Source organism: Anguilla rostrata, chromosome 6 (genome assembly GCF_018555375.3).
Source record: "Anguilla rostrata isolate EN2019 chromosome 6, ASM1855537v3, whole genome shotgun sequence".
NCBI classification, from domain to species: domain Eukaryota; kingdom Metazoa; phylum Chordata; class Actinopteri; order Anguilliformes; family Anguillidae; genus Anguilla; species Anguilla rostrata.
Genome location: NC_057938.1, coordinates 48,025,187 through 48,128,753, shown reverse-complemented (window position 1 = coordinate 48,128,753; position 103,567 = coordinate 48,025,187). Strand labels below are relative to the sequence as shown.

General features: G+C 44.7%; 4 protein-coding genes and 1 long non-coding RNA gene across 6 annotated transcripts in view; 3 read left to right on the top strand and 2 right to left on the bottom strand.

The window, feature by feature from the left end:
• The first annotated feature begins 2,389 nt into the window (after positions 1-2,389).
• LOC135257438 (uncharacterized) lies at positions 2,390-5,022 on the top strand. Its single transcript, XR_010330651.1, has 3 exons — positions 2,390-2,529; positions 3,262-3,378; positions 4,781-5,022. It is a non-coding gene; the product is annotated as an uncharacterized LOC135257438 (long non-coding RNA).
• A 4,668-nt stretch (positions 5,023-9,690) lies between these two features.
• On the bottom strand, positions 9,691-15,007 carry pex3 (peroxisomal biogenesis factor 3). Its single transcript, XM_064340170.1, has 12 exons — positions 14,795-15,007; positions 14,136-14,267; positions 13,871-13,952; positions 13,736-13,779; positions 13,516-13,637; positions 13,350-13,416; positions 12,903-12,957; positions 12,616-12,766; positions 12,172-12,242; positions 11,853-11,975; positions 11,449-11,545; positions 9,691-11,358 (listed from the first exon to the last, which is right to left on the bottom strand). Exons 1-12 carry the CDS (start codon positions 14,865-14,867, stop codon positions 11,275-11,277), a joined length of 1,101 nt encoding a protein of 366 aa, XP_064196240.1. The 5' UTR covers positions 14,868-15,007; the 3' UTR covers positions 9,691-11,274.
• A 39-nt stretch (positions 15,008-15,046) lies between these two features.
• adat2 (adenosine deaminase tRNA specific 2) lies at positions 15,047-24,075 on the top strand. The gene is made up of 6 exons (XM_064340172.1): positions 15,047-15,393; positions 15,559-15,663; positions 16,455-16,605; positions 19,137-19,243; positions 20,121-20,193; positions 20,697-24,075. The coding sequence occupies exons 1-6, from the start codon at positions 15,295-15,297 to the stop codon at positions 20,723-20,725; spliced, it is 564 nt and encodes a 187-aa protein (XP_064196242.1). The 5' UTR covers positions 15,047-15,294; the 3' UTR covers positions 20,726-24,075.
• A 2,260-nt stretch (positions 24,076-26,335) lies between these two features.
• On the bottom strand, positions 26,336-61,527 carry aig1 (androgen-induced 1 (H. sapiens)). The gene is made up of 6 exons (XM_064340171.1): positions 61,260-61,527; positions 50,820-50,975; positions 46,811-46,912; positions 31,023-31,138; positions 29,191-29,354; positions 26,336-27,430 (listed from the first exon to the last, which is right to left on the bottom strand). Exons 1-6 carry the CDS (start codon positions 61,398-61,400, stop codon positions 27,396-27,398), a joined length of 714 nt encoding a protein of 237 aa, XP_064196241.1. The 5' UTR covers positions 61,401-61,527; the 3' UTR covers positions 26,336-27,395.
• A 13,358-nt stretch (positions 61,528-74,885) lies between these two features.
• Positions 74,886-103,567, top strand: part of hivep2a (HIVEP zinc finger 2a) — a 73,974-nt gene continuing 45,292 nt past the window's right edge. The window contains exons 1-2 of one of the 2 annotated variants that reach the window (XM_064340166.1): positions 74,886-75,305; positions 81,337-81,408. The gene's annotated coding sequence lies outside the window, so the exon portion shown is untranslated. Of the gene's footprint in view, positions 75,306-80,183; positions 80,719-81,336; positions 81,409-103,567 lie in introns of those variants that run through there. The other variant, XM_064340167.1, reaches the window with a different exon arrangement.

Here is a 103,567-nt window from a genome sequence, read left to right as displayed (position 1 = left end):
AAACAAGACACTGTGTACTACCTTTATTCATCAGATATCATTCTTATGTAAGTTCCCCAAAGAACACATTCTAAGATGTAATATATTTAACTGAAACTGAGAATTTCAGTTAAAAATGATTAACACTTTCATTTATTAAATGCTATATAGCAGAGGTAAACAGCAACCATTAGCTATACATATTGCATATATTGTTTGGAATTGAGATCATATAAGTTTAGTATTTTTAGCATAAAATGCATATTTCCGTATTGCATTAATATCCCTATAATGTCCTGTGTATTTCTGACCAGGCTAATAGTTTCACAGGTGCTAATAGCTAATAAGTAAGCAGATGATGATGGATGTAAAAAAGGCATGACTAAGCATGTTATAAAAACCCATTAACCCTCCTGTCGTCCTCTGGGTAAAAAATAGCCCTATCCTGAGTTTCACTGCAGCGAAAATCCCAAAATATAATTTTTTTCAGCATGAAATTTGATGACACTTCCTGGAGTGAGCCTACTATTTGAAAACGTTAAACATTGTCCTTTTAAAATAGTTTTATAAAAGAGGTACTCTATCAAGGTACAAAGATTGTCTTATGAGCCTTTTAAACCCTGAAGTTATGAAATCAGAAGTCATGATCCAAGTTCATGCCTCACATGTAATTCAGCAAAAAATCTATAATGATTTGTGTTTTGTAGTAAAAAATGAGTTGTTTAGGCTGAAGAAATACAACCTATTTGGACTGTGAAGCAGGGAAACAGTTATTGACCAATTTATGTATGAATAACAGATTGTTTTACATAAAAAATATTGATTTGGGGTTTAAAAATTCAATGAAGAAGCTTTATCACATGGGGGTTTAGCAAGCATGGGTCACATTTGACCCTGTGGACATGGGGTGTATGCATAATATAACAAGACCAGATTAAAACCCAATATATGGCTGGAGCTAACACACGTGATCCGGCCGACCAATGGTGTAACTTCATAGCTCGGCCGACCAACGGTGTAACTTCATCACTCAGTCACTCAGTCACTCAATCACAGACATTTGTGTTTGTGGGGCTGGCCCCGCTGTTACCGTCCAGCCAAAAACAACAGGAGCGTTAAAGAAAAATATTACTACTACACATAGAGCTAGGTTGGTCTCTGCCACAAACAGGATCAAATATTTGGAACCACCAAATAGACAAAAAATGACAAGCTAATAACTTTGTTACACAGATTATAGTTCAACTAGACATGTCTTGTCTTTGTCTATCACAGCACATTCAGACCCATGAAGGACAAAACATTCCTAATTTTCCCCTCAATTTGGAATTGGTACTTGTGGTTCTTGAGTTACTGCAAGAGCACTATAGCTGAAGTGTGTACACTTCTCTGATACATGTAAGCCAGGTGGGATGTGGTACAATAATGACCGAACTGAGTTTGCAACTCCAAAGGCTGTGGGTTTGCAGTTTCCTTGCAGCAGCACTGCCACTATAACCTTGAACAAGGTACACAACCTATATTGCTTCTGTAAAAATATCCAGCTACATAAATTATTTGTATATAAAAATGTACACAGTAAAATGTCCAGTGTTAATTCAGCTTCAACAGAGTACATATGAGTCCAATAAGGATTTTGTGCTCTGTTGAATTAATGCTGAATACTGTGAAATTTTTGTAGTAGTTCTGGATACAAGTGTCTGCTAAACACTGAGTAGTAATGTAATGAGCCAATGGCGTATGTTGTGTTAGCAGCTACTGGTCAGCTGTGGGATAATGTCTTGGGGAGAAACTGAATAAATGTAAACCAAGGAAAACCCTTGTGCTGTAATGTACAGTATATAGGGAGAATTTACATAGTCACAAACAGTTACTGTCACACACCAAAACACAAACTGTGGTTTAAAAATTATGTGGAGACATGGTTATACAGCCTGTTTGTACTCTACCAATGGTTTTCAGTGAACCAACAATCACCCAACACAGTATATTACTTTGAACCAAGCTAAGATGAGATTTCAAATTTGACAGTTATCACCCCATGAATCTTAGCAGTCCAGTCTCATCAGATATGATCATCACAAAGTAATTGCTCTATAGTCAATGTAGACTGACAGGTGTTCAAAGGTCTAGGGTCATTCTGCACCCTGAAAAAGGAGTGAGTCAAACCTGACCCAATGACTAATAATAAACCATGAATCTTTTAGTAATTGCGATTAACCTACATATCTAAGTGCTACACGGTGAATTCTATAAACACTCATGAAGCTCATTTTTTCTAGTGCCGATAATTCTGCAAATGAAATGTATTTTGTTACTATCAAAACATTTTATTATAAGTCTGTCTTTAAAATCTATTATTTTTTAACCATATGTCCTAGGTAAAGCTGTTCAGAGTATAACACGTCCGATTTTGACCCTGAAAGTACTGTGAAGAATGAAGCTGGCTGTTTGCCAAAACACCCGCCGTCTGAGAAGAATGGAAACGCTTGTGAGCGTGTTTTTCATGGCTCTTGCTCACAGTTCGCTAGCTCTTTTATCATGTGCTAGGTACATTCCCCCCATCAGTTTCTTGTTGACTTTCATCTCACACAAGCACAGGCTGGATTTAGCCTGTTGTTTTTTAAAGGTGGTTAGGTTTCACACTGACGCCGACACACAGCTTTCCTTTTTGTTTCTAATTCCATGCACCCTCTAATGTGACCCATAGCAATAATTAACCTGGGGTGTGCAAGTCTGACTGTCTACCATTGATTGAGTAAGGAATTTATGGAACTTTTAAATTACCCTTATATTAACCAATAACATACAGGATTACAACTAAATACAACATTTATATAGCTTTTATGGTATAAAGAGGGGCTATTCATAATGATAGCAATGAGGGTGATGTTAATGGCTACTGCTATTTCTACTAGCAACCACAAACAGCAACACCAAACAAACAAACAAAAAAACAAACAAACATACAACGAAGAAACAATGCTACTACTACCAACAACACCAAACAAACAAACAAACAAAAAACAATGCTACTACTACTACTACTACTACTACTACTGCTACTACTACTACTAATAATAATAGCACAAAGTGGTAGAAGTCATATTTTAACTTTACGGAGAAGTTATTTATATTTAATTTTGAAAAACGTATAGAATTAGTAATTTGTTATAAGAATATATTTTACGTCGTGTTTTTAAAACAAGTAAACAAATTGTGATAGGTATAATATGATACTGTGTCTTTAAGAAATCAAGTCATCTTTTTTTTTTTTTCAAGGAGAACACGTCATCCTTTCCGGGAAGTGAAGACTCACCCAGGATTTCGCATAATTTTACAAGCTGAGAAATGGGAAAACGTGTAGGATCAGGGAAACGGCAGTTTTGTTGTGGACAGGTACGGCTAATTAAGAGCGAGAGATCGATGGTGATCATTTACTCTTTCGATCCGAGTGACACATCACATTCCAGTAAAGCGAAGAACATGACTCATCCTTGAAACCGATAAACATGTAGGCCTACCTCAGGAATTGTTGTCCATGATGTAATAGACTTTATGTGCCTTTATTATAGCCTAGTCTAGAGTTAGATAAGTAAGTGTAAACATTCGTTACCTATATTTGCATTTTTTATTGCATTAATAGCCTATCGCTTATGTCTTCATTTAATTAACGCAGGGGAATCACGGTAAGTATTGTCACCGTTTAGGCTAATCTTTTTTTCTAGCCTTTTGTTTACCATATTCTAGATCAAATTACCTTAATATTGAACAGTTCAGGTGTTAATAAACAAATACATGCAATATGCCGGTATATACATTGGATATTTGTTTCAAATAAGCGCGATACATGATCTCGTATTGGTATTTTAAATGTATTTTTGACACTGCAGAACAGGAACTCCTGTATACTACAAAAATTTGCGTAAATCCACATTAAGTAAACTTTTACATGTATCTTTGAACGGTAGTATATAAACTGATTCTACTTCAATATTTTTGAAAAGTATATTCCAGGCGTCCCTTGATGTTAATAGATTTTGTGAAAATTGCAGTAGTCACCGTCTTCATTTTTGGGAATGTGGAAATCTGTGAAAGCAGCTGCTACGATGATTTGTGTAGCCTACAATGAATAGCTATATATACTTTTATTTTAAGGACTGCCACTCAGCCCAATCCAATTTGGAGGTAGGATTGAGTAAAACACCTCATGTTTGATTGTAGATCACCCTCTAGCAGAGGATTGAATAATCCTCAAAATATTTTAACTTTTATCAAAGATCACAAATAAAGTTTTGCCACCATTGTTTCAAGTAAAACAAAAAATGTTTATACTACAAAGTAGGCTTTGGTTGAAAGCCATCCTTAATCTAATAGCCTTTATTCTCACTTCCTTCTGATCATTATTCAGGAACTTAGCATGATTACGGCCTTTTAATGGACTACAATTGGGGTTTCAAATAAGTGTGTACTGTGAGGGGGCTGACAAAGGAAGTAGGCGAAAAGTAGTTGTTGGTGTAAAAATAGGTACAGTGACTCAGTATATTACATACTACAGTTAGCTCTGATGTTATCGTTACGTCAGAGCGTAGTCCAATAGGACTTCCTTTAAATAATACCCTTGTAGTTCCTTTATTATGCTCATGCCATTCAGAACAGAATAAGTCACGGCTATTTTAGAACCAGGATAAAGTTGGTCCACTGCCTCTTCGCTCACCCTTTAACGCAGACTTGGTTGTGTATTTGTTTACCGGGCTGCAGCCATAGCAACCTCCCGCCACCAAATGGACTTTCATTTCAGGCATTCAGATGGCAGCGGGAAAGCCACGGACAGGACTCCCAGGCCTTTCAGGCACTCTGACCTCATTTCCTTTTTGAAGAGCGCATCATGTAGTGTGTTATTTTGGACGTGTGTGTAAAGTGGTGCTTAAGCATGGCAGACGCATACCAACCGGCTCTCTCCTTACAAACGAAGGGCATGCAACCTATGAAGAACTATGCAGCTTGGTGATGTGTGCAACAAATAAATGGGTTTAAAAAGTGGATTTGTTTAATGTTACTGCCATGTCTGCTGGGGAGGAAAGTGTATCTTTGGACCTCAAAACTTACAGTGATTGTTAATAAGGCCTGTTTAAACTCACAGAATATTTAAATATAGGCTAATGAACGATGTTACTTCTGAGGTGCCAGTCGTTTGTTCATGTACGTAACAATACTGCAGATAACCAGGAGTATATGAATACTCGCGTATATCTGACACGAGAGATGAATAAACACACACACACACACACACACACACACACACAGGATAACTACTTAAACATTTGTCCTTAGATGATCTTGAACACAAAGCTTTTGACATTTGGTATGATGTAAAGATACCAAACTGTGACTTGACTACATTTTGCCTCCAGCATTTTCTGCGCGGAGCTTCACGTGATTTCCTATGCCTCCGTTGTTCTAGACTGGGTTGGGCATTTTAAACAGTTCTGGTTTGAAACATGCAGAAGCTAGTTGTACATTAAAGGAAGGTCCTTTGACAAGACATGGCCTCTTACTTTTACTGATTATTTGATACAGAAAGTAAATTAAAAATACTTTTCTGCATAATTGACCAAAAACAATATTTATAAACTGGAGATTTATTATGCTCTAAATAAAGAATACTGTTTCAGGCATCCTATAATTGTATGCCCTGCATACGTGCTATACTATTGAACAGAACAATTAGAATAACAATTAGAAAAATTAAATTCCTTCATTTTTGTTTCATTAATTACATTTTTATATACCACAAGGTCATGTTTTCTGTATCTCACAATCTGCAGGATGACATCATTTCAAGCAAGTCAGGTGATTGTTTGTAAATTCATCTGAGAAATGATAAACAGATACTGCCTTCAGTGGAAGACCGCTAGGCCTTGAGCCAATCGGATTGATCGGGTGTAGTGACATCACCTCACTACTCTGTGGTGTGACTGAAGCTTACATCATCAAGTCACATGTTGAATAGGTAATGATATTACTGAACTGGCCAATGAGAGTGCAATCTTATTGTTCTAGTGAGTGCCCATTTCATCTCCTGCTGTGATACGCAGTTTAGACACAAGTTCACAGTCTTGAGTGAAGTGGCTCAGTATATGTATGTGGGCAAATGGCATTACAACATGCAGGCTATTGTAAGCAAGTTTAGTTTAGAAAAGTAGCATGTAAAGTTCTTTAATGTGTTCTTTATTCCAGTTTTTTTCCCATTGTGAGCTTGAGCATAAAATATGCAGTCACCTTTTAGCCTGCAAAAATTATGTTTGATTTTTGATTGAATCAGGGCACATAATTGGTGTGAGTCACCTTGAAACCTTGGATAAGCTGACATTTAAAATCTGGGCGTGATGGTATGAGTCATGAAGTAATAAAAATCTTTAGTGCCAACTGTACTTGTGCCGTACCACTCACCGTTAAGATTTACAACATTGAACCTATAGATAACTATATGCACACACTCACTGTACATTATCGTAAGGAAATCAGTTATTTACATTTTCAGTTTATCCACATACAGTATATACAAATTCTAACATGGAAAATTCAGTAGATTTTTTATTTGCATTGTATTACAGGGAGTGTTTGTTTTAGTTTGCAATGTGTGCCTTTCATACATACACACAGTTAAGATAGAGGGCACAAGGAAGAAAAGGGATTTTAATTTTCATTTATACTGAGTCTCCTCATTATTTGCTGATGCCTAATTCCCCCCTAAGAAACCCATGGAACCTTTTACAGAAAGGTGTGAAATACCTTGGAATTTCAGACGGTACAAGCCTAAAGTCGGGACTGATTCGCAGGTTACAGTCATGTGACTGGGGGATTTTTTTTTTTTTTTTTTTTGTAGCTGACCAGAAAAAGCACACCAGTCATGTGATTACTTGAGTGTTTAGAGATAAACACTCATGGTTAGTCAGCATATTTACTTGGTTTACGCTACAATAATGCCATTGTGGAACTCCACACTGCCTCTTTCTGTTTGCCCCGAAACGTGGTTGACAGCGCAACCTGACCACAGCATTTCATCAGCCTTCTCACATGGCTTTGAAAGACCACCTTCTGAAGTTTTTCCACTATTATTTTCCCCCCTATTATATATGTAGTGGCCGCTTCAAGATGACTCACAGACGGCTTATGCATGTCTGTAGCTTAATGTAGAGGCTCCACTATTCATTTTTTAGCATGCTCCCATGGGGCATGAAAGCAGTGTACCATTCCACCACATGACTCATAGTGCACGTGAGCGTGAGTGTAATTTGCTGAGTAACAGTGCAATATTCCACTAAATGTGACCAGTGTAATTTTTAACCTATTTAAGCATTATGTTGTGTTTCCACACTACTCTAGGTGACATGGACCACAGGACTGAAGTGTTAAAATATATTAATACACTTTAAATATTTTTGTCGAGTGCAAAGACACTGGCTATAGGGACCAAGAGAGTGGATGGACCTAAACAAAATAATACGTTCTTATCAAATAATTTAAAAATATCTTAATATTGTATTTACTGACAACCCAACCTTCAATATAAAGGGTCTGGACCAGCAGCTGTGGATAATGTGTTTTTACTTGCAGAAACATTCTGTCACTGCAGATAAGATCGATTCTCTCATCAATTCTGGCCAGTGAGAGTAACACTGATATTTTTGGGGTTTAAGAGAGGGACATCAAAGAACAAATCAAATTTATCGAATGATCGTAAAAAGATGAGGATTTGGCAAGAAAATAGAGTAGGACAATGTTGGTGAGACCAGGAAGTCGAGTGTTACCAGCTTTGTGGGTTTATGAAGCATTACATTTGGGTTTAATGAACAAATCTATGTGATTTAGGGTAGAGGGAGGACAGCAAAAGGACTGTGAGAAGTACAGATAGAGCACGTCCAGGTGAGGTCCAGGAAGCAGGAAATATGCCAGCTAAGGAGGTGCTTGGTACTTTCCAGACAAGGCAGGTGATTGGGTGTTATGTTGTGGAAAAAACTAACCATACAGGAAAGGGAAATAGCTCCTATGTAGTAAGGAAGTCTCTGTGCCGTATCCCAAGGACCGGGAAAGAGAACACTGGGCAAGTACACATGTTTTATCACACACACACGCACACACACACACACCCATACAAACAGAAATGTCATTGACTCAAAATACCATTCTGTAAGAGAACCTAAAATGTATATCTAATGTGTAATGTGATGCATGACAATCTTGTGATAAGCATTTTCAGAATATTTCAGGTAATGGAAAACAATTGCTTTATCACCATCATGTCAGATCTCTCTCTCTCTCTCTCTCTCTCTCTCTCTGGCACACACACAGTTATTTTAGATATCCAATTACATCATACTGAAGGTTCATAGGTATAATTTTACATTTGCCCCGGGTGAACTGTGTTAAAGTGGAATGTGAAAAACTGAAGGTCAGAGGTTTAGCTGAACCTTGTGCAAGTTAATCAGCAAATCATGTGCTTCCTTGTGCCATCTTATAGACTTCAGCTGCTATGAACTTCGTGCTAGATTGAGATGTAGAAAGAAGCCTTTGACCCACACAATAATAATTAATTATAACCATGTGGTTGTTTCCTGATGAGAAAGACCCAACAGGTTAAACTTATACCACACTGAGTTTATCACTTGTTTTTATGCAGAGAGTTTCAAGGGTTTCATTGAACACTAGTTGTGCGTTGAAAAAGCGTATAAATCTAACCTAAATCAGACATTATTTACAAATGCAATTGTCCATTTCATATTAATAAGATTCTGACTTATTTTGACTATTTTAGGCATTGCCTAAAAGTGAGTAGATTGAATAAAGCCTGTACATGATAAAAAATTAGGATTCTTTTGAGTCTTAAAATATTTATGGGTTTGCAGTGATGAATCATGAAATTCTCTGTGTACTACAGCCTCAGCTGTTCTATGTATGTGATATACTGCCACCTGCTGTTTTTCTAAATAACTACTTTATGGATTCAGTGAAATTGAAAATAAGGAGTTTACATTGTCTATGTAGACTACTGGTCCTCTATTATATATCACCTGTTTGTGCAAGGTGCTATGCTTCTTCTGAAGGTGAAGTCGTTGAGAGGATCTTCAGGATTTTGAGAGCATTATATTGATTATTTAATATAAATTTGCTTAACAAAACCTAGCAACTTTTTTTCGGGCTGCTTTGCTATTATATTTTGCATTTTTGGTTGCCATTTATATCTGTTGTGATATGTGTCAAGTAAAATGAAAAAAAAAACTGAGAGGTTTTTAGCCCTAAAAACAATGTTCTTTTTTTGACAATGCAATTCCAATTGCATCATGTAATTCCATTATGAGTCAAATATTAAAATGCCATGCTGGTGCCACTTTCACAATACTCTGACATTCAGAAGCTGTTTCACATTGTTGAGCAACACACGTCGATAAATGAGAAAGGTCAGCGAATCGTCTTGTGGCGTGTTAACAAATAGGAAAACCACAACAAAGCAATAATTCCTTAGTACGTGGCTTGCGTGTGTGTGAATCTGTACATGTTCACATTACTGCTTCACTCATATATGGTTCATGTATCATTCAAATGACTTCACAGGTGCTTCTGATTAGTCAGGTGTGTTCAATTGCTTATTTACAGTTGACAAATAAGGGATTCGTTTTGATCACAAGATTGTTGAAGGAAAACAAGACATGATTTATATGGAACATTTATTCGCTACAGGCACCAATTACAAACAATAATCGGTGAAATATCATACGCATTTTTTGACATTCTTTCTGTGGTGATACTAAGCTCCATTTAATGAATAAGAACCACCCCCTCCACCTTCAGATGCTTGATAATAAATTAACACTGAAGTCATGAGTGAAAAGGTAACATGAAAAGTTAAAAGCAACAGAATTATTCTTCTGAAGGCATTCTTTTTGAAGGTGTGTTAATTGTGTCAAATAACAAGAAAACAAGCAGCTGCAAAATTCCTATACCAATTAAAGAAAATCACCAGGAAAGCTAAAGAAAAGTGACACATTTTAAAACAACAACAGCTGCTAATCTGTTGTAGCTTATTTTTCATATTTCATTCCTGCTATTTCTCTGAAACATGTATTCATACTTCAGAAATTGAATTAATATTCTCGGGTTTTATTTATTTGTTACATCACATTATGCTAAAATGTACTTTTTTGTTTAAAAAAAAAAAGCTCAAACTGAGTGCTTGAAGGAATTTGTATTAGAGCGGCTCAAAGAAAGCTAACAGATTTGACTGCTACAAGAAACCTCTTACATGACAGCCACAGTAAGAAATTCAGGGGGAAAAACAGAAAAAACTAGCCAGCTGAGCTCATCCTGAAATAAAGGGAAATCATTAGCAAGGGCCATCATGCTTTTTTATTCTTTGACGATACACTCCATCTCTGACTGGTAGATACAGCACATCTGATGTCTAGTTAGGCTAATATTGAGGAAAAGTCAAAAGGCTGTACGAAAAAGATAGATGTTCTATACAATGCTCAATACCAGTTTACAATTTACATCCAATATACTTACATCATTGTGGACGAGGTTGTACCAGTGATCCTAGGTTGACTAGCTGAGCTTAAAGTGTCAAAGATCAACATGGAATATTAACAATTTGTCATGATGTGTAAATTAAACCAAATAGCGTCATTGCAACCTAGCACCACGGCAGACTCAACACCTGAACCACTGCGCTGAATGCTGTAGTGTATGTGTGTGTACACCGGCAACGGAAGAATAGGGAAGATGCTTTCTGGCGTCTGCGTGCATGAACAACCGATACATCCGAGCTAGCCCATTATGTGAGGGTTAACTTCAGGAAGGGTGGCTTCACATTTCAAGAATGTCCTGGTTCCGAAATAATAATAATAATGAAAAAAGACACAAAATAGGGCAGAGGGGTTCTTGGTATTCAGAGTGCCTTGAGATTGAAGGTCTCGACCCACTGGTGACATCAGCAATTCAGAGGGACTCCATCCAAGAGCGGAACATGGTAACTTCAACCATTTCTAAGGTGAAGGCCATAGGCTCCAGCGAGCTTTTTTTCTTGGATGTCCCCCCGAAGCAGGTCATTTGTGTGTGTGTGTCCCCCCGCCCCCCGCGCGCTGAATGCGTGAAGCACAGAGGGGTCATGCCGGGTTACTCGGAACGCCCCGCGATGAGGAAGTCCGTCGGGAATGTCGCGGACGGGCCCGTTTTCCGAGCGGTCAGCGTGCGGTCGGGGCGCAGTCCGCGTGCGGTCGGTCGAGGGCCCGGTCCTCATTTCTGCCTTTCGTTCGGCGCACTGAACGCCTCGTACACGTTCGCGGAAAAGTCCTTCAGCTGTTCGATCATCAGCAGGTCCTGCGCGGTCAAGCACACGATGCAGATCCTTAGAAATCAAACACTCATTGTTCCGACAGCTTTAGGCATCTACAACACAGGGAGTCTTACCTGAACAAAGTGACTTGGTACTTCACTGCATATCGAGTGGATCTGTCCATTGACAATGGGGATAATTTTGGCAAGCGGGAGACTAACGTGACTTAAACTGCAAGAGAGAAAAACATCATAAATTAATAGAATATATTGGTTTTCAAAATGTGACAACCGGTTAATACTTGATTATCCATCTGTAACAAACAATGTCTCAATGAACAAGTCGCAACTTGATACAACAGCCTTAATATTCAATGACTACATTGTCGAACTTCACTACTAATTATGACAACCTTTAGGCACGTCACATAAACACTGCAGACAACAACAAACAATCCTAAGTGCTGAATGGTCCAAAAATTTACTGACAGACTCCCGTACTGCGCTTCATGAGAAATATGACGGACAGAATCTCTGACCTATCAGGTGCGTTGCTGTGGGCGGCGTCCCCCTGTTGGGGGCGGAAGAACTCGGCCATGTTGTCCAGGAAACGGCTGAATCCTCTGCTCAGGCAGGTGCTGAGAACGGTGTGGAAGTCCGGGCTGGGAACCGAAGGAACACGCTTGTTAGCGGACGCGTGTTCGACCCGGAACGCTGCCATTATAGCGTTTCTTGTAACAGCCCATAAAAGCACTCAGCCGGACACCCGACAGGAAGTGCTGCTTTCATCACTCTTTTCCGGGCTGCGAATGCACTCAGAACCCCGAAGGAGCTTGGCAGCTGAAATGTCTGACTCACCTTTCCAGCATGTCTCTGGTCTCGTTCAGCAGCTTTATGGTGGCGACGTCGTTCTCCGTCAGACCGCAGGCCTGTCCGTAAACAATACATTCGATCAGCTCTCGGGGATTACAAAACTACAGGATGAGGGAAGCTCCCGATCATTATAGCCATCGTTAATCATCCAGAACCACGTTCAGGAGTTTAAAGATCAGGAGCACACACATGAGAATATGACATCACTAAACGAGGGATTGCCAAATGAATTACAGTTAATGAGCAGTCTACTGCAAAGGATGCTCGGACATGACATCACTAAGGGACTAATGTTCAAGCACATTAAAATGAATGTTCATCACCTCCAACTGCATACAAGAGATGAAAGATCAGAACTGTGAATGTAAGGACATTATGGGCTACAGGTGACTGGGAGGCTTTCCCGCAAAACAGGCCGTGTGCAGTTACCTGGGCGGCCAGCGTGCTCTCCTCGTCCGGCATCATGTAACAGGACAGAGGTTTTCGGGGGGAGGCCATGCAGCCCTCTTCCACGTGCGCTCGGACCTGGTCCAGGTGCAGTTCCAGCTCCTGCAGGGACAGGCTGTGTTTCAAGGAGACCCTGTGGATTCAAAGACCAAAGACACACTGTGTTACCTACAGACAGGCAGCTGCATCCCATTCCACATTAGATACCTGAGTGGGGATGCTGGGTTCTGGACCAGCTTCTATCTCAGGTTATCAAGAGCGGGACTCACCCGCCCAAGACCTCACGCACGGCCTGTTTCACCACAGTCATGAGTTCATGTAACCCTACAGAGAACAGAGAGCACAGGGTAAAAAAGATGAGCCAAGTATATAAAAACAAAACAAACAAAAGTCCCTATTGTTCTGAGTGAGGTGACATACTGTAGCATCTGGTGCAAATGAAAATGAGATTGAAATTTCCCAGGTTCCTAGTCATAGTCATTCTAGTACAGCCTCTAGTACAGTGATGCCCTATCATGTGCCATGGAGGGCCAAGACCATGCAAGACCATTCCAACATATCACTTCACCTGCTGCTTTTTCTATTTAGTTCTGTCCTCTCTGGTTGACGTTAATTAGCTAAATCAGCAGGTGTTGCGATTGGTTGGAAAGAAAACCTGCATATTTCCGCTTTACACGGCCCATGATTGGGCACCACTGCTCTGGTAGGTCACTCACCGTCCCCCAATAGATGCTGGATGCTGGAGAGGTACTGCTGCTGGACGTCAGGGGGGGCCTGAGGGGCCTGTAAGAAACAAAACCCAGTTAAACAAAACTACATTACAGTACAGTAGGACAGTTCTGACCAACTATCACAGCTGAATAATATACACTGGGGACATACCATTCCGTTCTTGCCGATGGAGTTATCCAAGTACAGGTATCCACCAATTATGTTGAGTTGGACACGGAGGAGAACTATCAACATGCACGTGCTGTACACAGCCACTATGCTTCTTGTGAAACCTGGTGAAAGGCCATGAAGTTTAGGTTGCAAATATAAATCACAAAAAAACAGACAGAAAAGTATTAGTGAGGTTGGGGAAAAAATATTTCCCACTCACTTATTATCTTTAGGTCCTCCCAGATCTCCAACTTGTTGGCTGGTCTACAAGTGAGGAAAAAAGAACCATTGCATATCTATTTCCATCACTTGACTCAAATTAAATATAGCTTTTCCTCATTTGTAAATGACTCACTTGTTCTTAAGTAGTGTTGTGAGGCTCTCTGAGTTCAGATTTTGTATGATGGCTTCTTTCAGAGTGGGGAGCATTGATAAAACTGGAATAAAAAAACTTTAATGTCATGTCGGAATACAGAAGACGGCTCAGATACCAGTTCTTTGATGAATGGTGTGAAGCACCAGTTCTTCCTCAAATGTTACATTTCCTCTCACCTGCAGAAATTTTGGTTAAGTTAATTGAAAAACGGTTGGGAAAACCCTTGCAGAAATGTTTCCTTTACCTGTCATGTTACACGTTCTCTGGTTACTTTCGAAGTGATACTGACGTCTTGCTTGAGAGATGTACTCAGCAGCTTCACGTTCTTGTATGTCTCTGATTTTCCACTGTGCATACTTACCCAAAAGATATACACCTTGGGGAATGAGAGTCGAATAATGATTGTTACTCTAAGGATTATTGGTTCATTCCCACGACAATACTAATGCAATTTACACACGAGTATGCCACAGCTATTTTATAAGACATATCTTGAAAGCTACACATACAAGCCAGCTGCGTGACGACACCCGCTGAAATGCTCTAAAATAATAATAATTTTAAGAAATTACATTAGCTGTCTAGAAATCAACAGCTGTCAAGCTAGCACTTTACACTTTAGCAAGCCGAATTCCCGCACTACGGTACAGGAAACGCTCAAGCCAACGAATGCTATCCTGGAAGTGAAGAAGTCAGATTAGTTGGCCAACTGGGGTTACTAATCTATTAGTTAACGCAACGTCAACTAGAAATAATGATACAGCTACGGCACAATGCATCTCGCTACCAGAGCACCCTGAAACACAAAAAAGCTATAATAAGCTAGCAAACACAGACATGCTGGGCGAACTATCAAGCTAACTTAGCTAAGAAGCAAGTTAAGATAGCTAACTAGCCACCTACCTCCGACAAAAGCCCCTGCGAATACAAATTTCCTTTTATGACGCTTGAGGAAATTCCACGTGGACGTCAACATTTCAGACCTACAACAAATGTCAAATGTAAAATAAAAAATACAGAATATTTATGAGGTTTTTCTCATTTGACACAGTTGCGCATGATATGAACTACTCGGGAAGCTAACGTTAGCTAGCAAGACTTAATGCAAAGAGCTTTTCGATTGATCGATCTGTAATTCTGCGATCGTCTGAACTGCCTGAACGGTCCTGTACTCTTTATCTTCCCCACTTGTTTTCTACAAGACAACCGTTCCGAATATTTGAAAGTTCACTCGTAACCATTCAGCTGGAAGATTTAAGTTTAGTTACTGTCGAGGACGGGGTAATAATTTAATTGAAGTGAGCTCAGTTACTTTACTGATACGATACAGTGTATTATCTCGTGAGCGAATATTTACCAGTGGAAATTTTAATACCAGTTGTTATAACGCTAGATAATTTAATATGGGGACAGAAACCGATGATAACCCTGCAGACCACAGAAACACTTTTCAACCATCTTCAGAAGAGATCGAACACTGGATGCAGAAGGCTTTTGACATGGTAAGAGAGTTTTGGTTTGGGTCCCTAGAAATGCACGGTCGGTTTCAAGCTATTTGCTTACTTTACTAAAGGTTTTATGCCGGCGTCTAATTCTTTCTGTAACGTTTTGCATTTATAGTAGGCTAGGTAATTCGTAACTACAGCAAACGTTTGCTATTATTCTAGGCTAAAGAAGCTTTAGAGAACGGCGAAGTGCCTGTTGGATGTCTCATGGTGTACAACAACGAGGTCCTAGGCAGAGGGAGAAACGAAGTGAATGAAACTAAAAATGTAAGTATCATTCTAATAATCAATAGATCATACATCTACCGCATTGGCCAGTCTCGATCATCTTAATTTGTCTACCTGACCAAGCTGTGTAAGCCTGTTTTATTAACTGGAGCTAGCTAGCAATAAATTAATTGAAAGCTGTCCTGTGACTTGTGTGTTCATCGATTGCTATTTTGCCATAATCGAACAATAAACAATTAGCTGTAAACCACGGTGGAATACAGACCATAACAACTGGCTTGTCATTATGGAGAGAAAAATAATTTGGGAAGTCTTATGACCTTAACTTTTGCACCAATACAACACTTGATCCAGAACATTCCCAAGTGCACAGTCTGTCAACGTGTGGTTGTTTCCAGAGCACTACCAGTAAAATTATTATAGATTCATTTCTGAATGTTAAAGAGATTGATGTTACACATTTACATTTGTATTATGTGGTGATTTTGATGAACAATTTTCAGCTGACAGCTCTTGTTGTGGACAGAGTTATCTTTTGCTATTTGTTCTGGACAAGTTATCAGAAATAAAACTTCTAATTGATGTTTATAGTTCATTTTTGCACATGCGGATGCATAGTTATGTGTTGATTTACTCAGGACATGTCACAAAACACATGCACGTGATTTTAGCTATGCCAAAAAAGGGTCTTGGAGAGAGTTCTCACATTCAGACGATTGTTTAGCCAAAAGAGTCTCATTTTTCACAAACCTATTTTTCATTTAAAGCTAATTTGACTGACAGGAATTCCTGTGAAAGGCCATTATTATTTTATTTTTTATGTGTTCCAGGCCACCCGACATGCAGAGATGGTTGCTTTGGACCATGTGCTGCAATGGTGTCACCAGGAGAACAGGAACTCCAAGGAGGTGTTTAAGGAAACCGTCCTCTATGTGACAGTGGAACCCTGCATCATGTGTGCTGGGGCCTTACGGCTGCTGAGTATCCTACTATACTTTTTTGAACCAATTTGTTTGCCTCATTTCAAAATTTTTAAGTGTATTTGAATTTCACTCTTTGACCCTAAACATCCTTGTCACGTTTTTGTCCCTTCGGTGGTGGAATGAGGTTTTATCTGGCCAGCTTTTACACATGCTCTAGACTGCGCTTTGGCTCTTCTCCCTGCCCCTCTCAAGCCCTGATGCCTGATTGGGTGCAACTTCCTTTTTCTCTAGGATTCAGTGCCTGTGGTTATTTGCTGTTGTTCGTTCGATGTAGTTTAATGCTCAAATGGGTAAATGTGTTCTTGCTTATTTCACTTCATTTAATGTTCAGTAGGGTTGTTCACAAGTTGTCAGTCAATTCTGCACTTCTGTCTGTCTTGGGTCTATACCTTCCCCTTCTGAGGAATTACTGCTCTTTGGTTTTTGATCTTTGCACTCATGTTTGCATTGGCAGGTGTTCTAGATAAGAGCACCTTTCGAATGGCAGTAAGTGAAGTATTTCTGTACAGGGTTGCTGCAACCTCCTCCATTAATCCAAGAGTGTGTAGGCAGCCGTTCATTCTTCCCTTCACCAATGTTCTCCCTGCCACTTACACCAGTAGCCAAGCCGCACAGTCATTGCACTGCAGGAATACTGTTAATACTGAACTGGTGCAGGCAGACAGCAAGTGCCTGATAGCCTAGAGGTAATTGCAACTACATAGACAAACCCACTGCTTGAGACCCAAGCTCATTGTGCAGCCCTATGGGTAATTATATGCAAGCCACAGTCAGTGCTGGCACTGGCTGGTATCCTTACCATGCCAGTAGATCCCATACCAGGCATTGTGGATATCCACACTCTTGACCAGTGTCTTACCAGGATGGGCCAAGCAATAGTCCCTACTATTAATTTTAACCTCAAAACCAAAAACAAGAGAATCTGTTGGTAGATTTAATTGCAATTACAGATATAAGTGGCATGCAAGTAAACTGCAGTTTTGCAATCTGTGCAAATTTGCATTGGATTAATGGTAATTATAATCACAGATGTTCAGATATGGGGCTGTTGGTGGCAGGCAAACATAAGCACATGTCACATTTTAAAGTGGGAATAATGATAAAAATAAAAAAAACAGAAAGTTAGTTTAGTTAATTGATTAAGATTGAGCAGATAGTTTATTGCTTTTTCATAGACATTGAGTGTACAGACAATGTGGAAGATACTATGGCTGGGAATTTGATTGGACCAAAACATGAAAACCAAATAAAAACATTACATGACAAAACAACAAAAAAATTATTTTGCCTACATTGAACAAACATTTGTGTTCGTGACAGCAGGATAATTAGGGTAATTATATTTATGCATAACAAAATACATTGGTTAAGCCTACAAAAAGTAGGCGCATTCATTAATTAATTCTCTTATTTTTAATTAAACATTTTACCAGCTGCCTGAACTCTGCTGTAATTCATTGCCTTCGTTAAATCCATTGAAATGTGAAGTTGCCCATTTGCTAATTGCAGCTGCACTACATTGCTACTGTATTTACGACATATTCATTTGTGTTTGAGACGCTAGACCAGTTAGAAATCCTCCACTGCGATATTCATGGTGTTATTAGAGGATATAAATATCTAAAACCCAGGTTCAGGGCAGATGTGGAGGTGTTTTGTAGTACACTGGAAACAGCGAGGTACCATAGATAGCGTATCAGGCGGTTAAAGCTGTGCTCTCCTTTTTGTGAAGCTCCTTGGTTTGATCTGTTGATTTTTAGCTGTGTTATGTATCGTGTTCTGAAGATCGAATGGCCAAGTGCCCGTGCACTCCTCCAGAAGTTCAGGTTTTCTTCTGCATTACTCGTCTGTTCCAATAATAGCCCTGTGGTTGTTTGGCATCCATCTCGAATGTGTGTCTTTTGTTTGACCCTGTTTCTCTTGGCATTCGGTTTTCCTTTTACGGTGTCCTCTTTCCCTCTTCCTCCTGCAGCGTTCGGGTATCCTTGTCGACTTCGGGAGGAAGTCGGCAGTTCTGGCCAGTGCCAGATCCTAATTACCTCCTGTGATCCCAGTGCTGACAAAGCCAGACAGTGTGTGCTCTGTGGAAATGCTGTTTAGATAGCAGGAAAGTGGCCTGATAACAGAGGGGTGCCTGGACTCCTTTCCAGAGATTTCGGAGGCAAGCAGCAGCTTTGGACAACCCGGCAAAACCCCTGGGTACATCGCTTTGAAAAGAGGGAAAGAGCATCAGAAAGGTCACAAAGGTCACCTCAAGAAAAATAACAATGGCATCTAATACAGTTTTTTGGAACTGGTTTTCAGAGCTGAGTTGCACGATAACCTACGCGGTGCTAGGACAAGGCACCTTGCAGTCCTGGGTGTTGCATACATCGAGCATGTCTCAGTTAACAATATTAGCAATGCTAAAATAACAATGTCCAGTTCACTCCCGAGTGTCTCTTTTGGGACCATGGGGCTTTTGAAAGAATACAGGAAGAATCGGGTTATCGGTCAGCACGAAGTCTGTGAGCCTTAACTGTGAGCGAGACATCCCCCTGGTGGTGTACGGGTGCCGAAACGAGCGGTTTGGCGGATGCGGGTCGGTGCTGAACGTTCCGGCAGACCAGCTGCCGCGCACTGGAGCGCCATTCAAGGTACGGCGGCGGGTTCGCCTCTCCGGTATTTTATTGCTTTTCCATAGACGCTGAGTGTACAGACAATGTGGAAGATACTATGGCTGGGAGATGAAGAATTTGATTGGACCAAAACATGAAAACCAAATTAAAAAATTACTTGGCAAAACCAATTTTTTTTTTTTTTTGCCTACACTGAACAAACATTTGTGTCCGTGACGGCAGGATAATTAGGGTAATTATATTTATGCATAACCAAACACATTGGTTAAGCACACAAAAAGTAGGCACATTCATTAATTAATTCTCTTATTTTTAATTAAACATTTTACCAGCTACCTGTTGTCGAGTGTTCATGTGGGAGACCGGCGAGCCCAGAACAGCCTCTTTCCTGCACTGTTCACATGTCCCATCTCCAGGTGGTCAGATTTTAGAAATCCTGGTTGCTCATGCGAGCATGTACGTTTCAGACAGCCGTGTAGTTGCGCCTGAGCAAATTGTTTAGAGCCATTGTGAGTAGCCTGAGGAGTTAATGTGTGCTTTGCGTTGTCCGTGTCTTGAGTGTTTGCTTTTACAGGGCACCTTTACTGGGAGAGGAGTCTTCCCCAGCAGTACTGGAGTCATTTCTTGTTTGACTCGCTCAAACACATTTTGTACCTGGGGAAAAAGGCATTGACTTTTCAACGGCTGTCTATATTGTCTTTCTGTCACAGTGTTTTAGGAATGATGTGCCTCGCTGACTTGTACAATTTTCCCTTGATTCATCAATCACATTGTGCTCAGGGTGAACATATCCATAACTTTAGAAACATTAGGCATGTGGGTGGATAATCAGATGGATTCAGCACAGCTAAAACACAGTAAAATATGAAATCTAATATGGAATTTTTCCTTTCAGTGCATATCGGGCTTCAGGTCTGAGGAGGCTGTGGAGCTTCTGAAATTGTTTTACAAGCAGGAAAACCCAAATGGTAAAAGCCTATGACTTTTTATGACTATTGTTTCTTTTTACAATTACTGCATTCATTGTGTCGTTCAAAACGATGTAGCACATGCACAGTGTATTACTGGAGAATGAGACGATGAGTTCATCTGACCACTGTTTAACTTTGTCCTGAACTTTAAACTCAAATTTCAACCAAGTATAGTTTTTTATAAAGAAACTGTATATGCACTACATGGCCAAAAGTATGTGGACACCTGACATCCAACATCTCATCCAAAGGTCCACCGTTTGCTGTAACGACCGCCGCTCTTCAATATACTTCTGGTCGTATAGTGTATTTTTTGCTGTGTTCAGTGACTGCCAAACCTCTGTGACATGAAAGAGAAACAGTTATGGTTATATTTTTATAGTGTGCCCATAAAATCAATTCTCAAGCGTGGTGTGATTACACTTATAAACATGCAAAACTGTATTGCAGTCACACAGGTGTATTAAATGAACATATACATTATTTTGTATTTCTTTTAGCCCCGAAACCTAAAGCAAGAAAAGACTGAAGAAGGAAAGTTCTACATGTGTACACCAGGGGGCTCTAGTCATCAAGCAATGAAGTCGATGGCAAGGGGCCATGCGGCTCGGAGGCTATGCGTTCTCTGAAACGAACTGGAAAAACGGCTTGATTTGACCGCGGTCTGCACAAATCACTCCTCGTTATTCTTTTAAGAAAAACGATTTAAGGCCTTCTTCTGTATTTTATCTGAGGTCCGTGAATGTATCCTGTAATATTCGTGAAAGTCTTTTTTGTTGTTGTAATTGTGTGTCATGCCATGTTCTATGAGTCTTAATGCCGCTTGTGCAGCCCACATAAATTCAGTGCATAAAATATAGTGTAATATAGTGCTGATCTAATTTGACGTGATTTTAATTTGATTGCAGAGCGGAAAAGGAGGTTTTCGTACAGAGCAGTGTTGTACAGTACGTGAACCTCTCTCATATGTGGGTTTCCTGCAAGGCTGTGGGAATAGCCGAGTGGACCATCAGCTTTACTGGGGTAACGGTTCTGACACAAATTGGCGGGGCACTGAATCGTTGTGTGGACTTGCCTCTGGCCTACTCCCGCCTCCCGCCCCCCCCCTCCCTGTCCTCGTTTGACCCAGATCCCAGGCTCCGGCTCCCTCGGTTTCCCCTGGTAACGGTGCAGGTGCGTGCACAGATCGTTGGAATGGCTGCTCTCTGCCGGTTCGATTCCTGCGATGGAACGGGCGCGCTCTGTCATCCCTTTGACAGCCCGACGGGCGGATTAGTAGCAGTTTGATGAGCTTGCGCTCTTCCTGCAGACTAATCTATCCGTTCGCTCTCCTTTTTCTTTTTTCTTTGCGCTGGCTGTGGTTCCAGCTCAGAACTGAGAGTAGAGTGTGTTGATGTGTATGAAAGGGAAAGGAAATCTTCCTGGAAGAGGGCCTACATATCGGACAACATGCCACAAGGTCTTGATTACGCAGGCCACGATTTATGTCATCAAGACAGACTGGGAATATTTTCCTTTGTACAGATCAAAGCAATACCATGAACATGATTTTGTTCTTGTCAGATTTTCAGATCCTTACCCTGTGTATGTGCTATTTGTATGGACTAGGAAATGGCGAATCATTTGTATGTATGATATGTGGGTTTGTCTATACTGAAATGCCAGTCTTATAGTGAACAGGCAATTTGTTGGCCCATGTGTCTTACTAAGATCCAATACTCTGTATTTTTTAAAATAAATTCAATCTGATGAAACAGTTTTTTTCCTGGGTTGATCATTATTTTCAGTTGAAATGTGTGTTCCATTTTGTAATTTTTCCCTTCAGAGACATTATTTTGGTCACTTTGGTGTGTGGGGAAAAATTACAAAACGGAAAGGAACATATTTTGCGTGTGCCGTAATATCTAGATGCCTTCGTCAAAAAATGCAACCAGACGAACAGATAGCGGTAGCGCACGTTATAGGCTCCGGGTTGAGATGCTGCAACGTTCAGCAATCGCAGTGAGAAGCCGGAAGGCGCCGCGATGGAAAGGCGGCCGGGAGCCAAGCGTCGCCAGGTCCTCAGCTCCCGCCGCATGCCTGCGTTGCCCACTGACGCGAGTCGCGGGGGGGAAGACAGGAAGGTGCGCCGAGTCGTAAAATAAACCGACCCCCCCCCCCCCCCCGCAGTGTTCCCCCCCCGTCAGCTGGACTCCCACGTTTCCTTTCATGTTTCACCGCAGGTGCCAAATTTCCGACGTCTTCCCACCCCACCCCCCCCAGGTCTGATGCGCGTAACACTTAAAACCTACTGCGCCAAAGTGGCGGTTGACGTAAAAAAAACGCCTGTATCGCGTAAGACCGGCTCTCGCGCCAAGGCTTCCCTTCTGGTCTCTGCTTCAGCTGCTGACGCAGTGTTTGCCGAGGCCGCCCCCCCCCGCATTAATAATTCCCACTGATCTCCCGTATGTTTTTCCTGTCTAACGGCTGAAGCGTCTCTGCGGGGACAAGGTTAAGTCTGAATGCTACGGTGAATTATTTATTAGCAGGAACCCCTCATCCGGCGTGAATGCCATGGCCTGCTCTGCACGTGCTATTCACGCAGGTGGGCCCCCGTGAACTTTACCCAGCTGGGTATTTGTTGCGGTTCAGGTGCCTTGCTCAAGCGTGTGATGACAGTCCTTGACTTGGGATTTGAACCTGCAGCCTTCTGGTTTACTACCTGAAATCCTTCATCACTCCACTACGTAATGTATGTTCTGCTATTATCAGAGCGTGGGACAAAATTATATGTTATTATATTAGTCTCGGGCCTGGGACAATAATATTTACCGCAGACCATACTGTGACCCCCCCCCTTCCCCTCCTCCAGGGCCCGTACATGATTGTCCCCCCTGATGGCAGCGCTGGCTATTTATACGTATTTGGAGCATTGAGGCACAAAGGCAAGCTCAAAACAGCCCCCACCCCCCCCACCCACCCACCCACACACACACAATTTTAAGTGCTTTTCATCGCTTTGTGTACACCACCCCGTTCGGTGTCGTCAAATTTCGATCAAGGATTGCTCATGTTGCCGTTTCATGGCAACCGGCCCGGCGAAGCCTGGATGGATTTCGGCGGCGGCCGTGCTCTTTCGGGGGAGGGCGTAACGCCGAGATGCGGATGCGTGCGCTCGCCCGTCGCTGTTCGCCACAGCGCGTGTTCATGTGACGCGCCGCGAGGCGGGCTGCCCCTCGGCACACCCCTCCCGCTCTTAAAAGCATCCGATATCTATCTCTGTCTTTGACCTCTACCTCCCCTGCCAGATTGCCGTTGCTTATCAGGACAGTGCTACTCAAAAGGCCGTACGTTAGAGCAGTAAGATTTCCATCGGGTTATCATTGGATCGTCTTCAGATCTGTGTGAAAAAGGTCGGGGTGTTTGTATTATGCCGCCTCTGAGGACCCCTTGATTATTGTACTGTGCTTGTAAGTTGTAGATGCGCAGGAAACATTTAACTTGAAACTCAAGCATCAGCTTTACTGTAAAATGTATTCAGGTTTGCATAGCGTTGGTTTTAATCAATTTTAAAAGGATTGGATTTGCTAGTTTTTTTTTTATTTTAGGGACATTCCATGTCAATTTGGCAAAACAATTGACATCTTGGGTTTTCCTGAAGATTTCCACAAAGAAACTTCCTATGATGGGAAGGATATTTGATTCCTATTTGAGATTTGGGTCACAAATATTTTGCGAGAATATTGCAAGTTCTTATTTTGGGAAATAATTTATTGTGGATATTGTGGATTTATTGGCGAATCAGCTACATTTATTTGTGGATCCATTACATTTATTTGTGAACCAATGATTTTATTTTTTATTTAAAAAAATGTGTTATTAAAAAAATGTGAATCTCGTTTTATTTGTGGAATGTCCATGCTATTTATTTATTTTTGAGACAATAATACCCCCTTAGAATGTCCCTTTGTGGCACTCAGAGGAATAGGTATATTTGGAGAGTAAAATGTGGGTCTCACTCAAAACAGTCTGTAAAAGTTTAGAGATAAGCCATTGATGAAAATGGATGAAAGCATGTCTCACTTTGCTCCTACTGTACCACACTATGCCGTAGTGATCAACCCATCAAAGTCTGGCAAATGACAGCTTCACACTTTATAGAAATGTAACTCATTTGATTTTTTAGAAGTTCGAGAGATGAAGATGAAGGGGGGGTTTGTGTGATTTGTGGCCAGACTAAAAATATTCTGTTCCCATATTTTGTGTCCTTTGATTGGCTTTGCGTTCGTATCGCACGTTCCGTAAGAACTGCAAGAGCTGCACCACAGACCCCTGGCAACAAAAATGTGCTTTTCCTCATCAGTATGCAAATGTATGCAACCACATCCTTCAAAATGTATTCAATTTGTCACCTCCACAAGGGGTACCTAAAGTGTTAATGAGAAGTCTGTGAAGTGTCATTCTCTGGTTATCAGGCTGACAGAAAGTGTCTACAGACGCACACACGCAAGCTCGATTCGAGCAAAAAAAACAAAAAAAAAACAGATATCTCGAGCAACTTAATATGCTAGATATCATTTTGTGGCAGGATGAAAAAAAACAGAGCATGTCACATTGTACCTATTTCTGTTTCAGTTCAAATACGCGATTCATTCTGTAAAACATGAGAAACATTTCATTTCGCGTTTACGCTAACAGATTTGACAGGGACCAGAAGACGCCGATAACTAGATCATGGCGTCTCTGGCTTTGCTTGGTTAGATAATTCCATGATGAGTAAGATGTTGAGGGAGAGCTTGGGGAAGATGGGGTGGGGGTGCTCTTGCGTGGTCAGGTTTGTATTGTGTAAAATGCATCAATGCGACTGTACAGACTTCATCCCCTTCTCCCTTTTTATCAGCCATCTTGTCCTTGACAGTGCAGGTGTGCTGTTCGCTCTACTTTTCGTTTAGCTGTCATCTTCCTTTGCTCTGGGAAAATGTGGGAATGATATTTTTGTCATTTGAACCATATACAATTCCTTGAATATTAATTGTGCTCTTGATGTGTTCATTATTTTCTTTTATTATAAATTTTTCCACTATTGTAATATTGTGCATTGTAACAGAAGTCATCCTGAAAAATTGCATTTACTGCTGCTACTACTACTACTATTAATAATAATGAATTCATAAAAATGCTACTTTTACTACTACTACTACTACTACTACTAATAATAATAATGAATTAATAAAAATACAAATTTTACTACTACTGCCAATAATAATAAGCCATTAATAATGAACACTGTATGTAGACCATAGATGGTGTTCATATACTGCACTGCTGAGTAAACTGGGTGTTCCTCTGCAGGGTTGGAATGCATGTTTTTTCTCGTTAAAAGCTCGCTCTGTGCAGTGAAACGGAATTGTTATGTTTGGGCTCGACCTGTGTCTGTCGCCGGGCAGAAAATGCCAGAGAAAATAAGGCACAAACAGTAAATCAAGAGGGGAGTGATTTTTCTTTTTAATTCAAAGCTGCCCCTCCCACCCCTGGGAGACCCTGTTGAGCTGGAGGAATAGAGGCGGTAGCTGTGGTGAAACCCCGACAACACAGCCTTTCTTGTTCTTTCTCTCTTTTTTTAAAAAACTCTAAATTTTTTTTCAAAAATTTGGATGTATTTTTCCCTCCATTTTTGAAAGGACGGTTGGGTCACCGCCTGGCCGCCAGCACCCGCACAAAAAGCTCTCCGCGTCGCGTTCGCCGTGAGCCTGTGACTATTCTCTCGCACAGCAGGCCACACTGTGCTACAGGAGAACCTGCGCTCATTGGAGGAGAGCTGTATGGCCCTCTTAATTACTGCGGGGAGCCTCTGGGCACCTTCCCTGTTTTTGTGTGGAGTTAATAAAGCAGAAAGTCGGGGAGCTTTTGCTGACTTCACCCACCCTACCCACCCAGCCACGGGCAGCGTGAAACAAACTGTGTCCTGCCACACCCAGTCTCGCCTGCCTGCCCAGGCTCAAGTCTGCAAGATCTTGGCTAGAGGCTGCACTGGGGGTTAGCGCAGTTAACGACTGGGGTCCATGGAGATTCACCCACTTTTTCTCTTTGTGCATGGGAGAGGTCAACATGAAAGGGTTGTTCTAGGGTTGTTCTATGAAAGAATACACAAATGAACCAGTTTTGTTTGCCTCGACCATTATTTATATAGAGCTTCATGAGGACATTTACCTGGTGTGTGCTTGTCGCATCCAACCGAACACTGTACCCATGGAGACATTCCCCGAATGCTCACTGATTTCTTCAAGAAGACCTCTTTATCATCAGACTCCAAATTCGAAACTGTCTTAAAACTAATGGTTAATAATGGTTCATTTCTCAGACACCATCTCTGGCTACCCTTAAGGAAAAGCCTCTAATGAAAGTCCATTCACTCTCAGCCTGTCTGATTGTCTGATTACTCATCTCTTACCTGAATGTACATAACTCAACACCTTTTTTATTGGAAGACCATACATTAGAACCTCAGCAATCAAACTATGGAAATCAAACACTGTAATTTATGCAGAAACATAACACGATAAAGCCGCATCGAGTGGACAACTACTCCCACAGTCTGGCTGTTATAGAATGTTCTAGAATAAACTGCATTCCGGAGTACAGCTGCTAAGAGCACTATCTAACCATGAAAAGGGCTGCTATTGATCTTCCTGTGAGGGAAAACAGCTTTGAGGAAAAGCTTTCCAGAGCAGGCAGAAAAAAAGAATAAACTGACAGAAAGCCTTGGCTACTTCTACTTGTAAGCAACTTAAGATAAACATCTTTCCCCTAGAAAAAAAAATTATTTATTTAACATAAAAGATATGAGAAATTAGGCTGTAAAACCATAGCTGGGACTTCAGAGTGTAAGAATAATCCTTGAATTTCTAGACTTTTGCCTTAGCGATAAGTGTATTCCTGCGTCGTCGATTGAGAGTTTGCATTCATTTCTCAGTGATGTTTCAGGCTTTCAGAAGTTCTGGGTTACAGCCTAGAAATCCAACCTGGAGTTCTGCAGGTAAAGCAGTGCTTAGGTTCTTTAAAAAAATAATAATTAAATAAAAATCATTATTCTCCCAGTTATTTATGGGAGATTTGTTTTCTCAAGTCCTGGATCAAGCTTCTCTTTGTGGCTTCACGAGCGGCGAGTTTGTACTGAGAGCTCTGTGGACAAGCGGACACTTCCTCCTCTGTTCTGGGTTTCAATCTGCTTTGGGTTTGTCCGAGTCCTGAACACCTGGAGACATGAGAAAGGAACATGTTTAAGCTGAGTGTTCTTTAAGTGAAACCAGTTACCTGTTTCTGAAACAAAATTTTCCAAAAAAAAAAAAAATGTACAGTCATCTGCCATAAAAAACAGGCTCAGGAAGGGAGCGCATTACCCTCGTGGTTAGCAGACAAGGTCTGCTACAGAACTATGGGGACTATGGTTTCAAACGTACACAGCAGAAGGTCCATGAACTCTTGCCCAGTTTAGTGATGGAATTGGTTGACAGACATAACTGAACTTAATATGGATTGTGGTTTTTGTGTGTGTTTGATTGGCCCAGACTCAGTTCTTATGTAGAATGAGGGATATATTAGACACTTGTAAAAGTTTCTGACAACCAGCCAGTCATACAATGGCCGATACAGAGACATGTGGGGAGGTTTGCGGTCTAAAGCAGTGGTTCTCAAGCTCGGTCCTGGGGACCTCTGTGTATGCTGGCTTTCGTTCAAACCACAATTGCAATCCCAGAATTTTAATAAGCTGTTCATTTTTCTTAATTAGATGCTTTTCATGTTTCTATGGGTTATTTACCCTCTTAAGCCACATTATGTCAAAAATAGCCATGAAGAATAAAAGTTCCATATTCACATTGTACTTATTGTGGCATATAAGCAAACAATTACATAAAAAGACGTAAAACATTTTTAACTGATCAAAAGACTGAGGTGAACCAGTAAGCTCATAATTGGTGAAATTGTAGACATATGACCGTCAAAACTAACCACTTGGTGGATACTGTAATGAAGAATTCAAAGACAAAGCAAATAATAATGAGGCCAACCTGAATGTAAGGCCAAAATAAGATAAATAACATAATTGTTTGAAGAATAATTGTGTAATACACATGTGTACAACCTCATCATATACAAGCTGTGAAGTGTATGCGAGTTACTCAAAGTGTAGGTTCTTGCTTTTAGACCACAAGGCCCTGAATGTCCTTGCAGTCACCATAAAGCTGCCAGTTTGTCAAGACCTTCTGTAAATGTCTAAAATGACCTTCATCACACGCAAAAGCATACACTTACACTGTCTGGGCCAATCAGAAACATACAGTAAAAAAAAAAAAAAAAAATATATATAAATAAATCCCAGAAAATGAATCTTTTAACTGTTTTGCCAACGGCTCTCTTTAGGGCACAGTTCATAACACAGAATTTGTTTTGGCCCAAGGTGAGTGGGAGAAAAAAAAAATCCGGCACATTAGCCTATATCGACTGTTGCAGTGTGACACTCCCCGCCCTCAATGTGACCTTAATCGGCGAGCGAAATTGGTGAGATCGCAGGTGGGGGCGAAGAGCAGACCGGACGGCAAAGGCGAGCCGTGCGTCGAGAACACTCCCGGTGATTTGTGGGCTGGTGTCAAACAGGTGGGAGGTGGGAAGGGATTCGGTGTCTGCCGCAATCAGACTGCTTATCACCCCGATCCCATCTGTTATTCCGAGCCGCAGGTTGCTCTACTCCCACGGACCTTGCTGTCTGCATTTTTAATGCAAATAGCCAAAGAGTGCGAATCCTACTGCTAGCGCTGAAAAAAAAAACAAAAACAAAAAAACCCCCAGCAAATCTAGAGGAACAGATACCAACATGGGACCGCTGCAAGGATTATTCAGTACCACTCTCTAGCTCCAAAAACAAAGAAGTGACGGGTGGGGGAGCGGGGGGAGTGGTGGGGGGTGTTGTTTGCAAGACAAAATTCTGACAGAAACCTGCCAAAGATGAAGGCTTACATTTGGAGGAGTCCCAGATGTAGCTGTTGAGTATTTCCCCCAGGACGTAGTAGACGTTGATCAGGGCGGTCAGGGAGGAGAAGAAGACGACCCTGGCGGCGGGGCCGATGTGCTCCAGCAGCGGGTACACCCACACCCCGGTCACGTGATGCACCCAGCACATCCTGCGGGCGACCAGAGGGCAAACTCACACTCACACTCGCTCAGGCACAGGTGCCTAACGTCTGTACACCCACACTGAGCACTCCCTTCAGTGCTGGAGAATCTGCATATGAAATCTACTGTGTCTATTATGAAATGTCTTAGAAAGAGAACATACATACATTTGTGTACACTTGGTTTTTCTGTGCGTGGGCTAATTTACTCCCAGTTATGCCATATTTAAGAAATGCAACCCAAATTCAAATACAGCTTCATATCGCAAAACTCGTTAGAAATAAGCAGTATAGCAGAAATGCTGAAAGTAGTGGGGATGAATTAATATAGTCTTAATAGGAGTAAAAAAAGCACACACTTTCACTGTGTATCGCTCCCATACGTGCTGTGCTCTCTTTATCCAGGGCATAAGTAAATAATCACAGCGGTTCGAAAGCCCCGTACATTTAGGCTGAAGTTACCTACAGTGTATTTCCTCAGGTTTCATCGCTTGTGCCCTTCTCAAACCCTCGGTTTACCATCCGTGTGAGTACAAAAAGAATCTGACACTCGAGGGATTGCACACAGGTCGGGCGCGTCTACCGCTACAACGAGTGCCGAGCCTGAACCCATCGCGTGGGGAGGCTTGTCAGCTCTCTTCGGTAACATTCAGGCTCTGTAATCCACGCGTAAAGCAGCCTGTGGATTTAGAAAAAAAAACTCCCTGGTATTTTCCCCTTCTGCAGAGCGAGACTAAAATTCGCCGGTCCTGGGGGATTTGTTTTATTTAATCCTCTTTCATTCTGCGAGGATTAAGGCTGAAAGAGATACGAGGCGCTGTTCGGTCGCTCCAGGTGATTTCTGCGGCACCTTTTTTTGGAGAAAAAAAAAAATATGGAGACTGCCCTGCATTTGTGTGCTGGGAGGGAGGGGGGGAGGTGCACTAAACCATAAAGCCTCTAAGTAAAACTCTAAGTAACACATACTGTAAAATCCCCCGTTTTAGCTCTTGAACATATTAGAGAAACACCTGCCCATTAAAAGCCAGGTACTGTTCAAAGGCTGCAACCTTTAAAATGTTGTCATTACAATTATTGTAGATAATCGTTGTAGTTTGCTAGTTACGTATATTGCTGGCTGAACGCGGATGAATTATTGATTTTAACATTACTTTTTCATAGCTTATCCCCACTATCCAGTAAAATGCACAGGATGAAGGGAAATGCCCTCAAGCAGAAGTTTGCAACATACAGTATAACCACCTACAGTTGTCTGAATGCTCACTTGGACATAGAATTCTATATATATTTTTTCTCATGGTGGATATTTACTGCAAATAATAAATATGACCATTAAGGAGGGCAATATCTTTTCTTCTTTTTGTTTTGTTTCATAACTGACCAGTGGAATCTTGCTGATCAGGTAGAGGTTCAGCAGCTGTGCTCATAATTGAGGTTGCAAGTTCAAATCCCTGGTGGGGAACTGTCTATCCACCCAAGGTACTTAACCGCACTTAACCTGAATTGTTTCAGTAAAAACAATGAACTGTATAAAAAAAGTAAGGTGTATACAAATCATGCAATGTATAATAATCAAAGCATTTTGACATGTAGATGACTAAGGGCATTTTCTTTTTTGTTTACTCAATCTGATTACTAGCACGTGTGTAATAGAATGCATGAGAGAATGGATCCTACCATAGAACATATCCCACCGCAAAGGTGCACACTGCTAGCAGTCCACAGAGCCTGCTGGGATACTGGTGGTGTGTCGTTCTCATCTCAATCAAGATGAAGGGGAGCACTGTCGTATGCTGGAAATATAAGAAAAGAAACCTGTGATTAGCCATGTGAGAACAGCAATACGTCTTCATAAGTTTAAGTCTGGTAATAAGTTGTACATAAGAAAACAATATGTTTTGGAGATGGGTGACCCATAAATAATACACTCTGGACATAGATTTCCAAGTTTTTCATGTCAGTTGTTCATCCATTATAATATATGCATTTATTTTCTAGTTTATCCTGTCTCAATTGCTATAGTTTGACAATTCGCTCAAACTTTACCCAATGCAAGAAAAAAAACTATGTCGTGATAAATGGCTTTACAGTTACAAAAGGCCAATAACAAGTGTCACTGATGTTACTCAACCGGAGAGAGTGAGAAAAGGGGTTGCTGATTGGTTGATCAAGTGGCTAATTAGGTCACACCAGCCAATGAGGCTGGCCCTTGCATTCTGCTCCCAGAAGAGCCTCAGCATCCTATCATTATCATTATGAATGGTTTCACGGAAACGTGGGAGATCGTAAACACTATCATGCAGAAAACGTGTGGGCTCCTCTGTGCTTCTGTCATCTGATTAGAAACCCTGCTGCTTTCGTCTTATTTTCCTTCCGTCGGACCCTTGACATTTACCGTCGTGGCTTGTTCAATAATTCAGTAATCTGCTCGCTTTGCCTCCTGACGCTGTGCTTGTTTTCTGATGTGTTTCAAGGATTAGATTTTTTTAACGAGACATCCAACGTTTGTTTGCACCGGGAATATCCGAGAGGCTCCTACGTTGGAAGCTTAGGCAAGCAATCCGGCTGCACAAAAAAAAACTATTAGATATAGATTGCTTGAATGTTTGCTCAGTGGGTCACGGTGGTGTGACATCATTTTTACAGCATTATAAATACAGAGCAGCCTCGCTCGCTGCGGACACACCCCCACAGCATTCACTCTGATTTACACCGCGAGCCTGATTCAGTTCGTCGTATCCCACCGGGTGACGCACGTTGTGAACGTGACATTTGCCCAAAACAATCTGGCTCCTTTTTTAACTGACACCTATGACTCAGTGTGCTTTCTATCCCATAAACCACCTGCCTTTTCCAGATCAACATGGCTGTCCAACACAAGAATGTACTATTTTTAAAAAGATAATAATAGCTGCATGATACATCCAAAGAGAGAGTAGGCAATATAGCTTTGCAGGGCTGTCTGTTGGTCATACATATCCAGTTCAGTTTCTAGTTACTGGAAACATGCAGTTCATCATTATGGGCACAAGATGGACAGCTGTAGCCAGTTCTTCCTGTGAATGCCTGTAGCTGAATAATTGCTGTTATAAGTTGACATGGGCATGGCTTACTGAATGATACGATCTTCCTGATGAGGAAAAAAATTATGTAAATATGTGCTGAAAACATACGGTGCAAACTATTCATGGGTTATGTATAAATGACCACAGATTAACGGCTGTTTACTGAGCATTTTTGTGAAGAGATGCTGTTAGGTTGTTTTATTTAGCTAGGTTATCTGAGTCCCAAATGTAATGGGGTTTGTTTCTGGAAGGCCTCTGGAAGTACAGGTATAGCAAAAAGATTGGTGTATTTATCTGTACCGGCACATAGAGTATGCATTACATATGTGCCACCAGATGGCGCTCTCCCTAGGCCTTGAAACCAGAGGCCGCCTCCTAATCTTGTTCTCACCTCAGTCAGCTTTGCATGGCCATTAAGAAATAAATACACGTGTCAAATGGAAATACTAGTATTGGAAATGGCAACACAATGTTTCAATTGTGATCTGTCTGAACACAGAATTATAGCGGTGGGGGTAAAACGCATATTTAACATGTTTCGCGGAAACCAAATATGGATCTTGCTGTATTTAGATTACCGCAAGTACTGTGCAGACAGACTCCTGAGGACATCACTCTAGTGGAGCAAGCTCCAGAAAGAGTGAGCCACAGAAGCTTGAAACTCTGAAGTACTGCTAATCCCCGTTTAGCTGGAAACCTGCCATCTGAAGCCTAGTCTCCTGCACAGGAGCACTTCATTCACACATTCACAGCTCTGTAAAGCTTGTTATAAAGGTCCATACACCTGGCTGCACTCTTGTTCCATAACTCTTCCTTCATAATGACTTAGACGATATCCAGCAGTAGTATCGGTTGGGAAAATCTACACTTTGCAAGTAGTGTGTTAAGTCTGCCACCTATCACGGGAGAAAAAGCTGTATTTAAAATTTGTACTTTTGTTACATTTCTGAGCGATCTAATGACTGGTTTCTTTGAGTGAATGCTGACTGTAAATGTACATAACATGTGTTCGGCCCCTCAGAGAACTATGAAATGGCCAGCGATAAGGAAAAAAGGTGGCTGTGCGTAGAGTGTGATGTGTAATTTGAAGAAACAGTACCTATTCATTTCTGTTTTCCCCCAGGAGAGATGAGCCTTGACAAGATGGTTGCATTTTTGCTTTTTATTATGAAGCACATCTACAATTACCTGATTCTCCCCCCTCCACCACCACCATCGCCACCACCCTTTCCTCCTTGGACCTTCCCTCCCCACCCTTGCCTTGCCACCCCCCCCTCCCCCCACCCCTCCTTCTACAAACTGCCAAAGATCAACAGACCTGGGTAATTGCTCAGCTCCGACATGCTCAAAAACAGATTAAATCGTCCACGGTTGATTAAGGTGACTCCTCGGGATTGATTCTCGGAGATGATTACCTAACGACAGACAGAGCGAAAGGGCCGGGGGGGTGGGGGGGGGGGTGCGGCGCGTCTTGGCTGAACGCCGCTCCGGCGTGCCGCGGCTGGAGCTCGCAGACAGCGCCAGAATTAACGATATCCTCTGTGACACACCGCCGAACGTCTCCACGGTAGCAAACGAGGGAAGAAATCCCTTTTCCTGTTCAGGCTCCAGGCCTTCTGCGACTTCCTCTAAACCATCAGCAGGGTAATGGCTGTTCGGAAGCCCTCATGCATATGCAAGCGTTCTCCGTGGAGACGGAGCGTGTTTGGCATCTCCGTGCAGTCATAAAAACCTAAGCCTCTTACGTTTGATGCATGTGCATTCTGAGTTCAGAAGCACATTCACTTGCAAAGCAACCCCAGGTTGAGGCAACGAATGTGTCAGAAAGTTAGTGGGCCAGCAAAGCCGTGTTCACGTTCATGTTCTGATCCCACAGGCTTAGATTACCGTCCTGTGCACTGGCACAAGGACAACATCCTGACCATTTAGGTAGATCTGTGGGTACACATATATCAACACAGCCTTACCCTGAACAGTCCCATTTAATCTCCATTGACTGACTTCTGTTGACTACCTATACTCTCTGAGGACGCATGCATTCAGAACACAACTAAAAGGTCTGACAGGAATATGTCCTAATATTCATTCATGTTCTTATGCTTGTAATATAAAGTCTTGAGCCTTTTTGTGCATTTCTGTCAAACAGTAACTGGTAAGAGGTGCTCAGCTCAAGGAAGTAACAGCTGTTTTCAAAGCTGGGATTTTAACCAGCCCCCTTGTGGGGCCGATAGCCAAGCCCAACCCACCGATGTGATCATGTACTGTTCACTGTCAGTCCGCTCCAGCACAGAAAGTAAATGCGGCGGGTGGGACGGGGGTCATCTAAGCAACTCGGTGCTTGGATGCACCTCATTGCAAATAATAGCACCGCCGCAGACGAAACACAAAGCGATGCTACCAAAGCAACTCAGCCCTTACTGCTGTCTTTTCATCGGGATGATTGCAAATGCTGTAAAAATCTGTTTGGTCTGTGTGTAACCTCAGCCACAAATGGCCCGGCTGGGTCTGCCAATGGGGACGGATTTGTGTGGAGACACTCTGTACCCCCTTACTGATAGATGGAGAACATTAGTAAGCAAACACCATGAAGTCTATAACCCCATAAATGGTTCCCATATATATATATATATAGGCCTTACACCCATAGACACTGTCAGATGCCAGACAGGCCGGTACACATGTGGGCCATGATTGCAAACACCCCCCCCCCCCTCCCCCCTTATGGGTAGGACTGGTCAGGGTGGGCGGGTGAAGCTAAAAAATAGCTGAATTTTGCTCCCAACCTGGCCCCAAATACACTTCGGTCCTTTCGTACAGGCTGCTAGAATCAGGGGCTATCGCTCTAAAGATAGAAGTGAAAAGTTTACAGCGGAGGGAAAAGAACCACCGGAATTAAGACCTCTAAAAAAACGTATCGTTTAAAGTATCATTTAACCACACGTTACATTTTAGGTATGAAATGTCAACAGATAAGACGCAGCAAATTGAAGTAAATTGAATAAATGCCTCAGAGCTACACAGATGTTTTGAAGAATTTGATCCGCCTCAGTTCCCTCAACAAGTTACTAGTTACCGCAAAGGGGGAAAAAAAAAGGTTGAAATAAGTTCCTGACACGGGCCTCTTGAAATCTGTGAAACGGGCGACCACATTATGGATGCACATTTTTCACACTGTTGTCTCACCAGCGATGAGCATCCCTGTGAGCACAGAGCATTATGGGATCGCATACCGAGGCATGTTTTGGTGAAAGTCTCGCTGAGGGACAGGATATCGGAAAGATGCCCCGCCAGAGGAGCGCTCCCAAGGTCAGGGGTAGAGTTACTCGCTCTCAGCGACCCCCCACCCCCCCCCCCCCCCTCCCCTGGACACCGCCACAATACGCTGCGACTTACACGGCTGATGCCTACGAGAAAATTCCAGAAGAATACCCACACGCCCACCCGCCAAAAAAAAAAAAAAAAGCTAGCGTCTCTCATTCCAGCTGGATTGAGATCACATGATATGGCCTGACTTTGCATTTTTATCCGGGATTTGACCCGGTCATGTTTTATTTTGCGCTGGTCTTGTGGCCCCCCTACGTTAATTCGATGTGGCAGCCCTCTCTCTCAACTCAAAGGCCCTGACCGCTGGAGAGAGGAGCTCTCAAAGATAGAGTCCTGCGGCTTTTCAGGAATGCTAGCACTGTCCATGGAAAATCCCTCGTGTTACAGCGCAACAGCATTCACTTACAGATTCCTCACTGAAATAGGACAGGATCTGTTACTATTCAGTGCAAAATAATATTTAAAATTACAAAATGAAACCACGACCGCACACACACTACACACTGCATACTACACACAACACACACACACACATCACACACACATCACACACACACACATCATACTACACACACACACACACCACCACACATCACACACACACACACATGCCACACACAGCGACATGCACACACACACACACACACACACACACACACAGCACACTGCACACACACAGCGACATGCATACTACACACAGACACACACACACACATACACACACACACACACACTGCACACACACAGCGACATGCATACTACACACAGACACACACACACACATACACACACACACACATACACACACACACACACAGCAACATGCATACTACACACAAACCAACAGACACACACACACACCACATACCACACTCACACATCCACACGCTTATGCGAGAACTGATGCGGAGTATGTTTATAACATGTGGTGCAAATTTTGTCTCCCATTTTTCCATTTTCGTGTAATGGCGTACATGCAAACCCTTAAAAAAACGTCCCACATAAAAGAGACGCTCACCTTCTAGAACAAATAGGGCAACTGCCATTTGACAGAAGAGTGAATCATTTCCCCTCATGCGTCTCTTTATTCAAGCTAAAGTAACAATGAACAAAAAAAAAAAAAAACTAACCGAACCAGTCATTTTTTCACTGTGTCGAGGTGAGTAAATATTTTCTCAGTTGTCAAGGATGAGCTAGCACGCCAGCTATGTACCCGCTTTAATGACAGGGTTCGAATGCGGAGCTTTACGCAGTCGCTTTTCCAGACTCCGAGCGGGATCTGAATCAACTGCGATATCTTACACCGCTTTGCTTCGCGCTGCAGCGAAACATTACCGCCCAGAAAAAACGGACCAGCACTTATTGATCGTTTTTTTAAGTGATCCCCCAGCAGCGTCAAACCAGAGGGAAATAGCTGTGCGGTGTGCACATGAAAAAAAAGAGGAGCGGATTGTTTTTGTAAAGAGAATCAATACCATTGAACACAGTCTTGGTTTCTCCTCTTCAGGATTTCTCTAGCCAGGAATTCAGTCACTCGAACCTGTTTTCACCCAATGGGCTTGTCAGGTTCACGGGCCGAAATCTCCCTGGCTCAAAAAACTAACCGCAACTGCTCTCTGACGACGCATTACTGACCGAGGCGAAAGTAAACTCCAAATGTTTCTCTGGACAGCAGAGCAGAATAAAGTAGTACTGAAGAGTTTTCCATAAACCCGGTTTGCGTCGTCGCTTCCGAAGAGGAAACAGCCCGGCTTCGGTCGGTGTGACGCTAAGCTTTCATGGCTTACGTGGAGAGGGTTAAAAAAAAGGGCCCTTTCTTTGTCTGATACGCCAGCTTGTGCGTGAAGGGTGTGTCACAGGGTGAAGCGGGGGCCTTGTCACACAAGCAGGGCACTGGCACCAAGCATTCTCCTGCCCGTATCCTGCCCGAGACGCACCCCCAAGCCTACACACACGTGCCCCTCCTGAAGCAGCCCCACGCGAGCAGTAAGAGCCGCACACAACGCGGGTTTACAGACAAATTTCAAGGTCACCGGGGTTGTTCTATGAAAAAAAGAAAACTATTAGACGGTTTAAGTACACGCCGTGACGACAGTAGCTCCAGCTAAACACTATCATTTTCATCAGAGAGCTACCTGTATAACCTAAGGCAGTTTCCAGTGAGTTACCGTGGCGACGCAGAAATCTATGCTATCCAAAGAAACTGACGAGGGTCACCACGGTGAGTCATGTTGCCCCTCCCCACCCCCACCCCCACCCACAGACAGGGGGGCTATTTGTGAGAGCCAAAGCCGAGGGGCCAGGGTTTTGGTGACAGGGCAACAGGGAGAGAAGAATGCATCCATCTCCGAGTAATCACCACTGCGTCCCCCCCCCACCCCCCTCCCCAGCCGTGGGGACACGGGAGACGCTCAGTGAAGGACGAGGGCGGGCCGCAAGGGGGGTGGGGGGGCTGTCAGCCGGTGAGTGACCTGATTGGTGTCCCCGTGGACACCTGTCAGCACGCACCCCCTCAGCCATCCCACCCCGCACCCCCTCGCCCCTGCCCAGAGCCTGCCCTGCTGACAGGCTGGGGCAGCACTGATGGGGGCTCTTCCAAAAATACCACCTATCCCGCACTCAGCACCCCCTCCGGCTTGACATAGCTGTTGCCCCCTCACACACTGGCCTGCCAGTTCCCAGACAAAACCAGTTTGTTTCAAAACCACGTCCCATGTTTACTAAGTGTGCACATATGCTAGCTCTTTCTGTGTATCAGTTTTGTCGTTTCACCACACCACAATAATCTAACAAGATCAGAAAATGGCCAGTGTGGTTTCAGGTTTTTGTTTTAACTCAACACTGCAACACCTGATTTGAACTATTTAACAATCACGGTCTTCAATCAGACCGTACAGCCGTACGTAAGGACCTTGACAAACTGAATCAGGTGTTGTGCTGGGCTAAAACAAAAACCTGCACCCACACCAGCCCTTATTGAATAAGACCAGACAACCCTGGTTCGGGCACATGAATTTTTAAGCATCCCCTGAATTCTGGCCTCTGGCAGACACCGCCATTTCTTTGGGGGGAGCTGTGCACTTATTGAACAATTGAGTGAGGGACACTGCATTTTCCATGGCTTCTCTGAAACCGCCAAAAAGCATTCACATCAAAACAAAGCGCACGCACATCCGCAGAAATTTCATCCCGACACATCTGCGCTCTGTATTTTTAGTCCATCTGCTATTTTTGAATCCCTGTCGGGATAAACATTTCTTCTTCTTTTTTTTTTTTTCCTGGCGTAAGTGGAGCAGATTACTATTAAAAACAGCTGATAACCCAATCTGCCGGGATGGGTTCATGCTAGTGGGCTCAGCATCTCTCCTCCTCTCCGGACGGATTTTTCTGGAACCCCGCGCCGAGCCGACTTCAGCAGGTGCGAAAACATATTGAGTGGCAGCCAGCCTTTTTCTTTTCTTTTCTTTTTTCTTTTTTTTTTAAACAAAAAAAAGCAAATCCACATTTACGGGGGAAGACTCGCTGCAGCCCAGCTGACGATGCCAAGGGTCTCATCACGCCGTTCATCTCCTTTCCAAACAATCTGCGCTCGACACTCTCACGCCTGACAGCAGGGGTGTCGCCAGGAATTCTGGGGCCCCTGAAAGGATATTGATGTGGGCCCCCCCCCTTTTTTTTTAAAAAAAGAAAAAAGAATTGAACTGTGGGCCCTGAAGAATTTTCACCACCGTTCACTCCACTAGCGACGGCCCTGCTTGATGGGCCAGCTCATAGCAAGAGCATAAGGTCTTTGTGCAAACATGTCCCTTAAACATGTGTTTTATTTGCTTTCCTGCAAAAACAGACATTTTTAAAAGGCTCTGTTACTTTCTGCTTGACGAGCAGAGCTTGTCTATTGCGTGTTTCGGTGAGGGTGTGGGTTTCGGAAGTACTGTGTCCTGTCGGACAGGTGGGCGTGGCCGCCGGGCTGCAGTTTGGGGACGCTCTCAGTAGAGCCAAACCGCAGAGATTTCTCACTTCCCATTATTTCGTAGCGCCGTGAGATTGTGACGCGTCAGGCCGCGCGGTCCGACGCTGTTATTTAAGGTGACAGTGCGGAATGAGCGCCGCGTCGCAGTGCGCGCTGGAGTTAGCCGTTCCCTGGCGGTCTTTAACGCGATGACAGGGCGTTCGGCGCTGAACACCCTTCACGGGCGCCGCGGGCATGCCCCGTAACGGTGCTCAGAGCGCACGGGGGGGGGAGGCGTGACACCTGCTCAGCTTTCCCTTTCCTGCCCAAGTTGTTGCGTGAGGCTTCGGCACAGACAGGCGGGCGACGTCTGCCCCCCCCCCCCCCCCCGCCCCCCGTGCCAGCTGAGCCCGGGCTCCGTGATTGCCAGCCTGACCGGGAGAGCGGCTGAGATCACGACCTCGCTGACAGACAGGGCTGTGAGCTCCAGAAGGGGGCTGAATCCACCTCCTGGGGATGCTGTAGCGCCGGGGGGAGAGGGAGCCCTCTGCACATCAAGAGCTGCCCGTTTCACTTACTGTTTCTGTGGGCCAGTGGCAGTGGGGAGTCAACCACAGGCCAGGCTGCGTCGATTACATCACATGAGCCACTTAACTTGAAGAGTAGGTCTTTTGGAATGTTTTTTTTTTTCAGAGTTCCAAGTCAGTGTTCTAGAACTCCATTGTTTTTTTAGTTACCAGTAGCGATTGTTCCATCAGCATTAGAACGTTCAGTTAAGAACATTCCAGTCACTATTTGTCATCTTACACCTTGAAGGGTTAAGGCAACCCTACGGTATAACTACGGTAGAGGGAACCGAAAGTAAGGTCAAACCTGGACACACAAAGCATTTATCAGCTGTGCAGTACGTTACCAATGGTTTTAAGTTTGGGAAGTTACTTTTTAAAGGTAAAAAGCTTTTAAAAAGTGAAGTGAAAATAAAGCACCCCCCCTCTCTCTCTATATATGTATGTGGCAAATGATACAGAGTGAATGACAAAAGAAAGGTAACACTGTGATCATTGTGCTGTATTTTATTCTGGGAACGAGCCCGTAGGTACCCTATAAGACCCACTGACGGTTGAACACCTGTCTAAACACAAAGCCATGAATGAGCGGGGGGGGGGGGGCAGTCACACTGAAACCGATCCTTATTCTGGAGCGGAGGCAGGCTGCAGGGTGAGTTCTGAGATGGCTTCTTCCGCCTGACTCCCCATTTCCCAGGTTATATTCTCCGCTGCCGTCTTTGCGAAACCGGGCTATTGTTGCATAAGACTGACGTGCGGTGCGTCCTTGGCGATTCCTTGGACGCCAGCCAGCAATAATAATAAGATCCCATCTGTCAGCTCGGAGCTTCGCAGAAGGCTGCATTTACACGCTAAATAATAGCACTTACAAGACTGCATCATGACACAGAGAGCCTAAACAAGCCCCCTTAAAGGAGTTTACGCAGAGGCGTGGGGTCAAGGGAATGTCTCCACCACCCATCAGAGACGCTCCATCAGGTTTGGGTTACCAACAGTACAGCTCCCATCAGATTTACTGTTGGATAATTTGAACGCAGCCTGCTAAACCACAAACAACTGCATTGCACACACACACAAAAACACACAAACACAGAGATGCACACACACACACACCCATGTACACAAACACACACACCCATGTACACAAACACACACACCCATGTACACACACACACACACACACACATACACACACACTCTTTTAAAGCACTACAAAAAAACAAATTGATTTCACTTAACTTGATATGCATGTACCTTTCAATGACCTCAGGACTTACCTCAGCTGTACCCACATGTGACATACATGATATCCACAATTTTTTTTTAACTAGAACATTTACCACATATCAGATGTCAGGGAACAATTTCAACCAATTAAGTAATTACATGTTCTAATTGAGACAGACAGATTGGCCATGTGTCTGGGCCTCCAGGATTATCACCTCTATTCTCTGCAACAGAGTCATGGGATAATGTCCCGTTTTGGGCACACAGGTCCCATCATGTGTGTTTTCCATTTAAGGAAAGAATGCCAATTGCTGGCTGTCTACCAGCTGTGCCGTTTCCCTCCAAGAACTACCCTCCTAATGCTAAGGAGGCCCCAACTTACTTAGCCACTGTAATTTGGAGTAAAGTTGTTCTAAAAGAGGGGTGCTCCGAGGGTAGGTAGTCCAGGAAAAACCTGTGATAGAAGACTTGGAGGTGAATTACACCACTGGGAAGGCCGGATGGCCGAGCCTTTGCAGTCCACTAGGTGGCGCTCTCACAGCAGCTATCTCTTACTCAGGAGCCTGATAACGGGGTAGGAAAGGTTTGCCACGAGTGAGCATCAGCCAGCGGTACAGCTACAGTTAGAAAAGACTGATCACCATAATAAGTAATGGAGCATAGGAAGTGTATAATTTAGATGTCAACTGGAAGATTAATTGTAAGCTATGGTTGCTTATATGATTATGTGGGCGTGGAATTATTAGGTTTTTGATAATGGATGAACGATTTGTGTTTGACCTCTGATGTAGCAGAAGTCGGCCTTGATTTAAGTATAAGCACAGTAAAAATACATGGTTTTCAATGAAGTAAAACAATGCAAATGTCGGTTTCCATCTTAGCAGTGTCCTAAAATTCCTTCTACACAGTGATCGGCTAATCTTAGGCTTGGATTGTACAATTCTCCAACCGGAAAACCAAGCAGGCCTTCATCAAGGGAGCAACAAAAAAAATTGGTGGTTGAGCAGTCACTATCAGCTTATGTTGCATATATTTCACAGGACATAAATTTCACCAATATGAGATATGTTCTTAATCACCCAGAAATATGAAGACAATATCTCGTTTTGTTGTTTGTATGAAGGCAATACAATATAACCACAGTATAAACAAACAAAATTCCAAACGTGGAGCACGCAGCTGAAAATAATGTTTTGATGGCTGTCTGTTCTGAATCGGACCGAGGCTCTGCTTACACAAAAATATTGCCCAGAATTTTAGCACGGAAGTTCCAATTTAGAAGCCGCAGACAGGTCAGAAACAGGCTATACGGTCTGAAGTTCCAAAAATAAAATCTCGCTTATTGAAATTTATATAAAACCAGAGAGACAGGAGAGAGGGAGACGCTTGCACAAATGAAACAATAAAGTCTCAGGTTAAAAATTGTTACAGGAGCAGGACTATGAGAAGCAGTACACCACGGTGTTTGACTAGAGGAAGTACAAATTTACAAATCAGCCTCGTGGCCCCTATGACTCAGGTGTGTGTTTGGTACAGCTGACTAAACAAATACCCCGGAGCTGATTTTCATATTCTTATGAACTTTTTTTTCTTCTTTTACATAAAACTTTACATTCGGTTCAGTTATGACTGTCGCGCGAAGAGTTAATTTCTCAGAGAACAATCTTCGGTTCCCGTTAAGCACCTATGCAATAAGCATTAAAAATGGCAAGGGGAGCCAAGAGACTGAACACAATAAAGCAGAAGGCCTGGCAGTCTGAGCTCATGAATAGTTGATGGGGGGGTGGGGTTGGGGGTGGGGGGGGGGGAATCAGAGAGCCGCTCTTGCGAAAAGAAGGGGTGCCGTAGTGCATCCCATTGTCCCCCCCGCTCCACAAAGGGCCGACGGACACGTAGGGGGTGTTTACCTCGGGATAATCGGTCATAAAAGTCCGGCCGCACAATGGAGTCCGCCTCGCACCGCGGTGTCGTTTAAAATACCCCCCAGCCTGCCTCGCTGAATTAAATATGAGCACCGCCCGGGCCAAACCTGCGCCGAGCTCCTACAAGGGCCTCTTCCACTGGTGGACGAGTCATCACTGCTCCGACTGGGGGGGGTAGAGGGGCGGGGGGGTTAACAAATACCTTGAGCTGGAAAGATGCAATCTCTCTCTCTCTTATTCTCTCCCACCCTCTATCACCCCCCCCCCCCCTTTCCCCACCCTCCCTCATTTTTGGGCTCCTGCGAGGACACTGATACGGGTAACTCTCGGGACGTGTTAGATATTTGTTTGCGGTGTATTCTCGAGGGGGAGGGGGGTGGGATGGGGGGGCTTTGAACCTTGGGTGCACGCAGCGTGAGACCACTCGCAACGACACGCGAGCGGAAGCGGGCCTCGGCGACGGCGGCGCGGGTAATTACCGCCAAAGCGGATCCGAGGCGAGCGGGCCGCCGTTGGCGGCGGGATGAAAGCCCGCTCGAAGGACCGCGCGGTCGCCGCTCGCCTAAATCGTCCCCGTCACGCCGGAGGAGGCCCGTTCGGCTCTCCGAACGCACACGCGGCGGGCTTGACAACATGAAAAGTAAAACCGTCGGAAGAGCGCAGTCCCAGTTTCCGCAGCGTTAACAAGGATCTATAAATTCATCGCCTGGACAGTACTGCGTGTCTGCCATTGTGTGCCATCCGAATTCCAAACACATCGTTTCTTCAACCGGTTATCATGTCACTCATCGATAGGGAAATATATTTGATCGTGTCATTTGACACGGGATTATTAATACCCACAAGTACATCGCATGGGTGAAGGGAAACTTCATGCACCATTGGCAACTGCCTGATAAGACATTCTATCAGTTATCGCTGTTATCACGGCATACCACAGCCATAGTTCCATGGAGAATCTGCATTGCTAAGGGATGTATCGGATGACACTACAAAAAAGCCCGCACTCGTTGCTTGACAAGTGTAATGTTCTTACTTCAATTGAAAATCATGAAATGAGTCAAACTGTCCCGTCTCATTGCCAATATATTTAGTTTTATTTAGCAAAAAGGTAGTAGAAATAAAATTTTAAACATAAATATGAGACATATATAATATAAAATTCTTGTAGAGATTTACTTACTTTTTGTTTTTTGGACTTTGTTAAACAGGCCCTATTTATTGTGACCCCGTGTTTATAGTAACCCACTTCCTGCATCTGAACTCATACAGCATCTCAGAACAGGAGTGCTGACCCAGGACCACATTTCCTCTGTCCATGTCCCAGCATTATCCACTGCGGGCCAAAGGCTAAACTGATCCTGGGTCAGCATTCATACTCTGACGCCCTTTTATGAATAAGGGATCTGATTTGTCAGCAGATTCCCAGCATCTCACTGTGCAGAAAAGGCACGGGACCACATTGCTGCCTTCTCTCCCGACTCCCTCTGACCGTGCCAAGGTGTATCTGAGTCCCTGCCGCGATACAACAGGACAAAGAGATACAAATCTGTGTCACAGACCTCACTCATGTGTCTTTAATTGTAGTTGCTAGCGTGCCAAACAGTAACAGGGCTCGGTCACTGTTTTCTGCGAAGCACGGGAGGGGAGCAGAAGGCAGTTGCCGTGGCAGCGGGGGTAAACAAACAAACGCGGTACCATGGAATGCACCAAAATATTTACGGTCGGAGTAGCCCCGCTGCAGAGCCGTCACGGGTCCGGCACTCCGAACCCGAGGTTCTCTGCGCTTTTAAGAATTGTTTTCAGCTGTCGAGGCGCTCTCTGCAGTTCTCGACGCCCTCAGCGACACGCTTGCAATACTGGGACCGCTCGTCTGTGCGGCTCTGCTGTTTGTCTGCATCACAGCTGAGCTGCCAGCACTGCGTAAAAGTCTGTAATGAGACTTAAAATCTTATTTTTTCTTTCTCGTTTTTATTAGCTTGTTTTGAGTTGCTTTTTGCTTGACAAGTGAAATAGCCCAGCCCCATTGGCAAAATCTTGTCAGACTGTCTCACCTCATTGGCAATCTTTTTATCTTACTTTGCAAAAAAGTAATAGAAATAAGACCAAAATTAAAGACAAAATATAAGACTAAAATACTTATGTTTGACCAATTTTTTTGGTTTTGACATTTATTTGTTTGTTTATTGGTCTCCTGCGTGTACTGACATCAGGGGTCTAGCACTCAGGGGTTTGCTTTCAGGGGTTTGATCCATACAGCGGAAAGAGGAATCAACGTAGCAACATGAACGCGAATATACAGAATAAACTTGCTGACCAGCGCGCTCCTCCAAAACATGTAGAATTGAATCTCATTTAATCCTTAAGAAATTAGGTCATTTTGTTGTTTACCCCAGTCGTGCCAAATAACAATGGTGCCCGTCTCCTCTTCACATGCCACATCTCTCTATTTTATGTAACTAACTTCGCTGCTTAGCAACCGAGTTGTGTTATTGACACCTGGAGACGGTCCAAACCGTGTCACATCCTGCAAAGTTCTGGGCAGCATTTGAAACCCACATGTTTATCTAGTGCTTTGGCACTCGCGCAGAAAGATACTGACGGCTGATCCCGGCGGCATTGTTCGGCGTTGCAAATTTGACAGATAGGGAAATTCGGCTTCTGTGATGCCGTCGCCACGCCCAAGCAGATCCGCTCGCCCGTCTCCTTCACCTGTTAAAACAACAGGGCCCGTAATCCAATTGTACCACAGGCCCCCGGGGCTGTTCTGGACCTGATTTAAATCGGTGGGTTGCACAACCCACTTCCATTGTTTTCGAGGTCTGACGTCAATGTACGTCAGAGAGAAAGCATTCTTCTCTCCCTCCCTTCACGGCAAAGAAGTACCGTGAAGTACGGGCCTTCAATTATCGAATAACACACGGGAGTTTAGGGCAGCGCATCGCCAGAGTAGCCAGCAATCCCGAGGCTTGTGGAAAAGGATGGATTTGCGGCGATTTTCAATCAGGCAACCTTGTGTAAACCCCCTTCAGTTCTACAGTGAGCTGGCACTGTCAGAGATTTGTTTTCGTGGATAAAAAAAGCTATCTCCTGTGCTGTGTCTCTTTGATGTGAAAGCCACTCAGCATTATGAAGGTAAGGACGGTGCTATTGTGCCCAGTACAGTAGTGACAATGCAGCGCAACTAAAAACAAGTAAAAGTACTTCGCCCTATACTCTGAAAATAAAATAGCGAGAACGATTGTGTGTTTAAAGGATGAACAGAGCCTTTCTGTCTGACAGCTTTGTTGAACATTATATGCCTCTCATGTGCTTAGCTACACCTTAATCTCCTTTTGATTAAACCCAGGTTTAATCTGAGATTACCAGTTCCTTTAAAGTCAACCTGTTTTTGATTCCACTGCGCACTCACCATTCCATGGTTTAGCCACTGTGGTATGAAGTTGTCCAGTAGTCTTGGGTAAACCAGGTCTCTGTCGTAGAGGTAGAGGGCCCAAAACATGGTCACCACGAACTGTGGACAAGCAACAACGAGGAAGTATTAATCAGGAGTATGCACACTGCAAAAAAAGATGCTGCTTTTGTCCTTTATGACAAATGACAAAAAGGGTGTGGCTGAGAAATAAAAAATTAGCTTTTTTAAACAAAACCAGTTTTTATGCTTCTATATTACAAATCAGCCACTTTGGTTTGTTTTGACTCAATGACAGCAGTTCACGATCCTCTCATGTTGACAATAATTCATAATTCATAATAATTCATAATAATTTCAGGCAACTGCTTTCTACACAGAGTAATTTATACGGTCAAAATCAGGGAGGGGTTAAAATCGAGTGGTTATTGTGCACACTAAAGATGTCCCTTGTCCAGGTCATATTGAGAAGCACCATTTTTAACGTTTCAGTGCATCACATCCCATGCTGCATGGGCCATGAATCCATTAGGTGGTTAGGTTTCTGTGTGTTCACTTTGTGTACGTGAATCTCTGCGTTCCACAGACAAGTGGATCTGTGGCTTAATTAATTTCGGGGCTCTAATTATTCTCTACCACTCAAAGTGCTCCTACGTCCTGTTGTTACGTCCGCTTCTTTTTTCCAGAGAGCTCACTTCCTCCCACAACACCACCACAACTGTTGTACCCCCCCAAGCCTTCCTCTCTCCCAGTCGTCATTCACCAAACAGGAAGTGAAACCCCGGGGTGAACTCTCGCCTTCACACACATCATAAATTCACTTCCTCCTTTCTCATCGCCCCACCAGAATCCTGCATAAAATCGGTCGTCTCTATTTTACACTCCCTAAGGCCGGCCCACACAAACGAGGATCGTTCAAACGGAGGACAGGTGTCAAGTGTTGACCTATCTGTTGGTTCTTCATTGTATAATGACCCCGTTTGAACCTTCAAAGGAGCCCCAGATTCAGGAACACTGATGAGCAGCCACGAGCTAGATGAACCTAGCGTTATGGGGCTAATGTTTTCCTATCAGCGCGCCATAATTAATCCCTCAGAGCTTGCTCCTCCCCCCCCCCCTCAACCCCCCTCCCTCAACCGGTAGTCACTTCAAGCTATATGTGTATTTTATAAGAAGGACAGCAATAAGCCGGAGAAAAGATCAAACGCTACGCAAAAACAAGCGGGCTACTGTGGGGCACGCGGGCTTTGAAAGCGCTATTTGAAGTTCCAGCGTCGCCCGAGCCGCTTCCACGAAGGAATTCCAGCTCTACCAGTAATCCCTTTGATCGAGACAGTTCCAACTGCTCTCGAACCCAGCCCAGCCTATTTGCATTTAACAGCCCGGCTGAAGGATGTGACATACTCCCATTTCGGTTTGTGTTCTCAGATTATTTAAGCGCACGCCTGCTTCCAGCGTTCAGCTATTAAATAAACAAGCCGTGCCCGGGAGAGGAGAAGCCCACTGAAAGGGCCGCATTGACCGGGCTGGTACAGGTTATTTAAGCACCTTCAGACAAACACCGGTTCTCCACCTCCCCCTCCTTACTCTCTCGCTCTCCCTCTCTTTCTCTCCCGCCCTCTCCTTTAGTGCACGGTCAGCAAATAAAATGGCAGCGCTTGAGACAGGCCGTTTATTTTGATTTTCGCCCTTGTTGGGCACGGCACATCCACCGCCCGCCCTCCCCCCCCACCTCCCCACACCCCTGTCGGGAAACCGCAGCGGACCCACGGGCCCACCCCACCGGGCCGAACCATCTGGAGCAGAGGGATGGAATTACCTGGCAGCTCCCTGTGACTCAGGTAGAGGATATCACAGGATATCGCTCCCATTGTGCGCCCGTGCCACCACAGTCTCCTCTTTCACGAGGGGGGAGAATGGGGGATGGGGGGGGGGGCACAAGCAAGAGGAAGAGCCACTCGCCGCGCTTGCCAAGGGAATCTTCACACATGACCGACACGAGGAGAACAGAAGGTGAGCAGAAGGAGCGCATTCTGTGTTGTGTGTTACACACCCCCACCCAACCCCCCCGGGTCCCCCCCACCCTCCCCATTCATTCCACCGCAGGTGTGCAGATCCGGCCGTCGCTCGCTGAGATAATACGGCTCCATTGTACGGGGTGTTAAGTTAGATCCCGTGTCTGATTCTCAGATACCTAGCGTTGAGCCTCGGTGCCAAGCGCTTCATTGTATGCTTCAGGGACGGTGACACACCCTAGACTTCACACTGGCATGGAGCAAGTGCAGAAGGACACCCCTTGGGCTGCTGCCTCTTCTGTCATCTCTGCTGATGTGCCTCCCTGAGAATCACATCCTTTGTCCATTCAGAACAAAACTACAGTCAGGAGAATCCTGAAGAAGGGAGAGCTCCTGCATGATCACAAGCTCATTTGATTTTTCAACATTGACACCAGCTGAGAGGTCAGCAAAAGCATGAGGAATGCCACATTTGTGCACAGTTACCACTCAGCCAGCAACGTCAATCCTAATGCCGTGCTGACTTGTGGTCTTAAAAAAAAAAAAAACTTCAACCCCGGCGACCCCATACCTTCCCAACACAGTTCAAACAAAAAATAATCCAAAATAATCTTTTGGATTTTGGCCACTAACCCCCCCCCCCCACATGCAATTTAAACATCCCCAGACTGAAGCAAAAAAAGAACAGAAGGCTCATTTCAATATTTTCCACGCGATTATCAGATGGAGAGGCAAGGTAAACATTAAGCATTTCTATTTTAGAGCAGAGCCCATTGACCTGCCAGTATAGTTCAGTGCAGAAGCACGGCACACAGAACAGATTGACGAATTCTGAATTTGCAAAGCAAATTGACAGCACATCTAAGACAATGCGTGTTGGTGTCCCCATTCGCCTTATGCAAATGGCAGTGGCAGCGTCTGGTCCAGGCACAGTTATAAACAGCGTAAGAACGCGGGATGGCGTATGTTCACACGGAAGGTTCGTTTGAATTCAGCTCTGAGGTGCGAGAGACTCGTGGTGTCAGAACTGGGCTCAAACTTCCTAATTTTCTCATAGCACCTTTTTTTTTGCGGCAGTCCTTGAATAATATATGAAACACAATTTCAATTTGCAGCCTCTTTTATTGTTGGTTTCGAGCTTCGAGTGTACCTGGCAGCCTTCTCGAAACTGGGCGCGTTCATAACTTTATGAGTGTGCCTGTTATTTTTTTAAAAGAAAATACCAATCCCATTTAGCAATGGGATTTGGCCAATGTACAGTTTTATTCAGTACTTTGAAGCTTTCTTTTTTCTTAATATTGGTGATAATTATTCAAGATTAGCAAGGGCTAACTGTTCTTTCCACAGGCCCTATAAATGCAGTGGCATCATGCCAGTTTGTAAACATGTTTAAGTGCAAATAATAAAATATATTTGCCTTGCTGGAGTAGATTTTTTTCTCTGTAAAAACTACTCCAGTGCAAGGAGGCATTGACACAGGTTATGTAACAGAACTGGGGTTAAAGTTTGTGAAAGAATTTAAGCTAAAGTTCACATGGGTGTACACTGTATACTTCAACTGCCATCTGTGTTAAATAATCAATCACTGCAATGAACGATCAATGAACAATTATCCCCATTAATGCATCAACAAGAACCCATACAGCTCTCTGCAAGTTGCTGCCGGAGAAGGATCATTAGCACTTCCACGGTGGTTCTAATGTAAGGGCACTCGAGCTCCATTTTCTATTCAGAGTAGTCTAATTTTCCTGTCTACCACACTGACACAAAACATGCACTTTGTGAAACCACAGCAGTCGAAGCAAGCTTGGTGGCTGAACAGAAGTGAATAAGTCTGCTTGTGACTGCAGAGGGGTGGGGGTGGGGGGGTGGGGACGTTGTGTGTGTGTGGCTGGGCTACAGTTTTAGTGGATAGGAGAGGGGTGTAGAAGATAGCATGGATTTTAATGTTCTTTTAAAATTTTTATTTCCCGGTGGTACCGAGAAGTGCTTACCACTCCCACGGGGAAGGCCAGGACGGCCATCATCCAGTCCCGCAGGCCGATGAGCTTCCTCAGCTGCCTCTCCTGCTCCTGGCTCTCGCTGCCCTTGGTCAGCAGGCTGGACAGGTCCGTCAGCACGCACACGCCGAAGAAGACCGCCTGGATGACCTGCGACACACAGCGATAAAAAGGGACCAATGGGGAGGGGGCGGGAGGTCCCCTGGGCTCAGCCGCCGCAAAGCCGGCTCGCGGCACCGCGCAGCCCCGTTCCATTCACAGAAAAACGCCCTCGCCTGTTCCGGTTCAGCAGCAGGGCCGCCGCTCTTCAGCGCAGCACCACACTGCTGTTCATTCTGCCGTACGGAGATGTGACGAAGAAGAACTAAGTCACGGACGCAGCCCGACTCGAGAGGTCATTACACTGGGAAAGCCCTGTACTGTCCGTGAACAGAAACAACTGAAAGAAAAATAAATGAAAGAAACACTCATTGGAATCGATCGCCATCTTTACTTCAGGGTAAAAGTGTTTTTAAATTATTGTCTAGACAGCTTACAGGTAAAAAGGCTCGTATTACAACCCCTAACAAAAGGAATATAACTGCAAACATATAGTATTGAAATGCAGTTATGAAATTACAGCAACACTGTATCTTATCCACACAAATATATACAGTATTACTGCCCCTTTCAGATATGTGGAATATTTACATTTCTGTGAATTATACTTCATGTTATATTTTCAAAAACGTCAACACATTCATAGTATATGCCATAGTACATACAAATTCAGTATGGGGTAGAACATTGTGCCACATGTAGAGTAATAGATTACAGATATATTCTCTCAGCACATAAAACGTTTCAAAATCCGAGCAGACTTTGGCAACAATTCAGCCAACACTTTTTCCTATGGATTGAATGCGTATGTGTTCCTTCCAGAACACATCAAAAGGATTGATTGTGATCTCTGCATGTCTGCAGTAAATATGAAATAATACAAAACAAAAGGCTGTGGAAAGTATGACAAAAAAAAGTAATTTCTTAAATGAACATTAATGTGATCGCTTTGAAGTCAACCACATTTATATGACCTGGTTGGATGCTGCATAATGGAGATGACGACAGTACAGAATACGGCTCTAAAAAGCACTAACAAAAATGAGAGAAATACTAAGACATACATATGAACACACACACACATAATTCACAAACACTTCCACACGAGCGTGCACACACAAGCGCACACATACACACACACACACACAAGCACACGCACTTGTGCGTGTGTGTGTATGTGAGTGTGTGTGTGTGTGTGTGTGTGTGTATGTGAGTATGTGTGTGTGTGTGTGTGCATGTGCGTGTGCTTGTGTGTGTGTGTGTATGTGTGAGCTTGTGTGTGCACGCTCGTGTGGAAATGTTTGTGAATTATGTGTATGTGTGTGTGTGTGTGCGTGTGTATGTGAGTGTGTGTGTGTGTGTGTATGTGTGTGCTTGTGTGTGCACGCTCGTGTGGAAATGTTTGTGAATTGTGTGTGTGTGTGTGTGTGTGCACACTCGGGTGGAAATGTTTGTGAATTATGTGTATGTGTGTGTGTGTGTGCGTGTGTAGGTGAGTGTGTGTGTGTGTATGTGTGTGCTTGTGCCATTGTGTGCCATTCTCACACGCACACTGTGTGCCATTCTCACACGCACACACACACACACACACTCACATACACGCACACACACACACGCACACATGAAACACACGCACACACCATATTTGGACCTTTGGACCGAAAGCCTATTTTTCACTGAGGCAGCTTTCTCATTATTTGATCATCAGAATAATACTTCAGAGCTTTGCGCTATTCTGACCTAAGAGTTGGATTTAAGACACTTGTGTAATGCACCACCTGCGAATCATTACAAATCCACATATCAATAGATCTTAAAAAGTGCAAAAACAAAATCCCAATGACTTACCCTCTCTGCATTCTCTGCACCAACAGGTCAGAGGAGGACATGGTTCAGTATGAGGACACGCAAACCCCAGAAACCCAAAGGTGACTGAGAGGGAATAGGTCCTAATGGAGACTATCCTCAAATCCATTTAATACCATTCAAAAACAAATTGGAAATCATAATGGAACTTCAATGAGTCATGAGTCAACTATGAGTTGTATATAAATTTTAAAAAATCCATCACAGATCCTCAATTTCTTATAAACTTCCACACAATGAAAAACAGTGTCCACTAATGATCGCTACTGGCTAACAGGCTACTATCACCAGGTGACGGTGACAGTGACAGAGTAGGTTTTTTGGGATGTTTTTTCAACATTCTAATTCAGTGTTCTAAAACTCCATTGCTTACAATTACCAGTCTTGTCTTGTTACATCAGCAATAGAATCTTTGGTTAAGAACATTCTAATCACACATTTGTGATCTCACACCTTAAAGGATTCCTGCTTCTTCAGTCCACTTTGCTGATGCACCTTGATGAGAGGTACATCATTTTGTCCACTCAGAATGGTATTACATGTGCATTGTTCATTCATGCTAAGCCATACCATTCTCTGCCAGCACAAGCAATTCAATGCAATACCCATATCAGAACACAACCAATTAACCGACAGCTGCTAACTGCTAAATCGCCATGTTTAACTTTTGTAAGCTATGACAGAGAAAAAAAGCCATTTGTCACTAGGATGAGCAGGGAAATAAGCAGGTGGCTATAATTCCACTGCGTAACATCCAATCTGATGAAAGGTAGATTTTCTGTCCTACATAGCACATTCCACTCTTCAGTCCAATAGCTTGGACAATAGCTGTTTCCCTTTTCTGATTTCGATTTGCTCTTGTAAAAGGGGTGAACTCAGGACAGACAGAGCTGCTAGTTGTACTGCAGTCTATGGGCAATAGCTGCGTGAAATAGATTGTTGAGGATTGCTTGACAGGCAAGTTGCTTTCTGATTTATGTAGCTAATAAGGAAAGTAGGAGAAATGCAAAACAGAACAATTTGAATCTGCAACTTCATATGAGCATAAAGAATGGTACTAAGGGACAGTACTGCTTAGAAAGTGTGAAAGTTAAATTAATATGACATACTATGAGCTTTCTTTAATTAATAAAGGGTTCTGTTTGTTGCAATTTAACATTTTACCAAATTTTGTTCATATTCACCTGCAACTGCATCATCACACTCATTGACATTTCAAACTTTTGATTGCTTTAAGTTACATTATAGCTATTTTTCAATTATGTTTTGATTATTTTTTTATTTATGCTTTTTTATTTTTTAATTATTTTATTGCAGTCTAATTCAAAGGGAAAAATACACCTTTTCTTAGTTTTTTATGCAGAATGAATAAAACATGCTTATCGTTCAAGGAATTATTCAAACAATAGTTCAGTATTAATCTTAAAATGCCATTTCAGAAATAACAAAAGAGGCTGACTTGTTTTGAATTCCTAATTTGCCATTTTTTAAAAGCAGCGATGGATCCAATATGTTGACAACACGCGGATAATTTTAAAACCTGTTGGTCCCGATGAAGCACCTCTTCAGATGTTCCCATGGGGTCACCTCAAAAAAGGGAACATTAAAAATAACCAGAAGCTGTTTGTGCACTCAGTGTGTGGAGCGTTGGAGAACCATGCCACATGAGTCGGGAATCGCAGCGTTGCCTCCTATTGCATCACTTGTATTTACACGTCTTAGTCTGAACCTTCTGTGTGTGACCCTAAGCTGCCCTCAAAGCTATTTTGGTATAATGAAACAGCGAATCGCATACTACGAGGTCTACTTTGTAGAAACAAAAAGCCCAGTCGCAAGCACAAATACACCTGTCACGGACTGATGTTTTTGAGTGCTGTGGAGCTACAAAAGTAACTTTGTGCCAAGCCCTGCATTTTGAGTCTTTGTTTCTAAGCCCCCTCAGGCTTGGCGAGTGAAACATTGCTGGGCTGGTATTTGGGGGGGGGGGGGGGGGGTTTGGGGGCGGCATTTGGAGCAGTGCAAACAAATTGCACGGATTACACTACACAGAGATTCATCTGTACTTCTTCAGCAGAAATTTTTGAAAGTTAATCATGTACCATGCTAAGGGCACAACGGGTGATCAAACATGAGAGAGCGAGTGAAATTAGCCACTGATAGCAAACGGGGATAGTGAAGGTGTGCAGTCACACAATCATTACGCCTTTGACACAAACTGAACACAACCTTGATACACCTTGCATCACCTGTGTTGGTACAGCTAAATGATAAATTACGACTGGGACACATCTCTTTTGAATCTGCGCCAGCACCTGCCCTAGCATTTGCTGACGGCCTTTACATCATCAAAACAGAGCTTTACAAGTCTAGTAACACAGTAAACCATTACCTAGCAGCAAAAGTAAATTACATACACTACTTTCCCCCTGAATGTCTACTCCTTAAGCTTGTTGTTTGTCAAAGTCTTCTCATAAGCACTACCAGGATTTAAGGCAGAAGATTATTTCTGCATTACATTAAGAAGATGGACATAGTGGAGCTTTTTTAATCAACCCAGCCCTCCCCCACAAAAAAAAAATTATACAAAAAATGAATAAATCCTACTGAAAGCTGAAAAGTGTGACTTTAAATCTCATTAATTCACAGTTTAATTTATTATAGCAGTCATAGCATTATCTTTTGGGTTGGAAACATTGCTTCCCACAGCACACAGAGGTCTATGAGACCCTCTTCCCTGAGAAAGAATTAGCAGAAAAACATTTTCTGCCCGTTTTCTCTAACAGAGTTCTGCTCTTTTCTTCTCTTGTGGCCGTCAGCGCGTTAGCCCGAAGCTACGCTAAAAATGACTGCCGTCCAGGTTTCCTCTCATTTAAATTAAATTCAACTGGTTTGAGAAAAAAAACAGACTTCTCACAACGAACTAACGCCAACAGCCAGGCATAAAACCATTTACTAGCTCTGTACGCTTGCCCCGGCCCCCACCCCGCCCAGCATCAGAGGTACTTAAGAACAACCACAATAATTCCTGGCCTACAATGCAGGTCATAAACTCAGAGTTTAACACAATTCAACGTCTTTAGCCGGGAACAGAAAATAGGCCACAAGGAACCAGTTCAGATAGTTCAAATCCCAAACTGAATAAACAGTGTGAATCTAGATGGGTTTTTTTTTCAAGCTAAACAATCAATAGGCTTACGGGAGCAGTGGAAACAACAGGAATTCATATAAATGTGTAATGGGCTTTTGTGGCAAATTATCTGATGTTATTGTGCCAGAAGATTATTTGGGGTACTTCACTGGGCAACCTGATTTGATTTGATTCGAATAATGACCAGTGATAAAAACAAAAACAAACAAAAGGTCGTAAAACTGCAATGAGCAGCGCCATACAACAATAAGGCCTTTCAAGATATTTTATTGACTTTTCAAAATTGACTATTTTTAGACAAACCTTTCCCCCAGCTTTTCTTACAGTAGACTATACTTGCTTGTTCAAAAATATAATTTTCATATTTGAGGGATATGTCATTTCTATTTCAGTCACCTACAGAATTATGTTTATATGTTGAATATTAAATAAAATAAGAAAGGCATTTACTGATTTCCTTCATTTCAAAACTATTTTTGGCAGCAAGAAACCTAGCATTAGTGGGTTGCAACTGATGATTCTGGAAAAAAAAAATACAGCAATAGGGATGCTCTGCTTATTGACCAATGCTGTCTGTTAAATATGAACAGCATTCAAGATTTAAAAAATAGATCTGTACCCCCTAATCTACCCATTATGTGAATGTTCCTGAAGAGTTCATGTTAAAATTCATAGGAGACAAAACTGAGAAAAGTCTAGTCCCACATCCGTTCTCCATTCCAAAAACAATTTCAACAATAATACGTACAATATCATATCTTTCATGTTATGTATTTACATTACTTTGGAAAAGGTACAACAATCGAGAAATGCATTACAGACAATAGATATAATGAATGGAGACTTCATATCTCTAAATTTTCTGCTGAGTAGACAAAACCCTCTAATTCCAAGGTCGAAAAGCTCAAAAGCTTGTACTGTTTAATGGCTGGATTTTGCTGATGGATTGTGCGCGTCTTGATCAACAGATATGTCTGAAGCAAATATAACGTTTCCTGCTCGCCATGAATTTAATTACAGTTGCTCTGTGAATCCAGCTAAATGCCTAAAACAATTGAATTAGCCATCCTGCTGTTTTTTTCGAGTGACACTAATGATGCATGTAGATAAACTGTACATCCCAGAGGTTATTGACAGAACTGCTTGTTGTGAGACTGGTTTCAATCAGCAGTACGATCTAAATCATTGTAACAGGCGACTGGCGCTTTTTACCTATTACACCGCCGCCGGTATGCCCTATCTCCATAGCGATAGCCTTGTGCAAAGCCAACGATAAGATTGCTCCGTGAACCAGGAGAGCCTCATTTCTTGCGGCCTTGTAAAAATTTTTTCCTGTTGTATGATTATGATGACAACATAGTTCTATATAATCCCCATGTAATTCAGTACTGAATTTAACTTACGGCTGTGTTCGCACCTGGCCCTGCTTGAAAAGCATCGCTCTGAGCATGCTCAGTGCATCTGGTGCACTTTTTTGGTTCAGACTATCTTGTGTCTCCTTACTGTATGCTACTATAGTAAAGGCTTTTTATCTACATTTTATTCAATGGACTTAAGTGGACTTGATCCTGAGTTTGGTTACACTGTTGTAAGTCGCTCTGGATAAGAGCGTCAGCTAAATGCCTATAATGTAATGTAATGTAATGTAATGGTGGCGTGAACCGACGGACAAAAGTGTAAGAAGTGAAGCAGGCAACCTAGCATCGCACTCGCAGTGAGGTTTCTGTAATAAAGAGAGCTCTTTGGCGAGCGAGCACACAGTGCTGTAACTAACCACACGGTCAGGTGATTGACATCCACCTCACGGCCCTGAAAAGAACATAGCTGCTTTTGGCAGTGCCCTCTCTTCCTCTGGACACCTGTGCTGAGGCCCCTGAGGGGGTGGTGCTGGCGGGGAGTGGGGTGATGGGGGGATTTGGTTGGGGGGGAGCAGGCCAGGAACGTGATCCACACACCACTGAGCTAGACAGACTTGCTTTTACCACGCACCTGAGACATATGACCGATCACATGGGAGCCAGCGCTACAGAGGTAAAGAAGGTAATAACTGTACCGTTTTAAAATCATAACATTTTGGGCACGAACCAAATACCGAAAAATACTAATACTGAAAACAGAGCTGTGCTAGCAACTTTAATGTTACAGTGACTTTAAAAGCTATCATTGAAACAGAAACATTCAAATATTATGGATGAATTTCGAAAAAGCAATATAAAATAACATACTACAATACTGCAATACATTATGAACATAATATTTAAAAGATATGTTAGGTTTTCTATTTTTAAGACATGCTGTGAGTGGGATACCTCTGGTTCTAAGGACAACAATGTGCGACAGTACATATAGACCTATAAGAATCATTCTTGCTTCGAATTAAAACATTTTCATTTCTGAAAAAGAAACAAGGCGGAAGTTTTCACCCTCGGCAGGTGAGGTGCTGATGTCCAGCTGAACACATATCAGAACTAACTTAAGTGTTACTATGCAGATTCACTCACTGCTTGGGTCCTACAGTGTCCCATCAGAGTGACCCTATCCTGAACCTTGCACTTGGTACTGAATCAGTCATGATGAAAATATGTTTTTTCTCATTTTCAATATTTCAATACCCTTGCCCGCAGTTACATAGGGTGATACAGTAACACATAGGTTGGGGAACTTGTAGCTAACTTGTAGCTTGTAAGAGGTTGCAGGTTCAATACCCAGGTTGGGCACTGTCTTTGTATCATAAATTGAAGTGCTTAACCTGATTTGCTTCCATATAAAATACCCCCTTGCCTATATATTTTTTGTAGATTTTGCCTTTTAAATACAGCCACAAAAGGTGCCCATTTCAAACAGTAGCCAAATCGAGTCCCATTTTTAATGCTTAAATACTGAAAAGCTTCATATTTCTAGGTTAAGGTAACTAGGCTCTTTGTGAGACATTGCACTTCCTAATGCATTTTTGTAACCACAACATTCATCTTTCCCTGCTCCTGCTGGCTTGCCAACAGGGTCCAAAGTCTCCCTGCAGCAATAGATTCCCATCCCATAAAGTTAAAAACATCTGTCTTATTTGCCACCTCTCTCTGTATCAGCACAATATAGTATTGATATCAGAACGTATTAAAACAAAAAAGCCAACAGTAGTATGAATTATCTCATGCCAGCTCAATCTTTCACGCTTGTCACGCTGGTACAAATTTTTACAGTTTTGATTTGCTCCTCATAAACAGTCAGGGTATCTCTCATTGTCAGGACACAGTAGATGAATTTATAACGTGAGAAAACAGTTTGCTGACAGTTTGCCGCATTAGGCAACACTATTAAAATAACACATGGACATGCCTTGCTGAAGGCATCTTTTTATTGAATTAGAAAAAAAAAATACTTCATGTAATGTGCAGGTTATCCAGAAGTTAGAATAGCAGAATGGAAATAAATATGCAACATTAGCAGATGTTATTTTTTGCTGATGTTTGAATTATTACATTAATTTTTAGAAGTGACTCATCTATCCTACAACTCTTTCTGACTTTTCAACCACTTTAACTTGCAGCAAAATTTGCTTCTCCAGTAACTGTAAATATTTGATGGAGACCTGTGGAACCCAGTTTGATCTAACTCTCATGTATTTCCCCAAACAGACAACTAATCATCTTCTTGTATATTACAACAAATCACTGTATATTTATAAAGCATATCATTAATGTAATTCCACAACAGATACTTTTGATCGTTCAGCTTCTGACGTACAGTAAGTACAGGTGCCAAAAGCTAAGCCACAATGTATACACCGTCAATTATTTGTACCCTGGCATGCTTTACTGTATGTCACACTGGAAATAGAATTTACATATATTTAAACAGAAAGCCAGAATTTTGCTAATAGGCTAAGCAACCATAACTGGCTTCAAAGTGCATTCTGGGAACTGGAGGCAGATGGACTGAAGGAGATGGAGTTTGTTTACTTTCAACAAGAAATTTTAGAAATATCAATTCGATACAATTTTTAAAAATGATTGCAAATGACTACAATTGGTGCAGGTCTGTTTCTTGTACATACTTTAAAGGCTAATATGGAGCCTGGAAAAAATGTTACTGGACTTAAATTGTTGCAGGGAGATTAAAAGAAAATACTAATTCATTGCTCATGTGTTAGAGAGAGGGAGAGTCTCAAGATTCAGACTGGAGGGAAATGAAGGTAACTAAAGAATTCTCTGCTGGTTCTATGCTTTTCAATTTGCATACCGAAAAACGCTTCTTGTAAATTTACCCTTTAAATTAATTCCTGTTTTTGCCTTTCATGAAAAGCAAATTCAATGTATTAAATTTTTGTATATGAAGTTTTTATATGTATATTAGATAAAATAATTGACAAATACATAAAATATAACCACTGCTGTTTGTCTGCTTTACTTTAAAGCCTTTTCATTTTCAAAAGCAAAAAATGGAAAATGATCACTTGTTTACTGAAAACTGTCGAAGTACCTGAAGCTGAAATGCAAGGTGATGCTTGTGTACAAGTGTGTGGGCGCATGCACACGCATGTGAGGACGTGTGTGGTGGTGTAGTGGGGGGTTGTACATCCTATATTTTCAAACAAAAATTTCCATTCGTAATACCTTTAAAATATAACACGTGTATTTAATAGGACATATCAGGAGTTCTACAATCTATGCTCACCCTATGGAACTTTTTTCATAAGAATGAATACAAACACGTTTTATGGTTTTAATCAAGCAATGTCTCTTCATAAATAAAAAAAGTCGTTAAAACTAACGTCATTAAGGCTTGTAAACGGCTATAGCCTAATAATCAGCAAGTGGCATCTAAACGAAAAACAAACAAAATAAGAATACAAAAATAACAAAAAATAAATCGTCACGCGTGATATAACATGTACCCATTACGCATTCCGTTTGCAAAATAACAAAACGGGTAACATTTATGAAAATCGCTGTTACTCTATCGATATTACATCGCCCGCTACTTCGGATATCCTAAGAAGACAGCTGTTCATTGTCATTGTGATTCATGAGGCGGTCCAAATCTAACAATGAAGGCCACGAGTGTCACCGGCCATTATGAAGGGGGGGTCTGCAAATGGGTGTGGGCTAGGTTCATGCTTGCATGTACGCGCCAGTGCAGGTAACTCGAAATAGTGAGGTAAACAGAGGCATATCCCACGAGCTAGGCTATATATAACACACCGTATTAGGCCCATCTCTAGTGTAGGAGGTTAGGAATGGTAGTACAGTACCATAGATATTACACGACGTTCTACCATGAGTGATCGCCGTATTAGGCACTAGAGGAGAACAACAAACACTTACCAGATCTATGAATGTTAAAAACTTCCAGCTACCGCCGTAAGTTTGATGAGCGGGCATGTCAATTGCTTTATAATTGCAGAGGATGGAGAAATACGACAGGAGAATCGCTACCCTTAAAACCTGGGAAGGAATGAGCGCCATGTTTCTCTTTTCGTTTTCGTCTTTGGCTGTATCCTCTTGACAGAATGATGCTGCTATCTGGGTCTCTCTCAGTGCTGGGAGGTCGCTGCCTGGAGATGGGATGCAGAAAGGAGGCTGCGTAGGAGGTGTGCGTGTAGGAGCATGCGGAGAAGGAGGGGGATGATGTTGTCATAGTAACAGAAAATGTGGCAGCTTCTAGAACTGGAAGCGCATCTGTCATTTGTATGCGAAAGGCAGTGCACCCCCTCCAAATGGTCGTTATAGTGATATTTTAAGAAAATAGGATGAAATTACTATAAGTTGCCACGGGAAACGCTTCTGTTTTTGTGCGTAATCATGTTTTAACAGAAGGTATTATTTACCCAAAACTGGGTATACTATTTGTGAATAGCCTACAGTTATAATATCGTTTATCCTCATCATGGTCCTTAAAACTGTAATTGTGCCTTCAAAATTTTTTATTGTAAGTACAGTTACGCGTATTCACTTGTACTGATGCAATATCACAGGGTGATGTGTCTACTGATAAAATCCTAGACTGCGTCAACTTAGAGAACACAAATAGCCTATGCACTATGAATATGTGTGCCTTGTTTATTTTTAGATTTAAAGTACATTATAAGCATAAAGGAAAAGTGATACTCTACATTGCTGCACAGAGGCAACACTGCAGATAATCGCCCTCTTTAAATTCAATTTTTTACAACCATGTAGGCCTATGCTTAAGATTTTTTATTACACTTTGCCAAACAGCCAGAATCATTGCTGTGACTTTGAGCCCACTGTGCTTTGGAACCTAGCAATGATATGAGCTCACAGATTTGTCAGCACTCATGCTTATTGCTAAATGTGAAGGCTTTTATAAAAATGGCAAACAGCACATAATGACATAGCATGTGTGTGCTGTATTGTGTGGTTAAATGTTTTATTGGCTGCGTAAGACAACATTACAAACAGGAGACAATAGCCCCACCAACTAACAGCATCCTATAAGGCTATAAAGGAACACACAAGGATTTATTTAATTTGTTCTATTTTTCACGTATTATGCATTTAAAAAATAAGTATGGTGAAAGACCTGTCTATATTTCTCAACCATTGACACATTATGCCATCTACATTTTGAATTATTGTCCTTAATTGAAAGCTGTCAGAATTGAACATATGAACTCTTCCACAATACACCAGCAGGTTATTAGATTATAAACACCAAATAAGTTTATTGTTTGAGACATATCATTCAGAGCAGACAGTCTCAGGCTATTAACCACATGGAGTTTTGCAGATTACAAGTCTGGTCTGTGGTCTCAGATACACAAAATCACACAAGGAGCTAAATAGCATTATAACTGCCTTGACCTGGGGACACTGATGGGGGCGGAGATTCCCATTCCACCTCTAATGGAAGAACCCCAGTCAATATGAATGACAGGAGAGCTGCCAGAGAAATGTGAACATTCTACTTCCTTTCTGTTTCCTGTGCTCTGCTGTCAGGAGCAGGACGTTCAAGACTGGTCTTCTTTTAGGACAGACGCAGCTGCTTGACGGTTTTTCCCGACGCTGTCGGGAGAAAATTGTGCCGCGGCATATTTTTATTTTATTTTATTTTTTATTTATTTCCCTGCGCACGGAGAAGCAGAGGTCTGCCAAAGGGCAGACGTTCTCGACGATCTGCGGCTAGCTGGGGGAGTTCACTCGAGTTTCCAGCAATGCGAGCTGCTCAAGTGGGTGGATTTGCTCCCAGCATGTGCGCTCACCCGGTACCAAGTGTGGTTCTGGCTTTTGACAGCGACAAGCGAGAGCGCCTTGGCTCCCGTCCGCCGATAGGCTCTCAGAACATTTCCCGGATCCCGCGGAGAAGTTTGGGCGGTGAAAGCCTCCTCTGGGTTGACACCTCGTGCTCCTCTCTCTTATGCCAGTTGGTCTGACGATGACACTCTGCTTCCCATGAAGGGAGAAAAAAAAAACACTCTTTCTTCAACAAATCATTCCTTTAAGTCTAACTGCTGATATTAAAGACCACGGGAACATGGCTTCCACCACTAGATTTTCTCTCTTTTACAGAATGCCTAACTATGGCGTTGTAAACAATGCATAGTAGGCCTACATATGCTGTAGTTTACAATAACAGTGCATTTGTTTCCTGTGTCAGTTCAATGATGCAGAATTTTTGTTGTACAACCAACCAGAACCCACTCAAAGGAAATTACAGCACTAAGGACATATTAAAAATGATTACATTTATTCCAAAGGAAACAATACTGCCAATATTATGACTATATTAAATGCAATTCTTCCTAAAGGCTGGTGTTAATATCTACAGATCATGTAAAGGTTAATTTAATTAACCTGCAAAACTAAAATAGTACATGTGCAATTTAATCTTAGGGCTGATCTGAACCCATTAGTAAAAACCTCTCAGCCACTGCGATACATATTCGCAGAGCTGCTTTTCCCATTGAGATGCATTTCCATGTTGGATATCCATAATATATAACAGCAGAAAGACCCATTTGTGCATTGTGTGGCAGTTTTGAAAATAAGATGAAGATTCGTTTAAAGAGGGGTAAACTAACGGAACTTTAGCGCGTCCCCTTGAGAGCAATCAGACCCCCCCCCATCAGACCCGGCGTGTCATTAGTCGAGCGCAACTTCAAAGACACGGCACAAGAGAGCGTGGCCGACATGAGCGCGTCCGAACGCCGCACGGAATAGCTAACGTGTTCCCACAGGTGCTCACATAAGAGCGCAGTTTACGTGGGCTTGGATTTGGTGTATTTTTCCACTTGGGTAAAATGTAGCCCGGCACAGGGCACTCTACCATAGTAACAGCGAACGCACCTGCGCTTGTTTTTTTTTATTTATTTTTTTACCTTGGCTGTACGAGCCCGCGTGATCCGATGGGGATTTGTGCTGACATATCAGGAAAAAATCTGTTCCAGTCACGTCAGAGGCCCTTCTCGGAGCTCTTTCAGGCGCGTGGTTCTGCATGCAATATGAGATTCCTGTTTGCGGGGGAGACCTCTAGCTGTACGCCATGTGAGGCTATTCGGGATTACAGTGTTTTCCTGCTATTAAAATCCCCCCTTGCCTTAAAGTGGATCAGCTGACCAGGATCCAATTTACCTGAGCTTGTGCATATGCTTCCAGACACAGCCTTCTTTGAGAACATTGGCTCGGGCTGGAAGAGTGCCCAAATGACACATACCTAATTAAGTGCTTATTTTGTGCCGTAAGACCATTAAATATAGACCCACGGGACAAATTTAAATTAACTCTTTAGTTTTCCTATTACAGTAGGATAAGGTAATAATTATCACATTGACAGTTAATCCATGACTCACCAGGTAAAAGTATCAGCAGATGTCAACTGACTGGATGTTGCAGACAAATAGGCCTAGTTCAAAGTTGTCTTTTAGGTGAACTGGTTTTTATCTAGTGCATGAATAATCCCTTGCATTGGGCAAAAGCTCAATTACTGTGTAGAGGGACTTTATTAAAAGCAAGATTCTTTTCTTCTTCATAAACACAGTTTGGTGAGTTCAGCAACCACTAAAACCAACTTGCCAAACTGATTTTGTGAAGAAAAAGTGTAATGCTTGTATTTACTTGATGATTGAATACAGGCTTGTGTCTCATTGCAGTTGTGGTAATTTATGTTCATGGCTTATACCTCTCTGTGGCAATGGCTTCCTTGTTGCCACGCCGACTAAAAATAATGCAAATGGTCCTGTTAAGATGCGGCATAGTAAAATGTTCAGTGTTAAATCAACTCTTACAGAGTAGGCTACATATGGTCCCAATTGGACTCATTTGTGCTCTGTTAGATTTAATGTAATGCTGGACATTGTACTGGGGAGGTCGTCTGGCACTGTGTGTATACAAAAGCCTGATACCGTGCTGGCAGATTCTCATATGTTTATCAGCATCAAATCCTGGCTAATCAGTCTAATGAGGAAGTCCAGGCCACATCTGCGGTTCTTCCAGCTCTTGTTTTACCTCTGTCCTTGCTCACAATTAGTGCTCCTCTGAATTAGCGTCTTTTGTCCTCACGTTACCCTAATTAGTCATAGTCGTAGTGTTGTAGTTTTCAAAGCTCCTCTAGATTTAAGTGGAATTACCAAACATGCTTTTCCGACAACAATATTGATGACACATTTCTTGCCAGTTAATATGGAGAGCCCAATGACACAGATGTATGTGTACCAGGTCTTTTTTAAAAATCTTCCCCAACCCCTGTTAAACTGGTTTGCAAGAGCTTTGGTTTAAACCAAACCTCGGTGATGACTTCACTGTACTGTTATTTAGGGGGTGGGGGAATCAATTAATTCTGGTCATTGGGTACATTGGCAGTACTTTTCATCGCTGATTGTTACTGAAGTCCCTTTTGTCGAGGTATGATTCACTGCACAGCGAGAGAACCCACGAGCCAAAAGAGGTGCTATTAAAATGCCACAGCTGGCGACCATTTCTTCCCGAATGCTTGAACGCACAAGATTCAATCGCTGGCCATTATACAATTAGATTCACCATCAGGCTACAAGGGAAAAATGTCACTGCATTTAATTCATTCAGGATGTTGTTACTTATGCTTATTATGGTGGTAATCAAGCCAATATATAGCTTGATTTGTTTTGTTTAAAAAAAAAAAAAAAAATGTTATATAATGCGGTCTACCTTTTTAAAAATTCTGTTGTGCTTGGCAAGACCAGTCTTACAATTTACCATTGCAATACAGTTCCCATAAAATATTTCAGCATGTCATTGACATCATATGCAAAGATTCTGAAATCAACTGTAACAGCTTGAGGAAAGGGAAACAATAAAATGGCTGTCCTTAACCAGAGGTGGCTCAGATGGAAAAGATTGGGGACTGAATCACAGAGATAGTGACTAGTAGCCAAGAGCAGGAATGCCAATGTATGTACGCTGAAAACAAATTGCACTCAGAGTGTCTTATCACCTGCAGATAGATATTCGCTTTTTAGGTGAATATCTCCGATATAATTCATTAATGTATGCGAGTTAGCGATTTTGAAGTACAGGAACTGTTTCGCGCCGATGTTGCCACGGTCACATCACGCCGTCTTGCCTGGTAACAGCCACAGCAGTGAGGAAACCACGGCCTTTTATCAGCCGGTTTGAAGGGAAAGGTTAATGAAAGAGACGCGTGCCCTCTCTCTGACTGACTGCTGGTTTCAATGGGCTGATAGCTGGGGATTTCATGGGATTCACCGTGGATTTACCGCACCTCGCTCGTTACATTACATTACAGTGCATTTTTGCGGCAGACGCGTTTATCCAAGGCGACGTACAATAAGTGCACGCCGAAGGTCATTGGAATCACTGCAAAAGACAGGTCCGATAAGGTACAGTGCTCATTATGTAACAGTTACTCAGTCATGAATGCGTTAAGTACAGTTCGCACAGTAAGCATAGGCTAGGTTCAGGGAACGCACACCCTCCCCCTTCCCCGAGGCTGTTGGCGAACGCAAGGCCGTGGAGTCGTTGAGGCGAACGAGGGAGACAAAAGACGAATTAAAACCCTCGTTCGGGCTGCTGTGGATCGATTTAAGTGGAGCGCGTGCACTCATGCCCCCCCCACCCCCCCCCGCGGTCTGTTCCCATTCATGTTGACAGAAGCGTCCCCCTTTCCCGTCATCTGAAGAGTGACTCACAGGAAGAGTGTGGGGAGGCTGCGGAGAAACGACTGGCAGTGGAACTGAACAAAGCTAATGCATGCACGCAGCGGTTACTCGCCGTCCAATCAGGACGCGTGTGTCACGTTCGAGGCCTCCGACAGGAAACTCAATGATATGAAGAGGTTCTGAATGGGTTTTGTACAGTGAAATGTGTCCCACACAATAAAATGCCCGGTGTTAAATCAACTCATACAGAGCACACATGGTCCCTAGTGGACTCATATGTACTCTGTAAGAGTTGAATTAACACTGGACATTTTATTGTGTAGGATGGCCACTCGATGGCCACCTCCAGCATTCCTTCCAACCTTTATTCTTTCTTACCCGGAAGTTTGTAACAGATGTTTCCATTCCTATATTTAGAGTTTTTAATGTTAATGAAGAGTCAGCCGCAACTTGCATTTGTATTAGCCTTACTCCCCTCCCTTTGTGAATATTCATTAGACACCTCAAGTGGGACAGTAGGGACCGAATTTCAATGTTAGGAATATAAAACTGGCTGTTCAGTCAGTCAATAGAACCTGTGGTCTACTTTCATCAATTCGATTTTCAAATTTGAAATTTGCTGAAAGGGGTATTATTATGTATCACAAAACATAAAACTGGAATCACATCCTAACTAACTACATAGGGAGTGGAAGGTTATGTAAGGATCTTATGGAAATGTAAAATGATTTCTGTAAAACACAAGGCTGCAGTCATATATAAGGTGTGTCAACAGCTGGGTAAGAAAAGTGAGACTACATCTTACATGCTGTAATGGGTCTGGTATAGCGGAGCTGGTGACAGATAAGTGCATTTATTGTTGAGGGCTGAGTGGTAAACAGTGATAAATAGCTTGAAATAACATATACCACAGAGTGTTTGACAAGGGAAAAAAAATTGGAACAGGCGTTGTATAAACATCCATTTAATTGGAAAAATATGTTGACCCTGCCGATGAGAAGAAGAAGAAGGAGAAGAAGAAGGAAAAAAAATAATAAATGGCTGCCAAATCTTGGGTGGAAAACGGCCTTCAGCAGCGCTTCAGTGGCCTACCTCTCTGTCGGTTTTTTTACTTCAAAAGCTGTCGAGTCCCACGGGTTTACAAAAAAAAAAAAAACTGACACAAAAAAACCTGGTGAAAATGTTCCACTGTGCACAGTTCTGTCTCGAGGAGGCAAGGGGCTGGTGCAAGTGTGCGCCAGGAGAGTTCAGCGCTGTTCATTCGGGGGGGATAGCGCTCGCTGAGTTAGATCTGACCCCCAGGAACCCGCAACTGATTTAATCTTAGCCTCGGAAATAAGAAGGCACATTACGCTGTCCCAGTATAACAGTCCGCGTAAGTACGATATGAAATGTATTGCGAGAAGAGGTGTGAGATGTAATGAGTGAGCCTGAGTGTGAATTTCTTTCAAAACAAGATGCCTCCTCATGTTAGAGCAAAATATACACACGTAAATTCATTGCGCCCAGCGATGGACTGGCAACCTCATTAACCCAAGGTCAATTTCTGCCTTTCGCCCAATGCATGTTGTGATAGGCTCCAGCACCCCCCGCGACCCTGACCAGGAATAAATGAGTTATTTAACAGATGGATGGATAAATTGAAGTCTTTATGTCTAATTTTTCAAAACTCTAATTAAATATAAACGTTATAATGCTAGAAAGAGTAACTGCATGACTTTCTTCGATATAAAAATTGTATTTTTCTAAAGAAAGAGTGATTTAATTAATCTTGGAAGAGAGTTAAAGAACATCTTACCCCAACATGTTGTGAAGAAAATGGCCCAGAAGGCAAACTCAAACCCAAGGGCTAAACCTGGAGATCTTAAAGATAGCCTGAGGGACTTAGGATCACTGGAATACGACATCTGAGATAGCCCCATTCACATTCACGGCATCATCCTGGTGCTGATACCTCATTTAAGAGGAAGAAGCAGGTAGCTTCTGGGCTAGCTTCTAAAGTGTATGTCAACTTACATTATAGTGACACTTAGACCTTATTTTGTGGTTTGAAAAAACACAAACAAAGCTTTATAGACATACTAATAAGCAATGCGTGTGGCACGAAACATGTTGACTGGATTGTCTTCCTTTCTATGAATAGGTTTTTGTTTTGGCGTTTATTTATATCTCCTGGTCATACACCAGGAAATTTATGAGGAAAAAAAAACTTGGTTCACCTTTCTAGGAAAGCTAAGTCTTGTTCTAAGGACTTTGCAAACACTCATTTTGCATTAATCAGTCATTATGTATACTGTGGTCTCTGCTCATGTACATCAATGGAGGATACACAAAATGCTGTTTGCTGTGCTCTGCATACACATAAGGAATGTGTATGCAGAGAATGTGTATGCCATGAAATTATTTGTAAAATATATACTCATGACTATGCTCAAGTTTTGGTGGTATTATAGTTGTAGATATTTGTGTTTGTGGGAATCAAAATGTATATTACTGTACAGTATGTCTGCTGTGGACAGGTGAATGTCAGTAGCACGGTTCAACCACCAGGGGTCTTAGTTCAGCAGTCGCTGGCAGAAAATAAGAGAGAAGGAGAAGCATGCTCTCGACTTTGAAGTTTGACCCCTTTGTCTGGGCACACGCGATTTCCTGTCAGAGGCTTCTGCCTGTATTGTTTGCTTTTTTTAAATGCGAGATTTGTCCTCTTCACGTGAGCATCTGGGTCCAAGCAGTCACGTAGACAAACACAATTGGCCAATGTTGATCATTAAGCTAATTAGAGCCTTACATGCAGATATTTTATGACTCACGGATAGAAATAACAAAATTCAGACTTTAAAACATTAAATAATGCGTACTAATGCATGTACAGCACAACGAAACATTATGCTATAAGGTCTGTGATGTGTATTCTTGGCACGATATTTTACAGGCTGGGAATTAGCCCAGGGCATTTACTGCCCAAACGCATGTGATGAAAGGCACTCATTGGTACGACTCGCCCAAGCTATTCCTCGTGCCACACTGCCAGACCAGCTTTATATATCTGTGACATTTAATTTTCCTCAAAGGTAGAATGTTGTTACGCAACATCCGAAACAATGAACGGACGCAACTCTCGCCCTCAGTTAATGATGTTTCCATTTTATTTACTCAGTCCTTTTCACGAAACCACTGACAAGCCTTTTTACGAAACCCATTGTCAGGCCTTCATCAGAATGCCATGAATGGCAAACATCCTGGCCGCGCATCCCGGGAGAAGAAAAGCCGGTGACGACGAGGCCCTTGAATGTGAGGTTAAGTCAGTGAGTTCTGAACAAGCGCGCAACAGGAAGGGGGCGGAACCATCGCCGGCGGCGAAACTAGGTGTGGAGAAGGGAGTGAACCATTGACAGGCGAGCTCTGCCAACCTGCTGATCATTGTCTCTCAGAGCCGGGTGGTGAGACCAGGCGGATAATGTACTTTTGAAACGGGCCCAGCCCAGTCCGCCAGGCATTTGAGGATTCAGATGACTTTGAAAAGGACAAGAGATGCAACCCCCCCAGTGTGGCTAATATGCCCGAGATGCCAGACATAATCTGTTATATTTAATGTGATGTCATTCTGAATCCTCACGGTTTACACTCAAGCACATTGTTAAACCCTTACTACAGGAAAGGAACCGCATTTCACCTCTAAATTTGGTTTGCAAAAGGAAATTTGTTTAAGCAAACCGAAGATTGCAGCAACATTATCAAATATGAACACTCCTGACGGCAGCAGCAGACGCAATACAAGCAAAACGAACGACCAGCACTCTTCGCGTTTAAGAATTCACTGCCGTCGCTATTACGCAGTTCCGACTTTTTGGCTTCGTCAGTCCTCGACATTAGCATTTAAAGAATTTTATTGCTTGCAGCTCTCAATCATTCATTCCTCAAAATGACAATTATGTTTATATTACAGTGTGAGGCGTTGTCGTCTTCTTTGCCTTGCGTTCGTCACCGGTGAGTGATTGACGGGAGGGGAACCTGAGCTTCGCTTGTGGGAATGCCCTCAGGTGTGGATAGGATAGCGAGACAGTGTCTGGGCTGCACGCGGACGCTCGTTACAGCTTCGCTCCGTGGAGACTTCAGTAAACAGTGCATGATTACTCGGTGAATGCGCGACTAAACCTACACCCTTGAGCCCGCGTTAATAATGCGGTATTCTTCACAAAATTAGGTCAGTTCTATCTGCTGGATTAATTTGCCGCAGCGCTGGCCGACTGCAGTGACACTGACCAGCGGTGTAGTTCTCCTAAGCAACCGAGCTGATCTCATAAGTATCCTCGCTGCAGATTAGAGAGAGTGTTTTTTATGGGGGGGGGGGGGGGGGGGGGACTCCCAAGTCACACTTGATGTGAGAGGGAACTCTCTGCAGGGGCAATAAGCCACTTTAGGACTAATCCACTTAGCCCTGCACAAAGCAAAAACACGTCACAGGCACAACCACTGCCAAAGCCATTTGCACTTACGCTTAAGTAGGGTAGCTACTTTCATTGAGAAAAAATGTGTGGGTCCACTGTCTGCTAATATATCCATTAAGGACTGGCATTCAATCCAGTATAGCTGACATGCACTTTTGACTGTGTAAAATACAGATATAATAATCCTTAACATAAAACAGCGCAATTAATGATGTTTTCAAAATGGCGTCTTTACACCTCTTGTCACTTTTTTACACCATAGGAATAGTAACAAGTATTTCAGATAAAAATTACATTTTAGGCATTTAACAGACACATTTATCCAGAGTCACCTATAGAGCGTACATTCTTTTACATCCAACCCATTCATACAGCGGCATGTCCACTGAAACAATTCAGTTTAAGTTCTTACAATACCCAATGGCCATTTAAGTTAGACATTGGCGTGTACTTATTGTTTTAAACACACCGAGGGGAAATGGGGTTAAGTACCCTGCTCAAGGGCACAGCGGCATTCCCAGCTGGGAAGCAAACCTACTACCTCAGAGCTACAAACCCAGTTTGCAAATGGAACAATCACAAAATAAAAAAAAAATCTACTGATAAATATAAAGCCTGGAGAATATTACACCCTCAGAAATGAAGGTGCAATGGAGGCACATTTTTATTCTTAAGAAAAATACTTCCTAAATGTACCCTGAATGTACAATAATGTCCTACTTGGCTACTAATGAGTATTTTTATAAGCAAAAAGTGTACAAATGAATTGTGTATCGCTGGCTAGAGATACCATTTTATGTATTGATAGGGTACAACCCCAGTGACAAGTGTTTTTACCTTTTTATTCACTCTTTCATATGTTTTTTTATGAGTGTGTGTGCGCTTTTCAACACACACCTGTCCCTGATACTCTGTATGCTGGAGTCTGAAACACCAAGACCCACTAGCAGGATGTTCACAGCCAGCAGCGCGAAACCTGCTAGGGTGTCACAGCCAGATTGAGACAAACTGCTAGTGATAGGTGATGATCCGGGAGGCCGTGAGATGCAAAACGAAAGAGAGAGAGAGAGAGAGAGAGAGAGAGAGAGAGAGAGAGAGAGAGAGAGATAAAGAGAGAGAGAGAGAGAGAGAGAGAGAGAGAGAGAGAGAGAGAGAGAGACGTCATCGCGCTTCGCTTCTCTGATTGTTTTCATGCCGGCAGCTCCGCTGCATCTTAAGAGAGCCCGGCTGAAAAACCGGCGCATCAGCAGTTTGCCGGCCGCGGCCATCGCTTGCGGTCCGCGTGAGCGTGCGGCGGCGCGGAGCTCTCCAAAGCTCTCAGTTGCGTACGGCGGGGCGATCGATAGGGGGGTCCCAGTGCGCAAGAGGCCTTGGCAGAAGCGTCTAGCTGCGACCAAACTGCAATTGTTGTGATTAATGCAAGCTGATGACGAAGACCTGGGACCTGTCACTTAAGGGCAGTGAGTAATAACTGTCCTTAAATGACCCCGCCCCTGCAGGACTGCACACACGCTGCTGGTCCGCCAGCTGCTTTTTTGGCAGTGTGAGAATGTGACCGCACTGCCACGGGCCTCCATTTTGAGGAAGATTTCATTCTAGAAAAAGATGCATTATTATCCAACAGACATTTTTTTGTGTTTCTACTTTTTTGTTATTATTTTCAACACATTTTGTGTTGAGGTTACTACTTTTGTGTTAAAAATATACAATTTATGGTGTTACAAAGGGAGATTAAAAAACAAACAAAGCCTGTGTTAAAAGCAACACAAAAATGTGTTGTCCTTAACTAGTCGCAGAGGTGTGTTTGTGTGTGCTGTTTTTATCACATCTGTTTTGAGAGTGTGGAGTAGCACAGGCCCAGCCAACATGTATAGGATGAGTCCAGGTGGCAGCTGGCATAGAGGAGACAGAGGTCTTTGGGCAGATGCATGAGTTTCCAGAGAGAGAAAGTCACAAGACAGTATCTTGGATCTGGTGCAGGTTGTGTGTGACTGGGGGACCTGGCAGGGATGGGGGTTGTTCAGAGGGCGGTTGCAGTAACAATGGTGTTCCACAACACGTGTGAATCAAATAGACCTTTCCCTTGTAAGCGCTGAAACACTGGAAACTTACATGTAGTAGGATAGCAACACAAGTTCCACCAGCTGTTAATAACCATTGACAAAAATGATTCCGTTTCCTTTTCCCTTAGCCAATGCTGTACAGTGTGACCACAGTGGGCCCTGCATTGCAAATTCACATTGCCACGAACGTCTGCACAATTTCACGGGCCACATTTAATTGATTTTCTGGATTCATATGTGGGCCAGACCAAAATTTGTGGAGGGCCATATCCGGTCCGCGGGCCTTGGGTTTGTCACGTGACCTAGAGTATGTTATGGATGTTCTATAAAGTTCAAATGTCCCTCCTACAAGAAATATATCATTTTTGGACCTTTTTTCTGGTATAAACACTTCTATTAATGCCCCAAATGGAAAATAGCATTCCGTCACAAAAGAGGTGCTGTTCTCTCAATAAATAGAACACACTCGTTCCTTTTTACATGTTTTGACATCCAAATCTTTTCTGGGTTTGACATTAATATTACATCATCCAACTCCATGACTGAATAGATTTTACAATGGTTTCACACCCAAAAAAACTTTTTTTATTCTAAAGACCTACTTGCATATATTGCATTTAGAGAACTCTCACTTTAATGTGATTTTGCTGCAAAAATGTCTACATATATCCTAGTCTCCGGCATTGCATTTTTCCATATTTTTTCCCTAATTTAATATTCATTGTTATATAATTGTACTGTAACAATAGGAGATCTTGCTGGCTGGACAAAAACATTAATTCAGCCATTTAACCCTTCTTATATTATTGTGAAATAGCTGGGTTTGCTTTAAAATAACAACAATTTATGAATACAAATTTGACAAACAATCATAATAAAGTAGATAAATAATGAATAAATAATCCAAAAATAAAAATAAAATCACGGAGAAAGACAATACATAAGGTGTGTCTGCTGTGCCAATAAAACAACAAATGTGTTTAAAATAATGTGGCCATTTGTTTCAAGTAAATCTACAGCATTATTAGACAAGTGTGTCACAGATAATATAATTACATTCCTTTTCCATAATTTTCATTTTGGGGACAGATATTATCAAGAACTGATAACTCTGAATAGCTGAACTTTCTTAGACCGCGCGCACGCCACGGCGTGCTGCAGAAGATCAGCTTGTGTCGTCTGCTTGTCACGTCCCGGCCCGGGCGCTGAGGGAGTTCCCAGAGTACGGAGCTCCCGGGAGGTGGCTCGAGCGGAGCTCTCTCTCTCTCCCTCTCTCCTTCACACTGCCGTGTTTCACTAGTTCAGCCTCACTCTGGGACGCGCTGGGGGATCCGATGACGTCACGGACAAAACACTCACACACTCTCTCTATTTCTCTCTCTCCCCTTTTCTATTCTGGGAAGTGCGGCTAGGAATAACCCCGTCTGTCTCCTGATCATAGGCTCCTTCACTAGCTTCGGCTTCTCAAAACATTTCGCAACTTAGAAAAATTCTGACAGTTTTTCTTCCGCACGTAGCTACAACTATTGCGTATTGGGAGAAAGAGATAGTCCTTGTCAAAAGGAAGTTTATATGTGTCAGAATATCGCATTACTTCTTTTTCCTCTTTTCATCTGGCGACCCGGACCACTCTGTCGTCAAATAAAGACAGCAGTGTTAAGTAAGAACCTGACAAAAGGGTTGTCATTTCTTTTTCTTGGATGTAGTCGGACGTTTTTGGATGCACGACACCCCAAATGTAACGCGGTGAGTTAACTGACAACCTCTCTGTAGCATGACAAGCTAGTGACAGTGTTATTGAATAAAGAAAACTGTAATGTTGGCTTTGTGTGTTGGTTATTGGGGCATGTGGGGAATACCCAGTTGCTTGCATGCAGATTAGGACTGTTGCGTAATATCCTGAGGAATTTGCACAGCCAATGCAGCGGGCAGTGCTTGTAAACTTACATGTTTGATTTGTGACCGGAAGCTTGTGTTTTTACCTCCGCACTTTCAATCTAACGCACGTTGTCTTTTATTTACGTTACTTCTTATTGTAGACAGGGGGTGATCTGTGCATTAACTGTCAAGGTCTCTACTTGCATGTACATTGTATGTTTGTGTGTGAGTGTGCGTGTGCGCGCTTATGTGTGAGAGAGGAGGAGGTGGGTGGGAGGGACGTTGGCCCGTTCCGGGAATGTTCCATGACGTGTACACCGACAAGCAGGGGGGGTTACAAGGAGTACTCAGACTTCGACTACTGCAGATGCTCGCCCGCAACGACGAGAATCTAACTGAAAAGACAATTCCCCTGTCTGTGCATTCAGGTGTATACTCACTAGATTGTATTTATCGTTATAAATTATTCGCTTATAAATCCCCTTAAAATCTTTAATAAAAAGATTCGGACATTTTAAAACACAACTGCTTAGTTTATACGCTTGGTGCTATTAAGAGTACGCGCACATATTATGCGTTATTCATTATTTTGTTAATCTCTTGCATGCTGAGCCTTATGTTTCCCAGATCTAAAATTGCTAATTGGTACCATCAAAAAAGTAAAAGTTTTGCACTGCAATACAACATTACCTGGGTACGAGAAAGAGTTAGCTATGAAAATTAAAATATTTGAAGAAATTGAAACAGACATCATGAAAGTTATTTAGCCCAACTCATACTCTAAGAACTTAGAAGTGTAATGTCCTCACTGTGATTGGCCCTACAAACTATAACTTTGGTGAAACTGGGAGAGGTATTCATTCCACTGTCTTGTTTTGTAATTTGAGATATCTTCTATGCAGTTCATTAAGGGCAATGTATATCCAAGGAAATTATTCTTATTTTCATGGTTTCTATTGAAGTTCATAACATGGACAGAGGCTACTAACCACCAAAATCCCAGAATGACAGAGAGATAGTAGACAGTAAAATATTTTATATCAGTGTAAAATTTATGAAAAAAAACAAAAAAACATATAGATTGACTGGAGGGATGTGATATTATAATATGAATAAACTAGCTATTTTGTTACAAATCTTTTAAAAGTACTCCTGACTTAACACAGTGATAGGCTAAACGCTCTACATGGGGGACTTGTTCATTGTACATAAAACATCTGAATTGTACAAGGTGGTGTTAAGTACATAACATTGCTTCATACGTGCATACTTTGCTGCAAGCAGTATTGGTATATATGTGCACGAAGTTTACTCCTTCCAGAAGAGTTGCACTGTATTCAGAAATCATGCACTGCTTTGCACATGCACACAGTACATTTCAGGAACAGCCCAGGGATGCATCTGCAATATGCACTATGCTATGCACCTGCAAGGGTCTCAGAAGTGCATGTGTGCATTTACACATGTGACTTTGCATGCGTACATGTGTGTATGTATGTATGCGCATCCCTGTTTTACATTGTGTCACACAACTCCTCATAGACCTGTCGTGTGTTGTATTTAATTGCTCAAATGTGATACTCTTCACGGTGAACGGCAGCGGCATTGTGCTGCGTCTCTGCCACCACTGCTGGCCTATTGTTTGCATTTCACTTTTTTCTGTCAGTTGTGACAATGGACTTACAGGAGGCATTCTCCCCAGACACATGCTTGCAGCCGCGCGAACAGTTTGCGTGATTCGGTGCGGGCAGGTAGATCAGGGCTGCGAGGGCGGGGGGTGGGGGGGGGGGTGTGAATGGCGCCTCATTGTTCCGCGGATTTGAAAGGTGCAGGATCTAAGCACGCGGGAGGAGAGAATGTGTGCTTGCGTGCCATTGTGCTTGGGCCCATACAGACGCAAAGCAGCATTACGGCAGCTGAAGAAAAATCAAGGTGAAAAAAAAAAAAAACCATTGACTTGCACGCCAAAGAAAAACAAACTGTAGGAGACTTAAGCGATGGTTGGCTTTTCATTACATTTCCTCTGTCTTGGTGAATGGGAGACATGTGAATAGTATCATGAAAAGTTTTCTGGGCTATGTTAAGTGCCTCGGCAAGTAGACTTCATCCTCTGGTATTGACGCAGGGTAGCAAAGACCACCTCCTGGCATTGTCAGCAGAGCAGTGAATGGATGATTCGGGCTATTAAATCTCAGTGTCCGCGAATGAAAGACTTTTCTTGCGTCGTTTCCGATTCTTCTGCTCTCATGACCTCACTGCTCCCCTTTAGGCAGAGCAGGCCTTGATGCAGCACTTGCGGTCGCCAGGTTTCCTGTCCTACATCCAGCGGCGACACGTGACGGCTTTTTTGTCCTCCCTCCCACGCCGAGTGGATTGCGTGGGCCCGCCCATCCGCGCCGCGCGTTAGCGTACAGCGCGCGTGTGTGTGCGGGCGTAGGCGTGTGTCGGCGGCGCGTTCAGACCCCGACTCGCTACTCTTTTGAGTGCCGAAAAAAAGGCTCAAAATAACACGACGTGGGCGTTCGAACGGCAAAACCGTGGTCCCGCGCTCATGGAAATCGCCGTTTCTTACCGTTCGGTGTGTTTTGGTGTTGTGCCCTATTGCGGCTAACTCTCGCCGTGCCAGTCATAGGAGCCTTTTACTCAGATAAAAAAAACAAGAAGTGAGCTGGGAGTCTTTCTTTTTCTTTACATTCTGCAGACAGCCATGTGGCTGTCTGCTAAACCCCTGCGGCTGTCTGCTAAAAGGCCTGGGATATCACATGGTGTCTTCTCTCTGCCTAATAACCGGAGTCCTCTCTCCTCTGCAGAGGATCAATAACAGTGCCCATAACCCATGTCATTAGCGCGCTGACGCTACGCTCTGGACGCGGGACTCTTCGGCACTGCTTTATATCAATGGAGGGATTAGCTTCTAGTTTTTTTTTTCTTCTTCTGGCAATTAAATGCTAGTTGAGGTCTCCAAAGGGCCTAGATGGCTTTGTTCAAAAAAATCGATTCTGAAGAGGGCTGCACTGTCAATATGTCTGCAGAAGACGTTTTATTGTTTTACTACCCTACTTGAGGAAGCAGGCGCACGGCATTTCAACATGAAAACATGTGCGCTGTTTATGTAATAGATAAGCATCAGTGAAGAGCTGCATGACAGTATCTTCCTTTGGTAAATGGATATATTACTGTGCAAATTGCAAATGCACGTGCGTTGTGGAAACGGCTCACATGACTTCATGTGTCAGTGCTATATATGCACACACGTCATGACGACACATGTGCTGTAGATGTTATCTGCATCTTCTCTAATTAACAATTGAAACACCTGTGTCCTACTTATGAAATTTTAAATGTTTTCTTAATAATGCTTCCTTATAGTACTGAAACAAAATGAAGTCCTTCTACTACTGGTGGAGGCAGACTTCCTCCAAATTTATAAACGTATCCTGTGTAAAAATTAAAAAGGTATAAAACACGACAATTTCTTTCCGTGTGGGAAACGGTAGAGTGCGTTTTCTCTGGGGGGATGTAGAGGGGGGGGGGGGGGGGGGCACGGGATTGCAGGCCTGTGCACGATTGGATCCCTTCGGCCTCGTCTGAAAGGTAAAGTGATAGGGCACGGGCGATAAGGGCTTTCAAAGAATCGTTCAATTATTCAACCTCAACCGCGGGTGCTTCTGGTGGCGCACAGCGTTAATGCCCCGGCGGGTCCCTGGCTGTTGGCGTCAGGTGAGCTCCCGGGGGGGGCTACGGTATTTGGTTGGACTCGGTCTCTCTCCGAGCGGCCGCCGGGGGGGTCGGAACACTAGCGGGCATCGCGCGGGGGGGGGGGGGGAGATCCCCCCTTTGTTTGGCGGCCGGCGTTACGGTAAACAGAATTTGTTTGAGCTCCTCCCCGTATCGCGCGCTGTTTGTTCAGCGGCGAGGCGATGAGAGAGTGGCACTCCGGCTAGCGAATTTTAATAAGAGAACCCGAACCGGCGGAGCGGGGACCTGTGTCCAAACATATCCAAACAGTGGCTCTTCCGGAATCCGGGCGTAGTAAACAGAGAAGGGACTCAGGCTCTTTGAAAGCCAATCTGCGGCGCTTAAAAACAGACAGAAGGAATGATACAGGAAGATTAGCCCCTCTGAAGTTACTTGCGCCTCATTTGCATCACGTACGAAGGCTAACCTTCAATAACGGACTTCTGATTCTATACAAGGTAAACCTGCGGTTTAAAAAAAGACATAAATTATTGAATAAACTGCCTGGTTAACTGGGTGTAATCGCCACCAGGCACAAGGGGGGCTGGAAGCAGCCATTCGGGACTGAGTTATGAGGCTCGGAGAGGGCTGGTGAGGACCGGCTGAAAAGCTCTGCCTGTGGTAGATGTGCGTCGCTCTGCCAGGCCGGCTGCTGAGAGCAGCGTCTGGCGTCGGCAGCGTCCGATCGGCGAGCGGTAATAACCGCGCCCGGGGTGGCAGCCGCCGGCGTCGGATGTTATAAAATTTGCGAGATATTAGCGGTGCTGAGAGGAGGCGAGCGGGCAAGCTCGCGCGCGGAGGAGCCGGCGTTGTTCTAGCTCAGCGGGGCCGAGAGATGACTCAATCGTGGCCAGTGCCCCTGCTGACGCCCTGAGAAGGAGCGCGAGGCGCAGTGACATCCTCGCCTGCCTCAGCCGCACAACAGGAAGCACTCACGGCCTCCCCTCCTTCCTGCTTTCACAAAGTAGTAGTCTCTCTCTCGCTCGCTCTCTCTCGCTGTCTCTCTCTCACACTCTATCTCTCTCTTGCTCTCTCTCTCTCACACTCTGTCGCTCTCTCTCTCTCACTCTCACACACTCTCTCTCTCTCTCGCTCTCTGTGTTGGTTCCTGCAGCGGCAGAACCAGCTGAGACCTACTTTCATGTCCTCGCTCCTCCGGCAGCCACTGCTCGAGCATCGTCGCGGCGATTGATGCCTCCTCTGCCCTCCGCCAGCCAATCAGCGGGCAGGTGTTTTTTTTTTTTTTTTTTTTTTTAGCCGAAGAAATATGATCATTTTTTCCTCTCTCCTCCCGCCCCCGTGTGTGCTGGGTTAGAGAGAGAGAGAGAGAGAGAGAGAGAGAAGGAGAGAGTTGTGAGGGAGGGAGGGCTGCTGACGGTAGATGGGAATAGCTCACTTTGCAGAGCGTAGCAGCGGCGCTTGAAGAGGCTTCGTTTCGACCTGGATGCTGGGGCTGTGATATTCCCCCCCTCCCCTCTCCAGCCCCCCCCACCCTCAGGAGGCCCCCCCCATGGCCGTGGGGATGCAGAGGACGCAGTGTCAGGTGGGCAGTCAGCTGGGGGTGGGGGGGGGGGGGGGTAGGGGTGAGCTGGGCTCAGGAGGCATGCGGGATAACATTTTGAGTAAGAGACTGTTGTGGCCCGCGGGGACCTGCGCTGCACCTCTCGCCCTCCCCAGCGCGGCTCTCCGCGATTCGGCGGCGGGTCGTAGCAGGACGGGTGTTGGGTGAGCGCGGTCGCGCGCGTGTGTGGGGGGGTGGGGGGGGTTGGTTAGGCAATGGGGGGCACTCACCCCCCCTGAAGGGCACAGGATAATGGGGGGTGAGGGGCTGGTTGCCAAGTTGATCCGCTGTGCCGCGCGCCCGTGTTTACAATTCAGAACAGACCTGAGACGCTGAACGTCTGCGCTTCACCTCACAGGAAGTCCAAGAATACTTGTGTTTGCTTGCGTGTGGGTGTGTGCGTGTGTGTGTGTACCGCATGTGTGCGTATGTGTGAATGCGTGTGTGTGTGTGCGTGTTTGTGTATGTGTGTGCATATGTGTGTGTGTGTGTGTGTGTGTGTCTGTGTGCGTGCATGCGTGAGTGTGTCTCTGTGCATGTACGTGTGTGTGTGTGTGTGTTACTCACTGACCTTTTCTTCGCTCTCTCTCTCAAACGCAGGGAGTGTGAGGTGGGTGTGTATGGAGATTAGTTTGGAACCGCACAGTGAAGAGGTCAGACGAACACGGAAAGGTACGTCGCTGGATTTTGATGGCTGCTCTTATGCAAACACAATCTGTTAAATTTCATTCGGTCTTGTGCAAGCATGCTCGCCCTGCACCACAATGTGCTTTTGCAGAGAGGAAATGCAGTGCATGAATATATTCTCAGAACAGGAGAGCTGCAAATGTGGGCCTTCTCATGCAAATGTGGGCTGTACAAAGTTTAGGTATAAAGCCTTTATTCGAGCACGGTAGGGCTGCTGCCTGTTTAAATACGATGTCGGTCTCAGTGTCTTATTAATATGATTAAATCAGCCCTAATGAAGTCATTTTACATAATCCTGGTGTTTGTCAGCGCTAAATACCATGGCAACCGGTTGACTGAACACTAGCCCCGGCCAATCCTTTCATCCAAAAAAGAGCGTCTTTTGTCTAAGTTTAAGGTGTTTCTTTGTGCGCTCCCGTTCACATCCAGTCCTTTTGTTTACTCGAAGCGGCGTGAGCGTTAGGTAGAACTCGGAGTCGGGGAAGTGGAGCTCGCTAACGGCAGGCTAGCGGCAGGCGGGTCGCCGAGCCGTCGATGCCCCGCGGTGTGTCGTCGACGGAAAGGGCTGAGGACGGAGCCGCGTTGGGCGCGCCGCGTGCGGGCGGAACTGCGGTCTGCGAAGGACGGCGGAATTGGCGGTGCCAGCTTTCTCAGGCGCCCTTTGTGACTCGCGAAACGCTGGGGGGGGGGGGGGGGGGGAAAGGCTGTCTCCTCTGTGACTAAGCCCTGTGAAAATGCTCTCACTATAGACTCATATTGAAATAGAATGTAAAACACTGATAACGATCGGGCCTTCAAAGCTCCGCACACTCCGTCGACCTCAACCACCCCCACAAACCCCCCCCCCCCTCACCCCCCGTCATGCCAGGGAGGGAGGAAACGCGTGTGCGATGTGCCACCGCCGTGACCCTCCAGGGGCGAGATGGCGCTCCGGTGAGAACTGGGGCGTCGGTGGCGCGGGCCTGGCAGCGTCTGCCGTGGGCGGGCGGCGGCGAGGTGCGGGGTGCAGGGTGCGGGGTGCGGCGGGGTGGAAATGTCACGGGTTGCACAACGCGAAGGAACAAGCCGCCTGACAGGAACAGGGCTGTGGGGGGGGGGGGGGGTAAGGGGGTACGGTGTGTGGGGGGGGGAGCGCGCCGCTGAAACTGCCGCTTCGTTTGAGCGACGCTCCACGCGCGACGCATCGAATCAGAGAGCCCTCCTAACACGCGGGAGAGCGCTTCCGAGGGTTCGCTCGCCACGCGGTCAGAGCCAGGGCCGCGTTTCCACGGAAGCGGAAGCGGAAAGCCGTGTCACGCGGTCCCCCGCTGACGCCGTTAGAGACGCGGCCTTTCCTGCGGGACAGACGTACGACGGGCGCTCCTGTCGGCCGAATTTAAAATGTGTTCCATCATTACGTATACTAATGCTCAGTTTCAGAATGTTATTATATGTAATGAATCATAGTCTGGTGCTTTAGATAGGAGGAAACATCATTCGTGTTATTATCCATGCTATAACTTCAGTGTAATGGGCTACAAAAATGAACAAAGGCAGTCTGGTTGCTGTTTCGTTGGCTCAATGGAGATGGAAGCTGCTTCCTGTGAAACTGTGGGCCTGAGAGCCGGAATGGCTGCAACAGAATGAGCGAAGGCCACCATGCGCAGCCTGCCGGGGCAAGTGTGGAAGACCTTGTTGCTATGGCGAGGGTACAGGCAGGCAGATGTTCAGGCGCCAGGGGCATGGGGGAGGGTGGGGGGGGGGGTGACCGTTCGCAGGTCAACGGGCTGACTGACGGGGCTAAAGAGGCGCTGTGGGCGGAGACCGATGGGTGATCGGGGACGTTTGTCCCGCCCACGCCGCCCCTGGTCCCCCCCGCATCGCAGGCATGGTTGTGGAACATATTTTCCGCGGCGCGCGAGTGCAGACGTTAAGGGCGTTAAGGTTGATTTATCGTGTCTGGGCCGGGGCAACTTGAGACCACCCAGCTTTGTCCCTGTCTCTCTGTCTGACCGCTTGGGACCGCTCTTTGAAACGCTGCGGAGGAAAGGTTAATAAGCCACAGATTTTAGTCACACATTTAATTTATATGCACATCCGGGCCCACACCCATGATTTTAATCGATATGTATATTCTCAATTTTCATCGAAGTGAAGTATTTCTGTTGCGTAATATATGAGACTAACAGGTGTTGCTTTGCTATAATGCCACCCTGACGGTGACGGCTGATTGGTTGAGATGAGGGAGGCTCCGTTGCGATGAAAGCTGCCGCGGAGTTCGCCTCTGAGGTGCGGCTGTGGCGCTGTCGTCCGCGGCCTGTCATGGCCGACCGCTCCAGGGGCGTTTCCCGCTAAGCGGCTGTGGCGCTTCACGGGCGTCGTAGCGACGCCGTCCGCCGCGGCCATCCCCGCGTGCCATCGATCGATCCCGCCGCGAATGAACCCGGCGTATTCGGGGTTCCGTGCCGATCGGCTTGGAAGAGGCCGCGGGGGCCATCAATTCGCCATTGAATTCGGGCCCCGGCGATCGCCTGCTACCTTTCGTTTTAGCGACGCGGGCGTCGGCGGCTCTGTGAAGCCTCGCTAAAGGTGTGACCTTTCACCTCCGCTGACGGGAGCGTTCGATTGGGCGCCAGCGGAGCGCGCTCATTCCGGGACGCACCTGGGGCACGCTCAGAACCGGCTGCAGACAGAGCGCGGGAGAAGCACAGCGCGCTGCTATATATAGGCAGGACTGGGAACATGGATGCAGCGTATCTGGTGCCTGCTTCTCGCGCTGAACCTCGGGAGGTGGCTTCAGCTGTTAAAGGAAAAGCGTCTCTCAGCCCGTTAATGCAAAACTCACGGCAGGTACTGCTTACCGAAATGTAATCGTGTGTGTGTGCGTGTGCGTGTGTGTGAGAGAGCGTGTGAGTATGTGCGTGCGTGTATACGTTGTGTGTGCCCATGTGCATGTGTGCAAGTGTGTGTGCTTGTGTTTGCATAAGCGTGTGTGTGTGCGCGTGTTTGCATAAGCGTGTCTTTGCGTGCGCGCGTGCGTGTGTGTGTTTGCGTATGTGTATGTGTGTGTGCGCGTGTGTGTGCGTGTGTTTGCATAAGCGTGTGTGTGTGCGCGCGTGTGTGTTTGCGTGCGCGCGTGCGTGTGTGTTTGTGCGTAACCTTTACGTGAAAGCACCCCTTTGCTGTTTGCTCCGTCGGAAGGCGGGTTGTGTAACGGTGACAGATTGTGTTTTGGAGCTGCGGGGCGAGCGTGATTTCAGCGAGCGCTCCGCTCGGAGAGCGCTGGCAGAGCGCTCCGTCCTCGCCGACCACGTTGCGCGCTGATGAGAAACAGCGAGGAAGGACGCATTCCACAGGCCTGAGATGACCAGACAGAGCGCTACCCAACGGGGACTCGACTGGCGGCTCGCGGAGTTCGGACCAACGCGGGGGGAGCGAAGGGAGGGAACGCCACTGGCGCGCACATCTGGGGATGGGAGTCAGATGCTGTCGAGCTACAGCGAGAGGGAGGGGGACGAAAAAAAAGGGCTTTCGCTGTCCAAAATGAAGGACCGTTTTACAAGGGTAGCCTGACTGAAAACAAACTGACGTATTTTTTAAAAAATGCTCTGAAAATGATCCTGAAGTACAGCGGGGATTTAAGAAATCTTGTTCAGAGGCAGGATTTAAGAGAGCAGTCGGAGGGTACTTCGCTTTTTGCATAAGCCGGGGCTTAGGCAATGCGAAAAAGAAATTAATAAATAAAAAAAAGACGGAAAGAAAAAAAAAAAAAAAACCTAAACTAGAAATACACATTCTGTTACTATGGGAACCCTCAGAACTGTGCTTTGTCCTTGAAGGAATCAGATTGTGAGTGTAACAGTGTGAACGGGATGAGGAACCGATGCCGGGGAAACTGCACTCCTAGCCCGGGGGAACGGGGCGGCGTTTTTTTGGAAGAGGGTTGATGAGGACGCGCGGTCACGTGACCCTGCAGCCGAACCGCGCGCGAACCGGCGGGGGCTAACGTTGCTCTCGCGCTGGTTCGCATACGGACTCGGCTCTATCGATCGGACCGCATTAAGAATTTATACTGCGGCAAGTCCATTGTCCAGACGGATGGGTTACTGGCGAGAGGGGATGGCTCGCGCGCGCGCGGTGTACTGAGCTAGCTGCGGCGTAGGCTAAACGCAGGCGGCGGACGCGGACGCTGGATGTGTAGAGCGAGCGGGAGATGTGTTTGCGTATTAATGGCCCGTGTTCTGGCGCGGCCTGCCAAGCTCCGCATCGACAGCGGGTTCGTCTTTCTGTCTCTAAACAATGGATGCAGCAGTTTTTGCAGGGGCCTAGTCTGGCCTGCACACACACAGACATAGAGACCTACACACACACACAAACAGACACAGAGACCCACACACACACACACACACACACATAGACATGCGTGCGCACACACACAAGCTCACGCACACACACACACACAGATACAGACACACTCGCTGACACACACACACACACACACACACACACTCACTCACTGATACACACACACACACACTCACTGACACACACACACACACACACACTCACTCACTGATACACACACACACACACACACACACAGTGATGGTAGCATCATGCGTTCGAGCCCTGTCTGTTTGTCCACCCACACTTTCCACAGGGAATGAGTTACTGAGCGCGATGCAGAGCTGATAATTCACCAGTTTGTGATCGCGTGTCTTTGAACATGAGGGGCTCACAGCAGGGTGGCCTCGCCATCATGGATGACTCTCTCTCTCTCTCTCTCTCTCCATCTCCTGCAACCGCTCTCATTCTCTCTTTCTCTTCCTCTCCTCTCTCTCATTTTCTATAGCTCTTTCTCTTTTCCTCTCCCTCTTTCTCTCTCTCTCTGTCTCGCTCTAGCTTTCTTTCTCGCTCTCTCTCTCTCTCTCTCACTCGCTCTCTCTTTCTCTCCATCTCTTGCTCCCGCTCTCATCCTCTCAGTTTCTCTTTCTCTTCCTGTCCTCTCTCTTATTTTCTGTAGCTCTTTCTCTTTTCTTCCCCCCCCCTTTCTCTCTCTGTCTCTCTCTCTCCCGCCCCCCCCTCTCTCTCTCACTCACTTTGGCTGCTGTTGAAATAACACCCCCATTTGAATAGGGCCAAGTGACGTGAGGACGCTCGCAGGGCTGCTCACCCTCGTTTCCTGTAGGTGCCCTGAGCTCCTGCAGAGGGTACTGTGTCCGTAGTCAAAACACATGGAAAGCAAGCGTTGGGAGCGGGAACTGCAGCCCGCGCCCTGACGCAGACTAATCCAACGCGGTTTCATTTCCTCCTCTGCACCCCATGCACATGAGGCGTCTAAAACCGACTCACCGCCCCCCCCCCCCCCCCACCCCACCCCAACCCCAACAGTTGTTCGCACTTCCTGTTCGGGGGAAGTGTGCAGGCAGTCGCTCCGAGCCGACGAGGGAGGAAGCGCAAAGAGAGGGTTTAGGCGTCTGCGCTGCAGACAGATGGACACGCCTCCCACCTTTCGCCTCCCACGCGTTCAGCTGGAAGCGGCTTGCGGCCAATCGGCCTGACCGACGACCGTCCTCTGACTCCACGGAGGCGCAAGCCAGCCTGTGGCAGAGCGCGGTCCCGACCGTGATGTCCTGTTCCTGCTGGAACTGTTCGGCACAGTGATGCTCGTGCGTGTATTATTACCGGAGTTGTAGTGAAATGTGCCACAAATCTAGGAGGCAATTTGGACACAAAGTGGCATCATTGTAATGTGGAGCTTTGATTAGATTTGTTAACCCCTCTCACGTGGTGCCTAGTCTATCCTGTAAGGAGCTGAGGGTGGCTGCAGAGAAGCCTGTGCTTTATTACGCTGCTGAGGGTGGCCGCAGAGAAGCCCGTGCTTTATTACGCTGCTCTCGGCTTGTGCTCTTCATCACGGCCCTTAAGCCGCTGGCTGGAAGCCGGCCATGTACATGGCAGACAAAGGGACCCCTCACCGGGCACCTGCTTAGCTGTGTAACCGTGAGCTTTATCCGTCCGCCCTGGTGCCTTTCCAGACTCGCTCCCGTCCGCTAGCGCGCGGCGCACCGCGGCGCTTTTAGCTAGCGCGGCGTCGCGCGGAAGCGCGTTCGGAAAAAAAAATCGGGAAACCGAAAAAGTGCGGGGAACGGTGGGCGAACAATGCGTCCCTTTTAACAAAGCATCCCTCATTCATGCCGGGCGCGCAGGGGAGGAGGAGGAGGAGGAGGGGAAGAAGGCGGCCGGCTACCACGGCGGAACAGGTGGCGAGCGCCGCTAATGCGCCAGTTGGTTAGCCGAAGCGCGCAGCTGCGCCGCGCGGTGACTGAAGTGTTCTTCAGCGACGCCCACGCGCTCAAAAGAGCAAATGGCAGGAGTGTCACTCGCCGCGCTCTGACGGAAGTCTGGGAGCAGGAGCGGGGGCGCTAGCGGAAATGGGAGGGGAGGGAGGGAGCGAGGGAGGGAGCGAGAGAGCAAGAGAACGGAGGGGATGCTGAGAGGTGACGGAGAGAGATGGAGAGGCTGGGATCGAGAGGAGTGCGTACAGAGAGGGGAGGAGGAGGGGGGTGACTGCCTGCTGTAGCAGGATACTTAGTAGTGGAGAATATGTAACATAGCATATGCAGTTTATATATAACATCTAATGCTTCGCAATTACTACCAATGTGAAGCATCGTCTGTTATATTCTGCATATATATTCTTCATATACTCTCGAAGGACGGGAACTCATCAAAATTGCTGCCAATGCTTCACATAATAGTAGTAATTGTGATAAATTCCCTCTCCTCAACAGCAAGTTAACTGGAATTGCTTCAATAGAAAATATCCATCTGTAAATATGGATTGAATGTAAATGAGAAAAGGAATCTGTTTAAGTTGCTCTGGATTAGAGCTTCTTGGGGAAAAAAACGTAAATGATAATTAAAAGGTTACATCTTTAAATTGATCCTTAAAGTGAAGCGTGTAAGTTGTGGGGCTTCTGTTTGGGAAACGCTTGCCGCAACTAAGCTCGATCTCTGCGGCCTCTTGGAATGTCGCCACTGCGTCAACCCCCCCCCCTCCCCCCTTGCCATACATAATGAAGGTGATCCGGATCTCGGGAAAAGATGATTGTGCTTTTTTCCGGGGGCCTGGTATCTGGTGGGCAGACCCCATTAACATGTCCGCCGTCGTCGCCGGTTTCTCAAAGACTTCGTAATTCGAAGCTGACCACGCCGTGTTCACCAGGAAGCCAGGCTGTGACCCGCTAATGCTAGCCGGGCGCTCCTCCGCTAACTCCTGTCAGTGATCTCCACAACCTGCTCGCAGTTCTAATATTAGCACGCATTAGATTGATCAGTGCTTACCCCCTAGATATACCGCTGCCTAAAATTCAGGGTGTTTGTGCTTATCAGGGTGGTGGAAAGGTTTTTGTGGTCAGCGAGCGAAAGGAAGTTGTTTGCAACAGCAACATTATTCAGCAAATTCTATTGGTCTGCTATGGTTTAAAAAAAAAAAATCACAGCTTTTTTTAGATTTTTTTCAAACATTAATGCGAGAATGTTCTGTACTCATTGCAGGGCTGCACTCATTGACAGTGACTCACAGGACATACTGAATATTTATTGAAAAATTCTGTTAATATAGAAAATTTATTTGGGGTGAAGCGCAGTTCTCCTGGGAATCAAACCAGCAACCTTATGCTTAAAAAGCCAGTGTCTTAACCTCCCCATCGCACTCCCGTCCCATTCCACAAGGTTTATTTTCGTAATATGAGAACACACGGTGATTCTCACCGTTAAGACGCCCAAAAAACAGCCGAACAGTTGGTGCCGCCGGATTCGCATGCGGTGGTTTTGGAGGAGCGACGGCGGTATTTAGGGATGACACACTTTTGACGGATCTCGAAAGTAAGGGTGCGCAAACGAACGGCGCTCGGGAACAGCTTTCTCCGCGTGGGGCCCCCTGCCCAAACCGTGATGGTGACTGTTCCGGCTGCCATCTGTTAGCAAAGAGTGGGCTTACAGTTCCTGTGCTTTCTGCGATGAATGTATAATGTTAACAGGAATGGGATCCGGCGTTGGGTGGCAACAGGAGTGCGTTCTATGTGGAACGGATAATTACAGAAAGCGACCTGTCGGATCTTTTCTTGAAAAGTATGGAAGTGTATTATGAAAATAACTGCGTACAAACAGCTTTTGTGTTGCTACTATAGGGAGTATGTCACACTGTACAGTGCAGTAACCTTGTAACAGTGTAAAGGCATATGAATCAGGCATACATTTTTTATACAGCACTAACTGTACGGGAAAGCTCTTAAAGTAAGCTTTCCATACAGTAAATAGTGGTTCATTGACATAATGTACACAGCCACAATAATAATAATAATAATAATAATAATAATAATAATAATAATAATATTGGTATTGAATTAGCTCTACACATCCAAGGCAGGTGCAATGTACTGCTAGCCTATACTCAATGTTCCTGATGTTTTGTTAAAGGTCAAGTGTAAAGTACAGAAGAATATTCTTAATGAAGGATGTCACCCCATTGCTATTATGTGATACCACAGTTTTGAGTTCTGCTTTGATAAATATCTCCTGGCCAGTAGTTAGTTCATTGTAGCCTTGGCCCTTGAGCGCCTCTGTGATTTTAGTTTTTTCAATCCGAACCCTTGATTATGTAATTTGATCAATTAGTTCGTTTAATTGGATCAAACGACCGTGGGTCAATGTATTCCGCAGTTGTCGTTTTTCAGAGCGAGGTTGCAGACGTCTCATTTAAATACTTTCGCTGTCAATCTTAATTCCTGCAGCAGAACGTCAATACCGTATAAAAAAAAACCTGTCGGTTAGCGAGGCCTCAGATCCCTCTGCAGGGATGTGTGTGTCTCCTCTTTCAATAATAATCTGCCGCCTTTTACGAGGTGTTTTGCAAAGAATTATCCGCTGACTCTCCCCGGTCCAGTTTACACAAGATATGCCGTTAGCTGCAAGAATAGCACATGTAGTTTAAATCTATTTCAGCGGAAGATTGGGGCTATTGTGACTAATGTGATGCACTGTAGATTGCAGGTGATCAAGAGCTTATCCATCTGGATGATATGGACACATCTGAGGCCTATTTTACCCCTGAATTACCCCCGACTTTTGGCAGTCCTTCTGGAAGTGAGAATCGGCGGATTGAATTTAACTATGTCTTAGTTGGCCAGCCAAGTTTAACACATGAAATGATAGAAAGCACAGTATAATTATATCTAGTGAAATTTTCTAGTATAATTTCATAGGTTGGTGCCAAAGCTTTCTTTACAAGGTTATTGCTACAGCAGCTAGGATAATTCCCGCCTCACAGTTTCACACTGGAAGGCTAAATTACCCTTTAAACTGAAGGGCAGCTTATGCAACGGGCCCTTAATTAAAACTCGGGAAAAGGCTGTTGGGACGGCACAAGTGTTCGTTTACAAGTGCCGTCCACCTGCTCTCCCGAAGTACCTGAAACCGCTCTGCCAGTAGCACTCCCCGGCCCTCCATCAAGCCAAGAGCCGCGCGGCAGATATTGACATATTTGGGAGGAGAGTGGCAGGATTTGGGGATTTAGAACAGACCCACGGATTAGCCTCCGATTTCACAGACGATGAGGCTTCGGGCCAAAAAAAAAAAAAAAAGCAGTTGTATTGGCTAACAGCTTGTCTGCTGTATGATAAAGACAATAAAATACACTGCAGAATTAGACAAAGAGCATAGAAAGCAGGCATCTTTATTTTGTGTCTTTGTTAGTAGGGTGAAACTCCTGTGCCTGGGACAATATTTTCTTTGTTTGCATCATTCAATAATACATGCCACACAAGTTCACAGACCACTTGACCCCCCCATCCTCCAGGGCCCGAGACAACGCTCCCAGTCCCCCCCGGCCCACCCCCAAAATGGCGGCCCTAGTTTGCAATAAAATTGAATATAAATTCTGTGCTAAAGTACTATGAGGCCAGACACACTTGTGAGTCTGATATTGAGACGGTTTCCTCCGGTGGAATTTTGGGTGGAGTATCTCTAATTTGTGCTGCCCCAGAAGGCTACGGCTCTTTTTCTCTGTGCGAAAGCCTCCCCTCTTAAGTGCAATCCTTGATCAGATCCTTCTCAGATCCCCGCTGCCTGCGCTGTGAAACGTGATGTCACAGGTTGGGAGAAACACAACTGAACCCTCCGTCTGAACCCCCCCGGCTTCAAAGCTGGAGCTGTCTGTCTTTGCACGTCGACTGTATCCTCCGCGCCGGCACTCGCACGACGTCAAAAACATAACGTTTGGAGAAGAAAAACGTGCGATTCCTCTGTATGTTTGTCAGAATTTGATTTGTTATGAGCACCCTGGTGTGCAGCGATCGTTTCAGCTGGCAAGCTCAAAGAATAAAGGAAGCGATGTATTTATTAATACCACAAACCACACTCTCCCCTGTATTTCCTTAGTTTATCATAGTTTAAAAAAAAGATGGCGTGTTGTTACCATCCGCAATATGACCGATCTTGCTTGTCAGACGTACTGTATGTGACATAGCATATTACAAAGACAGATCCTGTTTCACTGACAGGCAAGACAAAAAAAAATTATAAAATAATATTAAGTTGACGCTTGATATCTTTCTCAACATAAATCAGAAGATTATGATGAATTGTTCACGCTATCGTTGAGCGGGTTTTCTTTGTGCGTTTCTAGATAGCGTCGTTTGTCTTGTTACTTTTACCACTGACTGAATGTTTGATGTCATTAAAGTGCCTTTCCTGTTTTGAATACATTCTGGGCTCTGCCTGTTGTCAGACGTGCAACCGAACAATTTGTACCATGGGCGTTGTTTTAACTGTCAGGGACTGCATAATTGGGTCAGACATTAAAGCTGGTCCACATGAGTTAGCTTGCAAATAGGTTCCGTATTTATTGTTGCTCTCGCGTCCCTGACCAGGAATAATCGGGTACAGATAATGGATGGATGGATGGATTTATTGCTGCGGCCAGTGCTTTGCCGCTAGCAAGTTTAAAGGTTTGGCCCCCAAAAAGAAGAGTCCAAATGGATCAGCAAACTAATTATTTTTCATCAGTGTTAAACCGGTTATCTCTGCAGTGCCGCGACGTAGGTGATGAATCTTGTTCTGCGAACGCGCTGGGAAGTCGGAGAGGTGTTGCAGCCGCACGCCGTCAGTCAGCCAGCCTTGCGCGGTAGTGTGGCATGTCTTATTTTGGAGGGGTGAGGAGGTGCGAGCTGTACAGCGTCACCTCCCCGGTGCTTCCTGTAGCAAACGCTGCATTGATTTAGCATCCTGGCTGCGCCGGCAATCTGTCTGCTGCCTGCAGTGTCTTCTCGTTTGGAATGAAGGCGTCGCTCGAACGACTGCAGCGGAATGTTCCATAATGTAACGGAACGGAATGAAAGGCAACGCAACGCAATGTAATGTAATGGAATAAATCTTGCATTGTGAACATGTTCATCTGATGATGTTCATCAGCAGAACACTCCCCCCCCCACCCCCCCGTCTTCCTGGATATGTTATGAAGCAGTAGGAGGAAAAAACGAATGGCTGACAGAAAAGGAAAAGTGGCCCGAGAATGGTACCTGTCATGGTGAATGCCCCGTGTGATAGTGCGGGGCTGAGTGTAATCACTGTACGGTGACTCCAAAAAGCCGGTCCATTCGCACACGCCAGCAAGGGTTTGTGACTCAAGGGAACGAGCAGCGATGTGAGAAATAATTGAGAGCAAAGTAATGAACTTGCTTGAAGACCTGGGGCCTTGCAGGCGAGTACCAGCAGTTAAGCAGTCCGTTCCCCCCCCCCGTCCCCCCTATTTTCCCCTTTCCTAGTTTCTGTCAGTTATGTCTGCCCACCTATGGTCTTGGAAGCCTCTGTAACACTGACGTTTTTGCTACGGCTCAAACCCTATCTGGGTGTTCTACCTGTGAGTGTGATTCCATATCTCCCGTTGTCACTTATGGACTGACTTCTTATGGTGAGGACAGCTGTGACTGTTACCCTGTACCTTACAAGCAGGTACATGGCTCAATGCTTAATGCTCAGTAGTGAAACCACAAGAAAAAAAAACACGCTTTTTTAATTTTGCTAAATTAATAATTTTGCTAAATTATCTCTTTTAAACTGCAAATGTTCACACATTTTGTTCATCCTATTTCCTGAAACATCCAGCACATTTCAGCCAAAAATAAAACACTGGAGTCTTTAAGCACCTTATGGGCTGTGTTATAGAGCACCTATGGTGAGAAAAGCCCAGGAAGCTGATTGGTTGGATATGTACACAAGTATCCATAAGTCCATTTACGCCCTCTGCACTTAATATCTCGACCTGACCCTTTCCCTACAGTTTTTTTTTTGCCGAATACTCATCAACCTTTTTTTCCCCCCGACCGAACATCAGTCAGTTTCAGGCTATAATGAGGCGTGCGTGCGAGGTGCGAGGATGATGAAGAGCCGCTCGTGTTTTCAGAGAGCAGCCTCGGTTGCCCTTTAAATGCAAATCCTCCGGCGCGCACTCCAGAACCCCCCCCCCCGTCCCGTCCCCCCCCCCGCCCCCCTCCCCTCGCCTGTAAGCGGCGGTATCGGTGGCAGTCGGGAGGGAAGTGCCAGTGAATTAAGGCCGAGCGGAGACGTGCCTGTGGGGACTGGAAGTGGCATTACCGCAGACTGCTGCAATAACCCCCGCTTACTTATCCTGCGCCGCGCCGCGGCTGCTCCCGGATCCCGCGCTCTCTGGTCGCTCCGCTGTAATTGGGGTCAATCGCGAGCCCCCAGGAGCCCTGTTCGTTGGGGTAGGGGAGGGGGGGAGGGGGGAGGGGAGAGGGGGGGGGGTGGTTGGGTGTGCGCGCAAGTTGTCTAAGAAACTCCTGAACCTGTTCCCAAACCCTTACACATGGAGACGAATGGAGCCCGCTCTTGGATCGTTGGCTTATGTCTGTGGAACGGGTTCAGAAAGGGCAAAACATTTCTTTGCGAATTACGGCGTGGGCCAACAATGACAACAACGCGGGATGTTTATGTCTAAAAGGGGCCCCCCAGTTACATTTTTATAGCTTAGGTGTCCCGTATACGCCGCTAAATGGAAAGCTGTAATTTAGATTTTCCTTAAGTAGAGGTTTGAAAAGCTGCTCTGGCAAGTTTGCGGGATGTATAAATATTGAACCAGCAAATTCTGATGTGCAGGACTGTAATCCTGCAGAAGGAATGCTTCATTTTTGCTCAACGTTAAAAAAAAAAAAAATTTTTTTTAGTTACAGTCATTTATGTAGAAAATGTCTGAGGCTTCTTGGCCAGAGAGCTTTTTTTCCACAGTGGAATTTAGCTCGGAGTCTACTGTACTTGCCAGGGTGCTGAGTACAGAGCTCAGTGATGGGAAAGTGAGTAAATGCACATTTATTTGCACCTGGTCGCCGGGTGAGGAGGCCAGTGGAGGTTTCGGTTATTCAGGCGGACCTCCGGACGGAGATAGCCAGAGGTCAGGGTCTCGGTGTCCCCCCCTGCTTCAGCTTGGCCCCCTCTGTGGTCTCATGCCACTGCCTGACTTTCCCATTATCTTTACTTTCTCCCCCCCCCCCCCTAGACACATGAACCAACAGGAACGGAAAACTAGCTTTATTTCTCTGCGGTTAGTCTGGTTCTTCCAGTTATGTATTATCTCTCCTATTTGCACCTCCATGGTTGGTTATGCTTCTGGTCCAAGGCAGAATTAAGCTTCGCTGGCTTTGCTGTTTATGCGCAGAAGTTGCTGCGGATTCGTTTGCCAGTTGGAGATAGCAATGCTACTTACTGACAAAAGGCATTGGTTTGCTCGAGTTTGTTCAGATTATATAATGTGCATAAATATGTTGCGTGAAAAACCAACATTGCTGCAAATTAATATTTTATGCTGTTTGAGTAGGTCCTGGTTTATATGCATGAGCTGGTTAATGTGATGTAATTCCTGTCTCTCGTCGACCTCTTGACATGAAGAGCCACTCCAGGAATCCTCTTCGCTAATGCCGTATTCCCTATTGTACTCACTGACGGCAGAAGATCACTCATGAGTCTGCTTCGAGGGCTGGGTGCATGTACCCAACATGTGACCTTGTGGACGCGCGCTGTATGTTATGATGTAGCTGAAGACTCTCTCTCTTTCTCTCTCTCTCTCTCTCTCCCTCTCCCTCTCTTTCTCTCATTCTTGCTCTGTCTCTCACCGTGTCTGGAGCGGCTCTTCTTTCCCCCCCCCCCCCCCCCCCCGCTCCTGAAACGTTCGGTGGGAGCGATGATGTCATCGATCGCGCGCCCGTCGCCCAGCGCCTGCTGCTCCAGCTGTTGCGCCGACGCGTCCTCGCCGCCCCTCCCGATTTGTCGGACGGGCTCGGGAAGGACCTAAAATTAGCGATTCGCCCCCCCCCCCGCTCTGTTTTTCTCTCCTCCCGTCACTTAATTAGCTGCTGCGCGCGGCGTGGCGGAACAAGACCTCGGCTTCGGATGGCTTACATAAGCATTATATAATTTTTATGCATATTTTATGCCAATACGCTGGATTGCGTGCTTCCTCTGCGTCACTCCTTTCGAGGGGTTGCTCTGTTCACTCTTGACAAAAGGGCAGCGAGGGGAGGGCCGCTGTTAAATTCTCCCATTTCCTTTGTTAAAATGGGGAATTTTGTCGGACCGTTCACGGGGCTGCAGTGCTCTAATCAACGACAGCTTCGAGTTCTTTAACGCATAAGTTCCTAATTGCCTGATAAATGCAATTCCATAAATATTTGTCTTTAACTTATTGGAACCCCTTGTGTCGAACTTTTTGGAGGGGGGGGGGGATTAGAAGAACAGCTTAGAAAGGGGACTTGCTTTCTGGCTTTCATTTGTATCCGTTTCTCTGCTGATGGGCCAGACTTTTATTTCTGTTGGTGCTGCGGACACGGAAGCATAGGATTCTCTGTTCGCATTAACTTCCATCACTGCTGTGTCACTGAACAGCGTCCCCTGAAATCGCCATTATTTGTTGCAGTGGTGTGGTTGAGAAACCAGCATAGAAACTTACATTTTCAAGTGATCCTCGTTTTACATGTGAAGATGCACTGAAGGGACCTGTTTTACATATGAAGATGCATTGAAGCGCTTGCCAATACTGTCCTGGAAGATCAGTGTAGTTGAAAGTTTGCACAATGTGTTTTGTTGTCTCTTCAAATATAGGTGGCATGTGACCGGATGAGGTGAATGTCCCTCGTAAATAGCTGACCTACATATTTACCTCTTGAGGCCTTTCATGTTCTATATAGCTCTATGTTTTTAATATTTTGAAGGAAGTGAAAAGGCATTTTTTGTGAATGCAATCTTAAATAGTACTCATTTATTGTTAGAGATGGGTTGAGCCTTGTGGTGAGCGCATGCAGGCTTTTTGTGACAAAATCAATTGCGTAATGTTGTAACACCAACATTGTAGCTTGAATTAGATATATGCAAATGAACACAAAACAAAAACAAACCCAACATTTTGACCTTTAACATGTGGATATTTTAATATAAGGAAATACATGCTTTAGATCCACATACTAGTCATGCATAAGGCAAGTTCTAAATTAACTATATAGGCTGTACATAGATAATTATTGGCTGTGACATGAACCAAATCTACTCCAGGAAATAATAGAGAAGTTATGAGAAAAGCTGTCTTTCTCTCTGCAGTTGAACACAACAGCGATTACATTTTCTTTGCCGTTTCTGTCCTTGATGGTGTCAACAGAATATTCTCACACAATTTGTTAATCCTTCGAGGGGTAACAGAATAAACTGGTGAGTCATTTTCCCTTCCCGAAACAAGACGAATTCACAATGGGCGTCGATGTCCGTTCATCGCAGATCGCAGTTACGCAATCGTTCGAAACCGCGAAGCCATGGAGTAATCTGTGTTTCGAAGAAGTGTGTGTAATTGGGAATCTCGCGTAACGTACGAGTACAGTGTTGTCACAAGACATGAATTGGCTGTGCCCTAAGGCTTTCGATGCAAACCACATGTGACTTATAGCCAATCTCCTGTGCTGCTATTGGTGCAACACCTGCCTCGTTTTACACCGTGTGACTGATATTGGTCATCCTGTGGTGAGTCATAGAAAAAGCATTTAACAAGACTGATTGTGAGAGATGTGGTCCCATGACGATCCAATCAACCTTGGGTCATGGATAGTATCCCATTCCTTCATTTTGGCAAATAATTCCGGTTGAAGAGGGGTGTTTGCTTACCTTTCTGTCACGAAATGTCTTTGTACATTCTTGGGAGACCACTCTGGTATTGTAATGCCGGAGGTCCTAATCGTCAAGAGCGTGAAGCATTTATATAGTTTGTTGTTTTAGGTTTTACCCTTATGTATGCTTATTTGTAAATAATCTATATGAAAGCACACTTAGGTCCATCCATTGTTTAGCCCATTTATTCCTGGTTAGGGCCAAGGGGTGGTGCTGGAGCCTATCCCAGCATTCATTGGGTGAGAGGCAGGAGCACACCCCAGACAGGTTGCTAATCCATCTCCGGGCACATGCAACAATCACTCACACACTCATACCAAGAGGCAATTTAGACTCTGCAATTAACCCAACCTGCATGCCTTTGGACTGCGGGAGGAAAGTGGAGTGCCCAGAGGAAACCCACAGGCAACAGTGCTACCCACTGCACCACCGTGCCACCCCCACACTCAGGTATAAAGTACAGTTTATGAACGGAGGGAAAAAATTGGAGACAGGTGAGCTGGCGCTGTGTACCGCCCCTGCAGGACTGATGTCCGTCTCGATTCGAGGATATCGCGCATCCTTCGTCGGTTGGCACGCCCCCCCCCCGCCTGTGTCACACAGGAGGTACGTGCACCGCGGTCAGATGATGTTTGGCGTCGCTTCGCGTGCGGAGTGAATCAGTGCGGCGCTGGTCAGAGCCGTGTGCTGTGCTGGAGTAAGTGAAGATGTCAGGCTGCATGGAAAATCCAGTGGGCAGACAATTATATTTATAGACTGGAGCAGGCAGCTCGTCCTTCACCGCACATCCAGTAACAGCCACTCAAGGTTATTCCCCAGCCGCCGAATACAAATAATGAGACTTAGCCCAGGAGCCAGGTGGCACATGTTTAATTTGTTCTGGATGGGAGCAGTTTGTCTCTGAAGTGAAGGTAAGCGGGATCTTCAATCTTAAATTTTGTCGGGACACGAACCGTTTTCCCTGACACCTGGGGGAAGTTGCCTTAAGGCCACATCGTCGCTCTCTCACGCGCTGTATTTAAATATTTACATGGTCAAAATGCACTACTTGAATGAAACATCTCTGAAAAATTAGATGCACCATGCGTTGATGTGCATGCGGCGATCCATTTCACAGTACCGAGCCACGCTGTGTACCATTGGTCATAAAACGTGCTAGCTCTTTTTCCCAACTAATCAAGTTTTTGGGTCGTTATGGCTTATGCAGCTTTTATGCTGGTGTTGTACTGCACGGTGTTCCCCAGGGTATTGTCTTTGGCCCGCTCAGCGAGTATAAGCAAAAGTACGAACTATTTTTTTACACTGAATGAAGTGTACTTTATGTGTGTTTTACTTTTCCCTGCCACGTGGGGTGTCGATTCCTCTTACTCATACTGGACATCCAGCTGAGATCTGGGCACGGTAACTACAAATTGGCCGAAAACGAAGAAAGATAAAACGGAGATTGTATTAATCGGCTCTAAAACGCAAAAGGTGCGATTGAACCTCATTAATACTGTGTTTGATGAAAATTTGATTCCACCATCTGTGACGGCAGATTTCAGACTGACATTTTTAGTCTTTCATTACACAATGTGCCTTAAAATCCATTCTGCCACATTGGGAGAATTCTAGATCAAATCACCTAATGGATTTGAGGGATTGTTGGGAAACAGGTGTTTCTGATAAAACAACCGTCCACAGCGATTTTGCAATGTGTATAAAAGCAAGAAACAAATTGAAGTAATTTAACACCATTATTTCTGCTTTTAGTACTTTATTTAGTATTCACTTGTGTATTTTGAGCCGAAACAGATTATTAGCAATGTTACTTACATTTCTCGCTGTATATTGTAATGCATTTTTTAAAGGGTGCAGATACTGCGAGTGCCACCATTAAATTTCGCATGGCTGTTTTTCATTAACCTGAATACCAGAAACTCAAAATGCAGGCAATGTTTGCCAGCTAACAAAAAAAACAACTTTGTGCAAAATTCATATTTTCTAGAACAAAAGCTGCACTCTGTGATTCCAGCAAAAATCTATTTAACTCAACTATTTAAGCTCATCTGCTGTTTTATTTTTCATTTTTACTAGATCATAGAAAACGTTCTTGTTTGTTTCTGCCTCAGTGGAACCTCTGTCAGTCACCTGCGTGATCATGTGTTTGCTTCAGGAGTGGAGGGGGAGGGGGAGGGGGGGGGGCATTGCCGAAAGCATGGTGTGGGACCTCTGTTTGGGAACCCCCCGGAGCTCGTTCCCAGAGTCAGGCCAGCTGATCTGACTCAGGGCCAAGTCTAAAATTGGTACTGCCCGTCTGAGCGATCGGGGTAAACCGACACTGCAGTGGAGGGGAAGTGGCCGAAGGCGGGCGGATTGGTCGGGGTGGGGGGGGGGTGATTGGGGGGTACTGGCCACCTGCCTCCCCGAACGTCCGCACCTCCGTATCAGGGTAACAGGTGCCGCTGGCAACATGAGATCCTGAAGAATGACAGGGGGCTCGGAGGGGCTTCTGGGGAGACGGTCTGAGAGGGTTTTTTTTTGGGTGAGGGGGGGGGGCAGGAATTAGGGACAGCTGAGGGATTATCAATGGAAGGCACGCGGCGGGGCGGGGCGGGGCGGTTGCGTAACGGGGGTCTCAGCCGGCGCGTGGGCCGAGGCCCGTGCCTCGCGCTCGGGTGAGCGATCGCGTCCCGCTCGCATGAGCGCCTGTTTGTTTTCGGACGGCCGCTGAGCGACTTGCTTTTGCAGCGGGCCGCCTTTGGTCCGCCGGGCACATTTGTCCTCCCTGAGGGTCTGCTAAGAGACAGTCCGCCCCCCCCGCCCCTGTGTGTGGGACTGTGCGGGGTCAAGAGGTCAAATCTGACTGGAACATCAAAGCTCCTCTTATAGTTTAGAGATAACAATGTCTGCCAGCAGGAGCCATCCTTCCCATAATATTGTCAATGAGGATTTAATAAAGTACCCTGACTATGCAATGGTGAGCGTGTTTGTGTGTGTTTGCGTACGTGTCCGTGTGTTTTCTTGTGGCGTGGATACATGCATGAGTGTGTGTGTGTGTCGGCGTGTGTTTGTGTGCGTTAGTTCTTTAGTATGTGTTTCGGTGTGTGTGTGTGTGTGTGTCGGTGTGCATTTATTTTTGTATGTTTCTCTGTGTGTGTGTGTGTGTGTGTCGGTGTGCATTTATTTTTGTATGTGTCTGTGTGTGTGTGTGTGTGTGTGTGTGTGCAAACGTGTGTGGATTGACTCTATAGGTTGTTCCTGCACTGTGAAATATGATTGTGCTGAAAGATGTTCAGACACAAGCCCTTAGCAGAGCAGGCCTTGGATATCAGATACGCATGGTACAGCTTTGGAAATGATGCATAGGTTGCCCTCCAATTAGCTTTGCTCTCAGGACTAGGTGGTTGCAGGTTTTTACGGTACGTTTGCACACATTTATCTTGGTGAAGGGGTGGGGGGAAGGGGGGTGGGGTGCTGGAGGGGGAAGCAAATTAATGCAGTATTTCCAGGAATAAGAGAACAATAACTGCTGAAGATACTCACACCTAAAGAAACTGCTTGTTGTTTTGATACAGGAATTAAGATGTCTTTGTTGTCAGAGCTCACTGAATACTGTGCGTTTTGATTGGACAGGTATTCCGCTTGACTCACTGGCTGCCAGTTTTACAGAAAGCTTTGCCATAACAGAAAACAAAATAGTCTAAAACATCATTGTGGATATTGACACAATACAAATGCTTTGTTGCTGTAGGTTTTTTTCCAGTATTAATAGGAAAAAAAACACTGCAAGTATAGTGTATTAAGATGACATCATTTCTTACACATGCACTGTGGGAATAGAATATGTCCAGCAGTGCTTAAATATTGATGCAGAAATGTTGTAATGGAGGAGATTAATCTCCCTGATTAACTGTGGATTTGTTTGTTACCAGAACTGGTTGTTTATTCCAGAATTCATGGGCAACAAAAGCCGGTCGTCTTTGCGAACATGACTGCGTATGTGCCGCACATGTTTAGCATCGCACATGTGACATATCATGACACATGCGACGGGGTCAAAAGGTTTTCGGTGCTTAACTCTAGAGCGAGTTTTGTTTTTTTTAAATCCAGATGCGATATGCACACAGCCACGGTGTAACGGCAAAGCGGAGGCAACGGCTGCCTCAGCACCGTCTGTCGGAACGGAGGATTAGCACGGCTTGCAGAACTCGCCCGAGTCCATCGGCGATTTTATTCCCCCCCATCGGCATTGACGATTTGGGCAAAATTATATCAGGCGAACATCAGGCGCTTTACAAACCTTCGACCAAATCGATCGCCAGCGAAGGAACGCCAAACAAACAGAGGCATGAGTAATGCGGTGAGGTAAGTGGGTTCGATTGTGAGGGTGGGGGGACGGGGGGATGGGGGGATGGGGGTCTCCCGTTCCCCTCGCGTCCGTGGAGACGAGCACTTAGTATCCCTGGCCAGAGGCCACGTTTGCACCCTCTTCGTTCAGCGTTGGAACAGAGCGAGCGCCGCATTCCAGTCCGTCGTTCCCCCCCCACCCCACAGGAGCTGCTGGATAACCATACGAGCGGATGATACAAACCCCAATCCTGCGGTGTGCGGGAGCACGTGCCTGTATTAGCCTTATCTTTTTCGGATTATGCATTTCCCAGCCTGCTCCTGGAATTAGTCTGATGTTAGAACGCATGTTAAGAAAAAAAAACAAATAAAAAATAAATTTCATGACTGTGCTCTACGGCTGATCAGCTCAAATCAAATGCACGTTCAATCCATGAATGTTATCGGATTCTCCCGAAATAGTAGTTCAAGGGCAGCTGAGAAATAAAACAATAATAATAAGCATAAAAAAAGAACTTCACCGGCGCCTGTTTGCGTTGCTGTTGTTCTGAATAAAATGGTTGTTTGTATAGAGACGGCCCTCTGCCAGAATAAGTGGATGAATTATTTATGTTTGGAACATGTTGCTGAGACAAAAGAACATCAGTGGATGGCAGGGGCTGGTCGGACCTCCACGCCGCTGCAGGTCAAACAGATGGCAGCCTCATCACAAGCAGCCCATCAGTGGGTTTCCAGTGGCATTTAACAGCCAATAGGGGGGCGGGTGAAATGCCTGGACCGTGGGGTATTCTGGGACAGCCTAATACGGTGAATGAAATTTTTAAAAAAAGTGAAAAATCCCCCGATGGATGTTCTGGTCCCAGACTCTTGTCAGCAGCGGTTGCTGAGCCTGAGGGAGGAGGTCGTGGCAGGTCACGCATTTTTAGGTCATCTAAATGGGATTCTTCGATAAGGGAAAAATGACTATCCGGGGCTGATAATAGATTTGTATGTTCTTCCTGCAAGGCTGCGTGAGTATTATAAACCGATTCACCACGGTAACGGGAGTCTTGAATACCTGGGTTCGATTGTGTCTTTCAGAATGGCGAGCGTCTTTGTCGTGATTGTCCGCTGTGAACTGCATTCTTCTCTTGGCTGCTTTGTTGCTGTGAGAGACGTTCAGTGACTTGGCATTCCGCTCAGTTTTTGGCGGGAAACAGCTGTTTGTAAAAATGAAAAAAAAGCTTAACGGTTTCATTCAGTTTAACATACAAAACCTTGCACCAGGGAATTCGCTGATAAATGTGACACGCGGTCCTTTAAAAAAAAACCCAAAAAAATAATCTTGTTACCCTCCGGTCTTGTTTGTGCGTGCGCTCGCCGGTTGTTCAGCAGGCTGACAGTAAACACATTAGCATAAACCCAAATTAATATTCGCTGCAGCGACGGTCGCATTTTAAGCTGCGTACCTGCGGCACGCCGGGGCCTCTCTTGCGGGAGCCTGCCTGGACTGCGGGCGAAGGCTGCCCCCCCGCCCCCCCGATGTGACTTTCCACCCGCTTACCGCGCGGCGACCGCGCGCTGAGATAGCGGACCGCCGCTTAGACGACAGCGGGGTCCGGGATGGTGCATT

What these genes read in the sequence shown, in the direction of transcription:
- pex3 (XM_064340170.1), bottom strand. Translation starts at nt 14,867, where the DNA reads ATGTTGACGTCCACGTGGAATTTCCTCAAGCGTCATAAAAGGAAATTT. An exon ending in AGAGCACGCTGGCCGCCCAG is followed by an intron (nt 12,243 to 12,615) that starts GTAACTGCACAC and finishes GTTTACGGACAG; the next exon opens with GCCTGCGGTCTGACGGAGAA. An exon ending in TACCAAGTCACTTTGTTCAG is followed by an intron (nt 11,359 to 11,448) that starts GTAAGACTCCCT and finishes TTGACCGCGCAG; the next exon opens with GACCTGCTGATGATCGAACA.
- adat2 (XM_064340172.1), top strand. Translation starts at nt 15,295, where the DNA reads ATGGGGACAGAAACCGATGATAACCCTGCAGACCACAGAAACACTTTT. An exon ending in TGCAGAAGGCTTTTGACATG is followed by an intron (nt 15,394 to 15,558) that starts GTAAGAGAGTTT and finishes CTATTATTCTAG; the next exon opens with GCTAAAGAAGCTTTAGAGAA. An exon ending in TGGGGCCTTACGGCTGCTGA is followed by an intron (nt 16,606 to 19,136) that starts GTATCCTACTAT and finishes ACTGTGAGCGAG; the next exon opens with ACATCCCCCTGGTGGTGTAC.
- aig1 (XM_064340171.1), bottom strand. Translation starts at nt 61,400, where the DNA reads ATGGCGCTCATTCCTTCCCAGGTTTTAAGGGTAGCGATTCTCCTGTCG. An exon ending in GCGGTGGGATATGTTCTATG is followed by an intron (nt 29,355 to 31,022) that starts GTAGGATCCATT and finishes GGTCGCCCGCAG; the next exon opens with GATGTGCTGGGTGCATCACG. An exon ending in CATCTGGGACTCCTCCAAAT is followed by an intron (nt 27,431 to 29,190) that starts GTAAGCCTTCAT and finishes TCATGTCTCCAG; the next exon opens with GTGTTCAGGACTCGGACAAA.